We start from the raw sequence: 144,179 nt of genomic DNA, 5'->3' as shown, positions 1-144,179 counted from the left end.
CCTCTACTATTTATGTTAACAAAAGAGGGGAAATTTTATTTCAAAGAAAGAAAAGCTAAACAAAAAAATATAAACAAGTGTGGATGGACAAACCCCCCACTGTGGCTATTTTTGTCGCCAGTTAGAGTCAGCGGATGCCAGAATACTACTGTTTACTAAAACTGGAGAGTACAAAATCTGGTGCATGTCTGCATATAAACCAATCAGCTTCAACATTTTATTGCCAAAGCTTAATTGAACAAGCTGAAGTTAGAAGCTGATTGGCTACCATGCACAGTTGCACCAGTTTCTGAGTGCTCCAGTTTTAGTAAATCTACCCCTGTGAGTACAGCCAAACAGTGACTGAAGCTGATTGGGATAGAAGGTTGTCAGGCTGACCAGGGATACCCATTTTTCAAAATGTGGGTGGTTCATTAGAAAATGCCTGAAATTCAGTCAATGGCCACCTTGACAAGGGTTCTACCTCTTCCCCACTGTATCTAAACCAAAAGAATTGAAAACCATTGCTGGAGTTGTTCTTTGGGTCCATTTTGCACACGGGAGACTCTGCTCCAATCAGCTCACAGATCCCCTTCCATTAGGAACAGAGTGGGATGGATGACACATCCATTTCCACTCGGATTATGCAGAGAGGACAGTCTGCTCTATAGGCAGATGGGTGCAAAACTGGATAATTATTATCCAGTCAACCAAAATGGATGAACATAGTCTTTTTTTTTTTTTTTTTAGCAGACCTGATTGGACCCAGAGGAAGGCGAGTGTAAACAGACACAAGTCCGTTTACTCCCAGTCAACTATAGGGGTGAATTGACCTTCCAATCAGGTACGCCAAAAACACTGGCAGGTGGATCTGAATGGAATGGCTTGAAAGGGGCCTTAATCTTAGTGTTTTTTTCTTTTTTATGATAATAGAAAAAAAAAAAAAGTATCTTCAGGCTAAAATGTGTAATTATCTCCTGTAACAAGAGACATACTATAGCACACTAATGAATGACACTGACAGCAGTAGCAACAGAGTGAATTTCCTTCCTCTAGGAAGACTTATTTAAATACTTAACACTACTTGCAGGTCATTTCGAGTGAATAAGCTTAAGCTTTAAAACCACTTAGCTTGATTAAGTTGGCCAGAAAGATAATTGGGATAATATTTGCAGGAGCAACTTATAATATGTGAACCTTGTAGAATAAAGAATGTGTGTTTGAATTGATATCTAGGCAAGTCATTAGTCTTTAACATGACAACTGAATTACCCTGTGAAGAGAAAGCTATACTTACCTGTTTGGGGAGCCAATTGCTGTGTAGCAATGTTCCTGGCACTAAACCTATTCCACACTTATGGATGTGCAGAATGTGTCCACTGCTGTGGTTTGTCTTATTGACCCCTTCTTCGCTCTTGTGACCAGAGGTAGAGAGGAAGGAAGAAGCAGTGACCAGTGGGGTGACTGTGACATGCTTTTTTGACCAGCAATTGCTCCATCAGACAGGTAAGTATAATGCTCATGTCTTCACCACTCAATTTTGTTATTCAACTCCTCATCACCATCCTGATGTAATATTGGGCCTGCCTTAATTGAGAGTATAACTATTTCATGGTTTTACCTCCTTCCCAACCCAACACAATGGCTGGAGTAGGTTGTACACATTCTATGGCCACAATATTTTAAGAAATCATTTGACAAACTCTCCCTAGCATCTCTAATGGTGGCCATCTTGAGTAAGGGCAGATATTCATGTAGCATTTACTTCCTAGAATCCATCCACCCATGGGTCAGGCATGCTTAACTACAAAAATCCTTCCTCCAAATGCCCATTAAGACTTCTGAGACATATTACATGTTGGCCTAAGCCAAAATAACAGGAGGCAGCCTTCAGAGGTCTCAAAGTGAGGGAAATCCCCCTTTAGACAATAGTCTGCTGAACAAGCATCTGCATTGGAAGGTTTTGGAATGTTTAGTCTTGGTGACAACTAAAGGTCAAAAAAAAAAAAAAAAAAAAAATTAATCCCCACACGCACACATTTAATTAAATTAACCAACCATTAAATTTACCAACACCTATCTAGAGTGAAGGCCTCCCATTTATTTCAAACCAGATAGGCGTTTGTTAAACCTGAATTATATTGTGCAAACACAAGACTGGACTACTCATGCATATGGTTTAGGATATCATTTCATAACTTATTCTGAAGCAACTATGACAAGTCACGTATAGTAAAATAAAATATTTATTTAAAAAGGTAACATTTGTATGTTTAATAAAAAAAGACATTAGGGATAGACTTTGACCACTATGTGGCTCTTCTCCAGCATATATATACTGCTGCACAGCAGCAAATACAGTCATTAGTCCACAAGGTTGCTACACATTCATATATATATACAGGCATCCTGTCACGTCTTCAAGACACACAATGCAACCCCACACTTCAGCAGTCTATGCATGAACAAGAAGTCCTTATGATGCATGGCCCCTATGAGCCACACTTCTCCCCCTCACTTCCTGGGGGTTGGTCTTCTCCAGTAGCACCTCTTCTTTTTTTTGTGGCTGTGAAGGAGCTGGCAGTGATGCGGAATGCTTGATTTCATCAAAGTCTGTGTCCTCTCTCCTTGTGAATGGACTGCACACGGTCTCCACCAATCCAATCACTACGCCAAAAAAGGCCAGCACGCTGCCCAACACATACATTTTCACCATCTTCTTGTTGGGCTTCTGGCTCAGTATCTCTTTGGCAAATGGGATCAACTCATTCATTGTTTCCATGGTGAGAGATTATACAGATTGATCCAATCTCCTACCTGTAGACAGAAAATAAAAGGCAAAGCAACATTAATTTTCAATTTTCCAGCACAGCACTGGTTACATTGAACTAGAATCTACACACAAATGCTACAATGTCTAACAAATGGCCAAAAAAAATAGTAAGCCTTTTCTTAATAATTTTACAAATTTTATACATACTTCAGTTTATTCTATACTGGTAGCTATTTACAGAATACTTTATATACTGTAGATTCACATAAGTCCCTGCCCTCAATGATAGTACAATCTAGAGTCTATTTCACATGCATTTATGCTGTACATAGTTGGACAGGGGCCAATAAAACTACCAGCACATCTTTGGAACGTAGGAGGAAAAACCAGAGCAATCCGGAAAAAACTTGCATGTGCAGGGAAAACATGCAAACTCCATGCAGTATCCTGACTGGAACATGAACAAACTATCCCAGTGCTGCAAGGAAAAAGTACTACCCACTAAGATGGCCTTAATAACCTTCTGGTCTCAGGGAGCCCTTGCCAATAATCACTATATCTACAGCTCATGGTGCCATAATGTGATGAAAGAATGTTCCTTACATTTGTAGCCATTGGGAAGAACCCCCTCCCTCCCCCTTCTCATACAGATAGCTAAAAAGATTAATGGTGTCAGTGGTTACTTATCAAAGATGTAGAAATTGCTCAAGGAATCCCCAGAAACCTCAAGGTGGTTCCACATAACCCTGGTTTAGAAAAGCAGCACTGATGGTGTCCATACACAGAACAATTTTCAATATTGATTTATTACAGGTGCTTATACAGTGCCAGTTTATGAAGCACTTTACTATATTATATATATTTATTAGATTTTACATTCACATCAGTCCCTGCCCATGAGGAGCTTACAATGTGAGGTCCCTAACTCACATTCATCTAAAACACATAATAGGGACAATTTAGACAGGAGCCAATCCAAGTAGCCTACCAGCACATGTTTATGATCATAGTCAGATTTGCCATACAGTAAAATAAAAAATATGTATTTATCAGAAAATCAAAAAAGATGCTCCAAGAACCAGGGCCCTCCTAACTTGTATTGATCTGTATTGTCTCCCTTTATACTGTAAAGCGCTGAGCAAACTGTTATAGCTATATAAATCCTGTATAATAATAACTTATAATTATAATAGCACTTCACAATCCTAATCAATCTACCGTCCTGCAATCAGATTTTCTGTCTAAATCAGAACAATTTTTAATGATTTCGGTTCTGCTCAAAGTCAAGTAATAACACAGCATGGGGTTGATTTACTAAAACTGGAGCAGTCAGAATCTGGACCAGCTCTGTATGATAGCCAATCAGCTTCTAACATCAGTTTGTTCAATTAAGCTTTGACAATAAATCCTGGAAGCTGATTGGTTTCTATGCAGAGCTGCACTGGATTTTGCATTCTACAGTTTTAGTATATATATATATATATATATATATATATATATATATATATATTATACACACATACTATATCTATATATTTTTTTCCAATAACTCATAGCTTCAATTGCATTGTCTGCTCAAAAAAAAAAAAAAAGATAATTGTTCAATCTGATCATTCAGTGTATGGCCACCATTGGACATGGACAGCCAAAATATTTCTATATCATACACCTACAAGTACAGCACAGATCCAATTTATTCTCATCATGTACTAACAAATAATCAAATACTTCATTTAAATTCCTGATTGGACTGGCTGCACACACATCTAATTCATTACTAACGATAGGCAAAGATGGATTATTGGATATGATAGATTTTCTCCAAGAAAATATGAATCATGTAAAAAAAAATAGTAATAAATGAATCATACCTGCTTCTATAGATCGCTTTGCCTGTGACAGTATTTCTTGCGATCACGGATCCTGAAGCTGTAAAGCATCTGCCTGCATGTTGAGTCTCTGAGCCTTTTAACTGTCTGGCCCCGCCCCCGTGGTGTCGGACCCGCCCCCGGAGTGTGGCCATGTGCTGATCACGCAGTCTTGGCGTCTTTGTGCCCCTCCTTGTAGCCAGGTCTACGTGTTGCCCGGACTAGCTGGCTGTGTGCAGGGCTCGTATTCCCACCAGCGTGATCAGTGCATGCACACAGCACTGGCCTATTATCCTGGAATCTGTCAGTGGGGGTAGCTGTGCTCTCCCATTGTAGCCATGCCTTACAGTCTCCTAGGCACGTAGTAAACGTGCAGGATTCTCCTTGTGACCTCAGCTACAGGAAAACCTCAGATGGACAGTGATGTGGTCATGGCTGGGTGACCTGTCCCTCTATTATTAGGTATTGACAATAACACTGGATGGCCAGAGGCAGCATAAAACTGCGTAGCATTTCATCTGATGACAGGAGAAAAATACAATCTGCTTTGGTTGTGTTTTCTGTCATTTGTATTTTTATAATAGTACTACTTCCATTTTATTATTCTAACAAGCATTTATGTTCAGGATTATTAAAATTAAGTCTGGGTTCACACTGATGCGGTGCAGAATTAGCACTGATTTCTGTGAAAATTCCGCACCACATCATAATCGCATCATATGAACCGCTGCGGGTGTGTATATTAACACCCTGAAATCGGTTCGTAAAACGCAGTGCGATCTGCAGAATCGGATTGCATGAGTGTGAATACCCATGCGATCCGATTCTAGTGTGGACAAAAAAAGGGTCCTGCGCTATTTTGGTGCTGATATGGTGCAATCTGAGCCATACAAAGTGTTGCATAGATTTTACATGTGATTTGCACAGGAGTGCGATATGTCATGTGATGCACCACAGAAGTGTGAACCCAGGCTAAAAGTCATTTTTTTTCATAAAACAATTATTATTATACAGGATTTATAAAGCCCCAACAGTTTGCGCAGCTCTTTACAAAATGAAGGTAGACATTACAGTTACAATACAATTTGGTACAAGAGGAAACAGAGGGCCCTGCTCCTTAGAGCTTACACTGTATTATCATTTATATATATTTTCTGTATAAGGGGTCATTCACACAGGCAGTAAAAAAACCCCAGTGCGTTTAGTTTTGTGCACATCAAAACGCAGTACTATAGTAGTCAGTGAGCCCATACACACAACTGTGCCTATCTGTAAAAATGAGCAAGGGAGAATGTCACCAGCACACCGAGGATAACCAATATGGGTCCAAACGTTTTAATGAACGATCGCATAGTTACAGCAAGGCAACATTTCGGAGTCTTGAAGGACCCCTTCATCAGGCATATGACATCCTGCAAGACTCCGAAACGTTGCCTTGCTGTAACTATGTGATTGTTCATTAAAACGTTTGGACCCATATCGGTGATCCTCAGTGTGCTGGTGACATTCCCCTTGCAGATTCTGTTCGGTTCCAGCCGACAGTCGCTGCAAGACCCACTTATACACACACAGCCATATCTGTAAAAATGGGTGCTGCATTTAGCTGCACAGAAAAAAAGAGGACAACTCGATACCCAGGGGCACACATGCAGATTTTATGCATGTCAAGGAATGGAAGATTGTGGGGCACAGAAGGGGTTAACTACAGCTCAACAAAAAGTACAAAAAGAATTCATAAAGGTCCATAAAAAACAAAGAGCACCAGTTGCAGCTGGGCAGCTCTGTGTGTGGAAAATAAGGGAAAGAGGGAAATGGCCACCTTCCTAAGTGCAGATGGAAAAGTAACCTTATTCAACAATGGGGATAAACACTCACATGAAAAGGGGGCACCGCCACTCATTTCTGTCCTGAAGGACCCGTCGATGTACTCTTTGCAGCTGTAGATGGGATGAGTAGAGCCAGGACGCCATGTAGACAGCGCTCCAAGCTGGCCCAGGAGACTTCCGGTTGACTACACAGTGTACTGGATCAATCTACACTTGCAAGGAGTACATCGGCAAGTTCTACAGGACCGGGGTGAGTGATGGTGCCCCCTTTTCTTGTGATGATTGACATTTCCTACTATATCTTCTGCATGTTTAACACCATTGTTGAATTACTTTTAATACTGCACTTCCCCTCTTAGATTTTATGCGAATGCACATAAACATGTACGCGAATAAACGTGCATCCATTCATTTGAATGAAAGAAGCATTGCACATGTTGTGATATGGGGTTGGCTAGCTCAGGTGGTAGATGCATTTTTAGTAAAGTCCATGCCAGTCCGAACTGCGTTTTAGCCCTGGTTCACAAAGAAGCAATTCTTGATGTGTTCTAGAACACATGGAATTGCATGACAAGTGAAAGAACGTTTCTATGGAGGCCATTCACATATATGCAGTGTGAATCCCGTGCAATTTTTAAAAGGGTCCTGTGCGTGTTTAATGTAGTGCTATTTGTAGCTCCTTAGATTTGAATAGAAACTGAATCTGTGGATCTAGGAGATTCCAGTATGACATCACACTGGAGTTGCTCCTGAAATTGCACTGTGAAACGGATTTAACTTGCATCGCATCAGTGTGAACCTAGGCATAAAGGATGGTCAGCCCACTTTTATTTAAAAGTAAAGCAAAGTCTTTACAAGGTTGCCCACGCATGGGGTTCATCTTCACAAAGCAACAACAGGTAACACAGAATGCCAGCTCACCTGGCTAAGCTTCAGTAATTCCCCTGCTATTAGCATTGGTCTATCAGACCATGGGTTCCTTTGGCTCCCTCAGCCTCTTGTCATTGCACATTACTGTACAGGCCCACTCCTGGCCCCAAAACAAGGTCTCCAAGCACCCCAGGTTCTCTAACACTTCTCAGGATCACAGAACTCCCTCCAGCCCCATCTGTGGACTCTCTAGTAACCACAGCTTTCTCAGTCTCTCCAGACCCACGTAGCTGTCCTGACTCTCCCAGTCCTGTGGGCAAGACATCCTCCTAACATAGGGTCTTGTCTTCCGAGAAGTACACCCCCCACCCTCACTTCTGGCTGGAGCACAGCACTATCTTCACACAAAGTCTGTGTCTTTGAATGGCAGCAATTGTTCTAAGCTTATAATGACCCTACACACCTGTGTACTCATACAGGCTGCAGGTGCCCAGTAAAGTCTGGGCACAGGATTGAAGGTTCCTTTCCTCCCAAGACATTTTAGAACCTTCAAACTCCAGGACTACCAAAACTGGAGAAAACTTAGAACACAGTTTTATCCGCTCACAATAAACACTTTGGAGCTTCTCAAACTGAAATGTAGAGAATCCTAATCTCATACCGTGGTAGGACCTCGCACTGTCTCAATGTCCTTTTGCAGTTTCTCTCATGCTTCTTCTGTGTGCAGCACTCTTAAACGGCTGTATGTACAGTTGTAGTTCAGTGTTGGAGAGTCGGGGTGCGGTGCACAAAAATGCATTTATAAACACAGCAACGCACAGTTGTTCATAGTGTTTAAAATCTTTTCTTCATTAACTTCAAAGAGGACTTTCATTCCACCCTTTATAGATGGGTTATCCACAAATATATCCTCACATGCCCAGCGATCCAGCAGTGTTCTGTAGGGATCTGTAGCACTCCAGGTCTTGTACCGCCATCTTGTGTTGTGATGTCATTAGGATGCTGGATGTCTTTTCTGGGTTCTTGCAGGCAGCCCCCCTGACAACGTGCATGCTCCATGGTGCATCATCAGGGTTCTGGCTGAAATAACCAAGAGGAAACAATTGGTCCCTCAGATGACACAATGCATGCACAATAGGGTGATGGAATGCATCAGATGCAGGGGCGGACTGACAGCTCATGGGGCCCCCGGGCAATAGGGGATCATGGGGCCCCTGTGTCCTTGCCCAAACTCAAAAAAGCCTATGAAAAAGGTACCAGGGGCATTTTATGGGGCCCCCTACTGACCCCGGGCCCTCGGGCAGTGCCCGAGTTTCCAAATGGTCAGTTCGCCCCTGATCACATGAGTATCCTAGGAGGCTACATACGTCATTCTGTCCTAGGGAATAGCACAGGAAATGAGGGGATGTGTTCTCTGAAAGCGGTTAAACATAAGTAAATAATTTTAGATTGTAAGAAGAGGGGGAGAGAGGGAAATAATTGAAAGTGTGTGTGTGATCTGCTTTAAATAAAGCTAAAAAAGAAAAAGTAGACACTGCAATGCGCTATATCAATGCATCGCAGTGTATGTCCACAAGACACGCCAGTGCATGTATGCTATGCAGCACAATGCACCCCTGCTGGTGTGAACAGGCCCTATCGGTGGCCACATGTATTCATTTTATCATTCAGTGCAGCTGACCGGATCGAACCAAAGAAAAAGCAGAAACAGAGATCAACAGCTTGATAGCTTCAGAGATCTTGTTCAAATTCCACTCGGCTGTGGTAGAAGATTTGTTCTGGCTCTTGAAGAAATATCTGTATTTGTGCCAAAGAATCAGTTCTAATATGGTTTGATCAAATTATTAGTTTGAATGATTTACATTTATGATCAATGATTTATATTTTAATCAGTATTAAAGCGCAAACAATACTGCATGTGTCGCATTGTTCAATTTTATAAAAATGTTTTTTTAACAATAGCATTTTTATTAAAACTTTTAACATTATAATAAAACAAAAGTACATCTCTGTATACAGCAGCAGAAGAATACGAAAAATGAAAACACGTTACATGGGGAACACATAATCCGTATAAGAACAGTACTCAGCAGTCACTTATACAAATCATAGTCAATGTAAGAAGTGAGCAAAATACCCTAATATAAAAGAAGGGGAAGTAGGAAAAAACGGGGGGGAGGACTGGCGGCCAGCCTTGGGAGGTGGGGTGGGGGGAGTTGGTGAGGACATCTAGAGGGCACAGCAATAATCAGATTAATGACTGGGCCAATCGAAGAGCATGGGAAAAGTATAAACACAAAGGGGTTGATTTACTAAACCTGGACAGTTCAAAATCTGGTGCACCTCTGCATGGTAGCCAATCAGCTTCTAACTTCAACTTGTACAATTAGGCTTTGTCAAGAAAACCTGGAAGCTGATTGGTTTCTAAGCAGAGCTGCACCAGATTTTACACGTTCCAGTATTAGTAAATCAACCCCAAAGAGACAAGTCATACTGTTAGACCTTGGGCATCAATCCATTTGCTCTAAATCTTATCACACTTACGGGGGCAGTTTCTTCTGGCATAAGTTAACTCGTATAGGGGCAAGGACACATTAATGGCAGCCCGTTAGATATTTTACTTGATGATGAGTCATTTGTTTGTGACAACTTGTACCTAGATGGTTCACAATTTGCTACATGTATGGTCACCATAAAGTGAAATCCGATTAGTTTCTATGGATCATTGTACTCCGCACTCTGTACTAGCACTGTCTTTATCAAACACATTCGTAGTGTTTTACGTTTGTGGACAAACATCAGTTTAGGAACTAAATCTATGTTTCATAAACAAAAGATGTTATTACCCTACAAAAAATGCATAACATAGTCAAGCATAGTCATGGAACTCAGTCAATGGCAGAACGTTCAGTACAATAAAAGTGACGTGTTTATCTGTATAATGACTTATGTATAACTGCCCCTTCCAAAAAATGGCTAATTTGAATCTGAACAGGGCATATTTTTCCATGTGTGATACACACTGATCTAGATCTGGCAGAATAATCAGGATTTGATATGTTAGGATTAGAAAGAATATGTGCAGTTCCTGACAGATTGAAAATGTTTTAGTTTACTATTTATGTCGATCTCTCTACCTATACAGTGTACGTTCTAGAAGCTTTGCTAATCCCATGTCTTGTACTACGGTTGCTAACGAGTCTGTGAATTATCTCCATTGCAGAGCTTGTCCTCTGTGTGTATACTTGTTACCTTTGACCTACATAGGATCTGCACTGACAACCACAGGATAGCTAGTCTGTGAAATGAGTCTTGGGGCCCTGGGCCATACGGAAAGAAAGTTAGCAAACTAATATGTTCTGCTTTTTCTTTCTGACTAAAAGCCAATTGATTAAAAATAGAAAACTAAATTCTGACTTTTGAAGTCAGAATTCTGTAATTTAAAATCTAATGTGACCATCTGATTTAAAAAATATAATACTTTATAATCACTTATTTTTTTCAGATTGTTTTAGTAAATTATGTAGTAATGGGTTCTAAAACTAACTTTCGAAACATATATTATTCAACTATAGAAATAAAGTGCATTTTCTTTGTTCTTATTCATTGGTTAATATTTATTTGCAAGTAAGGTTACCCTGCATCAACATAATATAGGCAGCATAGTTGCTGAGTGGTTAGCACTTCTGCCTGGTAACAATAGGGTCATTGGTTCAAATCCCAACCATGGCACTACCTGCGAGTTCCTATTATTATTATACAAGATTTATATAGCGCCAACAGTTTGCTCAGCGCTTTACAATATAACGGGAGACAATACAACAACAATACAGTTCAATACAAGAGGGTTAGGAGGGCCCTGCTCCTTGGAGCTTACAATCTGATGTTGGTGACAGTTCTGTCACTGTGCGGGAGCACAGGGTATACCCAGCTGTCTATAGATGGATCGAAAATCGGCCGGTTCAGCAAGAACCGGCATAATGTCGATTCATCTATTGCTGTTTCTTTTTGAGAGAAGTCAATCTAATAATCGGCTTCTCTCAAATGGGAATGTTGGAAATGTTTCCTTCGTTCAGCACATGCAGTCAATCAGCTGCAGTGCTGATCAGTGTTTTTTGCTCCTTGGAGCTTACAATCTAAGAGATATGTCCTCCCGATGCCACACTCCACAGACATGCTGGTAATTTAACTGGGTCCTGTCTAAGTTGGTCCTAGAATGTGTATGTATGAATGTGATTTAGGGATCTTAGATTGTAAGCGCCTTGAGGCTATGGATTGATGTGAATGTACAATATATATGTAAAGTGCTGCATAAATTGACAATGCTATATAAGTACCTATAATAAATAAATAACAGCAAATCTGATGCTGGCCCACCTGTGGGCTGAACAAAATTAAACTAACAGGTTCCTCCAACCATGTCAAACTGTGCAGCTGGGCAAATCTTTCCTGCCAACTGTTGTATTCTGACAGCTGGCACCAGCAGTTGTCAGAATATCTGATCAGTGGCTGCAAATGATTGGATATAGTCAGTGTTCCACTAACAATTTTAGTACTCAGCTCTTTGGACTAAAGTCAATTGAACAGTCTGAATGGTGCCAACTAGGGCACCCATGGCTCGAATTTTGAAATTGGCAGATTCTGCACAAATTGGCTAAATTTCAAGCCCTGTATCACATGCCTTGATACAAACAGTCAAAATTCCATTGTCATTATTACACATTTCGCCATTGTCCATTGCCCTACAATTTAAAGACAGCAGGAATGTTGGCCATTCCTACTGAATAGGATGAAATGTGAGCTATGGGTGGCCCTGCAAGCACTGCCTGGACTAGATTTAAAAATCAACTGAGCCTAATGGAAAATTATCAGCTGAACAGTTATAGCATTCCATTAAATGAAATCACTGGATTCAAGCAGTCCAAGGTGCCATAACTGCCTCAATACAATAGCTGGCATTGGAGATTGGTCACTCAAAAGGAAGTTCTACAGATTGTAACTTGTAGTGAGCTTTAGACCTATAGTGAATTTCCATACTTTCTTTTTTAGCTATGAATAGGGTAGGAAAGTGTTGAAACCCACCATAGGTCTTGCTGTGTTTGTTCTCGCTTAGGAGATTCACTCTTATATAATAGTGGACACCTATTTAGATGACAGCTGTCCAAGAGTGGTTTTCTCCTTACTTTGAGGAGATTTCCTTTTACTTCCTGTTGCTTCTTCAGCAGGGGCGGACTGACAACTCATGGGTCCCCGGGCAATAGGGGATCATGGGGCCCCTGTGTCCTTGCCCAAACTCAAAACAGCCTATGAAAAAGGTACCAGGGGCATCTCATGGGGCCCCCTACTGACCCCGGGCCCTCGGGCAGTGCCTGAGTTTCCAAATGGTCAGTCCGCCCCTGTTCTTCAGTCGTAACCACTAACACAAATGATCTTTGTGGGGCTGAGGACTGATGTAAGGGGGGTATTTCTACAACTGCCACCAATGCAAAGGATTGCTTCTTCTTCCACTGACCGACTACCATTGTAAGGGGCTACTTCTTTAAAGAGATCATTAGTGTAGGTTATAACTTTTTCTTTCACTGACCACCAATGTAAGGGGGCATTTTATCACTGACCACCAGTGTAGAAAGCAGTCCTCAGTGGAGCAATCAGATGCTTTGAGAGAATCCAATACAAGCATAGAAGGAAGGAGGAGGAATAGTGTCAATAACCAAATAGACCCCTTAAAGGGGAAGGCGCATGTAGGTCATAAATTAAGGTGAGAGCAGTGCTTGAAAGGTGGTGGGAATCACTGAAGATTTTGTCACTTTTTAATTTCGTACAAGTATTGGAATAGTGGTTTGGAGAATTTTCAGTTGGACTGTGGGGATGCCACTGAACACAGAGTATTTCACAAGGAACACTTTATTGTTCGGATGAACTTATATTATGTACATTGATGTGATATGAAATATACAATTTTACATTAGTAGAAGCAATAAAGGAATTGTATACTTGATTAAGCTGTATAATCACAGTAGTGGTGTTAAACTTTTGGATACATATTAGGTACTATAAGATTGAGTTGTATAATATTCACACTAGCAGGAGGTTTGATGTATAATTATGTATTAATGTAGTGCAACACCTCAGGTTAATATTCATTATGTAAGTTGATTTGTGGGATCACATATGGTGCTTTGCAGCAACACTAATATACACACAGCTTAACTTGGTGTTTCCATACAGGTTGCACAGAGAAATTATCGCTTTTAATCCTCGGGCATTGGTTACTCCTAATGACCACTGATGTATAGATGTGTTTAGGAATATGGAGCCAAATGCATCTTTTATATCTGATTGGAGTATAGATTAAAGCCAGTGCCATGTTTGCAAGTCAGCATAATGGTGGTGAAAAAATTTACATAGCTGTTTGTTATTGAACTGGCACTGAGTTGAATGCAGGCGAGACTAAATTTAAAAAAATTTGCCATCACAGAACCAAATATAGTTCAAGTCATTAACAGAAAAATGTGACATTTGCACTACATTGGTCTTTCATTCACACCATGCTGGCTGTCATACAGGATGTAACACTGATGTCTAAACTGATCTACCCAATTGTTGTCATGTGCTTAAGGAAAACATCCCAGATGTTGCAAGTCACACAGCCTACCAAGTACAGTTGCGCACAAAAAAAATCCCTTTTGTAGAAAAAAAGTAACAACATGGTCACTTATGTTGTTACTCATCTGATACCCAAATTTAACAGTTCAGAGTCTCATATCTCAAAAGCAGGCATCATTTGTATCAAAGGCTATATAATAACAAGCAGGCTAAGAGTATTTAAAATTCTCATTATTGTACATTTCCTTATTCCAAATAGAAAAGGCAACTATACTGTCATACTAATTGTGTTGGGTTTGGTGGTGATATTCTTTTTTGTGTTTGTTTCTTTTTTTTCAATGAAACATTAACCTGAGCATCAGTCAGCTCATTTATACAAATTTATATATATATATGTATTTATTTATTACAAGTACTTATATAGCGGCGTCAATTTACGCAGCGCTTTACATATATATTGTACATTCACATCAGTCATATATATATATATATATATATATATATATATATACAGTATATATATGTATGTTTGTGGATAACTGAGACTACTAATGAGATCTGACTACCAGGTAAGATGTGGACCTAGGAATAGATGCCTTTTTCCCACCTAAAGCTCTAAAGGTCTACTAAACCCACAGGCTCCACGACATGACCTAGTAGGGTCCCTTGCACATGGGGACATCCAGTTGAAGTGTGTCACTGGAGGAGTCTTAGTGCACCCAGGAAGGACAAGTGATATGTCCAGTCTTGCTACAGGCAGCCTGTGAAAGGCTATGCTAGGCTGTGGCTGGATGGGGGCCAAACACTGTAAGAGTATTAGGTCCCTGCACCTTAAGGGACAAAGGTTTGTAAGGCAGGATAGGCAGCCCTGTGTGCAAGGGGCCTAAGGTTTCTAGAAACCAAAAAGTTTGTTTTCACCATATTAGTCATAAATCCTGAGCCCCTCACCATGTGTATGTGAGAAGCCTATGTGATGCATTCACAGCTTCCACAATCCTGCCCACCTGTTCTTCACAGTACCTTGGAATTGTGGTGAGGGATGTAGAAAAAAATCTTGTACTGCACATGCTCCTGTGTTCCATGCATTCATCCCTAAACAACATGCACCCTAAAGATGAGTATTACTCAGTACAGTAGTCATCCCCATCCAGCCATAGTCTGTCATAGAATTTGATAGTCTGCAGACAGCGGTTTTGGACACTGCATTTATCCCTCTCATGTACACTAGAATGGTTGGGGCACCCACTGCACCTAGACAGTCAATAGCCTTACTGAGCGGAAATTTTCTCACAGTTCATTCAAACAAAAGTCAATTGGCAGACTGGCTTCTGTTCAGCCACAGCGTCTATACTTGGATGAAATTTGGCCAGTCTTTGCTGAACCAGCCAAATTTCAATCCATGGATGTCCAGTTTAATAGGTAATTCCTTTGTACAAAGCATATATAAAAATCATAATAAAGAAAAAATCCTGGAGTTTGGCTGTGGTAATGGCAAGCTCTCATTTTTTTTTCAGGCTGCGTAACACTAGAAATGAGAGAATGCTTTCTATAGGTTACACCAGTTTGAACTGCGTGAACCTGAAGTACTGAATGCATTTATAAATCAAGAGACTCCCTCCTTGCTGCCTGATTTACAGACTATGGAGCCTTTGTTACTAGTCAACTGAAACAGTTGACTTTTTATTATAACTTTGAAATACACAGCAGTACTCTGTTATACCGAACAAATACCCAACACTTCCTTGCTTCAAGTTTCTGTAAAATGTGGCATTCAAGAAATAAGCTGCGGAAACTCCGGCTACATCCTTATCGCAAATAATCCTCTATAACGAGGTAGAACAAAATCTCCCAGTGAGCAAATTAGGCATGATTGAAGTTTATGAATACTTTACAAAAAAGGTTATCGTTATCTGTCGGGGTCCGGGTCCACTTAATTCCATCTATAATATTGCATCAGCAGCTCCTGTTGCAGATTGCATCAGACAGCACTGAACTTGCTAACCTCGACCTATGGTAATATCAGGAATCCTGCTGCTGCTCCCTCTCTCTCACTGCACATAACCGGCTTTACATTCCATACCGAAGTTAACACACTGTGTGCTAGACTGGGGACATACATCTACGATTAAAATCAATTAACTGTCCTAACCACTTTGGCTCTGTAGCTGTTTTCTACATTCTATACTCCGCATAGCTCCACACTATGCAGTTTTCTGTATGTTATATACTTCACTCTTCTCTATTGTATACATTCTACTATTCTGTACAGTATATTGTATTCTGTGCCACTGCCTGTTGTCTGCCCTTGGACTTACTGTACTGCAGATTACATTCAGTTTATGGACTCCTCTGTGCCAACATGAGCACCATTTTGTCTGTCTTATATTAAAATCATTGCACTGCTTTAATTGCTTCAGCACTATAGCCTTCCTCTACTTACAGGACCATCAGGGTTTTTATTTTAGGATATTTCACCTTTTTATTGTCAAATAACTGTAGTGTTGCATCATTTGTGTGTGTGTTAATGCAGACATCAGAAAGTCATTTCAGTGAGAGTGCTTGACAAGCTTAAAGAATCAGTACCATTTAGGCTGGCCATAGATGGATCCACAATCCTGGTGGATGGAGGAATCCTCCCCACTGTGCTATTGTTTTTCTGACAACTGGGACTCCTCCACTGTCAAAAAACACTGATCAGCACTGCAGCTGATTGACTGCATGTGCTGAACGAAGGAAACATTTCCAACATTCCCATTTGAGAGAAGCCGATTATTAGATTGACTTCTCTCAAAAAGAAACAGCAATAGATGAATCGGCATTATGCCGGTTCTTGCTGAACCGGCTGATTTTTGATCCATCTATAGACAGCTGGGTATACCCTGTGCTCCCGCACAGTGACAGAGCTGTCACCAACATCAGATTGTAAGCTCCAAGGAGCAGAGCCCTCCTAACCCTCCTGTATTGAACTGTATTGTTGCTGTATTGTCTCCCGTTATATTGTAAAGCGCTGAGCAAACTGTAGGCGCTATATAAATCCTGTATAATAATAATAACATCAGTGTTCCTGATCAGCGGGATGGGCTTCCAATCATGTGACCACTGTCAAAGCCATTCACCGCAAACATGTGATTGGGAAGCTTGTAAGCAGGTAGAGGTAAGGTCTACATTGCGACCCATTTAAAAGTGTATCTCCTTTAAATCCTTCCAGGAAGGAAGATGAGTTCACTTTCTTCTTGACAGCATCATTAAAATAGTTAGGGTGGAGCCTAGCTCAGGAAGTGAGTTAACAGCTGGCCAATCGAAGAGAAGCCATGAGAGGGACAGACTTGAACCTATCTTTTCCCTGGAGCAGGCTCACCTGGAGATGGACACAAATGTACACCACCACACTAAAGGAGAACTGCATTATATGACTGGGAGAGATACTAATTGCTTGGAGACTGTATTGGTTGATATTGAGGAAACATATATTGCACTGATGGAACTGTGACTGTTGCAATAAAATTTGCGTTGGGCCAAGGCTCTGGCTGCTTCCTGTGTCAGAGGTGGATTCCTGTAACCTTTCTGCTTTGTGCTGAGAAAGAAATCTGCTGGGCTGAGGTTGGCAGATTATCTCTTAGCAACTCCCACTTGGTGAAGAGAATCCCAGTGTAACCAATGGTAAAGCAAACCTGGACTAGCTAGAGGACAGTGATGGCAAGGAGGCACTATCCTGGAACTACTTCAGGCCTGCAGCATCTGGTATCTACTTCACACACATCTGTGGTGTCAGTGGAGACTAGGAGCATAACAAATGGGCTTGCAGTTTGGCCCCATGTAACGGCACACCATACAGATGGTGGGCAGATGGCTTTGGTTGTCACCTAGTCCATGATTGAACCTGGGAGAGCCCTGTATATCAGGTGGGCCCCCCGTGATGTGAGTTAGTGGGCACCTCTGATACTAGGGGTGCCCCTGCCTGCAAGCTGCCTCTGCCTCTGCCTCCTGGCATCAACACCCACTTTATGTCCGCTGGGAGACAGCGGCTAAGGGATTAATAAATATTGTATATTTATAAAGATTAAAAATGATCCCTGAAATATCATTACATGTTAAAACTCACATGAAATTTCAGTTGGCTTACATTTTCTTTAGCAGACTTTTTTGCTACAGTAAAGCTGGCTATAGATGATTCAGCTTTTCTCGTTCAACTAATGGGTTGAACAAAAAAAAAACTGACCTGATTTCCCCATTCAAGGTGGATGGGGGAATCTTCCCCACTGTGTCATTTTATTCTGACAGTGGGGAGACACTGATCAGCACTGCAGACTATAGCCTGGAGCGATGATCGTGTGGAAATTTTCCAACAGGTTGGGTGAACAGAAGTCAATCAGTGGACTGACTTTTGTTCAGCTATAGTGCCCAAATTCATCTGGTCCCTGCTGAACTGGTCAAATTTCATTCCATGTATGGCCAGCTTAACAGTCATCATGATTTTGGGTATAGAGGTGGTAACACAAGGGCAACCAGTGCTGCTTAGTAGCTAACTCTTTCTACACTTGCTATGTACTTAGGTGGTAAATGTCAGTGCCAAGTGCATAATATCGGCATTTGATTGGAAACTCTATTAAATTATTTGAATCTGCATTGGCTGTAAGGGATAGTGCACATATACTGCATGGTAAGTGAGAGCCACATTTTACACTTTTGCACTAAAAATTTCCATGGCCTGTGTGATCAGGAGTGTAAAATGTGATGGAAATCTCGGTGTATGCGCATTTTCGTATGCGTAGTAGAGAAATAAAAGTCAGATGTTGGATTACAAAGTATAAAACAATCACCCCATAATGTCAACACACGTTGTCCCTGGACATTGCTTGTCACATTGATGACACGTCATACTTGTTAATAGTTCAAAGCAGTAAATGTTTTCAGAATCCTGAAGGAAGGCACTTCAGCCAGACTATAGTTGACAATTAACTTACTGCACTGTTTGTAAACAGTAACAAACTGTGAGTACAGAAGAAACGTGTGAATTGGCATACCTACTATTTGTACGAAAGAAAAATTCCATATGCTCCTAAGCTTATCACATATGCAATGTTCCTATACAATGTCTATTACATCGACCAACTATGAGATGCATGAAACTACCTAATTGAATACAAATTGAATAGATTGCCTAGGCAGGGCCTCATATTGGTTAGCTCGCACAACTATTAGTACCCAATGTGATTTCTAAAGCGCTGCACAGTAACAGGGGTACTTTTCTCTAAGCTCATATTCCAGGATCCTACTAAGGACAGGGGAATGGCCAGAACTCTGAGACCCTGTGAGAGCAGTCTCAGTCCATGGCTACCATTGGCACTTAAATCCCCAAGAGCATAGAGTCACTAGGAATAAATTTAGGGTCTTTACTCACAAGTCCTCAGGACAGCTGCCACCTTCCAGCTTCCTCTGGACATGGTTCAGTGAGGGAAACAATCCTTCTCCAGACCAGACTTGTGGTGAAGTCCTACAGCCAGCTTCTCAGGAGATCTATCCAGGCCCTCAGCCCTGACACCGCTAAGGCCTCCACAACAGCTACACTGTCTGTGGACTGCCTCAAGGCAGCAGCCTCTCAGGCTTTGGAACCCTCCTGGTAGAACATTCTCTCCAGGTCTTCAGACTATTGATCCCCTCTCAAGTCTCCTTCCTCTCCAGGGATTGGCATTAGCATGATAAATATCCAGGCTGGTTATTTGAATCTAAAGAAACAGGCAACCTTAAGGACCGTAGCCACAGTGGTCGGCCAAGCAAACTTAATGCAGCAGATGAAAGACACATCATGCTTACTTCCGTTCAGCACCAGAAGACGTCCAGCAGTGCCATCAGCATAGAACTGGTGGAAACCAGTGGGGTTTCCAAAAGTTAAAAAAAATGTTGCCTTTAGTTATACTTTAGATACAGAGGGTGTAACGGTGTGTGCAGGAAAGGAGTTTGCCATGTATGATGGTATATGCAAGAAAGGAGTGCAAAAAGTATCATAGTATGCGTAGGAAGTGAGTGCAAAGTGTATAACTCTTATGCAGGAATTGAGTGCTGAGGGTTTGACGGAAGGTGGTATTTTCAGGAGAGGAATGAGAAGAGTGTATGATGGCAAGTAGTATGTGCAGAAAAAAAGTATGATGTGTATGACGGTGGGGGGTATGTGCTGGAAAGGACTATGGAGTGCATGATGATATTTGTATGAAAGAAGTGTGTAGGAAAGGAGTGTGGGATGACATGTAGGAAGGTGAGATGATTTGTGTAGGGAAGGAGCGTGGTTTGACATGTGTGGGAAAGGAGTGTAAGATGGTATACAGTATGTATGAAAGGAGTTTGGAGGAGTGTGGAGGGTGTAATGGAGGCCAGTATATGCAGGAGAAGAGTGCAAAGTGTATGATGACAGGTGCCGAAAGAGTGTGGAATTTATGACAGCAAGTGATATGTGCAGGAAGAGAAATGTGGAGCGAAAGATGGTTTGTGCAGGAAATGAGTGCAGATTGTATGACAATGGACATGGGTAGTAGAGGAGTGTGTAACCATGGCCAGTATATGCAGAAGAGCAGAGTGAAGTGTATGATGACAACTAGCATGTGCAGGAGACAGTATGCATGTTTTTATCAGCAGGTAGTATATGCAGGAGAGGAGTGCGGAAATGATGCTTAGTTGGTAGAGCAGTGTTTATCAACCTTTTCCAGTCAAGGAACCCTTTGAAATTATGGATGATCTGAAGTCACCCTATTCTAAAATCTAAAATAATAGTTTTACATATTATGGCAGCATTCACACACATAAGACACCAAACATCAGAGCAAATAGAGAGAGGGGGTCAAATATTGTGTAGGTGCCTGATGTCCTCCTTATCAATCAATGACACCAGCGGTTGTTAGGATGCTGGCCAATGACCATATGGTGCCCAAGGTTGTAATGTTGTAATGAAAACCTATGGCTGTGTGTAACAAAAAAAAGGCTTGATCCACCTGCTGGCTTGTTCATAATTTTTGGTCAATTTGAGGCAATTTTTAGGCACCCCGGTTGAAAAAGGCTGTGATAGAGGAACATGAGTGCAGATGTTATGAAAGCACATGGTGTAAATCCACAGGGTGCTTTCCCATGTCAGTGCAGAGGGGGTGGTAAAAACAGATGGCTGAGCAGCGGTTTTACTCCTTTCCTATACATACCGTTATACACTCTGTACTTAAATGAATGATCCTCACATGATTGTCAATGCTTCTTGCACACACCATGCAGCTGTCAGCTTTGTGAAAATCAATGGCCACCGACGCTGTTAGCAGTAGAATACCTATCTGAGCAGGTACATGTGAATAGAACCTCTGACCCACCCTGCAAGCAGCCAATCTTCCGCTAATTGGCTAGTTTTTATGCATCTATCGCACATAGTATTTCTGTGTCCAGAGGTGGCAGGATACAGACAGGGGCGGACTGACCATTTGGAAACTCGGGCACTGCCCGAGGGCCCGGGGTCAGTAGGGGGCCCCATGAGATGCCCCTGGTACCTTTTTCATAGGCTTTTTTGAGTTTGGGCCCCATGATCCCCTATTGCCCTGGGGCCCCATGAGTTGTCAGTCCGCACCTGGATACAGAGAATATACCTCTTCACCGGACTACATACATCATTGATGTGCCTGTGCACTTTCTGTCAAATGTGATGATTTCTTTTTCTGTATTTAATCGCAATAAAAGAATTACCTGCGTTCAAATATTTAATCAAAATATTCTTTTTAATATTAGTTTTCTGAGGGCACATTCATACCTGTCTGATCAGTTGTGGTATGTTTAGTTGCATAGTGTATAAGTATTTTGTTGCTATATATTGTAGTTTGCAGAAACACGGGTGTGATGTGGAGGTATGCTGGAGTGCCATTCAAAATCCTTAATATCAAAGTACACCATAACATGTAGCGTGCACAAACGGGCCTAGCTGGAACTAGTGTGTTACGACAATGCAATAATGTGAAAGGTCTCCTGACCAGAAATAGTATTATGTACTGAACATTTTTATCGTTGGGAACAGAGCAAATAGACACATTTTTTTTGGAATGAATAAGTTCATAAATAAAACACGTTTCACTCTTACTATTTTATATCATATGACCTTTCACCCACTGCAGTGTTTTAATCTGTGGTTCGTCCTAGTCTGGGTGACCATTGTAACTTCCAGCTCCACATGTTCTACTCGTGAACAAGGGTCAATTTCCTCTGGACTTTGACTACAATATAATACAATAAATACATCTTGCCATTGCATAGGTTGGAAGCAATTCAGTGTCTGAGGTTTATTACTATTGCAATAGTGTGGATTGTAAACCTCATTTCCTTTCTTGAGAGTTATAGTCACACAGATAGAAACCAACATTTTCACAGATAAAGGCTGGTGTACTCATTGACCTGAAGTAGAATAGCTGCTCAAACAGCTATGTATTTTAGCAAACAGCATCAGGTTAGAGAGTTTACTGTAAGTAAGTGATCATTCGGGTAGGTTATTGTAACTTTACTAGCTATGAAGAGGTGAACAAATGCAAAAAATAATTTGACTGCTATAGCCAGCCAGTGTTAGGAAGTAATTTACTCTGACTTTTCTGAGTCTCACCCTCCTGGACCACCGTTTGACCACCATTTGAGGGAAATGTCCTCATAGGATAACTTTAGGCCCCTTTCACACGGGCGGATCGATCAGGTCCACCTGTCAGTTTTTAGGCGTAACGATCAGACCTTCCATTATCCCCTATGGAGCTGCAAATGTGAATGAACTTGTGTCTGTTTACACCGACCTCAATCCAACAGTGTTGCCAATCGTCAGTATTATTACTGGCAGCCAGTAAAAAATTAGCACTTTTCTCCTGCCAGTAAATGTTAGTGACAGGAAAAGATTGGCAGTTAAAAATATGGCTGTGATGCTTGGCTCAGATCTGCACATGTGCAGTTCCGGTCCAAAGCCAGCTGAGACCATCCGAGTGTCTGCTACAGTGTGTTCGTATGGTGCTGGCGGAGGTGGGTTTGGTGGAGGTGGTGCCTGAGCATGTCGAGTGCTGCCATGGTGCAAGGGAGCCAAGCGGAGCAGCCAGAGCCTTGTGGGTGGGTCTGTGGGATGGGAGCAAGGTAAGCCGGGAGTGGGATGGTCAGTGCTGTTTGGACTGGAGTGTACTGAAGGGACCACCTACAGTAGTGTGGAGTCGGTTACTGCGACCACGGGCGGACTGACCATTTGGAAACTCGGGCACTGCCCGAGGGCCCTGGGTCAGTAAGGGCCCCATGAGATGCCCCTGGTACCTTTTTCATAGACTTTTTTGAGTTTGGGCAAGGACACAGGGGCCCCATGATCCCCTATTGCCCGGGGGCCCCATGAGTTGTCAGTCCGCCCCTGACTGCGACTGAGGTGGGGATGTGTCTTGTCAGTGAGGTGTCATCATCATCTGGGCTGCTGTACATTGATGTCACTGTCACTGTGACGGTCAGTTTTAAGTGTGTGTGCCTTCCCATTCTAACTTGTTGCCCTCCTGTCCCTGAGCTACTTACTTACAATATCGAAAATAAAATAAGAAATATGTTTTTTTGCCTTCTACCTTAAATCGCATTGCTAATTGCATATTTCACTCGTTTGTAGACTAAATGCTGAAATTTTCACTTAAAACTGTAATTATTAACTTTTGGAAATGCCAGTAAAAACTTGGCTGTGCCAGTAAAATTTGGGTGTCGTGTTGGTGAATTTCAATCTGGTAGGTTGGCAACACCGCAATCCGATCAGATCTGATCCTATCCGCTAAAAAACAGACAGATGGGGATCCATTCTTCATCTCTCTAGTGGATCTCTAGTGGATTGGATGGCAGTCGCTTGTAAACGGACAGGTTGTCTGTTTACATCCAACCGCCCATAGAAGACAGAGGGCTGTGTCTGTGTCCGCCCTGCAAAAGCAGAGCAGACACAGACCAGCCATCTGCTTGCTCAGCGGACAGATTCTCTATTGAGCAAGCAGACTTGGAATCTGCCCTGTGTGGAAGGGGCCCAAAAAGAACACTGCAACTTGAAAAAAGGTTGCCTGAAAATGCCTGAAAAGCATTGCTGTTGATCATGGATGGTGATTTATTTACTATAGGCCAATAAGCACTTTGCAAGAAGGACACGTACCTGGTCGAGGCTAAGTTGACAAAAGGGCTTCCCTTACACCTCTTGTCTCATTTCCCTTGAAGTTGATGACAAGGTATAATGGCATAGGGTGGCAAGTGTGCCTGAAGAAATTCTGGCCGGGAGACACTTCAGCAAGTGCAGAGCTGAAGTCTGTGCAGCAGGCAAACTGGCAGCTGGAAGATGCAGGTTCTTTGATGTGTGGTCACACAGGCAGGGGTCTGCAACAACCGGGCAGCAGCAATACAGAATCAGGATACAGAGGCAGGGTTAGAGCTGGGTCAAGTTCAGTATCAGGTAGGGTTGCCACCTCATCCCTTTAAAACCAAACACATATTAATTACACAGGTTCTGAGGCTAATTTACTAAATGAGTTTAATTACCACCTTAATTAGCCACATGACCTTGTGTAACTAATATGTGTTCTGTTTTAAAGGGATGAGGTGGCAACCCTATATCAGGTGAGCAGAGAAGGTACCGGAACAGCAGGCTCCCAGGAGACAAGGTCGTTTAAAATCCAGAGTCAGCAATGAAGTATCAGGAGCAAGCAGAGTCAAATGAAGCCAGGTCAGAACAAAGAAGCATGCATGGGATCAGGTCACAGGTAGTAGAAGCTGACGATACAAAAAATGGCCACTGCCCCAATCTATGACTGGCCTTCACAGCAAGGAGCACATTGAAGGGTGACACATGTCAAACAATAAAAGAGAAAAATTCCCAGCTCAACCTATCGACCAGCTTGTGAACAAACCAAATTAACCTGTCTAACAGTATACGTTAAAAACAGTGGTTTAGTTAGCACACATTTGCAAATACTTGCAGAAGCTGCAGAGCCTCTTCATGGCACCCCAATATTCTGCAGGTCATAACTCTGAATTTTGAGAGCCTCCATAATAGAAGCACATGTATAAATGGATATACTGAGGGCAGGTAAGCCTGAGGGACCCCCCCTCCTTATTAAAGTTACAGGGACACCCAGTATTTAGCTCAATGGCAGCTAAGGTGTCTAGTGCACCCCCTCACCAGCGTATTAACAGTACAAAAATGGCCACTGCCCCAATCTATAACTGACCTTCACAGCAAGGAGCACATGGAAGGGTGACGCATGTCAAACAATAAAAGAGAAGAGGAGCTGACGACCACTCAGTGCTCTTTTGAAATCTGGTACAGCTTTAAATAGACCAATAGGCCCCAAAACATCTGGGCTCACTTGCATGCTCATCCACACTAACGTGTTGTTACATAGGCATTTCACATTCTGTGTGCATTGCTAAGTGTGTGCACATACCTCCGTGCAAGCTTGTGTTCACAATTCACCTGACAAAGAGCCTAGAGAATACAGTGAAGTTTCACTTTGCAAAGAATACCCAGTCACGTACAAAAATAAATGAATAAACAGCATTTTTTCCTGAACATGATTGGTTGATGGAATTCAACAGAGCTTCACCTCATTTACTAAGCTCTGGAGAAAAGTCGCTGGCAAAGTGCAACATGCTTTGATAAGTGAAAGGCCTATTTGCTTTAAGTAAATCACCCCTATGAAATCAAGGCTTCTTAGGAAGGTCTCTAGGTTTTGGTTTTCAGTTATCTCAGGTTAATCCAGAATCCAGATATTGCTTCTGTGATACAGCTATTTGAGGCTGATTTACTATGTGAATATTCAATTGACTTATCTAGTCACGTGTAAAGAAAATTTCTGTTTACTTATTTCATCTTCACATGATTGGTCAATTGAAGTGAACATTCACACAATATATTGCATAAAAATTCTCATCTGCTCTAGTAAATCAGCCCAAAGGTGCTTCTTGGTTAGCTAACATTCAATGCAACTTAGCAGTTTTGTTGTCATTTGGTGGATACTTTCAGCAAACGTTAAATGTATAGTGTAGGGATCTGCTGCTCTGTACTGTCTGAATTTGTAAATGCCTGTATATATATTATGAATGCACTTGCTGTCTCTGGGTTGTTGGCTTTGAAACCCTGCAAGGAGGAAGTGGAGAGGAAGAGAGAAAGTCTCAGCCACATGTCCTGTCCATGCTGCTAAACCTCAAGCCAGAACGGACTATTTTGCAAGTATTCATATAATCTAATAGTTTACATGCAGCTGCTGAGTATATATCTAAATTGTTGTGACAGAGTATATCTGCCCTATTATTATTATTATTCCATATGCACAGTACCAGATAGCTAGGTCTGTGCTACTGTATGTGTAGTGGTCACCTTCCAGTATATTGGTGGTTGAACCTGTTTATTGCAATATAGTTTATATGCAACTCCTGTTATTTTAGGTAACTACAACTAGTTTTAGCTTAGGGCACAAAAATCAGCCAGGTTAGGCATCTGGTGGCCATGTCAGGATCATTGGTTAGAGGTCTGGTTGCATGTCAGAATAGAAACAGTTGGACAACAGTTGGAGGATCTCTTTGATACTGCAGATTTTGTCTCCAGGTCTCCAACACAAAGACAAATGCCACATCATCCTCAGGGACCCCTACAAATGGACTTAGGTGCAACATTCATCTGGAGGTATCTATTAATAACTATATACTGTATACCTGGGTATATGTGCACAATTCCACCACGACTCCTATCGGGCCCTTTTGCTGATAATACCGGTTTGTACATTGGATATACTGTATGTACTGTTATTAATATCTTCTTTTATAAAGCTTCAGAAACAATTGAGTACTGACGTGATACTTTTTTTATTTGCACTAACATACAATTTTATAAAGCTTGTAATATTTCTATACTGGTGTATATCTATGTATGTACGGTTAATGCTATATGCCGGTTGCAGTAGTTTTTCTGCTCCCATTTACTTTGTTTAGATTACAGATTAATTTCCCAGGAGGGGAATCCCCCCAATTCACAGAGGTCCTGTCCTATGTGGAAACATTGACAACTTTATTATCACACCAGCTCTTCAACCTAGCAAAGATTTTGGTTCTTGTATTTACCTACAGATTTAGCTCAATATCCTGTTTGGGGGGGGGGGGGGTAATTTATCATACATCTCTCCTCCCCAAAAAAAACCAGGGCTACGGTAGCTTTTACTATGATGCTAGGTATATTGATCATTTGCATGACAAGCAACAATGAAAATTCTGACATTTTGCCAGTGTACATTTTTGCAGTGCATTCTTGCAGGATTTTGAGCACTCAGCTTTACTACAGGGCAGCATTAAGGCTCATTGACTTCACCAGCACATGCAGTCCAAGGTAAGTATTTTGTGTCTTTTTCTTGTAATATTTTGGGGTTTTTTTGGCTTTCAGTTAATTTCTGTTTTGTATTTGGGAGTGTTTGTTGTGTGTGTGTCTTTTCAGTTAGGTGCACTTTGAATTTCTGCTTAGACCTTGGTGGAAGGTGTAGAGAGATAACTTTGCCACACTCTGTCAAACTTTTTAGGACATCCTCTGTTCGAATGTGTAGTTCTTTAGAACAGAACCACGGTATTGACCAGGGTCTTCCAAGAGGCCAAAGTAGGAGCAGTAGATTTCTTTCAGTGTAAAAGGATCACCTTACAGGCGTAAAATAAGAGTATGGTAAGTAGAGTTCAGAATGCTCTGGTAGGGGCCAATCCTTCCACCAAGCCAAGCAGACATACATAAATTCTCAATGGCAGGACTAAGACATCATTTAAACATTTAGCTACCTCTCATCAAAATGTCTGAACTGTAGGGCAGTGCCAGAACACCTGACTAAAGTCAGCAGGGGAGTAGGAACAACACCAGCATTTGAAGAGACCGGGATAGATATTAGCAAGCTTGGAGGGCGTCAAGTATATTCCACGCAGGAATTTGAATTGTATGAGACGATCTCTAGCAGAGACAAGGTATTGGAAGGGAAAATCCCATATGTCCTCCCAAACCTCCCCCTGTAGATCGGGGAAGTCTCCTGTCCTCTTTGTTCTACAGCGGGCCAATGATGGTATCACAGTAAATAGCTCTCTTTATACCATGGACACTGGATTTTTAGGGAATCTTTCTTTAGCAGTGTCACAGATGGCGCTCTACCCTCTCCGCTGGCCCGCATCTGGAATGACCCCCTGCTGTTTCTCGTCCTGCCGCGGCTCTTTGAAGCCCAGCTGCACAGGACGAGAGGCGTGGCTCCTCTCACTTCTGCCACTATCTTATCCCCATCCAGCGAGGCCGGAGGGGACAAGATAGCGAGGTTCATTTCCTGCAGAAATGTTCTGGACCACGGCGTCAGGCTGACGCCGCACAATCCCGGCACGAGGAGTTCCCGTGCTTGCAGATGCCTCTGGACAAAGGCCGCGCTCACGAGAGCGCAACCCGTGTCCAGAGGGGCGTGCCTCATTGCCGAGCAAAGGGGCACGCTGCTCACGGTCCGCCCACCATTGCCAGGATGACCGGGAAGCGTCCTGCATCGGCTTAAAAGACCGATGCCGGGCTCTTCCTGTTCATTCTCTTCTGCTGCCAAGCCACCGAGGGATCCCAGCTGTGGTGGGAACCTCGTGGCTAACTCTGCCTAAGGCCCCACGGATATGGGGGACCCCCGCACGCCAACCCTGCCTGAGACCCCCAAGCTAAAGGGGGAGTCCGCAGCCACCCTGCCTGCAGACCCCAAGGATAGGGGGAGACCGCAGCCACTCAGCCTGAGCCCCCCCAAGCTAAAGGGGGAGACCGCAGCCACCCTGCCTGCAGACCCCAAGGATAGGGGGAGACTGCAGCCACTCAACCTGAGCCCCCCCAAGGATAGGGGGAGACGGCACCCACTCAGCCTAAGACCCCCAAGGATATGGGGAGACCGCAGCCTCCCAGCCTAAGACCCCCAAGGATAGGGGGAGACTGCAGCCACTCAGCCCAAGAACCCAAGGATAGGGGGAGAAAGCCAGCTGCTATGCAAGCCCCAAGCTAAAGGGGAAAACCACACCAGCTGCCCTTTACTTTACAAGCAACAGGGACTCAGGGGAGAAATATTACCATGGACTACGGAATGCATACTCCGGGCTTCAGCAGGTATCTGTGTCATACTATCTTGTTCCCTGAGAGCTCGGGCACCCTGTCGGATCCGTGAGTGTATGCTTTCCCTGTTTTGCTTGAACTGTTTTGGTACTGCCCCTCTACCTCACTGTTGGATTACAAACTGCTGTAGAGACTTTAACTTTGCCCTTTGGGGCTGGACTACAAGTATTTTGGCCCTCTCCTTGCTATTTCCATACTGGGTCCTGTCCCACTCCCTGCAATCCCCCTATTGAGTGACTGTCATTTGTCTCAATAAAGCTTTGTGTGTTTGCCATCCGCCGTGTGTGTTCTGTTCTGCCTACCCTCCGTCACCAGCAGCATTTCATTTGTGGAGAGCGAAGTCTCTACACCAGGGGAACCAAACTGAGCTAGGAAAGTGTGAAGGCATGAAGGGGTTGACAGCCTACCTTCCTGAGTTATGTCCCTTAGGAATTTTATGCCCTTTGTGGCCCACAGAGCCTGATCAGATATGGTGGCAAATTGGGGCAAAGGGAATTCAGCCAGAGAAGAGAAGTCGGAAACACACAGACCCCTTGAGGCTCGATGAGTCATTGAATATGTCCCCATGCCTTAATGGCAGTACATGGTCCCCTGTACTGTGCCAACCCTATTTTAAGATCAAAGGGAGTTTGTGTGCTATGTTGTTCCTATACACACCTTCACTAATGACAGTTATGAATTTCTGGTGTTTCGTTGTTGCAACAAATTCTGATTCTTTTTTCTTCAAACTTTCATATTTGCAGTTAGAAACCTAGGACTTATCTGTATATGGTAAGTGAAAGGTGATCTTTCTGAAATTGAACTATAGTTATGCACTAGGTAAGGTGTAGCTTTTATATCAGGTAAATTCATTAAAGTGTACCTGTTGCCTCCAATATGGTTCATATATCAGACACCTAACAAGTTTATGGTTAGTTAATGTCATTAACAACCCAGGACCCCAAAATTATGGTCACTCTATTATTAAAAAAGTGACCATAGCTGCTATGGTGTCACTGTAGCTGCTGATTCCTGGTCCCCTTGCCTTCCCTATTGCTGTTAGAGACCACCAAATATGTACTGTGGTCAAAATAGAAGTAAGAAGAGTAGGAAGAGAAGATCACAGTGTGATCACTACAGCTCCAGTCACTTTTTTTGCAATAAAGATGTTGAATTTCCAGCCTTGCATTGTAATTTTGAATTATATAGTAAAATAATTTATTATCTTGTTATTTCTTCCTATTTCACATTTTGATAGGAACTGTTTTGGCGGTTATGCCACCTCACTTATCCACTTGATGATACATATAATAAGTGATTACAACCTATTGTCTATACATGAATTTAGCCAATCTTGATGTGGCTATTACCAATAATGTTAATACCAAATGATAACAACTGTGCAAAAAATAAAGATCTAATTTATTTACACAGAAAAGAAGCTGACTACTAATCAGTTATAACAAAAATACAAAGTAGCTGGTATAACTTTAAAAGTAATGCTATTACAATGCAAACACAAAACGTTACCAATACATAGAGACAACTACAGGAAAAAAAGTTACATGAAAGAAACATGAATAATGATGGTACGTTACGCAGAAATCCTGATTACTGGGCTTTAAGAGAGAGAGTGGGGGTCTTGCTTTGGTGTTATATATGCCTAGACTCACCCACCCAGGTAAAGTCACACCCTTCCACATATTTTAACTTCTACACTGGTCAGTTTAGGTCACCAGCTGTTAAAAAAGAATAGAAGTCCCAGCTGCCTTCCTTACCCCTCACCTCAATCGAGTCCTTGGAAGTGGCAACCCCCACATTTATTTGTCACATACCCCTTTTATTACAGCAGTTCTCAAAATGTCTATTTCCTGGAATTTCTTTAGAACTTACAGTAGATACCTATCAAAAGTTCACCATAATGTTCATGAAGGTAAAAATTATTATAGGCCCAAAATAGCCATTAAAGAACTGGGAAGCAAAGAGCAAAAACGTTCTTGGCATTACATGACAAACGTAGAGGTCCTCTGGGGCTTGAAACATTGCACTGATGCTGCTTGTGATCTGACCTCTTCAAGAAACATTTGGACCATTGGTTACAGATTCATATTGTGCTCCTATAGTTCTTATGTTTTCTTATCCAAGGGAACAGTAGAGGGTAAAAATCTGTCAAGAATATATAGGGACTGAGATTAAACAAACAGAAAGTAAAAAGGTTAAATTGAGCTGAGAGTAAATGTGTATAAGTAGTACCACCTAAGATAGTTTTGATGCTATTTTTAATGCCAAAATATATCCATAAGTATCTGTATTGTTTAAGGGTTTAGAATGGGAGCCATTACTTCTCTGTATTTTTTTAATAATTTGTCAATAGCTTTAAAAGGGCCATTTTTGGTGAAAGCAATAATGCCTGTTTAAATGTGGAGGAGACATAGCATGGAATAGTAAAAGTAGTAGGTTTTCCACAAGTCCACATCCTCTCCAGCAATCTAAGGACAAGTTTGTGTAAACTTTCAGAAGTTGGTACGGGGTGAAGAAGCATCTTGACAGTATTTTTGATATAGCTTCTAAAGGGTAGCCCATGCATTTCCCGAGATCCATTTCCCATTGGAGCTTAGGACTGGATTTAGAGAATATTTTTTTTTGTACAGTAGCGAGATCTCCTTTTTCTTTTGGAATGAAGGATGTAAATTGAGACCAAACAGTTGTGCTCCTATTGATAGTGAGGCAGTTCTGAGTTAGGATATAGTGTAAAACTTGTAGTAGTTTATTATGGTCGAGGGAGCTAGAAATTTGTAATAATGCAATGTGTGAGATATGAATGTACTTTTTAGTCAGTGTGATTATATCAACTCCCTTATCACCCCAGGAATGTATTGATAGATTTTGTACAAACAGGCTGGTGGAAAGTGGTGTATTGGATCTTATCCCTAGTGAAGATCATAAAGTCCTCCAGGATAAGATCTGTAAAAGTAAGGGATTTTTACATGTTTGTCTATCTTTGCAGCCTGAGAGATTTAACTGGCCAGATATTGTGTGGCATTCGACGGAGCACCATAGCGTTCCTAGGGAAGCAAGGTGCATTCAGTGAGATAATTGCTCTAGTAACATGGTTCTGTAATCATTTTAGAAATCTGGGTGTTACATCCTTCCTGTACTTCTATGGATGATTTGTATGTATAAGAACATCTAGCTTTTTGTCATTTAATAGTTATTGTCTAAAACAGCCTTTCTCAACCAGGGTGCCCAGGCACTCTGGGGTGCCTTGAGGTTTCTTCAGGGGTGCCTTGGCAAAATGTCTAAAAATTGCCCAAGACTTGTATACAAGCCAGTGGGTGGAACAAGCCTGCCTTTTAGTTACACAAAGCCACAAGTTTTCATTGTGCACCATTACGACCTTCTAGCCACCAGCGTCCTGACAACCAATGGCATCATCAATTGATAAGGAGGATGTCAGTTGCCTGCACGGCATCCTAGTTTGACCCTCCCCTGCCCCTCTGTCAGTGCTGAGGTCACATTAGCTCAGTGATGAAGAAAAACTGATGGAGAAGAGAAACATTGAAATACTAGTCAGTACCAGTGTGCAAAAGTGTATTTGCTTCGGAAGAATAAATCACCTGGGTATCCTACATGTGTGGATGTTATATAAAACTATTATAATATGAGGTCATCACAGAGGACGAGCCAATCTTCACATCTGGAGGAAAAGAATAGTTTTTCACATTTTAGAATGGGGTGCCTCAAGACCGTCCATAATTTTAAAGGGTGCCTTGGGACTGTCCAAAATTTTAAAGTGTGCCTTGACTGAAAAAAGTTTGAGAAACACTGATATAAAAATATTACCTGAGTTAAAATTTTTGCCCATTAGGGAAATAGGTAGTGTTTAAAAATAAGAGTGGGCAGCACAGTGGCTAAATGGTTAGCACATCTCCCTGGCAGTACTAGGGTCGTTGGTTCGAATCCCAGCCACGGCACCACCTGCCTGGAGTTTGCATGTTCTCCCTGTGCCTGCGTGGGTTTCCTCCGGGTACTCCGGTTTCCTCCCACACTCCAAAGACATGCTGGCAGGTTAATTGGATCCTGTCTAAATTGGCCCTAGTATGTGTATGTATGAATGTGAGTTAGGGACCTTAGATTGTACACTCCTTGAGGGTTAGGGACTGATGTGAATGTACAATATATATATATATATATATATATATATATATATATATATATGTAAAGTGTTGCATAAATTGACGGCGCTATATAAGCACCTGAAATAAATACATAAATAAGAGGGAATGTTTGATAGTAACAAAATTTTAAATATGGCTAGTGTGGAGGGATGATTTTTACCAGAAAGCATCCACCTGCAGGTAATAAAATGAACACCATTACACATACCTAATGTGTTTGCTTTATTGTGATATTTGGGAATGGCTGGTTTTGAGTATGGTGGTCTTTAACTGAATCTTGGTACTTAGTAGTACCCTCCATGGAGGCATTAATGGGTCTCAGCTCATTTGCAGGAATATCTGCTGTTTGCATTTTTCTGGGTTGCTTGTGGAGTGAGATCCCATTTATGACAGACTGAGGAATTGTATGAAGACATATCCAATATAGGAGAATATTCCATATGTGGCGTGGAACGATCTGAGGCAGAGGAGCTGGTGAACACAGGTTTACAGTCATCTTTATCTTGTTCACAAGTGTAATAAAAGCGCCACACCCTTAATACTTTAAAGCTGCAATTCCACCTCAAAGAAACCAAATACATTTCTTAGTGCTATAACTTAAATAAAGGAATGCGCTAAAACCACAAACTATTCCTAATTTAGTGTAGAAACATTAGTGCAAAAGATATATATATCTATTCTCAATTAATATCAAAAAATATCAAAATTATGTGCAAAACTATTTTTTAGTGCATAAGTAATTTAAATAATTAAATTTGTGAATATAAAAAAAATGTCCAATTCTGAATTTCTTCAAATGTCCAAACAAATCCTTTTCAAATTCAGGTGCTCTCAAAGAAATTGTGCCAAAATCTACCACCAAAAGTAAAGTTGGGTAACTCACCAGAGCTCCATGCTAATCAATCTCTAGATCAGCAAAAAACGCTTTTTGCTCTGGGAGCAGATGCAATGAATCAACTTCTCAGGTGTGATGATCAATAGCTACACAATCATCCATAAGGTAGGTATCCACCACTCAATATAATGGTTCCAGGAGCATTATATCACTCTCTCTTTTTATATCTCTCCACCGAGGTCATGTTTGGGAATGAAAGAGAAAATCATGGTGCAGACAGTTTTTTTATAAAAGTATCCAACAATTTAATAAAGATTTACACTCACAAAAAGGGTGTCTTCACCGACACCAGTATAACAGCATAAAACAGCAAATGGTATAACAGTCTCCTGTTCCCCTCACACTCACTACAGCGCTCGTGACTCAATTTTCTCCACAAACGTCAGCATCCAGCAAGCCCTACTAGTTTCATCATGAATGACGTCTTCAAGGGGCGGTATCTCTCTGTGGAGAGATATAAAAAGAGAGAGTGATATAATGCTCCTGGAACCAATATATTGAGTGGTGGATACCTACCTTATGGATGATTGTGTAGCTATTGATCATCACACCTGAGAAGTTGATTCATTGCATCTGCTCCCAGAGCAAAAAGCGTTTTTTGCGGCTCTAGAGATTGATCAGCATGGAGCTCTGGTGAGTTACCCAACTTTACTTTTGGTGGTGGATTTTGGCACAATTTCTTTGAGAGCACCTGAATTTGAAAAGGATTTGTTTGGACATTTGAAGAAATTCAGAGATGGACATTTTTTTTATATTCACAAATTTAATTATTTAAATTACTTATGCACTAAAAAATAGTTTTGCACATAATTTTGATATTTTTTGATATTAATTGAGAATAGATATATATATCTTTTGCACTAATGTTTCTACACTAAATTAGGAATAGTTTGTGGTTTTAGCGCATTCCTTTATTTAAGTTATCTTTATCTTGTTGTTCCAAGGTCCCAAAGAAATTGGTGAACTTCTCAGGTTCTTCCTTAGGTACATCTTCCCAATGGCAGTGCCCAGCTTGTAGAAGGATGGCAGTCTGCCTCAACTGTGGCCACAGTAGCCAGCTGGAGCACCCTCTACTAAGTTTAAGTACTGACACACTGACCTTCTGGGCATAACAGACTTTGCCCTATAGACTTCACTTTGTCTTCCTCTAGATGCATGGGTGGGGGCCGGAGACCAGATTATTGTGCAGCTGTATCCCCTCATTACCGGGGTACCAGGACATTGGCTCACTTCTCCCAGGGTTTGACAGTCATCACTGCAACTGTACTCCCTCACTCCATTTATTGCATTACCTAAAGAACACACACAGAGTGTGCATGTAGATAACCTTCTACTGTACTGAAGATGCGTAATATACAACAGTCAAACAGGCCTTGAGTCAAACACAGTTTCACAACAAGTTTCAGGCACATTTGCTGTTGAGAGTCTCTTTGAAGCAAGTAAAGTGCAGTCAGGCCCAGCCAAGGGGATCCCCCTCCATGGGGAACCCAGAATGAAGTATAGTTCTTAGGTGACCATTCTCCTCATTTCTCCCCTTCCCATGACTAGGGCTCTACTCTCTTTTATAGACTTTTTCCAGACTATTTAAGAGATTCTACCAGGAAGTAAGTGAACTCACTCTCCTTGCTGGTAGGATTTAAAAGGGTAACACTCTTAGGTGGGCCACATAGTGGGATTAACCCTAACCTACCTACAAGCTACCTGTCCTTTTTTAACAAAATCTTGCAAAATAACCCTAAAAAGGGTTGAAAAAGAAAAGATTTACTTACTATAGACTTTGTTTGGGTTCATTTGTATGGTCTGGGTTCACAAACTCCATTTGGTGAATGTCCAGTGAATTGAACTTTACTTGGTTCACTCATTCCTATTGAAAAAGTATAACTTTACAATAAAAGCAGCTAGAGGGATAATATGTGGCTTGTGTAAAACTTCTTTTACTACTTGTTAAAAAAATGTAAACATATAAAAATGTCCATAGCATGGGCACAGGTCTTTAACCACTTGCCTACTGAGCACTTGCACCCCTTCCCGCCTAGGTCAATTTACATTTTTTTGGTGGTAGTTAATCACCTCTGGGTTTTTTATTTTTTGCTTAACAAACTGAAAAGTACAAAATTAAAAAAAAAAAAAGTTTTCTTAGTTTTTATTATAAAATGTTGTAAATAACTAAGTTTTCTCCTTCAGCAATGTATGCTGATCAGGCTGCACTGATAGGCAGCACTTATGGGCACTGATGTGTGGCACTGATAGGTGTCACGGATAGGCAGCACTGATAGGCAGCACTGACTGGCACTGATAGGTGGCACTGATTGGCACTGATAGGTGGCAGGGATGGGCACTGATAGGCGGCACTAACTGGCACTGATAGGCACTGATAGGCGGCACGGATGGGCATTGACAGGCATCACTGATGGGCACTTCCACATATGTGGTATTTATGTGCACTGATCAGCAGCAATAATTGGCACTGAAAGGAAGCACTGATGGGGCTGCACTGATAATCAGGGCACTGATGATCAGTGCCCTGATTATCAGTGTAGATGTACCCTCTAGGAATGCCGATTACCGGTTCTCTTCTGCTCACGCACTGTCAGCATGAGGAGAGGACTACCAATAACCGGCATTTCCTGTTTACATGTGATCAGCTGTGATTGGACACAGCTGAGCACATGTTAGAGCCTAGGTCATTGGCTCTTTACCTTGATCGGTGATTTGCTGTGTCCTAGAGACACAGCTCACTACCAATCGGAATGTCAAACACCCCTGGGGGCACGCATGCGCAGCTAGAGTGGGACGTCTAATGATGTCCTCCCAGAGCAAGAGAGCTTCCACTTGTCCATCATTTCCTTATTAGGAGGGCTGGAGGAGGTTAAAATAACTTTTGCCAGGTTTGAGTTCTTATGGGTTATGGCCAGGCAATGTTTTTCTAATGTCTTTTACTTCTGTGCGGCAGGCATATATTTAGGAACTGTGTGAAGCACTAAAGCATCTCAGAAAGGAATCCCAAGACACCTCATTTATATTCTTTATTTTATACCAACCCATTCCGGGCTTCTGTTTCCCCACAATATGAGCATTTATTGTAAATGTCTTTACCTTTCCTAACCTTTGTGTTTTTTAATTGTAGAGGCTTTGATTTTACAATTTTACTTTTATTAGTAATTTACTAATAAACTACACAGAGCAAAATCTAGGATACAAAATTTTTTAATAGACAGGTCTATTAAAATTACCAGCAAAGTGTCAATGTAATGAATTTTCTTTTGTCTCTGCTGATATAGAAAGTTCATTCTAGCATTGTGGGCACCTAAAACAGCATAAAAATAAAAAGATGATTTTGAAAAATGCATATTTATGATGTAACATGACGCATGGTCACATTCCCCAATCCCCAAGCTCCCCACCTTCTAAATGACCCCGCAAATTACCTGAATTACAGAGGGCTTCCTTCTGCTTGAAGTATTCTGTATTCTTTTACAATCAGAAGGTTTTTGCATGGCTTCACCTGCACAGTTGCATCATCCATTCACAGATTCATTTGGGGGGGGGGTAGCTTCTTACAGCTGTAAGGGAGGTATACAGCTTCCGCTATCTGTCAAATAGTACAAGGTGTACAGGGCAATCGTGTCTCAGAACTTAATTTGTTGTCTTGTGTTGGTATGCCTAAAGCCTGATACACACGATGAGAATATTGGATGAAAAATACTGCTTTCAAAGTGATTGTATGATAATCTGATTGTGAGTACACAGCTTTTGTCCGAAATTATTCTAAAGGACGAACACAAACATTTTTTTCGTACGATACCAGATCGTACGATTTTCATTTAATCAGTACAGTATTCTGATAAAAATCAGAAGAGCAAGACCACACATGCTCAGAAACGAAAGAATACATTAAAAATACAACACCTTACATCACTTCCGAAGTTGTATCCTATTGAAGGAGAATTTTCGTAACTTTAGTAACCTCTTCATTTTCGATATGAGAGTAGCATTCAAAAAAATGGATGGTCATTCATCCGATATTCTCATCGCGTGTACCAGGCTTAAGAGCTGGCAGATTGCCACCATGGGCTTTAGCATAAGATCAGAGTTTAATGTGGCGGACAGGAGATTTAAGATTATTGATAACAACCTCTGGAAGGCTGAGGCAATGGTGTCCAGCCAGGTCAAACTACTGGTTCTGGATAACTATTGTCTGAGGCCCCTAGATTGATGAAGTTTTGTCCAGCCCTGATTGTACCTATGTACAGGCAACTTAATATTCTGATTTATATTGTTATCATACACTACTCTTTAAATGACATAATAATATACTTGCTTCTGCTGGTAACTGCTGGTAAAATCCTTGCAAAACTGTATCACCCCCAGGTCTGTTTGTTTTGTGGTTACTCAGGGAAGTGACTTCACTATGAGCTATGTGTAACTGAAGGAGACTTTTTTTCTTTCAGATTTATACCTGCAGACATATGACACACCCTGGGAGGTACAGTAATAAAGACAGTACATGGAGCAGCACAGGAAATCAGACAGTCTAACATGAGCTATTTCATACCTTGAGGGCATCCTATTTATGTCATTAGGGTGCTGGTTTCTTGCGTATAAAACCAACATTAACTATTTGCTTTCTAAAACACCCAGCTTCTGTTTTCAAGAAATCTGAGTCTCTTACCTCCACAAAAATTCACTTCAATGGATTGCATAAAAAATAGTAAATTACAAATTTTAAAACAGAACCACATGCCTTTCATGTAACAGAATGCTTGTTGAATGTTCACTTCCTAAAGTGTATAAACAGCGAAATTAAAAAAATTTGGTTTTGGATAGAAGTGTTATTACTATACTATTATTATTATACATGATTTACCAACAGTTTGTGCAGCGCTTCACAAAATGAAGGGAGACTGTACACTTACAATACAATTCAATACAAGGGAAATCAGATGGTCCTGCTGGTTAGAGTTTACAATCTAAATGTGGAAGGAGTAGAAGCTCTGTCATGTTCTATTGCGTCCATTGGGGTTTTAACCTCCCTGGCGGTATTCCCGAGTGTAGCTTGGGGTAAAGTTTCAGCACCACAAGTGGTAACCCCGAGCTACACTCAGGAATACCATGCAGCGTTGCTCTGGGATCTCTTCTTCACTTACCTTGTCCTGCACTCCCACGATGTCCCCCCTGCAGTGTCCCCGGCAATGTCCTCTGGCCGATGCCGGCATCTGTCTTCTGGGTTCCGTTCCCTGCGACGCCGGGACGTACGGGGGATGGAACGGCAGGAAATTTAAAAATGTGAAAAAGTGACATTCAATAAATACACTAAAATCACATAGTAAAACATTACTGTATCAAAGCATTTCACATACATTTTGTCCCGAGTGATTTGTCCTGTGCCCTGCCTGCATTTTTCTGTTCTTTCTGCCTGGAAACTGAAATGTCCATGACGTCCAAAAAGCGTCCCTTTAGGTCAAAAGCGGTTTTAGACTAGCTAGAGAACAGCGATAGTAAATTAGAACCACTTGCAGAATTGAGTGATAATGATTTGTGGGGAAATTCGTCATCAGACACTGAAAACGATTTTGTGACTTTGCTCAGTGATATGCGAACTTGGCGATCTATTTCAAATTTCAGTGTTTTTGGTTTGATTACATTATTGAATTAAATTTATTATTATTATATTATTATTTTTTATGATTATTTATTAAATCATAATTTATCATTTCGTATTTCAAATTTTATCCTACCCGGGATGTTTACTAGACTCTTGTTCGGACAGATTTCAGTGAGTTATTCCTAAAAATTACAGGCCTACAATAAAAAAAATGCATATTTCCATGCACAAAAATGTACCGCTTTTAGCACAGAAATACTGGCATAATCAGACTGCTAGGGAGGCTACTTATCATGATCATCGTAGCTGGTACAGAAACAGATAGGAAATCTTTGAGTTGTTATAAGAACAGGAGGTGAAGTGAAATCTTCCAAAGGGTAAACCTGTTTTGGTGACAGCTGTCTAGGAGGGGATATCCCCTATGGAGAGATCTTCTCTTACTTTCTGCTGTGTACCTAGAACAGGAGGTGAAAGGAAATCTCAATGAATGGATACAGGCAGTAAAAAAAAAATGAGAAGGGTTTTAACAATTACCTACCTTATCCAAAACAAAAAAAAACATGTTTGCTTTATGTGCACTGTGGATATTGGTTGCAACCTCTCTGTAGTGCCACTTTTTACAACAATGCTAGTTTCATTAGGCAGTTGGACCCTCTGCATTTTTTTTCAGAAAATTGCCTAAATAGGGGATCAGCAAGCCATCCAGGCAGCTGACATTTCCAGAAAGGGATCACTAAGGAGTCAGATATTTTTCTCATCATAGGATTCTTTTAACTATCAGATTTATCACGTAAGTCAATGACAAGACCAAACTAAGCATGCTTGAAATGTAAAGTGTTACTAAACCCACAGCAGTATAATCAATCTGTATATGTTGTAAAGTATGCCTGTTATACTTACTGTGGAACCTAAGGGGTTAATCCTCTGCATTGTGTAAAAAGGATGTTGAATCCTGTCTTCTCTGACCCTTCCCTTCTTTCACTGTCCCAGACTCATCTCCTGATAGAACAGAGCTTTGGGGGCATGCTGCACATGCTCATTTTGGTGTGTATTGCCAGAGAGTTATTTTTTACTTGGGAGAGGGCATGTGATCAGCACAGGGCCAATCAGCACTGTCAAGGCAGAGGATCAGGGGTCCTGCGGTCTGATAGAGAAGTGTCAGGAATGGACTCGCCAATAGTGGTGGGACTCACCTGCCTTGTGGGTTGCAGTACCAGGACTGGCCAGCGGGTGCTCTCAGCAACCAGAGGCTCACTCCTGCAGTCAGCCAAAACACCTGAGGCTGATTGCAGGAGGTGCATATAAGGAATGGCCAGACTTGCAATCAGGGCCTTGGTGTATGTTTCCCAAGAGCCCCTGTACCTGCATCCTGTCTGCTTCCTGTCTTATCCTGCTTGATCCCTGACTCTGATTGAACTCCGCCTGTCCTGACCTCTGCTATTCCTGACCACTCTCCAGTCTGCTCCTTTGGTACCTTGTCTGCCTGATTGTTCCTGACCCGGCCCGTCTGACTACGCTCTGCCTGCTCCTTTGTACCTTGCCTGCCCGTTTGCTACCGACCCGGCCTGCCCGACTACACTTAGTATTGTTCTTTTGTTATCTGTTGGGGGTTTTGGTTTGGTTTGTTTGCACTGTGTTTATGTTTAGTCTTGCACTGCGTTTATGTATTGTTTAGTCTTAAATAAATTATATTGTTTATACTATATCTGAAGCCTGCGTTTCTCTGTGTCAGTCCACACACCTCTGGTCATACCCGGAGCCCTGACAAGAAGAATGAAAACTCCTACAAGCGTTAACCAGTGCTCTGGTGGACACTGATAGGAGTCACAAGACTGCTCTAACTGCTGATGAGAAAAGGAATTTATCAGTTTATATTTACTAAAACAACTGCATTTTCATGTTCTGTGTACTGTGGCTGTAAGGGAATTCTTTGTATGGCAACTGACACATAGAAATGCGCATGTGCACAATATCGCGCATAGAAATGAGCACAGGTGCATTGCTAATAGAAATGAACATAGGCTCGCGCATGCGCGCAAAAATGCGTGCACACGGGAGCACACATGCAGGAGAGTTTCTGATGCCAGATGGAGGCTCTTACTCTCTGTCAGTGCTGACTGGTCTTCAGCTAATTCCATGTGTCCTGCTGTATCCTGTGTGTATCCGTTACCGACCCGGCTTGCCATTGACCTGCTCTTGAATTCTGTTTATGCTTCTGCTCATCGGTTTCTGATCGTGGCTTCCGCCTGACCTTGTCCCTGTCTGATGTTCCAGTACCTCATCATCTGCTTGTTGCTGACCCTGGCTATTACTCTGACTACTCTTCCGGATCCAGTTTGGCTCTACAGTGCTGCCTCACGCTTATCAGAAGTTCCGGCAAGCCATGTACCCAGATCTTGCAGTTCCAGTGGAGTGCCTCCTTAACCTCAGCTGGCCGTTCCAGTATCTTCTCTGTTCCTGACTGGATGCCCTACTTGATTCACCGAGACTACACCACCAACCGCACGTTCTACAAGCATTACCCACAGGCATTCGTGTTTCTCCTGTCCCTCGGCACCATCTGTTCCACCTTCAATGGGGCCTGGGTTTTAAATAAAAGAGAGGCTGATCTCGTCATTTCAGATGTCTATCAGGTACGTGACAGTGGGAGACCAGATATAGTGAATGCAGGGTCCTGGGTTTAGTTACTTTGGTAACCTGGATAAATAGAGATGATAAATCTCTTAAAAGGGGACATAGATAGCAAAAAATAATTGACAGAGGTTCTAACACCTCACCAATGTGTTTGGCTTTCTATACACCTTTAATACGTAAAAAGCACAGTACCATCCTTGCTATTTCTAGCATGGTCTTACCCTCCTAGTTGAATGAGTACTTTTTGCTTACAACATATTGTTATTCTCAAACTTGGAAAATGGAAACATTAGTCAAAAAACCTGTTATCTTAAAGCAGATCTTCACCCTCCATGACATCCTGCCTCTCATCCACCCCTTCTCCCCTCTGCTGTACAAATTGAGCATTGTTTTTTTCCCCTTTATTGATATATTTTTTTAAAGAAAACTCTGGCCTATACCCCCCCCGCACACAGGTCATTTGCCTAGTTGAATGACGTACACTTTGCTCTGCCTCCTGGGATATGTACCTTAAATATCCTAGGAGGCATAGTCCTTCATTGGGAAGGAAGGACGGGCAGGGCCAGGTGGTGCATCATTAGGAAGCCCATGGCTTAACCCAGAAGAGCCAGCAGCTTGCCAATGACATTACAGAAGAAGATAGTTTAGCAAGACCAAGGGAGAAGGGGGGAGGGCAGAAAAGAAGCGGATCTCAGCAGGGCAACACTGGATCCACTGGTTGGGAGAGTACCTTAAATGTACAAGACCTGCAACCAGGTAAGTAGAGGAGTTCGAAAAAAAAAGGCATGGGGGGGGAGCATTAAGATCCCCTTTGAAATAATGACTTTGGACTCAGTAATAAAATGAATCCTGAAATCTATGGGAGTCAGAAGCCTATGGAAATGTGTTTTTGCACATTTGCCTTTCCTATTCTTCTATATTCTAGTAAAATAATAGCTGGAATGTTATGGGTGAAAAATGCTACTCCAAGTTTTGCTTTCTTATGTTAATCTGTTAAAGTGTTTTCAATGGACTTTATAATAAAATGTTTGCCCACTGTGAGGCTCATGTGCAAATAGTGGGGCTCAGAATGTTAATTAGTGTTGCCCAGATCTGTGTTTTTAAAAACATTAACCTGTTGGCGCTGACCATACACAAATATGCAGCTTCTCCGTGGCTGGGCCCTGACGCCCAAAAAATATTTACCCCCCCCCCACAAAACACACGTGTCGAGAGCGCTCGCCCTGCACGCTCCTGGCACATTTGCCGACACCTTGCGCAAAGGTCCCGATTGTTACTTTCAGACCTTCCAGATCATGTGACCACTGTGACAGCCAATCACGGAGGTAAACCCCGCCTCTCATCCCAACATCACAAACCCCTTAAAAGGCCAGGAGACCAAGGGGTTAAAACTACATTTCTTTGCATTTGTATACACATGGGACTTTTTGCTTTTGTTTATCCTAGTACCTGCAGGGCCTTTTTGTCTTTGTCAACCAAAATCAGGCTTCAGCAATGTTGTAAATGGAAACGCTAAGCTGCCTTTTTATATGCACACATGATTTCATGTACTTATATAAATCAATAAAATGAAAGCATCATAGTTTATAATATTTTATCGCACTCCCAAAGTTGGAAAACTTACAGGCACTGTTTTTGTGATTTACTATGCAAGCATCAATCACAAAAGCAAAATGGTTGTTCAAGGGAAGTTGCAATTTGCAAAAGAAATTGTCCCAGAGCTTAGTGAATGTGATGAAGTTTTACTTTGCAAAGAATATCCATCACAAGTAAGGAAATGTAAAAAAACAACATTTTTGCTTGCACATGATTGGATGGTGGAAGTCAAGAGAGCACCGCCTCATTCATTAAGCTCTGATGCAAATTATCTTGCAAAGTTAACAGGCTATTAACCTTTAGTAAACCAACCAATGTGACATGAAATACCAGCTTTTTTCTATCCTTACGAACCAGACAATCAGGTTGTGAATGCGAATCTAAACTTGCCAGCCCAGTAAGGTTTTGATTTTCCCTGGCACAGTTTTCGATAGTTGAAATTAGAGGGAAGCTTTACCTTTACTTTTACATTAAAAAAGAAAAAAAACCAGACTACTTTACTATTTAGAAAGAATTACCTCTGGTCTCTCTAACGCCACCGCATAAGCCAGGGCCAATGCTTACCCAGATTCACCCCTTTTCTGCCCTGGGTTTGTGTCTACAACCACCCTGCATGGAACATTCTGATCAGCATGTCATTGGGCTGCCCAGTGCACCAAAACACACCAAAAAAAGGTGTATGTACTATTTTTTTTTAGAATGCAGTGCACCATAATGCACGGTAAGCTTTTGTTGTGGTGCATTGCAATACACATCCATTGTCAAGGTGTGTTGGGATGTCATTAAGAATAAATAGCACTGCAGCATCCATGCATGCAACAGGCATGTCTTTGCACTTCTTTTTAATACATTTGTTAGCGCACACATTCTTGCAACACAAGTGTGAACGCAGCGTAAATCATCATCATAACACAGCAAAAAGAAGCTACTATCTATTGACTCAACCAAGAAAAAAGACTTACAATTAATGGTCACAAAATGCAATTCTAGGCTCAGGTTTTCCCCTCCATCCCCGTCCCCACATCTTGGCACACCCCATGCACTTGATACTTGGCTTTAGGTTGGGAATAGAGCCATTCGACGCACAGGAAATGGGTTGCATTACTTTGTGCCCAAATTCACCCTGTGCAGGTGAGTCTGTGGGCAACAGTGCCCAATTCTTGGAAACGTAATTCAATATATAGTGTATAACAAACAAAAAGAAATATCAAAGTCTACCAAAAGTGTGCAAAATCTTAATGCCCCAGTTATGCACCAGCCACTAAGTAATTATAATGCTGCTTTCCAAATCCTTAGACCCCAAAACTTAAGAGGTCTAAATCAGCATTTAAAAGATGATAGATCCCTCGTGAATGGATGAATGGCTCCAGCTCTCTTTCTCTCACACCTCAGCAAGCCTAAAGCCTCACTCTCTCATGAATGGCGTGCCCCAAAAGTGGTCACTGGATCGCTTCTCATATACCGGTCTCAGCAGCAAAAACATGTACAAGTAAAGAGCATAGAAATCCCATACCATTTAGAAACATTTATTAATAAACCAAGTGGGTATTCACAAAACAGATCATGTGACAAGCATATCACACAGCACCAGCTCTCCAGGAGGGCATGATGATGTTACCGCTAAACTCTGCCCTACGCACGTTTCGTCCGACGGGACATCTTCCAAGGGGCAATGGAGTACTCTTACACTCCAGTGTGGGACGATGAAAGGAATAATTGTGTCACCTGTTCCCTGAACTATTTTTCAGCATTTATCAGATAAATAAAGTTAAATTAATAAAAACGGCTTCTTATTGATTGCTATAGGTTTCTGCACTTCATTTACAGAAGGTTGTAAATCTCCATATCCATTGGCTAATTAATCTATAGCTGCAACATTAGTGGTCTTTCATAAACTTACACCTTTTCTACTGAAAGTTAAAACAAAAGTTAAGGAATCCTAGCCAGAGCTGAAAATTCACACTAGGTTCCTAACTTCATAGTACTGTAGAATTTATAGATGTTAAAGCAATGCTTCAAACATGCCCGCCCTCCTCCCAGAAGTTATGGCTAACTCCTAAGTGTTACAGTTTTGTTCAAACCTGTGGAGGCTCATAACAATTAACTGTCACGGTGCCAGAAAGGCTGGCAGTCTCATCTTTGGCAGGCTGAGATATAATAGCTTGATATTGTTCTGTGCATAGAACTTTACCTGTGCAGCTGGCGTGCTGTGTCTAAGGTATGGTATGTGATGAGTAACCATGTTTGGGTGTGTATGTCTGATGAGGATACTGACACACTCCCTTATCACATACACTGCGGAGACTTGTAGGTGTACCAGGCTTTAAAAAGGCAGCTCAAGAAGGCGAGTTCTATCGGAGATTTGGGGTGGAGGAGGAAACAACTTCACAGAACTGGATATCAAGAAAGTGAAAGTCAAGGTGAGTCTCACTACAATGCTGAAATCTATGCATAGTTCTCCTGTACATTCCATTGACCTAAGGCTGAATTTCATATAGAGGGAGAGATCTTCCACTGAAAGTATATAGGGATATTTTTCCATTGAAAAAAAATAATCTGTATAGTTTTCTTCTTGAAAATGTAGCAAGTACTAATGAAATGCAACCAGTAAATAGCTAAAGAGATGAATTTTGTGTGTTAGTGAAAAGCTAGCTAGTAATAGTGCTAATACAAAATATAAAAGCATCTAATTTCATTAAACAATATTTCTACGGCAAAGTTATTACACCAAAATAATAGTCCCATTGGTCTTATCTGCAACCAAAAGTTTATGTTTATTGGTTTATTAACAAGAAAGTGCAAAGTGCAATAACCTGAAGCAGATTTGACTTATTTTAGAGTAGCCAGTAGATTGATATCACATTACACTTTGCTTTATTGCAGCATTTCTCAATGTTTTCTACACAGAGGAACCCTTGAAATAAATTTCCAGTCTCAGGGGACCCCTGCTAAAAATGACTATATCTACAACTCATGATGCATTAGTGTGATGGCCAGTGGGAAGAATGCTGCTTAAATTTCTGGTCATTGGGAAGAATTACTCCCATATAGCTAGCTAAAAAGATCAATGATGTTAGTGGGAACTTTTTGGAGAGGCAGAAATTGCTCATTGCTCAAGGAACCCCTGGTAACTTCTGGAGGAACCCTAGGGTTCCATGGAACCCTGGTTGAGAAACCCTGCTTTATTCAATAACACTATACTTATGCTTGTTTATTTATACTTTGGTAATGTGTTTGGTGAAAAATGATAAGATGTTGGTTGTCTATATATCCCAGTATTGTGCAAATAATTTCTTCAACGCATTAATAGAAACTCTAATTTTATTTATGAATGAAAAGGCTATGTTTTTGTGGCAACTTATTGTTATGCAAAAGCTTTTTACAATGTATATAGTGAGGGACAGCATTACCTCTGACATGCTCATCTAAATCAAAAACATTACCTTATTGCCACAAACTATTTTCGCTGTACTAGCAGCATAGATAACTGTGAATTGTCCATTTCCTAAATTGGTTTTAGCTAAGCAGGGCAGAAATATTTTTAGTTGTCATGACCATCAACTCTTAAAAGTAGCTGACATGTCAAGGTGTATTGCCATGGCAATATTTTTAAGCTAACTCCATGAAAAATGTAAAATGTAAAAGTTCAATTCCAAGTTTTGGATAGTTTATGATAGAGCTAGAACCTGTATTAAATTTATGTTGCTGCCTGTGGCCCCTAAGCCTATAGTTATTGATTTTTGTTTTGTATAAAAAAGGCTTCAGTTCTAGCAGTTGCTGTCAAAAACAATGTATATGTTTTCATTTTTACAGAATTAGCTGTTATGTAACTAATGTATGATTACATGATTTTAAAAGAGTTACACTGCATGTATTAGATATACACAATATTTTTTTTTGTAAATAACTAGGTTTATATTACAGGCTTAGGGTTGATTTGGCATATACAAGATACTTTGATGCAATTATGAAATTAACCACTTGCCCTCCTGAGGATTTACCCCCCTTCCTGACCAGGCCATTTTTAGTGTTAAGGCGCTGCGTTACTGTAACTGATGATTGCGCTGTCATGCAACGCTGCACCCAAATGAAATTTGTGTCCTTTTTTCCCACAAATTGAGCTTTCTTTCGGTGGTATTTGATCGCTTGTGTGTTTTTTATTTTTTGCGCTATCAAAAAAAAGACTGATAATTTTCAGAAAATAACAATATTTTTTACTTTTTGTTATTAAACATGTCCAGTAAAAAAATTTAAAAAATCAAATTTTGTCATAAATTTAGGCCAAAATGTATTCTGCTACATGTATTTGCTAAAAAAAATCCCAATACGTGTAAATTATTTGGTTTATGTGAAAGTTATACAGTTTACAAATGGCAGTAAAGATACTGGAATTTTTGTTTTTTTTCACTAGTAATGGCGTCGATCAGCGACTTATAGTGGGACTGCGGTGGGCATTCTGACACTGGGGGTAACTGACTTGGTGTCACTGACATGCCCATGTTTGAGGTTTTTTTTAATTCTGAGATAATTTCAAGCAGAAAATGTTACACTTATCTGAAGGTCACCTTTAAAGTCTAATTGAGTATTTATGTTTAATAGTAGGATGCAGTCAGGCTGGTTCAAAAAAGCAATTTTTTTTTTATTTGGTCATGTGTTAGTGTCTTGGCCCTATATCAAACTGCTTTGTGCTGACAACATCTGGACCACTCTCCCATAAAGAGGATAGATTTCTACTTATCAAGTTGTCTGATACTGATTTACAGCTATTGGGCACCAATCAGCAATGCTCACACTCCCTGAGCAGCGCCAATAATTAGAGCACTGTGCATTTTGGTGGAAGTTGGACCGTTGGAGATCCAGACTATGGTGGATGATCGCAATGGTATGGGTCTCCAGTGTGTTGCCAGCACAGGGAGGTATGATATAGGGCCAAAGCTCCTACACAAAGAAAGACTTTTTTTTTTTTCAATGCATGCAACCTAATCTTAGTAATAAATAAGGGTTTGGTTGGACTTTGTCATTAAAAAAAAATACATTTCCTGATAAATGTTTGCATATAGAACGATAAAATCAGACCATGCTCTGAAATCAAATGCTTTGAGTTCAGTCACATTTAAATATTTTATTTACAGGTGTGCAGCACTAAAGAACAAAGGATGTGGCTGTGTATTGTACTTTTTGGTAAGCTTTGCTTTGTTTTTTATCCCTTCAGGGTGGATTATTTTGTACTAATAATGTTCATTGTGAGTGTTTCATTCAGTGCTCTACTAAATGTTAGGTTAGGTAATGTTTGTTGTGAAAGACTTCACAGATTTCTTTACAATGAGTAGAATAAAAAAAATGTGCTGCCTGGCACGCTAGGTACCAGTATATGGGTTGCTGTCTTCATTGCAAGAGATTACAAACAATCAGTCTCCGGCTATACTGATTTCAGCCTGCATGCTTTTCAGAATTAGGCTGGTTAGTTGTGAGGAATAGACCACAGAAGTGTACTTCATTTAAAAAATGTCCATGGTGATGGTGGGCACAAGGTGTATAGGAGGAAGAGGCATGTGGTGATAGTGGGGGCTATTCTGCAGCTTACCTGTCCTGGTGAGACCAGGTATGTTGCTGTAATTTTCCTTGGTGACCCCTTTACCTGTTTACCACAAGGCAAGTGTTAAAAAAGGCAAACAGTAATTAAAAAGTGAATGTCTTTAAAATAAAACAAACTCCCACTTGTTCACAGCTTTATTCTTTCTTTTTTAACTAAAAGACACAAATTCTGATGCCTAGTGCACTTTTTCTATCCTATACCAGGTTCTCCTTTTAAATATTACTTTCATCCATTGTGGAGGGTGGTGGCTACAACATCTACCTCCAGAGTTAGGTACTTGTTTAACCAAAATGTTTCTTTTTAGGTTGGGCTAGAGTCCTGAAGGGTTTAAACCCCTGTTAGTTTATAGTTTGCTCTTTGTATCCCTTTGGGGTTATTTCCCTTCACTTTCTGTTCCAGAGACACAACAGAAAGTATGAGGAAATCTCTACAAAGTGAGTGAATTTACCTCTTAGATGCTTTTCACCAGAAAAAGTGTCCCCATCAGAAGAATTTCTCTCTATTCCCATTCTAGTGTCAACTTTGGATCTTCCTTCACTTTCAGGAGAGAGGTTTACTTGGAAAAACAGAGAGGTTGATGTGACAGGGGGTCTATCCAAAACAACAGAAAAAAGTTTTTTTGATATAGATACGCTTTAGAGTTTTGCATTTTGGATGTTGTAGAGCAGGGGTCTCCAAACTTTCCAAATGAAGGGTCAGTTTACTAACCTCTAGGCTTTGGGGGGGGGGGCAGACTGTGGCCAGTGAGAGTAGGAAATACCCCAGACTCAGTGGGAGTAAAGAATGCCTTGGGCTTGGTGGTAGGTGGGAGTAAAACAAATACACAACTCCTGTCATCAGTAAGAGGAGGGATAGTGCCCTATCATTGGTATTAATGGGAGGAATAGTGCCTGATTTTTTGTGTCAGTGGAAGAGTGGAAGGAATGGTCCCTCATCATTGGTGTCAGTGGGAGGAATAATGGCCCATCATTGATGTCAATGGGAGAAACTATGACTCACTTTTGGCCTCAGTGGAAGGAATGGTGCCTCATCGTTGGTGTCAATGGGAGGAATACTGCCTCATATCAGGGTGAGGAATAGTCCCCCAAAGGGTGAATAAAGGCAAACAAAGGGTACCATTCCGCCCACGGGCCATAGTTTGGAGACCACTGGTGTAGAGATTGGTTTTTACTACTATCTGTGTCTGTACAGGGAAAAAAATCTCTCTTTTTCTTCAGAGTTTGCCACCAGAACAGTTATAGAAGGAAAATTCTTCTAACTAGGACACTTTTTCTGGTGGCAACTTTAAAGGGATTCCCTCTCACTTACAGAACAGGAACCCAAAGGAAATCTGCCAAATGGTTAAAACAGCTGACAGGCATTCTAACCATTTCCCACTCTACCTACAATAAAATAAATAACGTTTTGATTTTAGATACACTTTAACTAGTCTTTTAAAGATTAACTATGACACTAGAGTATTAAATTCTTGTGCTTCATTGCCCATATTCTGAGCAATATGTTCATTGATTCATAAGAAAAATTGTACAAGGCTTTGTACAATGTTTCTTGTGATACGATAAATGTGACAGTTAATCAAAGTGTGGAAAATGGAGAATGAGAATAACCCAGAATATCACCCATCAGTTCCACACTGAATCTCTTTGATATATAAAGATGTCAGTTTGTACTGATGGAGTTTTGTATGACTACCATGACCCATGGTGGGAATACTTAAGATGCCTTGGATTCAATTTTAAAATTGTGGATTTTTATCGTAAATAAGAGACAACTAATGGAGTATTCTTTATTTTTTTCTTTATCTGTTCCCTATTGAAACTTACAGTGAGGAACAGAAGTATTTGAACACCCTTTTGCAAGTTCTCCCACTTAGAAATCATGGAGGGGTCTGAAATTCACATTGTAGGTGCATTCCCACTCTGAGAGACAGAATTAAAAAAAAAAAAAAAGGAAATCACATTGTATGATTTTTAAAGAATTTATTTGTCTTGCACTGCTGAACATAAGTATTTGAACACATGAGAAAATCAGTGTTAATATTTGGTACAGAAGCCCTTGTTTGCAATTACAGAGGTCAAACATTTCCTGTAGTTCTTGACCAGGTTTGCACACACTGCAACAGGGATTTTGGCCCACTCCTCCACACAGATCTCCTCTAGATCTGTCAGGTTTTGGGGCTGTCGCTGAGCAACATGGAGTTTCAGCTCCCTCCAAAGATGTTCTATTGGATTTAGGTCTGGAGATTGGCTAGGCCACTCCAGAACCTTGATATGCTTCTTACGGAGCCACTCCTTGGTTATCCCGGCTGTGTGCTTCGGGTCGTTGTCATGTTGGAAGACCCAGCTATGACCCATCTTCAATTCTCTGACTGAGGGAAGGAGGTTGTTGCTCAAAATCTCACAATAAATGGCCCCATTAATCCTCTCCTTAATACAGTGCAGTCTTCCTGTCCCCTTCGCAGAAAATCACCCCCAAAGCATGATGTTACCACCTCCATGCTTCACAGTAGGGATGGTGTTCTTGGGATGCAACTCATCCTTCTTTTTCCTCTAAACACGAGTGAAGTTTAGACCAAAAAGTTCTACTTTGGTCTCATCTGACCACACTTTCTCCCATGCCTCCTTTGGATCATCCAGATGGTCATTGGCAAACTTCAGATGGGCCTGGACATGTGATGACTTGAGCAGGGTAACCTTCCGTGCAATGCATGATTTGAAACCATGACGGTGTAGTGTTCTACCGACAGTGACCTTTGAAACTGTGGTCCCAGCTCTCTTCATGTCATTGACCAGCTCCTCCCTTGTAGTTCTGGGCTGATTCCTCACCTTTCTTATCATCAGTGATACCCCATGAGGTGAGATCTTGCATGGAGCCCCAGTCCGAGGGAGATTGACAGTCGTCTTTAGCCTCTTCCATTTTCTAACAATTGCTCCAACAGTTGATCTATTTTCACCAAGCTGCTTGGAAATTGCCCCATAGCCCTTTCCAGCCTTGTGGAGGTCCACAATTTTGTCTCTAGTGTCTTTTGACAGCTATTTGGTCTTGCCCATGGTAGTAGTTGGCGTCTGACTGACTGTGGGGTGGACAGGTGTCTTTAAAGAGCTCAGACAGGTGCTACTAAGTTAGGTTAATGAGTGGAGCAGAGGTGGACTTTTTAAAGGCACAGTAACAGGTCTTTGAGAGACAGAATTCTTATTGTTTGTTAGGTGTTCAAATACTTATGTTCAGCAGTGGAAGACAAATAAATTCTTTAAAAATCATTTCCTGAATTTTTTTTTTAATTCTGTATCTCAGAGTGGGAATGCACCTACAATGTGAATTACAGACCCCTCCATGATTTCTAAGTGGGAGAACTTGCAAAATCGCAGGGTGTTCAAATACTTCTGTTCCTCACTGTATGTCTATCTCTAAACGTTTAGTTATATTTTTAAAGCAGCACAAGGAATTGTCCTTTGAGCTGGTGGCTGCTCTCTTAGTTGAAACCTCCTCTTGTTCCCCCCATAGCCCTGCAGTGATAATCTTCCAGTGCTGCAGAAGATAGTATGGGTCACGGAATCTATCATAGGCACTTGGAAAGAGTGTCAACTGTGCCCACTTTTTCCACCCTCCTCTTGCATTCTTACAGCAATAAAAAGTGTTCTTTGAATACAGGATGAGCAGATGAATGAAAAGTCCACCTCCCCCATAAACTGAGCACTTTTCATTGCTGGAAGCTATAGTGATACTTCTATGAATGCAAAAGAATGAGGAAAAGGTGGGCATAGTCAGTAGTCTTGATGAGTGGCTATGACCCTATTCACATTTGAGAGTGGGGCCAATTGCTATTAGCTGTGGGAGACCTAGCAAGTTTCTCTGCGTTTAACTGCACAGACCGCATGCATCCAAGGCTGATCATCTGGAGGTAATCACTGCATGAACAATTACACGCAATCAGCTGTGAATAGCTGCAGAATTGTCAGCCTCCCACTGCTGTCAAAGCGACTTTCTGTCTGCAGCTAATAACAGGGAATCCTTATTGGGTCTCCTTCAGCTATACTCAAACTACCCCATGAACAAGGGCCTATGACAGGTCCGGCAAATCATAATAACCCCTACTGAACCAGAAGATTACCATTATGGGGTGTGTTTGGGGGGGGGGGGGGATACAGAGGATAGACGATTTTAAGTAAGACAGTAGCCACCAGAACAAGGGACGCGTCTTTAAATTTTATTTCAAAAGTTATTGGAACTATAGAATCAGAGTAGAACTTTGGGAGATTGCCCAGGTCTAGTTTCCATACTCCTATTAATTAACTCATTCATTCATAACATTTTGTACAAGTCAATACATGTGAAACAGAGTGAATGTCACTATGTTATTAGACACCTAAAGTATGTGTTTGTTTTGCTTTACAATCTCTAAAATTTGGTCATGTAGTCGGTATTGAAAAATGATGCAGCTTTTGAAGAAAGTGGCAGTTCCTATTTTTCAATTCTGTAAATGATATCTCAGTGTAATGTTTGTATCATATTCCCTTTTTGTAAAAAAGCATTGTTTTACTTTCCATAGGTTTTCTATTCCTTGCAAATGCTCAGCAAGATTGTGCTCGTGAAGCATGCTACCCTGCAGTGGGAGACCTATTGATTGGAAGAACCAATCTCTTAAGAGCTTCCTCAACATGTGGAATGGAGAGGCCTGAAAGTTACTGTACGCCCTTCGGAGAGGTATTTCCAGTGCAAACAACATCATGTCTTTATGTTAGAAGATTTTAAACTCTCATCAGCCCCTGCTTCTGTATTGATAGCTAGAGTTTTGTAGCAGAAAAGTCTAGAAAATGAAAATATGCTTTGATTGACAGGTTTCCTAATTGTTTTTATTTTATATAGTAAATTTGTCTGTTAGATCTGGTAAAATTGCATGCAGGAAAATGTTTTCAAGAAGTAAAGAAGGCTTATGGCAAAACATACTTTCTAAAAGGTTACGTCTGTGTATGTAATTTCTCTTTATATCCATAGTTTAAATTGCCCATAATTCTGATAGGTGTAATTTAAGGTTGGCAGGGTAGGTTTTTTACCATTGCGGTAAATCCATTCAGCACCAGGTCTATATGATTCCTTCTTTAGTTAGAAGTACGTGGCCCATGATGACACCTTTCGACAGTTAGGTCTGCGCTCCTTTGACCTGTTTTCAGCCGACAGCAGGCTAAATCATCACAGAGCCAGTCCAGGCTCTGACAAGATCCTGACCATATAGATCCACGCAGACGCCTGGACCAGCAGCTGGCCTAGTCTCTCAGCAAGCCACTGAGAACTTGAGCCAGCTGCTCCCATCCCCGCCCCAGCCTAGTGCTCCAGTGAGCACTAGAGTGGATAGAGCAGGGAGCCAGTGACTGACAAACACCACGCTCTGCTCATAGAGGAGAGGAGAACTGAGCAATCAGCAGTGTTTGATTGCTGTGTTCTTCCTGCAGAGCTGGCAGGGCACAGATGCATCCAGCTAGGTGAGTATAATGTTTTTTTTCTAAAGCCCATACTTCTCTTTTAATACGATCAAATTGCAGAAGCCATATTGAAAAAGCAAAGTCAATAACAAATACTACAGATTTTTAAGGGCCCAAAGTAACAGAGACAGACATCTGTCTGTGAAGGAATCCAATGGCAGTAACACCTAACAGGAGTTTTAATCCTTCATCACGCTATCAAAAACTAAAAAGGTTGTCTATAAATACACTTTAAGTTTTCATGGCTCCCTACGTTGTGCCCCTCATTGTGAGGTAACATTTATAAAGCTGTAAAAGAAAGTAAGAATCACATATATGGACATGTCCTCCAAATACTTTGCTAAACATTGCCAGGTCCCCTCATAGATTTTTTTGATAGCTGCCCACTGTTGGAAGCTACTGCAGATGCTGTGAGTTGTTGTATCTCAAATACTAAAAACATTGGCTTAAACAGGTATTCAGAGCAAAAGGTATTACTGGTCTGTCCTCTGCTCCTGAGGCCTGTAACACAAGATTAGTTAAAGTGGTTGTAAAGGCTCAAGGTTTTTTACCTTCATGCATTCTATGCATAAATTTAAAAAACCTTCTGTGTGCAGCAGTGCACCTAACCCCCTCAATACTTACCTGAGCCTTATCACGATCCAGCGATGTTCACAACAGCCTCAGCTGTCCTGGATCTCTGCCCCCTGGTTGAGACAGCTTGTGGGAGCCATTTGCTCCTGCTGCTGTCAACTACAGCCAGTCAGACAATGAGAAGAGAGGGGGCAGGGCCAAGCCGTGGCTCCGTGTGTGAATGGACACATGGAGTATCGGGTGCCTCCATACGAGCTGCTTGCTGTGGGGGCACCTGACAGAAGCGAGGGGCCAGGAGAGCCTGTGGGGGACCCAAGAAGAAGAGGATCCAGGCTGCTCTGTACAAAACCACTGCACACAGAAGGTAAGTATAGCAGGTTGTTATTTTCCAAATAAACCCCAGAACCTTTAGAATCGCTTTAATGTATAGACTGCAGTCGGAGTTAGGCTGTTTGGTTCCAGTGTTCCTATTTGTTTTTCTACATATAGGCATTGTGGTGTGGAGCTATGTGCAAGGAGCAGTGCGCTGGGTGACTATTTCCCATTCCAGAATAGTGGGAATGGCTCAATGTTGGCTTCTGGTATGAACCAGAATTGAGTAGGTCACATAACTTCGAGAGTGTTGAATAAAATCTGGTGCTCTCAGTGGTGGACAGTTTATAATTTAAATTTAGTCAGTTATAGAGGGCCACAGAGGTGATATATCATGGCAAGGTTTAGTATTTAGGCAATGAAGGGGTATTACATGGAATGTAAAAAACTTGCAATGGCAAGAAATAATTTTTTGTTTGATAACAACTATAATGGTAGTTAATTTTACTGCTGGCCTGACCAATCTCTAATTGGCTAAGTGTGAGGAAGAGAATATATGTGTATATGTATGCATTAGCAAATCATTCATACTATTATAATTTTTTAGATTGTTCAAATATTGTTGAGTTTATTTTTTATGTGTTTTATTTTCTGAGGATTTTTAAGGATTACTTTGTTTTCTGCATGGAGAGTTCACATTTAATTATGATGTATTCCATACCAATGCGCCCATAATGGCAGTAGTTTGGTTTATACAAATTATTCACTCTAGACATCCTGCTGCCAGTCCCTGATGATGACCAAATTGGCCAAAATGAGTTGGTAGGAGTGAGCAGCAGTGGTGTCAGACACAATTCGCTCTATGTCTTGTACTGAGGAAAAGGGACGTTTTTTTTTAAGATTCTCTTTAATGTTTTAAACTTTGACTAAAGTTTAATCATCTGAGCAATTTCATTATCTGCATCTTTAGACAGTGACAGATCATCCATCTGTCACAATCCAATAAATGGCCTTGTTAAATGGTTTCTACTATAGTTTGTATGATCTTGCATTGTACACAAAGTTCTATGGGTCAGCGTCTGGAAAATGATAAAGACAGTAATGTTAAAGTATACAATCATAATTGCACGCTTATAATAGCTGTTTTATAATGTATAACATTTCAAAGAGAAGAATCCAACAATTTAAAAGCAACTTTGTTTTTAAAAGTGGTACTAAATTCTGTGCTTTTATTTAAAAGGTGTTCTATGATCTCAGCACACACTTTCATTTTTTAACACCAGCATTGCAATAGAAATTCATACAATAGTTATATTTGACAATCCAGTATAAGCTTACTTCAAAAATCTCCTTTCATGTAGTGAGTTCTGTCTGTCTGCTGTCCATCACTATCCGCAACTTCCTGGATTCCCAGCATGCTGGATGCTTTTTGTGTGTGTCTATGAAGGCATACAGCACTACCAGGAGTGCACACACCTGGGTGTCTCATTAGCAGATGGTTAACAGGCAAGGAAATAAAAATGGCTGCAGGAGAATAAAAAAGGAATTTTTAATAAAGAATATTAATCATATGATGTAAGTGACAAATAAATATCTTTGAAATATCACTTTAAAACTAGCCTAAAGGATTCATTGCCAATACAGTATTTCCATTCTAATACTTTTCATAAAGAATATTAGATTAAATGCAACATTTCCACAATTAAAATGCAACATTTTACCAAGCAGGTTAGTGTCAGTGCTGGTTACGGCAGCAAGCAGTGTGATGCACATTTCAGAGTTTTGCACTGCTTGTTTTTTTTTTTTTTTTTTTTTCATTGATGTGTCTCATATACACTTAATTTATGACAGCACTGCAGCAATGATGTGTTGTGCTGTTGTGCGGTTACGTGTGGTGTCATCCAGTACATCACATCTATGTGCTGTAGCAGTGGCCTGCATTTCATTTATCCAGTGCAGAAAAACATACTGTAGGTCATCGGACATACAGTGAATGAGCCTAAGGGCTAGTTTAAAGGATTAATTGTCAATATGATCTTTATTTTCAGTTACTCTTCATAAAGAATAGAAGATTTCCAAGAGGGGATTCTAATATTTTAGAAGTAACTTTTCTTTAAGGGTAACCTAAAGGATTTATCGTCAATACATTTTTTCCTTTCTGTTAGTTTTTATAAAGAAAATGCCTTTGCCCAGGACATTGATACGTTGTAACCTCTCATTAATCCATGACTGTTTGGCAAATGAAAATGCCTGTCTTTAGTTTTTGAAATCTAGTTATTGCCAGCAGGTCCATTTGACCTGCTGGCAATAACTAGATTTCAAAAACTGAAGACAGGCATTTTCATTTGACAAACAGTCATGGCATGACCAGTTGAAAGTTATGTAAGTGTATGAAAAGTCACTTATAAATGATAAGTGACTTTTCATACACTTACATAACTTTCAACTGGTAAAGTTTTAATACTGGATGTGGGACTAGGGCATTGGTTTTGAGCCTTTCTAACAAATACAAATGAGGAGTTAACAATAGAAGTAGCTCAGAGGGCACTGCCCCTTGCACAGAGTTACAAGGGAGGAAGTGCAGACTAGTTTTGTAAAATATGTCTGGTCTTTCTAACCCTTGGATTTGAAATGAGCAATTACGTTTCCCTTAGGCCTTGTATTTAGTTGGCAGCTGAATTTTCAAATCTGTCTGAAAGTATGTTGCCACTGAACTGTCTATACAGTGCAATGTATAGACAGTTTGCCTACCAACATGTCTTTGGCGTGTGGGAGGAAACCCATGCAAGAGAACATGAAAATTCTATGCAGGTAGTGTCGTGGTTGGGATTTGAACTGATGAATTTAGCACTACAAGGCTGAAGTTTTAACCAGTAAGCCACCATGCTGCCCTGGTCATGGACCCAGGTTGCCATTTTTCCCAAGATAATTACTTGACAATCAAAATAAAAGGAAAAATAATGTAGCAAATAACTAACCATATTAACACGTTATATCTCCACAACAAGAGGAAGTGGCTGTGTCTAACAATATCCCACAATTCTCCCCAAGTTTCACTTAGTGTAGCTGATAGTTATGTTGGCATATGGCTGGCATTCCCCAACTTCTAGTGTTACTTATGCATGTAGGCCCCAGGTGTGGCATGGTCCATCACTTTTTGTGCTAGTGTTTCTGTGGCATCTAGACGTTTTTGCTTTTGTAATCGTCTATCATATAAGATTAGGGCCCACATTCACCATGATTTGTGTTCATCCTTACATGGAGTGTTTTTTCTTCAAATCAGCCATGAGAACCATAATAGTGCATTGTGAGCCATTGCTGAGGACAGCAAGGTTAGACGGCGCAGCAGCAAGCATCAATATGTACAAATTATTATTACTATACAGGATTTATATAGCGCCAACAGTTTGCTCAGCGCTTTACAATATAACGGGAGACAATACAGCAACGATACAGTTCAATACAAGAGGGATAGGAGGGCCCTGCTCCTTGGAGCTTACAATCTAGGAGATTGTGATAACTCTTAATGCCTTCTGTTCACTTCTGGACATTTTTGGTTAAATTCATCAAGAATGATCAAAAACATAACTTTTAATTATGTAGCCTTTCATGGTTCCACATATGTAAGCAAATTAATAATATTTGTATACAAAGAGGAGCAATATTATTTTCGCCACATTTCTCAAATAATTATATAATCCATTACCTTTTCCACCAACATTGCATGTTTTGCAATTAAATTTACAGATTCACAGTCAGGGTGATCAGTGAGTTGTAGCAATGCAATTTACCTACCAGTGTGATATCAAGATAACTAATGACACTTAACTTGTCATATGTGGGAGTGGTTGGATCAAACCAGTATTAAAGTTCAGTACAAAAGAGTAATAATTTAAAGGGAATTAATCATCTCTGCCATATTGCTTTTACTAAAGAGAATAATGAAGAGAATGGGCACCTTAAGTCCATTCATCTGACTGGCCTATATATAGTTTTGGCACAGCCCTTGTATCTAAAAGCAATTATGCAAGAGTATAGCTGACCATGCATGGTTTGAAGTTTGGCGGATCCCTGCTGAATTAGCCAAAATTCAAGCTGTAGGTGGGCCTATCAGCACCAATTTGCTTGACAAACTTAAATCTGAAAGTGGAAGGAGTGGGGCAGGTATAGACTGTTGCAAGTGTGCAGCTGTCTGAATGCTTAAGTGCGCAGGGGAAATTCCTTCATCCACACTGTTTTACATGGTGGGGCCAATTAAGTGATATCTCTAGTTGAGGCCACTGGACTGAATGAGAATCATAAAGCAGTGTTTGGATAGCTTTAGAATAGGCAAGAATTTACTGGTCCTGTACAGACTAGGGGAATAAATTAATACTCATTCCCTATCAAAGGTGCATAGAAAATAAATGCTGCCTATAAATAAGAGTTTATTATTATAAACGTACAGCTGTAGACTAATAAACAAAAACTTCAATGTAAAGTTTCTTACATTTAAAGTTTCTTACATTTTTAAATAAATATCACCTCGTCTGCTTTACAGCTTTGTATATTCCTTTGGTTTTGTATGCTTTTCTTGAAACCAAGGTTAAGGCTCTGAGCACTCTTCTATCCATTGACTCAGTAAGATTGATGCATGTTATTGGGAGACCTCCATAACATTACCATCTGAAATGCATCCTATCCTAGCTTGACAACATCAGTTGTTCCAAGACTCTTAGGGGTTTATTTACTAAAGCTGGAGAGTGCAAAATCAGGCTCACGTCTGCATAGAAACCAATCAGCTTCCAGGTTTCATTGCCAAAACGTAATTGACCAAGCTGAGGTTAGAAGCTGATTGGTTTCTATTCAGACGTGAGCCTGAGCCTAATTTTGCTTCTCCAGCTTTAGTAAATAAACACCTATAAGTTTTTTTACATAAAATATAATAAAGGATGCCCATATCTAGAGATAATTTTCCAGAAATGTGGACTTGCTTCATTTGAAACCCTATTGGCTGCTTTGAACACCTGCCCTGGTTTAGACTCTGATTTCCAAAAACTGATGCAATGAAAACTGTGTTATTGCAACTATATTTAACACTCTAAGAAACTCGGAAGGTTCTATTTATTTGTTCTGTTGACTTATTTAAAAAAAGAATAGATGAAGCTTTAGGTAACCCGTCATGCTGTTTTTGTCCTTTAATTATTGTTATTTTTAATTTCTTACTTGTCTATAAATGGTAATTAAGCTCATGACTTGTAGATACTTGACTGTGCATGTGCTGTTACGTTTTGTAATAGACACAGAGGTCAAAGCTTGCCACACACTCCACGTCTTCTTTGTGTACTGTCTGGATTCTGTGCCAGAATCAATGAGATCTAAATGTGTTATTTTGCAAGTTTCAGTAAACCTAGCATATGCCACAATTCCACTTTTAAATACATCTTTTCTACTGGAAGAGCAACATATTTATTTCTGTATAAACGTGCACTTACTGTTTACTTATCACAATTGGGGACTTACCTCTATTGCCATTGAGGCCATAGGTATATCCCTGGCGTTGATGACTTCATTTATAAGTGCAGAGCCTAAGGGGGTTTACAGTGTCAGCTGCTTTGCAACCAATCTGTACAATCCCATACTTATAGAGTCAGCTCTTTCACTGGAGCATACCCAGATAAATTGGTTCTACATAATAAATCTTTTATAGGTTCCATGTTCCCTTGTAATGAAATGCATATATGTGCATTAGGAAAATGGTTGAAGATCAGAATTGAAAAGATTGCAGCATTTATAACACATTTTATACCTATTAATACATCTCTATGTTTAACGTTCCATAATAAATCTTTTTCCATCACAATTATTTAATTTTGGATGCCACTCTCAATATAACAGTCCCTCTTATAAGGCAAACACATACATGTAAAAGATCAGTAACATCTGTGTTCTAAGTCTCCTCCTCGTGAGAATCTCCAGTTAAAGTTTACACATGCTTGTGGCCTAAGGGATAGGTTTGAAATACCTGTTAGTATTTGCTAATCCTGGCCTATAAATGCTTAACCCTATGTTGCTGTTTTTATATAATTTATATTGACAACATTTACCATCTGGAAACATGTAGCAAAATAGTATTGTTTGTTAAATTTCAAAGTCTTTTAGTAGTTTGTATTTCAATTCTTCTTGCATTGGCTTGTATGAAAACAGCATTTAAAAATGACCGGTCCTAAATTCCCAGAATTCACAGATGCAATTTACCTAAAAATAGAGTCACTGCATTAAAACATGGATTGAATAGGTGATTATGTTGCATTTGGATACAGTAGGATGAAGCTTAATGTCATACATTTTGGCATACTAATGCCTTTTTTGGTATCACTGAAAAAAAAAACTTTAAAAAAATACTACCCTACTGAACCTAGGGCAATTGTAGGGGTTTATGTGCTAGTAAATGTAAAATAAATTTGAAATTTTGTAATGGTTTCCAGAGCTCCTGCATAAATACACTCCCCTGATCTCCTTCTGATTTGGTAGGACAAGAATTGCTACACTAGTAAAATTGTGTACTCCATTCTCTCTCTCTGCAGCTGGAGAATTATATTATTCCAGATATTTTTTAGAAAGGGCAAAAAGGTAATAATTTGCATAAAGCATACAGCCACATATTCCATTAGCCTAGGGAGTTGGGCAACATTAAATGGGTTTTCACAAACATATCTGTATTTTATTTATCAAATATCTCTTGCATGAACATTTTCAGGTTCCATTGTTGCCCTATAGAGGGTCTCTTCATATTTTATTTAAATAAAATTCCAAGCAAACAGCTAATTGCACAGTTCAATACAAATTCCATATATCTTTACTGGTCTGCCTATCAAAGCATTTGTAATGTCTTCCAACTGAAGTGTGCTTATCTGCTACAAAGATTTCTCTGCTACTTACTGCTTTGGCATTATTGCTTAAGGGCCATGTCATACTACAAAATTTGAAAATAATAATTTGTAGCAGCTACAAATCTCTGTGCTTATTATCTCTGGCACTTAGCTACAGATTTACAGCTGTAGCTGGCTATAATACCTATCTATGCAGCTACAAATCGCTAGTGGGCTATGATGATCAGCAGCTGCATTGGATAACATAGCTACTGAAGCTAGCCATTCTTCCACTAGATCCAGGCACTGCAAAGAGTCAATCACTCAGCCACTAAGCTGAAAATCACTTAGGTCCCATTCACACTTTGCGTTTCCTGAATGTGGGACAAAATACAAAGGAAACATGCGTTTGCAGCACGTTTTTTAAACACACTTTCTGTGACATTATTTGTTATTGGTACCCAAATGCGTCTAACATACATTGGTTTTGTCGAGGGGGAAAAAACATGTGACAGTCCACACCCGAAAAGGTGCAGGAGCTTCTTTGGTATGTTTGTCACACATAGGGCCTTATGTGCGAGGCTTGGAAAAAAAAAAACGGGAACGAAGTGTGAAGTGTGAATGCGGCCTTAGACTTTCAGCAAAGCAGATCTTTTATTGCCTGCAATTATTTTTGTTCTAGTCACATAAATACTAAGTTGAGCTTCTGCAAATCATTGTTCCAAAATGTCAGTGTGAAATAATGCTTTCTGGCCAAATCGAGCGGAGATGATGACGATCACTCATTGTCCAGTGAGCAGTCAGAAGACAGAGAAGTGATATTAGAAGCTGCATTGCTGAGCCAGTGAATAAATGGGTCACCTGCTGGCTTTAAATTGTGGCAGATGTGTGCAAGTGAGAATTACAAATTTCTTACAGCCTGTAAAATAGCAAACACATATGTATTTCAAATAGTCCTACTCTAAAACAAGCCTTCTCTGTCAGTACAAAGCATGAAAACAAATCCTAAAAAAAGATAAGGTGATGTTATCTTTGTATTAAAGTGGTTCTATAGTCTGAATGTCTTCTACCTTCAATCTATACATGAAGGTAAAAAGACCTTTGTGTGCAGATCCCCCCTCAGCCCCCCTAAAACTTACCTGAGCCTCATCTCAATCCAGCGATGTAGATTGCGATGGGCTCTCTAGGTTCTCTCCCTCTTCATTGGCAGAGCCATTGGTTCCTGCCGCTTCCAATCACAGCCAGGAGGAGGGAGTGGGGGGCGGGCCGAGTTGCACTCTGTGTGTCTTGTAGACACACAGAGGCGGCTTTGGAGCAAGCACACATGAATGAAACCAGGGGGAGGAGCCAGGAGAACCAGCGGGGGACCCGAGAAGAGGAGGATCGAGGTTGCCCTGTGCAAAACCATTGCACAGAGCAGGTAAGTATGTTATTTTTTTTTATATGAACCTTTAGTATCACTTTAAATTTGTGATCATTTTTGCTTATCTGTAACTCCTCTAATAAAGGTGACTTGGTAGGTAGAACATTGTAACATTTTTAAAAAAGATTTCCAGGTAAGGCTATATTGTACATAATTACAATGATCCAGCTTGGACCAATCTAAATATACATATACTGTACCATACCTAGTATATGATGCTCCTGGAAGCTGGAAATCACTGAAGTAGACACTGATGCTTCAGTGATTACCACTTGCTTCTGGGTCCCATGCTAAGTGGCCAGTCTGATGCATTGCAAAGATTGAAAAGCAATCTCTGAGTCGATGGGGTGAAGAGCATGACATCACTTCCCTGTGTCTCCACTTTGTCCAAGCAGTGGACACTTTTCATTCATTAAGAAAATGCAAAGCATTTTCTGAATGGCACTTGTGTCAAGCGGCCAAACTCCTGTGTTCGGAAAGCAGGAGTGCAGCCCCTCGGTGTGGGACCCAGAAGCAAAAGGAGATCACCAAAGTTATGGTGTCTGATTCATAAATTTTCAGTTTCCAAACGCATGGGCCAGATATGGTATATACATAGTTATATTGGTCCAAGCTGGACCATTGTAACTATGCATAACATAGCCATGCCTGGAATTATTCTTTAACTGCTTGAGGACCACCCCATACAAATATATTGCGGCAGTTTGGCCACTCTGCACCAGATCATGTACATTTCTGGGTAGGGGGCGCTTCTGTCATTTGGTACAGCACAAGTCAATTAGCAGGTCCCAGCCAATGATTTATGGCCAGAACCTGCTGATTGGCTTAGTGAATAACAGTACATAGCCCTATGTTTACTAACAACACAGGGCTCTGTACACTTCTTAGTAAAAGCAACACACATTAAACACATCACACATTGTTAGGCACACAGTTGACCCTTCCCATCCAGTGTTATTAGTACACTGACGATATATAGTATTAGTACTGATCACTGTATAAGTGTCACTGGTGATGTCAGTGTCAGTCAGTTCCCACCCAGTGTCAGTTAGTGTCAAATTGCCTTCAGCACTATCACAGTCACATTCTAAGTTGCTGATCAAGGCCATTACTGGTAAAAAAAAAATTCTATTATATATACCATCGTTTGTAGATGCTATATCTTTCACACAAACCAATCAATGTATACTTTTTGGGAATTTCTTTTTACCAAAGACATTGAGCAGAATACATTTTAGCCTTAATTTATGAAGTCATGATTTTTTTTGTTTTGGATGTGTTTTAGAGCAGAAAGTGAAAATATAGTTAAAAAAAAAGAATTTGGTCTTTTTTTTGTTTATATGATAAAAAACCTAGCGGTGGTCAAATCAAAAGAAAGCTCTATTTGTGTGAAAAAGATTATATAAATTCTATTTGGGTACAGTGTTGCATGATTGCGCAATTTGCAGTAAAGTAGTGCAGTGCTGAATAGCAAAAAAATGCTCTGGACATAAAGGGGGTAATACCTTAAGTGGCTATAGAGTTTGTATTTTTTTTTTTACTAGGAACTCCTTAATGATATTGATTCTGCCAATTTGGCATGTAAACTTCATATGCCCCCTGTTCAAAATAAGAAAACCAACGTTAACACAAACTTGATTGAAGAACGACTTAATCTTAACTATGAATATTTTAAATAAGGCATTCCATAGAGGTGGTGCACAATTTAACCCCTTTGCACCAACTGCCTCCCAGCTTTTAGAAGTCGTAAGGTGAGCATTCAGGTCATGTGACCACTGTGATTGGCTGTCACAGTGGTCACGTGGTTGAAAACCTCCCAATCGCAAGTATGCTTGACTTTACTGATCCCCGCCAGCTACAGTGCTCGGAGAGCGCAGGGAGCGTGCTCTCAGCATGGCAATTTGTTTAAACAGGGCCGCATAAGCCACTGTGCATTAAGGCCCACCCGCCGAGCTGCCGCATGTATGCGTATGACCGGCGTGAAGAGGTTAAAAACAAAATTGTTTTGACAGAATATGCTATAAAAAAGAGATTTTGAGAGAGTCCAGCTTGCAATAATTAGGTAAAATGGAAAGGTTGCCAATCCACTTGTTCAAACGTACCTCTAAACCCTAATGTTTTAGAGTGCATTTGTTGATATATTCTAAGAGCTTGAATGAAGAGCCAAGTGAAAAGAGGATGTGTCCTTATCGGTAACACTTAAGGAAAAAACTATTTAATTTCCTGCCACCTTGAAGAGTCAGGTTTGACTTGGCCTTTGGACAGGACTCCAGGTTGGCTACAACCCCTTAAATAAAGGTGACTGTGGAATATTCTCGAACAGAGACATATTGCCAAAATGCCAAAGCACAATTTGAGAACTACAAGGGTAAGCCAAGTCTTTATGACATTCTATTTATAAACTATCTTTCAGCAGTTTTAAAGTTAGTAACAATACTATGAAATATGCTTACTCAGTTGCATGGTTAATATGTGTTGATATAAATATCTTGAAAGATAATATTTCAATAGATCTGAAGCGTGGGAATTCTTGGAACTGTTTGGCACCAGTCCCAAGTTTTTAAAATAGCATAGAGCATGGTCAATTTATAGGTCACCTCTGATTGATTTTATATTGATGTAGGTCATTATTGTGCTTTGATAAGAAGTCATAGCAGATGTTTTCAGAACACTTTACTAGCATATTGACAGTTAAGTATATTTGGTTTGACAGAAAGATGGCAGATGGGAAGATATGCTGTGCCCAGTATGGAGAAAATGTGCTAATCTCACCATGTTATTATTGCACAACCTCAGTCTGCAGCTTTATGTAACTTCAGCTTCTGGTTGATTGTACGTGCTTAGACTCTCGGCTTCAGAGAGTGTGCAGATGCCGGACAGACACAGCTGATTCAGTATTTATAGGTTGACGTGGTCGTAATATACCAATAAACCAATATGCATCCAATTCAAAAGTATTTATAAAATTTAATTTATTGTTTAATAGTAGCTTATTTTTCATGCTAATTTAAAGGAAGACTATAATGTACAGTCAGTATTTATTTTAAAGAGGACTTGAACTGTGGAAGTTTTGTCCAAATAAGGTATACAGCCTGTGGGCTCCCTGATTTTTTTTCCTGATTACTGACTTTGCTACTGCTTTGTTTTGCACTGTCTATGTGGAAGTGGACATCTTGGATGGGGAAGGTCACTGCTTCCTCATGTCAGTACTGTACCCTAATGATTGGTGTTCTGGTTGGGGGATATTCAAGAATAGTGGATACATATTCAAGACCAGCAGGAGAGGTGCAGAAAGCAAAATTTTGGAGAACTGAAACAGAGCCAATGAGATCCTTGCCCTACAGGTCCTTTGGAACAGTTTTCACCTCAGTGGGCAGCACAGTAGTGACCTCGCCGAATCATCCTCCAAAACTAGTGAGACTAGCAGTCAACAGTACATTTCCTTGGATGATCTCTAACTAGAATTATACAGCTATGAGATTTTAAATCAAACCCCAGTCACGAAAAAAAAACCCTTGCAGAGGGATCCACACTGGAAGAGTTAAATGTTCAAAAAGGCTATGGGTACATGAGTATGGTGTGATACTTACCTTATTCCTTGCTCCAGGTCCAGACCTTGGCATTGCATCTGCTATGTTGCTGGTGAGCAATCTGGGTCAGAACTGTGTCACAGAGCTAAGGGAAGTACTCCAAAACTCCCCTGTAGCTCTTTGCTTCAGGCCTGATAGGCAGCAGATGGACGGAAATAGAAAGCAGCAGCTGTATAATTCACATAATCAATCGGAAATTATTTAATTTATTATTTAATAGCGACTGCATATAATCTATTTTAAATATGTTTAGCAAAGCTTTAATAAATGCAATTTCAGCTAAATGGAAATTATTACTGTATAGTTGTTTAAAGAGCTTATTTAACACATAATAATAGAGAAAAACTGAAGCTGTCTGTGGGGTCTTGCTGATGTGCCCGATCAACCAAATCTATTATTGCACAAGTAGGTTGCCTGGGTTTCCCTCCCGCAATACATTATATAACAAGCATATTTTTGTTTAGTTTGAATACTTGCATTAATATTAATATATTTTGATGTATTTTGGTGGGAGTATGATGTCATTTGATGACAGAGAATGGGGTGTCACAATTTTCTCATGTTCTGATTTTTGGTTAGCGTATTTATATTCTGTCATGCCACTGATGCACTTTCATCACATGCCTGACGAAGGGGTCATTTGAAGATCCATGGTGTGCTGGCATATATGTAATTGGGCCCATGGGAGTGACATGACATATTGAAGAAAAAAATGAAGGGGTACTACACCACCACCAGGGACACTGCCAGGGATGTTTCTTTGACCTTTCCTCAAAACAGAACAAATAATAACCATAAGGTAGAGATGATAATCAATTAGGACATTGAGGACATGGTGCATGGTCTGCCGGTTTGCTTACAGGATCTTGCAAAGATCAACTCCTAATAAATATATTTAATAGATCAATGCAAAGACATGTAAAGCCAATGTTCATGATGATGTACAGTAGCCAATTTCATCTTACTAAACAAATTATGAATTCTAAAAATTGTTTTTGCAATGAAGATGATGAAAATAATTATAATAAACAGTATTAGGCATGAATTCCAGCTAGTATCTGTTGTGGTACTACAAACCCTGTGTTCCTGCCCAAACCTGTTTTAAAGGAAATAGTTAAAAGATTTTCAGAGACTAATTGACCATAATGGAAAAAAATATATGAAATTAAGATCCTATCCCTTTTTTGCTGTACCTTTTCATGTCACATTTTTTCAGGATTTCAGAATATATTTCCTATGACTCATGTGTTCCCATCTGTAAGTTACAAAACATGCTGGCTCTAGCTCTGCTGTAGATTTGTACCAGAGTCTGAGGACATTTCAGAGTCTGAGGACATTTCAGCGCAAAAGACGTATTTTGAAACTAATCCACCCTAAAACAAAACAATCCTTATATTCAGACAGTTTAAAATATCTTTTTTTTTTAAAGTAAACAAATGGTGGCTATTTTATAAATTCTATTTTGTGTATGTGCTTTATCAGTAAAAGCTAACTTCCTTTATCTACTGCATTTTCCACCCAGACGTCTGTAATACTAATAATATTACATATTTCAAAAGCTTGCATTATAGGTGGATGTCTTAGAAAAAATGTTGTGCTCAAAGATGCAATAAAATCCTTTTGGCCAATAATAGCCAATAGCTTATGTAGAAATAAGCTTTGGAAAGGCAGCAAGGACAATAAATAAAGAAACACAAAGTGGTCCTCTTGGATGCGACTGGTAAACTCTACCACTGGAAGCCCCGGGATGTACTGAATCATCCATTAGCAGAAATTCTATGCTCTGCTGAACATCTCTGTCCATGTGAATAGTGAGAAGGCAACCATTATGGTTGGTTTTCTAATGTCCACAGTCAACTACTCCCCCAGACTATTTCTGGAGTGACTATCATATATTTGTGTAATTTAAAAGGGTATGCCTTTTAATAATTGGTTGAATTCTTCCCACTGAAAAAAAATGTTATATTATTTTTTTAAGGGAAAAACGTATAAATGTTTAATATGACTACAAAATTGGCCTTTGGTGATAGATCAAAAGTTAGAATTAAAACATATATTTTGCAGTTATTGAGATTTTCCAAATATCTTGCTTTCAAAACAAAACAAAAACTAATATCCAATAGCAGATAGACTATAGTGGTATTCATTCTAAGTCCATCCCACTCTCAATCAGTTTAAGCTGAAACTAAAATCCTGCATTTACTAGAGGTGGTGATAAATGAAGTAATAAAATAAAGGTGGGGCAATCACCCTTTAGGTAATGACCTCTTGTAAACTTAATCTACCTGTTTAGAGATAGGATTGAAATCTTTACTGTGACTTTCTTTAGTGTTGGATTGTTGGCTTTGGTGTTGAACTGCATCATCTGTTTCATCATAATTGACTCTGTTGATGGTAAGTGAAGTTTTGGCAATGAGGATTTTTTCATTAACGTAAGATAATTTAGGTAACTTGTAGCATACTTATAAGAAATATTTTGATGCAAGATCACCATAAATTGCACATGTTTAGTTTGCACTTTTGTTCATGTTAATTTTTTTAAATTAAAGAATTAACAATTGATCTAAATAACAATAAGACTATGAAACTTATGTTGTTAAACCTGAAGACTTATAAAATCTTAACATGCTCAAGATTGATCAAATTTGTCTAAAACACCAATAGTTTTTTTGACAATACTTGCTTAGTCCCCTGCCCTCTTATCACCTATGCTTAAAATTATCTTCAAAAATATTTATTTTAATACAAGTGGATCAAAGAGGAAATATTGTTTGTTTTTTAATTTGCATAATTTTCAAGATGTAATGGGCAACACTTTCACCATTTTCTAGCTTTTAATTAATAACTGGGTATCACTGAACACATACTTCAGTATATGCTGTTAAGTCAGATTGATTAACCTGTAACTTAAAATTGTCAGAGCAATTCAATATATAGAATCCATTTGTTACTTAGTACACTAAGGGATTAATTTACTAAAACTGGAGAGTGCAAAATCTGGCGCAGCTCTGCATAGAAACCAATCAGCTTCCAGTTTTTTTTTCTTTGTCAAAGCTTAAGTTAAACAAGCTGAAGTTAAAAGCTGATTGGCTATCAGCTGCACCAGATTTAGCACTCTCCAGTTTTAGTAAATCAATCCCTAATTTGTGATACCCAGTGCCACTGTGAGCTGATCCTTCTACAGACATCCTATAGAAGTCAGACAACTGTCCAGTACTGACAGTTATAAATATGATCATACTGTGGTAGAAGCACTTCCATAATACTTATTAACATGATTTTGCGCATTTACAGAGAGAAATTCCCTTCTTAAAGTTGTGAAGTCCCAATTTTAAAATTTACCTTTACCTCTTGCTCTGGAGACAACTGTAATTTTTTTTGATTTTGCATAACTTTGTGTCTTACCAACAATAGTCACCAGCGAAGCTGAATCTCTCCAGCAAAGGAGGACTGCAAAAAAAATTGACTGGAAAAAAAAGTTTGGCTATACATACATTTTAAATGTACTATATTAGACAGAGACAGAGATGAATTGCATGACACAATATTAATCTTTAGATACTTATACATAAAATAAGAATCACTAAAAGTTATAAAAAAAGACTTACCTGCAAACATTTGTTAAAAATTGGGAGATTTTCTAACTACCTAATGATATTTATTTCCCAAAATGTTAACTTTTATGTATCAAAAACTTGTCATATGACTATGAATAAATATAAATATTCCAACCTACACAATAAAAATGCTATTTGATAGAAGTATGCTGAGTTAATACGTTGATGTGGTTGGTAAGCCACAGACTGAATATAAATGATGTGAGTCTTATAAAATTGCAGGTATGTGAAGACTTATATCTAACATTTTAGGAACGGATATGTCTTTAGATTCCTTGGATGAAGTCTCTGTAAACAAGGAAATATATCAATTAAGTAAAATAAACTCACAAAATCAAAGAAACTAGCAAAAGATATACAGCATAACATTAGGGAAAGTCTTATGGTACTTCATAAATTATTGTTTCATTATTGTTGTGGAAGTAACCAAAAAGGTAAAAAAAAGATACTGAGCATTTGTTATGCATGGTTTAGTTAAGAGTTACAGAACAGTATATTTTGATATCTTTTTCCTACAGTTCTTATCTCTACTGATTTCACATGTTCTATTTACCTATTAGAATTTCCACATAGGTTATCTGTCTATAGTCTGGAGTTTGTTGTCCTCATTTGAAATTTGTGTAGACCTGGTATGCTGCCGGCTAGTGTATTCTGCATTTGTACTAAAGTAGGGTGGCAGTGACAATAAATGAAGCAAAGTGACCATGGGATCGACTGTGGTGCAAACTGAGCAGAAATGAATGGGTGTTCACATCGAACACCCAATCTTGTGATGAAGATGCTATATTTTTAATTTGCCGTTTGTATTTTTGGTATCTGGAAGGGAAAACAGGTTTGATTTTTCTCAATACAAATTGTAGAAAATAAGGTCCAAGTTTACTTACCTTTACCTGACTTTTCATCACTTAATCTAACTATACACTTTAGTAAGTCAGATTTTCAGTTTGAAATATATGTTTCTTGGGTAAAACACTATACAACATAAAAAAAAGTTCCAAAACTGTGAAGTTGAGGCGTACTATAAAGCTCAATGGCTTATGACTGCATGCATCTGTAAACGTAATATCATAAATTAGCTCTTTGATACTGGTACTGTATTGTTATAGTTAGAAATAGAAACTTTTGTGACATTGATGCTTAGATATCCAGGCCAAATTATCAGTGTGAGTATTAACTTGACAATAGTTCTATTGCTAATTTAATACCTAAATAATTTTTATACAGTATATTTTTTTAAAGGACGTATTGTTCTTATAAAGGATTTTTAGAGCACCAACATGAATTAAAAGGGGATTTTTTAAAATTCCCTTTTTATACTCATTCTTACTCTTTGCTTGTTTCATCCTCTCATCTTTCTCTTTTTTCTTAATTTCTTATTATATGATTTTCTTCTTCCATGTCTTTGTGTGCTTCTTTTTTCCTTTTTGTTCTGTTACATGACCAGCTCACAGTCTTCATCAACATCCTTTACATACACCTGTATTGCTTCTATTTATGGCCAATGATGCTCATATAAACCCATGCTTGGCTCTGTTTTCCCCACCTCTATAACCAAGCCCCAGTGGGCAAAGCGAAACATCTCAAGGGGCGTGGCTGGAGCAGCGCTGGCAGAGGCCACATTCATTATATAGTAATGCACTGGGTTGGTGAGCGTTGCTTTTTCTTCTCTTTGATAATGCTCCAACATGCATATGTTCACTGTCAAAACTGACATAGTGATTACATGACTGGGAAACATACTGATTGGTCATCATGGGGACTTGAGCTGTCAGTGATAGCTGGAATTGAGAACAATCAACTGCATTAAGTGTCATATCAAGTCGGGAATGTTTTTAAACATACATATCTCCAGCATGGGGCATCATGTATGGGTGGGCGGGATGGGGTTCAAGCAGAACTGTAGCATGGTCAAGGAAAGCCAGGTCTTGCCATAATGTGCAACTATGCACAGCATAGTTGCACGTTATGGCAGATTTACATCTAGATTTGCTCTTCACCAGTGCTGAGAGGTCCAGGATCCATTTCCTACTGCTACCATTGGAGACTTCTTCCATGTCCTGAATGTTACCTCCTAGCTATTGGGTGGCCACTGATGACTTCTGCACAAAAGTGCTGGAATTACATTGTATTGGCATCTGGCTCTATTTTCATCAGATGTCAAGATTGAGGTGGGGTATGTTCTGTGCATGTGCCAAAGGCAGTATATGCAAGAAAAAAATGCTAGGGAAAAGGGGAAATCATTTTGTTGGAAAAGAGGCATGCACAGTCTTTTCTACCAAAAAGCTCTACCACACAGTATTTTTTTTTTTTATTTAAATTTGTTTGCCTTATGTACTTTGATTGTATGTGAGGAAAGCTAAAAATTCCTGGCAATAAATATATCAACAGAGAGTTTTTTTGGACAAACTTGAGAGTAATACATTTTAATTATTGCTCAAATATTAGCTGATAGAAATTGCAAATCCTTCCTGTTTTTTTTTTTTTTTCTAACATAGTACAATTTGTTAGGAAGTGGCAAATCTGCTTAACACTGGGATAAAGGTTATATTTTTATGGACGTTTGTACAATGTGTGACTGGTTTACTATATTGGCACTTATGGGAAACAAGACATAGTATGCAGCAGACTGAGGTCATTTTGCTGGGCCACTGACATACTTGTTTCCTTGTGATGAGGTTTTTGTAAATGAGACAGAGGACTGGAATGTTGGCTTGGAATTTTCACCATTCATATTAATTTGTCCACTAGGCCGTCAGGTCTGAAACACATTTTTTGAGTCCACAACATTTTCTAGATGTTGTTGTGCAAATGAACATTAAAAGAGAAGTGCAGGATTTAAAAAGAAAAACAAAACAAAGAATCATACTCACCTATGTGGCTGCAGCATCGATCTGATGCTGCAGCTGTCCCCTGATGGCTCTATGACCGAAGACTGAGCGATCATATGGCCGCTGATCGTTTACTTCATGGTCTTCAATGAGCAGTAAGTGATGACTGTCAGTTTTAGCACATTCTTCTGCTGAACAGCAGCATTGTGTAAATCAATGTGCTACAAAGATATGTGTAAATATATGTGCCAAAACCAAAATATGTGCCACCAAAGCGCTCTATCTCAAATCTTTGCAAGACCCCTGCAGATGGCCTCTTGACACCGCAGGCACAGTGTTTGTATAAAACCATACCTCTAAACCTCTCTTCCTATTTATCACAGCGCTCCTTCAGTGTTACCTATAACGCTGCCACCTCCCCCTCACTCCCCCTCTCTGTTGGAGTCCCTCAAGGTTCCATCCTCGGGCCCCTTCTCTTCTCCATCTACGCCTCCTCCCTTGGCCAACTGATACACTCCCACGGCTTCAACTACCACCTCTATGCTGATGACACACAAATCTATCTCTCTACCACTCGCCTCACCCCTTCAGTCTCCGCCCGAATCACTAGCCTACTGAACGACATATCAGATTGGATGTCACTCCACTTCCTCAAATTAAACCTGCCCAAAACCGAGCTCCTAGGTTTCCCCCCAGCCCATGCCCCCCCGACTTCTCCATCACGACCAACAACGCCTCCATCAGTCCCACCCCGCAAGCCAGAGTACTAGGTGTCATTCTATACTCCAATCTGTCCTTCCAGGCCCAGGTCCAATCGCTGACAAATTCATGTAGACTCCACCTCCGCAACGTCTCCAAAATACGTCCGTTCCTGACCCCAGAAACTACTAAGCAACTCATCCACTCCCTTATCATATCACAACTTGACTACTGTAACTCCCTCCTCACCGGCTTACCTCATCACAGGCTATCCCCTCTTCAGTCTATCCTGAATTCATGCGGCCAGACTCATACACCATACTAACCGCTCCATATCCGCCACCCCCCTCTGCCAATCTCTCCACTAACTTCCGATTGCCCAACGCATAAAATTAAAATTACTAACATTGACGTACAAAGCTGTTCATAACACTGCCCCAAACTACATCACCGACCTGATATCCATTTACCACCCAAAACGTACTCTCCGCACCTCACAAGACCTCCTACTCTCTAGTTCCCTGGTCTCCTCCTCCCATGCCTGACTTCCCCAGGGCTTCCACCATCCTCTGGAACTCACTACACCAATCCATCAGACTGTCACCTACTCTCCTCACCTTTAGGCGCACCCTGAAAACCCATCTCTTCAGGGAAGCCTACCCCGCTCCTCCACTCTTCCTACCACTCCATCCCCCACAGCTATTTCCTCCTGTACCACTATCCCCTCCCTTCTAGATTGTAAGCTCCAAGGACAAGGGCCCTCGAACCCCTCGTGTATTGTACTGTATTGTTACTGTACTGTCTCGTGTACTGTCTCCCATTATAATGTACAGTGCTGAGCAAACTGTTGGCACTATATAAATACTGTATAATAATAATAATAAACCTTCTGCCATGAGAAAGCAGGACACCTTTTAGCAAAAACTATGTGGGCAAAGGACACCCACCTGCCATGTCCCCAGTACACCCAGTTAAGCAGAATCTGAAGAATTATTATGCAAAAAAAAAATTGGTTTGACACATAATAGCTTTTTCTATGCTACTTTTCCATTTTGAAATTAATAATTTGGATTGATTGGATGAAAGGTTAACACCCCGGTCACATTAAAGCCAATTTTGAAATTCTGCAACTTACAGTGAAGTCGCACGATTTCAAAGTCTGGTGACTTGCCAATTTGAGGTGCGATTTGCAAGACATCTGACTCAGATGTCTATGCAAATCACACCAAACGTAGTGCATGCACTGCTTTAGAAAGATTTAATCGCACTGATAGCAGACAATAGGGCGTGACTTGGCATAGAATTTGCAAGTCGCATGGCATGCAAATCTCATGCCAAGTCGCACCCGATGTGACTGGGGTGTTAGTGTAAAATAACACTTTTGGTAGATAATACATTTTTTATAAGAGGTCTATACATCAGACCAAAAAAGAGGAACGTGAGCAGGAAAGAAGGACTGAGGGATCTAGTTCCAAAACAGGTCACTTAGGAGCTAGATTAAAACTGTCAGAAATTATTTGATAAATGAGAGGCAGCTTGGCTTGCACTAATTATTGCCCTTATTCAGTCAGTATGCTGCAGGCTTGATAAATCTTTCTTGATGTATCTCTGATTAAGGCCTGATTTAATTTAACGGCAGAGGCTGGCAGAAGGAACACAAGTTATTTTTATTAAAAACCTTACGTACACATGTACAAGCATGTAAACGTGCGTGGTGTATATTTCTAGCTGCCATTGTTGCAATTTATGCATATACGCTCATATATACTTGTTTATACATGCATATGAGTGTAGATTATTGCACTCAAATGTAACATTTTCTATTTTCTACAGTTCTGATTTCACTGCTGTATTGTGATCTTTACTCATGTGTGTGCATCTTCCCATAGACAACAGTGCATCTGTGTTCAGATATGTAAAAATAAAAAGTTACACATCCAAAAACACAGCGTTTTTTATTTTTTCTTGCCCCTGTGCAAGAGGCCTTACAATTTTCACATTTATATGTATCCTTATTTATGAAAAAACTTGGTACAATGTACTGTATTTCATCAGTCATATGAAAATTAGGTAGTACAGCAAAACAAGCGTGACCATAAAAAAAAAGTTATTTCACTGGTCTTTAAATAGGTTCCTTTGTGTTAGATGAAACTACAGAATTATTGTACTGTTATAAGCAGCTGTGTCTGTGGGAATTCTTAGCACACTGCTCAAAGAGGAACACAGACAAGCCTGAGCCTTATACAGGCTGACTTTTTACCCACTAACCTTTCACCTACTTCATGCAGCAGTCAGACAAAAGCCACTACAAAGGTTTACTTGTGGGTCTTGATAAATTTCCCTTCATTACCCTAGATAACTTTCACCCTGTTACCGTAGGAATCTATTAACAGACACAATTCCCGAAAACCTAAATTCAATCCATGTACATAAGTCATTTCTTCTTTTAGGCAACAATGGCAAAAATATTAGTACTTAGAAAAATGATTTTCTTTTGTAATAAATATACTTAGCTACTGTATTTTTATATATATATATATATATATATATATATATAATATCTAAGAACTAGTCCTGGACAGCTCAGTAGATTGTTTTAAAAAAGAGCTGGATGCATTCTTAAATGCACAAAATATTACTGGATACTAGCTGGATAACATACGATTACTAGTGCAGCACTATTTTAAATATAAATCCTAACAAACCGAATACAATACCAAAACATAAAATATATAAAATCAATTAAAAAAATGCCCAAAAGTGTATACTCTCAAAAGGCCAGGTATGCGGTGCAGTCCGTTTGCATAAAACAGTGCAAATCAAACAGTGCAGTGCCACATAGGGCCATCCAAACAAGCAAAGGTGTTAACAATTGCACTTCTTCCCAATCTCTTCATGTGTAAAAACAAACACCCAGGAAAGTGCCTCCTGATGCCACCTAGCACCACTCAAGCTGTTCACCTTGAAAATAAATCCCTTAAATTATAGGAGATCAATTTGCCGTTTATTAACATATAAATGGAATCCATTTACCACCAGGCTCAAATGGAATAGAGCTCAGCAGATAAACACCAAATTTTAGGTAAGGTAATATTATTCAAGAAAAGGAACAAAAAACACAAAATAGTGCTCACTGCTATTTATTAAAATTGCTATAGCGCAAGGTTTAACACCATACAATCAAACTGCAGGCTCGTAAATGTAACAGGTTATCTAGGCAACAAGGAATCAGCAATATACTCAGCTGCATGATGTATTCCAAAGATCAGGCTCCTTTGCTAAGAAATCATTAGTGGTTCGAGCTGGTCAGCACCAGGGGTGGACTGACCATTTGGAAACTCTGGCGCTGCCCGAGGGCCCAGGGTCAGTAGGGGCCCCATGAGATGCCCCTGGTACCTTTTTCATAGGCTTTTTTGAGTTTGGGCAAGGACACAGGGGCCCCATAATACCCTATTGCCCGGGGGCCCCATGAGTTGTCAGTCTGCTCCTGGTCAGCACGATGACATCATTGGACTCCACCTTTACGCATTACGTCCCCACAGGACTATTTCAGTCCCCTGGAGATGTAAGGCTCATCAATTACATCACCTCCTGGATTTCAGGATGCTATCTGTTGTTGAAGGGGGGAAAGATCACTTTCACCAGCTGCATCAAGGCTCTCACTTACATATTGCTGATGGCGCTGTGTGACCATATCTCTGCTCCAAAGAAGTGAAAAAAAAGGTGTGATTTATTGCAAACAGTATACAGAATGTTTATCTGCAGTGGGGTGGCAGGGCTTTACAGTTTGTTAAGTTGTGCCTTTACATCTACTTTAATGTAGTTTTATGCCACATATGGCTTAGAGCTTTGTGATTTTTATGATTTCCAGAAAACTATTTTGTGTATAAATTAAGCACTATAATTATGTGTTATAATAAAATGTTAAACTGTACTGATATACATTGTACATTAGGAATTGCAGTACTGCCATGCTTGAGTCTCCAGTGCTCAGTTTACATTCTATCACTGTATCTCTTCCAGGCCCAGCTAAAGTGTTGTCGCTGTGATTCACGAGACCCTTTTTCAGACATCAGTCACCGGATTATTAATGTAGTGTCACCCATTGGTTATCTTCGTTGGTGGCAATCAGAAAATGGTATGATCTCATTCAAACATGTTGGGAATATTTAAAGTGTCCTTGTTATAGGGTTTCATTCCCTTCAGTTTCCAAACAAGGCTTGCTTTATAGAGAAATGCCAGTATATAAATACCAAGACACCAATTCACAAACAGATAATATTTTCTTGCAGCATTTACATCAATGTCCAAAAAAACACCATATGTGGGGGGTGTACAGCTTATGGCAGTGTGGGGTGGTACAAATAGACAGTTGAGTTATGTTTTTACCCCCCCCCCCCCAAGTTGAAAAGACAGCTGGATGGGTGTATACACATGCTATGGCCACAATGGTTTGCAGCACAGCAAAATTTATCTGGCCAGTACCACAGCATAACAGGACATATTCAAGTGAATGGGGCTGTGCCACAAACCAAATGGCCAGGCCTGCAGTTGTGGATTGGTACTGTGTTCTCATTCAAAAAACATGTTTGTTTCCACTGGCATCAAGGAGGCAGCAGTCTACTGAACGCCTGCATCACTCTTTCAAAAGAAACCCACAGCAGATTGATCCACCTCAGTTTGTTCTACAAAGAGCAACACAGTTGTAAGGCAGGCCATACATTATGCAGTCAGTGTTGAATGGGGAATATCTCCCCCAGTGCTATTGTGTTCTTCCAGAGGGGTATGTGGTGAGCCTTCCCCACTGGCAGAATACGATGATCACTGCCGGCAGCTATAGCTGCCAGCAGTGATCGGGAAAAAAAAAACACAGACAGGATGGTTGTGCCGAAGTCAATAGATAGATTGACTTCAGTACAACCAGCCTTCTCTTAGATGATCTATGGTCCGCTTAAGAGAGGCCTAAGGATGCTTTACAATAAGGAATGGAAGAATGGAAAGGGGAAAACAGACTTACCTGAAGCCTGCATCTTTTACAGATCAAGCCAGCAATAGGTCCCATGAGTCTGTCTTCACAGGCCCTCTTTAAAATTAACTCAAAAACTGAACTCTAAAAATGAATCCCCCAAACTTACTCAATAACACCCAAACCTTAAACATGACACTTAAAGAGACAATGTCATTTTGGCTTAATTGGCCAAAGTGTCAGGGTTTGTGTAAAGGGGAACCCACCCCTCTAATACTCACCTTGCCTGCTGCCTCAGCCGGCTGGCAAAATTACCCAGTACTTCCCAGGAAAGGGAATCATGTGACCTCATCGCATTTGACAGTACTTGGGTCTAACCAATTGCCTGGCCTGGGCACATGACAAAGGGAGTGATGTCACCTCTTAGTATCTGACGCTAGCCAAAACTGGGTATCAAAATACCAAATTGCTGGCTGTGACAAAGAAAGGAGTTGCGGGGGAGCACTGGCTGCACAGACACTGTCACCTTGCCCTGAATGTTTAATTTATCTTTTATGGTATCTGCAGGCACTAAAAGTTGCCACACCTGCACAAGATCTCAAAGTTCTGCTGTCTTAGTGTCAAAAACTACTGATGCAACCTTAATAGTTCACCTATATAGTATCAGATAGTTTTTTTTTATTATATAAATAAAAAACAGCATTAGGGAGTACTGCTTACATATCATTTATTGGCTTTATTAAGTGCAAACAAACCTAATCTATTATAAATGAAAATTGGTGAGGTGAAGCCAAATCTGTCACCCAGTTGATATGTGCAAAAAACTGAACATATATTGTAAATCTTTGTAAATTATACAACTGCAGTTAAAGTTTCCTGCAATTGATTATATTTCCTACTCCAATTAATGAAAAACGTACATTTTTTTAAAAAAAAAGCCAGTTATTACTCAATTTATATATTTTAGTAAGGTACGAAGATGTTTTTTTTTACTCAATAACACCCAAACCTTAAACATAACACGTAAAGAGACAATGTCATTTTGGCTTAATTGGCCAAAGTGTCAGGGTTTGTGTAAAGGGGAACCCACCCCTCTAATACTCACCTTGCCTGCTGCCTCAGTCAGCTGGCAAAATTACCCAGTACTTCCCAGGAAAGGGAATCATGTGACCTCATCCCATTTGACAGTACTTGAGTCTAACCAATTGCTAAGCCTGGGCGCATGACAAAGGGAGTGATGTCACCTCTTAGTATCTGACGCTAGCCAAAACTGGGTATCAAAATACCAAATTGCTGGCTGTGACAAAGAAAGGAGTTGCGGGGGAGCACTGGCAAAGTCAGTATCAGTGGGAAAAGGCTGCACAGACACTGTCACCTTGCCCTGAATGTTTAATTTATCTTTTATGGGATCTTCAGGCACTAAATGTTGTCATACCTGCACAAGAACTCAAAGTTCTGCTGTCTTAGTGTCAAAAACTACTGATGCAACCTTAATAGTTCACCTATATAGTATCATCAAAATATAGTATATATTTTTCATTATATAAATAAAAAACAGCATTAGGGAGTACTGCTTACATATCAATTATTGGCTTTATTAAGTGTAAACAAGCCTAATCTATTATAAATGAAAATTGGTGAGTTGAAGCCAAATCTGTCACCCAGTTGATATGTGCAAAAAACTGAACAGATATTGTAAATATTTGTAAATTATACAACTGCAGTTAAAGTTTCCTGCAACTGATTATATTTCCTATTCCAATTAATGAAAAACGTACATTTTCCAAAAAAAAAGCCAGTTATTACTTAAGTTATATAATTTAGTAAGGTACGAAGATGGTTTTTTTTTTGTTTTTTAATCAAGCAAATAATTGTATTTGTGATTCTCTGCACAGGTCTTGATTTCGTCTCCCTGCAATTTGATGCAGGCAGCAAATTTCAGCTCAGTGATGTCACTCTTGATTTCAGGGTAAGTGTTATGCAATTAGTACACAGTCACCATGGAAAACTGTAATCACACACAGGAATGGGCTTGTATTATCTCATTAATTGCTGCTTCAGCCTCAAATTTTGTGTATTTTACATCAAACTGCTTTGTTTAAGACAAAATTGCAAAAAGGAGCAGCAATGTAGTTAATGAGATTATCTACCAAAAAGTGGCCAAGTGTATCATACAAGGTTGTTATACTGTAAGTATACAGACTTTACTATTAAATCTTACTTCATTTTAAACTAAACACTTTAAAATAAACAGTCGAGTATTGGAATTACAAGATTTGCCATTCTCCGAGTGATCCTAAATCACTATGTACCTACTGACTTATAATGAATTTTCATATACTCACTACTCATGGCCCAGCCCTTGTCACATGAGTGTTGTTGCATGCCCCTTCCATACCCGGAAGTACTGTGTATATTCTTCTTCTATCAGTACCATGAGGAGTGGCGGGGAAAGCAAATTAAAGGTACGTTTTTGTTGCTGGAGATGGAGTTGAAACCAAACAATTTGCTTTGCTTTGGATGGACAAATCCCAGATTTTCATTAAATGCCATTCAGCTGTCTAAACAGGCGTACTCCACATTGCGTTTTGTTACTGTATAACAATTGTGCAATGAACTATTATTTCAGAAACATGGCTAACTAATTGACATTTGCACAGTTTCAGTTAAAAATTGTCCTTAGGATCAATGCACTTATGCAGCTGTCACAGCCAAAGCCATGGTGGCAGTCTGGGGCCCAGAGAGGTTATATATGGGCGAAGGGGTCAACATGAATTTATAGGTTATACTTCTTACCTGTCATTCGCAGCTTAATACAAAAGCTTCCCTACTATTCTTCTGGCCTACAGGCCTCTGGTTCTCCACATGATTTGTAATGTTTTGTAAAGGCCATAAGACTCCTGAGGGTGTCAACAGAAAAGCTAATGAACTTCTTTGCACTGCTTTGAATGGCAGGTGAGATGTATAATGAATACATGTGTCTATAGCCTGGACAGCCTTTCTCACAAAGCTGTTTTTTCTAACTCTCATTCATAGGAAAGTCTCTATTGCTCTCTATTTTTAAGGACATTCTCTTTCATTGGATGCTTTCACATGGCATTTTCTCTAAAAGGGCATTTCACACAAGGCAGCCTGTTTCATGGGTAGCTTTTAAGCTGGCTCAAAATTTAAGATGGATCAAAATTTGGCCAGATCAGCAGGTACCGGATGAATTCTGATCCATCTATTACAGGTCTTGATCGACTGATCAACTTCTCATAAATAGGTTAGCTGGAAAAGTTTAATCCAATAGGCTGAAGCACTGATCAGTGTATTCTGACAGTGGAGGAGTCCAGCTTACTACTCCTCTGTCAGAATACAGTGACACAGCAGGGACGATTCCCCCGTCCACCTTGAATGTATGAGTGTTGGAATTGTTCAGTTTTACAGCCTGCTGACAAAGAAAAAAAAACTGATGTGTTGCCAGTTTTAGAAGACAATCTTTCTCTCAGTTCACTATCACAGTGCAAGTTCACATGGCATTATGACAGGGCACCCTCTTTTGAGGGCACTCTCTCTCATAAAACACTTTTCCTCAAAAAAAATATTAACAGGGCAATCTGTCTCACAGGACATTCTTCCAAGTGGCATTAAAACAGGGCACTCTCTCCCACAATACACTCTTTCACATGACAGTAGCCTCCCTGGCGGTATTGCCGAGTGTAGCTCAGGGTAAAGTTTCAGTACCACAAGCGGTAACCCCGAGCTACACTTGGGCTTACAATGCAGCGCTGCACCGCGATCCCTCGGTCACTTATCTTGTCCTTCACTCCCGCGATGTCCCTCCTGAAGTGTCCCCGGCAATGTAATCCAGCAGATTCCGACATCTGTCATCTGGGTTCCGTCCTCTGCGAGTGTCGGGACGTACGGGGGACGGAACGGCGGGAAATTTGAAAATGACAAAAAGTGACATTCACAAAAATCACTAAAATCACATAGTATAACATTACTGTATCAAACCATTTCACATACATTTTGGCCCTAGTGCTTTGTCCTGTGCCCTGCCTGCATTTTGACTGTTCTTTCTGCCTGGAAACTTAGAAAAGTGCATGGCGTCCAAAAAGCGTCCCTTTAGGTCAAAAGTGGTTTTAGACCAGCTAGAGAACAGCGATAGTAAATTAGAACTACTTGCAGAATTGAGTGATAATGATTCGTGGGGAAATTCGTCATCAGACACTGAAAACGATTTTGCGACTTTGCTCAGTGATGTGCGAACTTGGCGCTATATTTCAAATTTCAGTGTTTTTGGTTTGATTATATTATTGAATTAAATTTACTATTATTATATTATTATTTTTTATGATTATTTATTAAATTATAATTTATGATTTCGTGTTTCAAGTTTTATCCTCCCCGGGATGTTTACTAGACTCTTGTTTGGACAGATTTCAGTGAGTTATTCCTAAGAATTACAGGCCTATAATATAAAATGCCAAATTTCCATGCAAAATAATGGTACCGCTTTCAGCACCAAAAATCTGAAATAATCATACTGCTAGGGAGGTTAAAACAGGGCATTCTGTCTCACAGAACACTCTTCCACATGACAATATAACAGGGAGCTCTTTCTAATAGAATACTCTTTCACAGGACACTTTTCACATGGCCCTATCACAGGGCACTCTCTCACACAGGACCAGGGGCGGACTGACCATTTGGAAACTCGGGCACTGCCCGAGGTCCCGGGGTCAGTAGGGGGCCCCATGAGATTCCCCTGGTACCTTTTTCATAAGCTTTTTTGAGTTTGGGCAAGGACACAGAGGCCCCATGATCGACTATTGCCCGGGGGCCCCATGAGTTGTCAGTCCGCCCATGCACAGGACATTTTCACATGACATAATACCAGGACTCTCTTTTATACAGGACACTCTTCCACGTGGCATTATAAAAGGGCACTTTTTCATAGAAGACACTCTTTCACATGGCAATATCAAAGGGCACTCTCACTCACAAATCATTTTTACACAAGTCATTTTATCAGGGCAACATGTCTTACAGTACACTCTTCCAAATGGCATTATTACAGGGCAGTCTCTCCCACAATACATTCTTTCACATGGCCTTATAACAGGGCACTCTCTCACATAGGACACCCTTCCTCATGGCATTATAACAGGGAGCTCTCTCTCATCGGACACTCTTCCACATGGCATTATAACAGGGAGCTCTCTCTCATAGGACACTCTTCCACATGGCATTATAACAGGGAGCTCTCTCTCATAGGACACTCTTCCACATGGCATTATAACAGGGAGCTCTCTCTCATAGGACACTCTTCCACATGGCATTATAACAAGACACGCTCACTGGACACTCTTTCACATGGCATTATAACAGGGAGCTCTCTCTCATAGGACACTCTTCCACATGGCATTATAACAGGGAGCTCTCTCTCATAGGACACTCTTCCACATGACATTATAACAGGGAGCTCTCTCTCATAGGACACTCTTTCACAAAGCACTTTTTCACAGGACATTATAACAGGGCACTCTCTCTCACAGAACATTTTTACATAGCATAATACCAGGACACTCTTTCTTACAGGACACTCTTTCACATGGCCCTATCACAGGGCACTCTCTCCCACAGGACATTTTCACATGGAAAAATACCAGGAGAATTCTTACAGGAGACTCTTCCACATAGCAATATCAAAGGGTACTCTCTCTCACAAAACATTTTTCCACAACTCATTTTATCAGTGCAATCTGTCTCACAGGACACGCTTCCAAATGGCATTATAACAAGGCACTCTCTCCCACAATACAGTCTTTCACATAGCAATATAACAGGGCACTCTCTCTCACAGGACTCTCTTCCACATGGCAATATCAAAGGGTACTCTCACTCTCACAAAACACTTTTCCACATGGCATTATAACATGGCACTCTGTCTCACAGAACATGCTTACACATGGCATTATAAAGTGAGGGCTCTCTTATAGGACACTCTTTCACATGGAATTGTAACAGGGCACTCTCACTGGACATGCATTCACATGTTATTATAACAGGTCACTCTCTCTCACAGGGCAATCTTTCACACGACACTATCACAGGACACATTATCTCACAGAATACTCTCTCACATGTAACTGTTTTGGGGCACACTTTCTTTTAACAGCACTGTCACAGGGCAGTCAATCTCATAGGACAGACCAACAAGTTGGCACTATTATAGGTCATATAATATTACTTATGTTATACATAGAAGCAGAGATATGTGATGTATTTTCACTTCCTGCTTGGATTACCTTTGTTAACATGTCCTCCTTTTTTTAACTGTCATTTTACAGAGCCCCCGACCAGCTGGCATGTTAATAGAGAGATCTTCAGACTTTGGCAGAACATGGCATGTGTATCAGTATTTTGCTTATGATTGTGCAACTGCTTTTCCGCACATTAAACGGGGTCGTCCCCAACACCTAGAGGATGTGCATTGCCAGGAGCTGTATGGTAACCCAACGCAAGGAGGCAAGGTAAGACACAACTGTAAATATGAAAATGAACGGATGTGTTAAACATATTCATGTCAGAAATTCTATGCTGTATCATCATAAGGAAAGAAATGACAGATAGAAAAGATGATAATTACATAAGCCCTTATTTTAAGCCAGTCTATGCAAAATAACAATGGCTTGGACAACCAGGAGGTAGATGCTTGTGTAATAACATATATACAGTACAATATATATATATATATATATATATATATATATATATGTATATATATATATATACATACACACTATATTGCCAAAAGTATTGGGACACCCTTCCAAGTCATTGGATTCAGGTGTGAAATCAAGCACCTAGGCATGCACAGTGCTTCTACATTTGTAAAAGAATAGGTCAATCTCAGAAGCTCATTGAATTCAAGCGTGGTACTGTGATAGGTTGCCACCTGTACAATAAGTCCATCTCTGAAATGTCCTTGCTACTAAATATTCCACGGCCAACTGTTAGTGGTATTATAACAAAGTGAAAGCAACTGAGAACAACAGCAACTCAGCCACAAAGTGGTAGGCCACTTAAAATGACAGAGCGGGGTCAGCGCATGCTGAACCGCACAGTTCGCAGAAGTCACTGTCAGCGGAGTCAATAGCTAAAGACTTTCAAATGTGGCCTTCAGATTAGCACAACAACAGTGCATAAAGAGCTTCATGGAATGGTTTCCATGGCTGAGCAGCTGCATCCAAGCCTTACATCACCAAGTGCAATGCAAAGCATCGGATGCAGTGGTGTAAAGCACACTGCCACTTGTGGAGACGTGTTATCTGGAGTGATGAATCATGCTTCTCTGTCTGGCAATCCGATGGACATGTCTGGGTTTAGCAGTTGCCAGGAGAACGGTACTTGCCTGACTGCATTGTGCCAAGTGTAAAGTTTGGTGGAGGGGGGATTATGGTGTGGGGTTGTTTTTCAGGGGTTGGGCTTGTCCCCTTAGTTCCAGCGAAGAGAGCTCTTAAGGAGTCAGCATACCCAGACATTTTAGACAATTTCATGCTCCTAACTTTGTGGGAAAACATTGGGGATGGCCCCTTCCTTTTCCAACATGACTGAGCACCAGTGCACAAAGCAAGGTCCATAAAGACACGGATGAGCGAGTTTGGTGTGGAGGAACTTGACTGGCCTGCACAGAGTCCTGATCTCAACCCGATAGCACACCTTTGGGATGAATTACAGCGGAGACTGCGAGCCAGGCCTTCTCATCCAACATCAGTGCCTGACTTCACAAATGTGCTTCTGGAAGAGTGGTAAAACATTCTCATAGACACACTCCTAAACCTTGTGGAAAGTAGGGATGTCCTTGATGTTCGAGTCGAACATAAGTTCAACTCGAATATTGGGTGTTCTGTGAACACACAAATGGTTAGAGCGTTCGGCGGGCTGTTCGCCTGCCGCACCCCACAATGCACTGCACTCTGACAGTGCATTGTGATTGACCAAAGCAATGCACCTGACCTCAGGTCAGGTGCAATGCTTTGGCCAATCACAGCACAATTGGGCAGAGCTAGTGGTGAAGTCACATGTCAAATGTCTCGAAGTCAAATGTCGAGTAGCGAGTGCTCGGCAAGTGTGGACGGGTCTGCGGGCATTATTTTTTTTTAATTTTAGCATTGTTGTGAAAATGCTGGATGCCATGATTGATGATGGATTACAACAATGGAACCATTTTATGGCTACCATGTACCACCTACTCATTCACATAGGTGGGCCCTAAGGGGCTTCTAGGCTCTAAAGGGGGCTTCCAGATTCTGATAAGTCACCCCCTGCAGACCCCCACAACTACAACCAAGGGTTGGGGGAAAGAGGTCCTTGTCCCCATCAACATGGAGACAAGATGCTTTGCCCCAAAGCACCCCCCATGTTGAGGTCATGTGGCCTGGTAAGGATCGGGGGGGGGACTCGCTTGTGGCTCAGATCAAGGCCTGTGCTTACATCAAGGGTCTGGTAGGAATTTAGGGGGGGGGGCTCACGCTTTTTTTTACCCATTTTTTTGGGTAGGGTTTCCCTTAAAAGTCCTACCAGGCCTAAAGGGCCTGGTATAGCTTTTAGGGGGAACCCCATGCACTTTAAAAAAAATCATTTTTCACTGTGGGATCCCTCCTAACCTTCCTATCAGACCTAAAGGGTCTGGTGTGAATTAAGGGGGGGACCCCATGTTGTTTTTTTTGTCAGTCCAGCTGCAGCAGTTTCTAAACATTTTACAGATGTGCAACTTTGCGGGTAGTTTAAGGGGACCCCCCTAGGCATGATCTTTAAAATATTTTTTTTTCTTTACTTTAACCCATTGATGCCATACCATTTGAAAGCACATATGTGCTGATAGCGCGCTCCCTGCAAGCTCCGAGCACGTATGTCAGTGTCTCACGGAAAGGTCCCGATCTCCCCTTGCAATTGGAAAATTTTCCAATCATGTGACCACTGTGACAGCAAATCACAACGGTCACATGACCCTAAAACCCCGCTCCGCCTCCCGGCATCTGAAACCCCTTAAAGGGCCGGGAGGCACGGGCGTGAAGAGGTTAAGCAATGAAAAATGACTACCCCTTTAAAAACGGTACTTTTGGAAATATTTTTTCACTGATTCATGTCCCTCAGGGCAGTACCTTTTTGAATTTACAAGTTTCTAGTCCTATAGACTTGCATTGGGGGAACAATTCACTAAAGGTTATTGCATGTGTTATGTTGGTCATGTGACCACATATCGCATGCGATATTAAAAATGTCAGTTCACTATTGCAGTGTGCAATATTTACTGAAAATAGCAAAAACTCTCAGTAAATACCTCATACAAAAACCTTCAAGTCAATTCACTAAACAAAATAAATAATTAAATGCATGCAGTAATTAAGCAGTGGTCCAGGCATGCAGTATGTACTGGTAACTGTCAGTAACTCTCATGGGTTGTTAAGGAGTGAGTGACAGCCGAGTCCTTAACAACCTATGAGTCATCAGCTGTCAGCTGAATTTAAACAAAGAGAATTGCAGGCAATTAAAAATTTAACAATAAAACAGAGTGTGATCCCCCCCCCATCCATACCAAGATCTTCAGGTCTGGTATGGATTTTGAAGTTTAAAAAAAAAATGGCGTTGGGTCTCTCCCAAAATCCATACCAGACCCTTTTCCGAGCATGCAGCCTGGCAGGTCAGGAAAGGGGAGGAATGAGCGAGTGCCCCCCGCCCCTGAACCATACTAGGCCACATACCCTCAACATGCTTTGGGGAAGGGGGGGGGGCAGGTGGGGTTTATTTGCAGCAAATGTTGTCTTTGAGGTTTAACATAGATTCTGTATGTCAGTTGTTGCCAGTACTAATATACATAAAAGGGTTAATAATTTAGGATTTGATTGAAATGAATGTTACTGGATACTGTATAAACTGCCCATGCAACCATCTGTGAGGGTAACAGAAGAGGTAGCTTTACAACTAGTCACATCTAGGATATTTACTAAAACTGGAGTGTGCAAAATCTAGTGCATCGGGATGTACAGTCAAGCAGATACTGATAGGAAGCTCCACAGCACCGTGGTTGTTCATTGAAAACTACAATCCCACAGCCGCTAAGGCTGTCGGGACTTGCAGTTCATTCATTCGCGGAAGTGCACTGTTTTCAAACTTGACAGATAGTACGGGGAAACTTCTCCCTATACTATCTGCTAGGGGGGGGGGGGGGTGAGTTGGTGGCGGGCGTGGCTGCAGCTATGGGAACATGTTACGTGTTCCATGCTAAAAATGAGTTCCAAAGGTGAACTTATCCTTTAAAGCATGATCCTATTTGATGCCATGGCTCCTACCATTTCATTTGGCATCATTTACTAACCATGCTTTTAGATTCACATAGCTCCCTTGGCAGCTAAATGACAGCTAAAAATATGGGCCTGCTCCTGGGAGACCATGGCAATTCTTCTTACTGTGCAAACTTAACAATATTTTTTTGTATCTGTTGCCTAATAGTTGAGTTTGTTCATCCAGATATGTCTTTGTTTTACCTACAAACTAAATATGAACAACTACTTGAACACATTTTTGTAAGGTCTCACTGTAGTGCTTTCTCCCACAGCAGAAAAACTCGGGAACAACTAGTGATATTTAACTTATTTTGTTAATTTTGTTAATTTTTTTGTGATGAACTTCTAAATGTACCCAATCTATCTCAAAATTTCACATAATCTAATCCATCCACCTAATCTGATATAGTGATAATTAAATAATGAATCACCCAAACAATATATAATCAGAAATATTCAACCAATGAAAAATGAAAAAAATGAAAAACCTGAAAAAATATATTCAACCAATGAAAATAAAATAAAATAACATAAAATAAATAAATGTCCAAGTCCCCAAAAAAAGTTCTTTTATGTGTTCCGTGAAGCAAAACGATCCTAAGACTCCTTGATATCCTCAAAGAAAAAGAAAAAAATCATAGTGTAATACCCTAATATAAGTAAAAAACACTTCACTCTGTGCCAACTCAAATCACATCAAAAAAAGTGAAAAATCAATAAAGTAAAAATAAACGTGAGAAATCGTGATCACTCCAATCACAAGTGAAAGGTGATACTAGATACCAGTACCCTTATTACTCCAGCCAAAAATTGATGCTAAATACCATTACCCTCTTAGAATATATTCAGGCATATATTGTAACACAGGAAAGGTATTTCTCCATCTTCCTTATCTCGGGGTGTTCCTCATATAGATAAAGAAAGGCTCTTTCAGGCAGATTCCATAAAAAGATACAAATTTTAATCCACACTTACATGTAAAAAAACGATATCCAGCTCTCAGTACTGAACATTGCAATCTCAGGTTGAAAACCAATAGTTTCCAACCGACAAAATGGCCGCGGCGACACTTCCGGTTAGCGTGCGTGCGTAATGACGTCACTCCCCTAACGCGTTTCGTCACTTCCGGACTTCATCTGAAGGGATACAGACGTCTCATTGGTCTCTCCTTATATTCCACTGTCTTTCAATGGGATGAGGCCGGATCCGCCATATTGGATGAGGGAAACAACGGAAACCACCCCATATAGCCTACTGCGGACCCACAATACCCGGAAATATCGCTAACAACTGTAAACTAGTGTCACCTACGATCAGACTAACTACTTAAAACCTATCTAAACATAGAATCAATAGGTAATCTACTTGCATGTAGATAGTCTATATTAAGTACCTCTAAAACACATAAGCCTTCAATACACCAAATAAAATACAGCAAATAACTTGATATAAAATTATATATATCTCTTATTCTTTTATATATTTATGATAAATTTACAATATAGTATATAACCACACTAAGTATCACAATATTAGGCCTAATGCTCCCTCTAGTGGTCATACCTTATTAATACTACTAATCCTATAAACTGATTTAAAACCCCAAAAAAAAATCGATATATTAATTAGTTATCAATATCTTAACGATAAATGTCCCTATTGTTATAGTCACCGCTCTACTTATTAGGATGGAATATATAATCCATATAATTTAAAATAGAATAAAATATAATATATATTAGAACTACAATATGTAGATATATATATATGCACACATACATCTACCAATAAACTACTGTGAATTTCAAATGCAATATTTTAAAATAATTTTAAAATAGTTCTAAAAAATTACCAACAATTAATTTAATTCATGCTCCATATTTTATCTATCTGAAATAAAACAATTCAAGTCTAGCTCTATATTCAGTCCCTTTGGTTTCAATGTGTTCATCCTAAAAATCCAAAAAGTCTCATTTTGTGACAATTTCTTGACTCTATTACCCCCTCTCCAATGTCCTTCCACAGTATCTATTCCACAAAATTTTAACTGACTGGGGTCCGAATTGTGGAATTCCTTAAAATGTTTAGAGACACTGTGATCCTTCTTCCCTTTTATTATATTTCTAACATGCTCTTCAAGCCTTTTACGTAAATTCCTTTTAGTTCTCCCTATATACTGGAATTGACAGGAACATTCCAGCATATATGTAACATATCTAGTATCACACGTAATAAATTGTTTGATAGGAAATTCTTCACCTGTAGAGCAAGATATGAAAGACGGAATCTTCCTATTCTTATTTTTAGTAATTTTGCACATTCTGCATTTTCTGCACGGATAAAATCCTTTTAAATTAAACATTTTATCCATTTTCTTTGGTGGGGATATTATTCCTTTCACCAGGGTACTCCTAAGGTTGTTTGTTTTTCTATAAATAAAACTCGGTTTTTTTGGTAAAACTGGGCCTAACACATAATCCTTCTGTAGTATTGGCCAATGTTTAATTAGAACCTTTTCAATTTCTTTAAATTGGCAGTTAAAACGGGAGTAAAACGCATATTCCCTTTTAATATTATTCTCCTCTTTTATTTTTAGTTTTTCTTTAATTTTCCCATCACCTAAATAATTTTGACTAATTTTAAATCGCACAATCTCTAATTTGTCTGGGTCATAGCCCTTAGAAACAAACCTCTCTTTAATAACATTAGATTGTGCTATATAGTCCTCCAATCTAGAACAATTCCTCATAATCCTAGTAAACTGTCCTTTCGGTATGCCTTGTATCCATTGCGGGTGATGACAACTGGTCACAGGAATGTACCCATTCCTATCTGTGTCTTTAAAATAAGTTTTAAAACATAATTTGTTATTACATTTAAATATAGTGAGATCTAAAAAATTGGCCGATTCATTACTTATATTATATGTAAATTCCAACTCATAATTATTGGTCCCAATAAACCTCAAAAACTTTAATAAATTCTTCTCTGTACCCTCCCAAATTACCAAAATATCGTCAATATATCTCTTCCATACTCTTAGCCCCTCCCAACTTTTACCATAAATTTCTTTCTCTTCCCATTTTGCTAAGAAAATATTCGCCAAGCTCGGAGCGAATTTGGCGCCCATAGCTACACCCTTCCTTTGCTCATAGTAATCACCATTATACCAAAAATAGTTCTTTCTCATTGTAAATTCTAATAATTGGATAATAAATTTTCTCTGTTTAAGGTGCAAGTCAGTATAATTTAACAAAGCCCATTTAATAGCTTCTACTCCATCTCTATGTTTAATGTTAGTATAAAGGGAGTTTACATCTATGGTAACTAAATAGATTTCTTGAGTACTCTCCATTCCTTCTAATAGACTAATAACATCTTGACTATCTTTAATATATGATTGCATTTTTTTAACCACTGGTTGCAAATAAAAATCTATGTATTCTCCCACCCTTGAATGTATTGAATCGATCCCATTAATAATGGGTCTGCCTGGAGGTTTACTTAGACTTTTATGAATTTTTGGCAATATATACATGTATGGAATCTTACATGATAAAGGAACCAAATATAGAGCCTCTTTTTCATTAATAATTCTATCTTCTTCCGCCTTTTTAACTAATTTATGGAGCTGTTTTTTATATAAAATAGTTGGATTTTTTAAAATTTTTTCATATGTTTCACTATCACTTAAAATACGATCCATTTCTTTTTCATATTCCACCCTATCCATTACTACCACCCCTCCACCCTTATCTGCCGGTCTGATAATAATATTTTTCTTTTTCTTAAGAGCATTTAATCCCTGGTGAATAGATTGATAATATTGCCAAAAATTCATAAAAGTCTAAGTAAACCTCCAGGCAGACCTGGAGGTTTATTCTATTTTAAATTATATGGATTATATATTCCATCCTAATAAGTAGAGCGGTGACTATAACAATAGGGACATTTATCGTTAAGATATTGATAACTAATTAATATATCGATTTTTTTTTTGGGTTTTAAATCAGTTTATAGGATTAGTAGTATTAATAAGGTATGACCACTAGAGGGAGCATTAGGCCTAATATTGTGATACTTAGTGTGGTTATATACTATATTGTAAATTTATCATAAATATATAAAAGAATAAGAGATATATATAATTTTATATCAAGTTATTTGCTGTATTTTATTTGGTGTATTGAAGGCTTATGTGTTTTAGAGGTACTTAATATAGACTATCTACATGCAAGTAGATTACCTATTGATTCTATGTTTAGATAGGTTTTAAGTAGTTAGTCTGATCGTAGGTGACACTAGTTTACAGTTGTTAGCGATATTTCCGGGTATTGTGGGTCCGCAGTAGGCTATATGGGGTGGTTTCCGTTGTTTCCCTCATCCAATATGGCGGATCCGGCCTCATCCCATTGAAAGACAGTGGAATATAAGGAGAGACCAATGAGACGTCTGTATCCCTTCAGATGAAGTCCGGAAGTGACGAAACGCGTTAGGGAGTGACGTCATTACGCACGCACGCTAACCGGAAGTGTCGCCGCGGCCATTTTGTCGGTTGGAAACTATTGGTTTTCAACCTGAGATTGCAATGTTCAGTACTGAGAGCTGGATATCGTTTTTTTACATGTAAGTGTGGATTAAAATTTGTATCTTTTTATGGAATCTGCCTGAAAGAGCCTTTCTTTATCTATATGAGGAACACCCCGAGATAAGGAAGATGGAGAAATACCTTACCTGTGTTACAATATATGCCTGAATATATTCTAAGAGGGTAATGGTATTTAGCATCAATTTTTGGCTGGAGTAATAAGGGTACTGGTATCTAGTATCACCTTTCACTTGTGATTGGAGTGATCACGATTTCTCACGTTTATTTTTACTTTATTGATTTTTCACTTTTTTTGATGTGATTTGAGTTGGCACAGAGTGAAGTGTTTTTTACTTATATTAGGGTATTACACTATGATTTTTTTCTTTTTCTTTGAGGATATCAAGGAGTCTTAGGATCGTTTTGCTTCACGGAACACATAAAAGAACTTTTTTTGGGGACTTGGACATTTATTTATTTTATGTTATTTTATTTTATTTTCATTGGTTGAATATATTTTTTCATGTTTTTCATTTTTTTCATTTTTCATTGGTTGAATATTTCTGATTATATATTGTTTGGGTGATTCATTATTTAATTATCACTATATCAGATTAGGTGGATGGATTAGATTATGTGAAATTTTGAGATAGATTGGGTACATTTAGAAGTTCATCACAAAAAAATTAACAAAATTGATTATTCACTTCCTAGGGAGGAAGTAGTGTTTTTGTGTGGTTATTTAGGAGCTTTTTAATTAACTTATTTTGTTGCTTGTCCTTTTTTTTGCTGTAATACATGTTTAATATGTTCTTTTATTTTCTATTTTAGATAAGTTTTAGCCCAATGGCAATGGTTTTCACACTTCCTGTATCTAAAAGTCAGCAAATTCACAGTAAGAACCTTTTCATATCTTGCTGAATTTTTTTGTTTCATTTGTAAAATGCAAACAAACTAGTAGACCCCAATTTGTGAAGATCAAGCCTCAATTAAGACCTGTAATTACTTTCAAAATTATTAATATATTTCGACAGACTTAATGAACAAGCAATCTAACAGTCGGAGTATTTGCTTTCGTAAAATGTTCCAAAGTGGCCAGATTAGCATAATGTGATATTAGGCAACTGTTAATGCTTTGACCAGTTATAGCTTGGTACAAGATCTGTTTTCCGGTTATCTTTGGTAATGTGCTTTGCAAGTTTCACTAAGTTTGACACACCTTTCTAGAAGAAATGTGGAGAAAACCTTTCATATCTAAAGACTTTAAAGTGGCCAATTTGAAAAGTTCTGGGAAGTAGAGGTCCCTTCACAACCTAGAAGGCTCAATTGATCTGAGGCCAAACAGTAAGGGCTCATCCCTTGCTAGCTCCCAGATCTCATTATTGGTCAACAAATGTTATGGAAAGTTTCAGTGACCTATTATGAGGCCCAGGATGGAGAAGGGAGTTGAAAATCCCCAACTTTTGCATTTTTTGTTGCATGTTCAAAATATCTAGAATGTTAATCTTCTATTTTCCTGCGATTAAGTTCTCAAATTTCCACATCTGCACAACAGCAATTACAGGTTTCAAGTTCCTCTTTGCTAGATTCTTCCTTTATTTTATATAATAGATCATTATAAATAAAGAGTAGAGGCACCACTTTTAGAGGAGGACCTCTAGGTGGGAACAGTACAGTGCTGGCTCCTCAAGAGATGAAAGCAAAGAATAGAAGACTCACCATTTCAGATTCTACTTACAAATGAATTGTCAGCTTTACACTTACTGGCCCTTTACATGCTCTTAAATGTTTCAGTTGTAGATAAATGTATTCCTGTAATGAAACATAATTCAGTAACATCTCCACTCAAAGTGCACTAACTAACTCATCTAATCAGAATTCATCTTTCACTGATCATATTTCAGTAAACTGCAGTGTAATTGGTTGCTATGACTTACTGTACTTCATTTGCTCTATGCACTGCTTTGGTGACTTAGGCCAAATATATGCACTTTTTTGCATGTATAGTTGTACAGTATGATAGGTATAAAAATAAACAAAATATGACTGTAGAGAAATATCTCATGGCTTCTCTTTTCAGAGCTTGGAGAGTTCACCAACCTGAGGATTAATTTCACTCAGTTGACACGCCTGCCACCCCAAAGATATCGTGATCCCAGTGCGTTCTATGCAGTAGATGAGATGCATGTCCGTGGCAGCTGCTTCTGTTATGGCCATGGAGACAGATGTGTACCTGGTGCTCTGCCAGAGAGAGACCCATTTGGCGATACTCAGGTACCTTTTTCAGAACAAGATAACTTTACCAGAATTGTAAAAAAAACTGAAATTGAGACAACAGTATTGAAGTATGTTGCATTATATAATGCTCATAATTGTGGAATAAAACAAATGACAAAAAATAGCTTGGTTTTTGGGGTCAACTGGACTCATTTGTAATAGTTCCTTTCAAATATGAAAGCACTGAGTTTATATTGGGATTTACAGTGATACATTGATATTCACGGCAGAGGTCAGGTTTGACTAATTTGGTGCAATCACACTTCATTCATGTTTGTGTTTCTATAGACTAGAGTGCTGTATTAGAAGGACTATTGTGCAATCCTGAAACACTGCCAGAATTTAATGACAATTTGGATTGTTTGGTCTGTGTTTCCCTTTTTATGGCATGTTTTTGTTGGCTTCCTATCGATTCTACAGTGTCGTACATGAAGGTAAAGTGTAGCAGCTAATAGCTCTTGAACTGGATTCACCCTTGAACATAATCTTTTTGCGCATGTTTATGCACATTTATGTGCATTTTGTAACAGCATTTGAGCTTCAGGCATATTTGTATTAGCCTATAGAAAACAGCATCATCTTTTACATCACTTGTTGCTGTGCAGACATATCAGTTTACAAACATGCAACAAAATGGGAGTATTGCACATTTTTGCGCACACCAATGCAATTATATGGGACTAAAAATGCCCCAAAATGCACTACTCTGCATGAATTGAGAGACAAAAGTAGTTCCAAAATGTTCTGAGCTTCAAGCATTTGGCTTCAGGCTTTTTGGAGTGGAGATGTGAACCACCACCATAGAGATGCAGTGATCTTTTTCTCTTTAAACATTTTGGAGCTTGGAGCTACAAAATATTCAGGTGAGAATAGTGCCTTGCTGTTCCCTGCAAAAGTGACAGCTGCATGGAAATTGAGCAAACGAAGACTACTAATTCCTTAAATGGGACTTTTTAGGCATTTATATCACAGCATTGTAAGAAGAAATTCGTTAGTCATTTTATTCAAGTACAAAATCTGAATTAAAAACATCCATATGGCTTACAATACAGTATGTCACTAAGAGAGTAATAAAAGGTTATCATAAATAGCAGCATACAAATGATTTGTCTCCATTTACCCAACACATTTCAGGGAAATGCAGCTCTTTCCTCAGGGGTATCAAGGATTTCACATCTCTATAAATAAATTAAATAAACATTATACAAAATACATTTTAAAAAATATAGTCATGTTGATATAATGATCCATGTGTGCACTGAATACTTAGAAAATGACAGGAACTGACATAGAAATGAAGCCTTAGACATATAAAACAAATGCCAATGTCACCACCCAGCCCAGATGAACACGGGAAATGTGGATAGCCAAGACTACCAGGCATAAAAGAGAGGAGGCCCTTGAAGACCACTGTGGCCAAGGATGTCAGTCCTACAGACAAATATAAAGAATTTTATAGTTTGGTATTCATATTCAGTTACATTATCCCAAAATTAAACATGTATATAAACATGTGGGGAATGCTCATGGCAACCAGCAAAACAAAGGATCCTAACCATAATATGTCAATTCTCTGGAACATGTTCATAGGGCTTTTAAAAAGTCATAAAATTCCAAAACCGCGAAATTTCAGTGCCTAATGAATAGATAAATAAATACATGAAGATCACAGGTAGAAGGACCCAAATATTACACCTGGCAAGTGTGTAATATCTGGATCCCAGCAGTCCTTATGGGCCTCCTCCCCTTTATACCTGGTAGTCTTGGCTATCCATGTTTCCTATGTTTATCTGGGCGGTGACATACTAGAGCCAATTTACTTACCAGTATGTCTTTGAAGTGTAGGAGGAAACAGGAGTACCTGCAGTAAACCTACATAGGCACATGCAAACTCTAGGCAGGTGGTGCTGTGGTTGGGATTTGAGCCAACAACCCTAGTACTGCCAGGTGGAAGTGCTAACTTTTTAACCACTGTGCTGCCCCGTTTGTTTTTATATGTCTACGGCTTCACTTCTATGTCAATTGCTGTCAATTTTTAATTAATTCAATGAAAACATGGATCAATATATATCAACATGACTGTATTTTTTTATTTTATTTTGTATAATGTGTATTTATTTATATTTTAGAGATGTGAAATCCTTCATACTTTGAAAGAGCTGCATATCTCTGAATTTTTTCGGGTGAATGGAGACACATCATTTATATGACAATATTTATGACAGCTTTTTTGTTCTCTTTTTGTGACATACTGTATTGTAATGGATCTTTTTAATTCAGATTTTGTAATTGAATAAAATGACCAACCAATTTCTTCTTACAATGTTGTGATACGAATGTATAAAAAGTCCCATGTGGGATTATTAGTATATTTTTGCTCATAGAATAGGGATGTGGCATTAATTGTAGTGTACCCAAGACAGTTCATGCTGCATGGAAGATGAGGCATCAAACTGGAAAGAGTAATGCATGGGAAAAGCAATGGAAGAAATTACATGCTATGAAAATGGAGCTCAAAAGGTCTTTGCCATAGATATTGACAAATATGACCATTCATCTTTTTTGCTTGACTAAAACAAGCCAATTTACGGAGGAAATATATAGAAGCTATCTTCTCAAGTTTTTGAACAGGAAAAAGGAAATCAATACCCAATGTTATTTTTTTGCATGTGGGCATTAATAACTATACCATTATTTATTGCCGTCAATGACAACATTATAGAGTTTAACACATATTTGTGAAATAAATGACCTATTAGGCATGTTATTGCTATGATTCTGTATTTATATTCTGTATTTGGGCTTCAAACTACTTGCCAACGATTATATGTTTTGCTTTAGGTACATGATACATGTATGTGCCAACACAACACTGCTGGAACAAACTGTGAACGTTGTGCTGACCTCTACAATGACCTGCCTTGGAGGCCAGCTGATGAAAACAGCCCCAATGTGTGCAAGCGTAAGTGTTATGAACAGCTCTTCAGAACTCACTACTCAAACCATACACTATGACAATCTACTCTTTAGAATTCTTCACAAATTTGCAATAAGAATTTTGTTTCTGGGAAGTTTGTTTTAGTCACCATTTAAGCATTAATGTTAATTGTATAATAACTGCACTGTCTGTTTTGAAAAACAAATCTAAAAAGGTTAGACCCTCGGCACGTTTTTACTGCTGTCTATGTTGCTATTGGGGAGATTCATCCCTTTTTGTCCTGCTAACAATTCTCACCAAGAAAAATAGAGAATGGAAATTGGAAATTGTTTTTGTTGTTTTTAAGAACAAATCTTCTATTAGGGATACTTGTTCTTGGACAACTCTCTAAGGGTTTGTTTACATCTGTGTTGGTCTCTGAAGAGTGATACATGGTGGATACTGCCATCTTCTAAATCCCTGAATGGGGTTTTTGAATGGGAATACCACACTGCAACCATTCGCTTGAATGGCTTGTATTTGGGGGCAGTATAGCTAGTGATATGCATCATAGAGGAAAATGTTTTCTGCTACTTATTCGAAGCAATAAGTAGCCCTGCATTGGACATGAGGACACTGAGGGACATGTAGTAGGAAAGTAGAGTAGATTCCCAGCTGCCAGGGGAATGGAGAATCAGGCAATTAAAACTTGTTTTAACCTGGCCATAATTATACAATTTTCTTGTTCAATTTTCTTCAGATTTACCCTCAACAACACTACACTACAGTGCAAGGGCCTGCCTGGTAGCATACAAACTGAAAGTGTTTTGGCTTGATAAGTTTTGGTAATTACAAAGGTAATTGTACAGGAGAATTGTATAATTTATGGCCAGCCTTAGGGTACCCTAGATATAAATGAGCATTTAAAATGGTTCTAAAGGTGGAAGGGTTTTACCTTAATGCATAGAATGCATTGAGGTAAAAAAACCTTCTGTATGCAGCTCCCCCCTACCCCCAATAAATACCTGAGGCTGATCTTGATTCAGCAATGTGCACGAGAACAATAGCTCTCTTGGCTCTCTCTCCTCATTGGACAGAGAGGCAGCCATTGGCTCCTGCTGCTGTCAACCACAGCAAGTGAGGAGAGAGCGGGGTGGGGACGAGCCACGGAGCTGGATCCGGAGGTAGCATGAGCAACTTCCCCCATAGCAAGAGGTTTAAGTTTAAAAAGTTTTCTCTGCCACAGTCTGAAACCTTACATGGTAATGCCTCTATTAGCTATTATAATTTGGGGTCTTTAAAATGCTTATAACAAAAGATCTTTATATTTTATACAAATGTTCTGATATCTTTAAATGAAATTGAAATACTAATAAGAAACGTCTTAGATTCCAGCTAAACTATTCTTTTCATCATATGGTTAGGACTAAATGTATCATGCTTATTGACAGGCAAAATATAGGAACTCTTTTAAACGAACATAAGCCACACACTTAAAAAGGAGCCTGGTAGAAGGTATTCTCTAATCAACTATGCAAAGTCTTTGCAGATTATCTGATTTACTATAGATTGTAGTCTGTAATGACACTTTGGTAGTTTAAAATGGGGAAGGAGTGAAAGAATTAGAACCAATGCTTTGTTGCCATCTTCTGGTAACTTTTATGAACTGTAGTGTGCTGGAATGGCGCTCTTTATTTGGAATTATGGAGGTAGTTCTATAGTCGTCTTTTGCTGGCTTTTGAGATTTTGTGGTTTCACTGATTTATTGTCATTGTCTCTTTCATAGAGTGTATTGTCTATTTCATACATTGTATTCACTAAATAGGGTATAAACACCATTTGATTTTCAATAGGTAGCTAGTAGATTTACAGACATGTTATTGGGTATATTTTATGCCACATAAACTGTTCCATTTTTTAATGGGTTAGTCCAAACCCAAACAATATTTTAGTTTTTGATAGATATTGGAAAGCAGACATAAGCTACCTTCTTACGTTATATCTATTGGACTTGGTGGATCTGGATCTTGGAGAATCTGACACTTGAATTTTGTGGCCTGTTCACTGGTATCAGTCATTACAAAGGTTCTGCACAATCCCACAAATGTGGAATGCAGCAAAAGCAATGGGAATACAAAAAATGCAGAAACAGCTGAAAACCTTGGCGGAGAGGTCTTATCAGACCACAGTGTCACATTGTCAAATCTGAGTACTTTAGCCTTTTCATAAAATTAAAGAAGAGATTGCTGTTGTACTACTATGGTTTATGCATTATCAATCAATGTTTTATTCTTCCCAGAGTGCAACTGTAACAATCATGCTGACAAATGCCACTTTGACCCTGAAGTATATGAAGCTAGTGGCAGAGTGAGTGGGGGTGTATGTGATGATTGCGCTGACGGCACCAGAGGCACAAATTGTGAGCGTTGCAAACCTGATTACTACAGGAATCCCAATCGAGACATCAGCCACCGAGATGCCTGTGTTTGTAAGTAACATTCGTTGTAGGGATATTTACAACTATTATTAAAAGCATATTGCCCATCTTTTTGAGATGGGAAAGAGAGACACAATAATGTAGCACAAAGTATGTAGGCAAAGGCCGCACTCCTACCATGCTTCCAATTATGTGGACCATGGAGAATTATTACATTAAAATGACTGGACTTTACCACTATTTTTCCTTGATACCAGCTTTTCATATTGACAAATGCAAGAATTTAGGGGATAGGTAAAACATTTATTGGAATATAATGACTTTGATAAATAGTGCATTTTATGAGTTCTTCTTATGAGTTCTACACAACAGCCCAAAAAAGAGGGACAACTAAGGAGGGAAGAGGGGCAGAGTGTCAGTTGGGAGCTATGTAATCATAAATAAAACAAATAAAAGCAAGAATATTGCATGTTGAATTTAGTAAGGTATTTTCTCCACCTTGTGTGAAAATGACAATGAATCTAATTATTGTGGGGAAAGCCTAAATTTGATTATGACTTGAACCTGACAAAGGTTATTTGTTTCAGTCAATAGAAAATGCAGAGCAAGAACTAATAGCATACACACTTTGCATAAACATGTTTTATCAGTGGCTCATTTAGCTTTGACCACAAAGATTCCAAGTTGTTCCAAACCAACGTTTACCAATATGAACTTATTTTCATAAAAAGTGTCAAAAACTCCCACCCCTTTCTACTACCTAATTGTTCCTATTTACCAAGGAGACCACCAAAACCCTGGCCAGTAGGAAGGCCTGGGTGGTGGGAAGGCAGAAGGTTACATGGAAACTGTAAAGGCCGTGGTTGCAATTTTTTGGGGATTTTAGATTACTGGAACATTCAGCCTACTATCCACAACAGCACTTGCTTGCACATAAGGGACAGCTAACGTGTCAAAAATCAAAAAGCAACAACCAATGCCATTATAACAGCAGCAGTACAGGCCTTGAATGTAGTATCAGAATCACAAGAAAATAATAACTAATTCTGAGTGATCAAAGCAATAATCCAACATATAATCTATAGGCATATACAGTACACAAATACGAGAGAAATCTCTGATATGAAGTGTTTCACATGAATGCTTATCCTAAAATCAAGAATAATGTTTAGTATCTGAAACTTTTTGATGTAGAGTAACCGAAGACTCTGGTCTGACACCTTTAAACAAACTGTTAGATTTTTTAATGATTGATGATAAAATCTAAAAATAAAATTATATACTTGTACAATAAAATGAATCAACTACTTACTGTATGTAGCAACACTTATCTCAATAGAAGGTGATCTTCTAATGTCATTCTCATTTCAACTACCACCCCTGTTATTTCTCTCCAAAAAGATTCAGGTCTTAGGTTATGGCACCAACACATTTTACCTGCATTGAACTAACATCGAAGTATACACTCCACTAAAAACAGTGATATTGAAAGGGAATATGAATATTTCAGGAGGACAAGTGAGTGAATGTTAATCTTTGTTTCAGCTTGTGACTGTGATCCAGAGGGTAGCCTTGATGGTGGCAGCTGTGATCAAACAAATGGAAGATGTCTTTGTAAAGAAAATGTTGGAGGAGAACGTTGTGACCAGTGCAAGCCAGGGTTCTATCTTCTGAGTGGTTCCAATCCACTGGGATGCACAAGTAAGTGACAAACATATCACCAATCACAGAATAATCCTGTTATTGCATTATTGTTTATTTTATTGTTAGTTTTATTATAACTACTAGGAAATCCTATTGACTTCTTTGCCTGTTGCAGAAAATAGCTATTTTAGATCATACAAAGTTCTTCATCTATGTGCTTCTTATTTCCAATCTCTGAAGGAAGAAACGTGATTGCTGCCTAGAAAAATGTAATTTGCCTCACTTCATTCTCCAGTATTGCACTGGAGGAATACGAGTGTTATGTATCAATAGACATAGATTGTTGTTTATATTTTGTGATATGGGGTTATTAAGCTCAGTGTGATAGATGTATTTGAAGTAAATCCAAACTGTACTTAAAAGCTTTCTGGACCACTTTTATTAGACAAAACCAAGAGAAAATTGGTTGCAGCACTTTGCTGCTGGTGCAGCAAGAGTAAGTGTGGAGAGTGCATGGTCTGGGAGACCAAAGAGCGTATTTTTGTTACTGTCTTTGCTGTGTGAAGCTGAAACCCCTGTGTGGTCTCCAAGGCCCTCTCTTGGTCTCCCACACCCACGTAGCTGTCTCAACTTTCCCAGTCCAGTGGCAAGGAATCCTATCAACACTGGGTGTACCCACAGATCTCCTGACAGGGCTCTGTCTCCGAAATGGGAGCCCTGAGCTATGATCATGTTTGGCTTATAACGACCTTGCACACCTGTACCCACACAACCTGGAGGCCTCCAGCAAAACACAGGATTGAAGGCTCTGTCCCTTCCAAGACACTTTGGAACCTCTAAAACTTAAGGTCCCGAACTGGGATTACAAAACTTGGAGAAAGCTGAACAAACAGTTTCTCTGCTCATAACAAATACTCTGGAGCTTCTAAAATGGTATCTTTTTGAACCCTGTGTCATTTAAATAAATTCTATTTCATATATAATGTATTTTTGTTGTCTGAAACTGTAAACTGTCTTGATACAAACACCAGAAAAAGTATTAGTATCCCATGATGACATGTCACAAACCCATGAGAGACATACCACTGGATGAAAATGCGCTTTTTAGATAAAGTGTGTATATTCCTGATCAGGGGCGGACTGACAACTCATGGGGCCCCTGGGCAATAGGGGATCATGGGGCCCCTGTGTCCTTGCCCAAACTCAAAAAAGCCTATGAAAAGGGTACCAAGGGCATCTCATGGGGGCCCCTACTGACCCCAGGCCCTTGGGCAGTGCCCGAGTTTCCAAATGGTCAGTTCTCCCCTGTTCCTGTTTGTAATACAGAGAGATAGTACAGAGATCTGCAGCACCAGCTGCTGTGAGACCCTTCTCATGAGTCATGGCCCAGTGTAATTTTGCTGTTTTGTATGCCCAGTGTTTACCAAATTGTTCCACAGTCCAATGTGAACAGAGGTTGCTCTTGCATTATACAGTGCACAACTGTATCTGTCAATATGTGAGCCAAATTGAGACACATTGAGAATTCCCTTTCAAAACAGCCATATCTTTACAGATGTTAAATTCGGTGTAAGAAATCTCCTGCTTCCTGGTTAGAACATTTTACAGCTCACTAAGTGTACACCACCAGAGGGCAACAACAATCTACAAAAGCATGCAAATCATTTATTGTGTAAAATGCTGCGAGTTTGGAATTAAAGGATTAAAGTTTAAATTTGGAAGGTTTATAAAAAAGAGGTATGTGTATAGGGTTAGTTAGTTTTGTAAAACTATTATTTTAGATTTTTCTCCTTCTTAATTCATATATAATTGCAACTACAAGGGGAATAGTGAAAACATTTTTGTATAGTTGTGTATTTTAAAGCATTACCTTGTTGTTTGCTCAATTATATGTTTAATCCATGTATAATTATATATCTTGGAGGTACATATTTTCATTTTTTATAAATTCATTTTTTAAAATAAATTTAGCCATATTTAATTAAATAACAGAAAGCATCATCTGTCTCTCAATGTGAATAGTAAATACAGTAGTTCCAGGGATCTTAGTAACCATTTATGAACTAAATTATATAGAGAGGTACCTATGAAGCTAAGAAAAGTCCCATGCGCATAGTAAAAAAATATTTCCTATGAAAAATATGGACAGCACAATGGCTTTGTGGTTAGCACTTGTACATTGCAGCACTGGGGTCGTTAGCTCCAATATCAACCAGTACGCTGTCTGCATGAAGTTTGCATGTTCTCCATGTGCTTCTATAGGTTTTCTTCGGGTACTCCGATTTTCTCCCACATTCCAAAGTCATGCTGGTAGGTTATTTGGGTTCTGACTAAATTTACTCTAGTATGTGTGTGCCTGTATGTATTTATGTGAGATGGGAACCCAAGAATGTAAGATTCTTGATGACAGGGAAAGATGTGAATCTACAGCATGTACAGCATTGCGTAAACTGATGGTGATATATAAATACCTGTAAAAAATAAATTTAAAAAATTTGACAAAGTAACAAAGTTGGTATTTTTGATGGTAGCCATTACAGCAGAATTCCTTTATCCCTTTTGAGGTCTTACAATGTGTACAAACATGGGCAAATTCCAACTTCCCTTCATTCGCTGTAAGAGATCTGCCATGGTAATGCAAGTTTTCGGAGCTCCTTGTCAGAGCAATTCCATTTTCAGATTCTTGCAAGGTTTGGCAAAAATAGGCACAGCCTTGCCTAAAGGGTTTGGGAGGTCTGCACATGAGGCATAAATATAATGCAGTTGTTTAATGTTAAGAGATTTGATTTTTTTTTTCAGAGTGTGAATGTGATCCTCAGGGGATAGAGAAAGACCAGCCTTGTGACAGTGAAACAGGACAGTGTCGTTGTCTTCCAAACATTACAGGCCAATGGTGTGATCAGTGCGCCACCCAACATTGGAATCTTGCTAGTGGAAGGGGCTGTCAACTGTGCGATTGTCATCCCAGGAACTCATACAGTCTTCAGTGTAATCAGGTACAGGGTGTGTTCAGAATATGTCAGATTTCCATACTGCTAGCAGCTATAATAAAATGATCTTTCTCTATAGTAGAAAAATGTCAATAATCAATATATGAAATTAAGATTTTTGATTTAGCCACCTGCCCTCCTGAGGATTTACCCCCCTTCATGAGCAGGCCATTTTTTGCATTACGGCGCTGCATTATTTTAACTGACAATTGTGCGGTCATGCAACGCTACACCCAAATGAAATTTACTTCTTTTTTCCCCCACAAATTGAGCTTTCTTTTAGTGGTATTTGATTGCCTGTGCAGTTTTTATTTTTTGTTCAATAAGCAAAAAAGGACCAACAATTTTGAGAAAAAAAAACATTTTGGATTTTTTGCTATTAAACATGCCAGTAAAAAAATGTAAAAAATCTAATTTCATCATGGGGCATGCAGCAATGGGGCAGCACAGTGGCTAAATGGTTAGCACTTCCGCCTGGCAGCACTAGGGTCGTTGGATCGAATCCCAGCCACAGCACCACCTACCTGGAGTTTGCATGTTCTCCCTGTGCCTGTGTGGGTTTCCTCCCACACTCCAAAGACATGCTGGTAGGTGAATTGGCTCCTGTCTAAATTGGCCCTAGTATGTATGAATGTAAGTTAGGGACCTTAGATTGTACACCCCTTGAGGGTTAGGGACTGATGTGAATGTATAATATATATATGTAAAGCGCTGCGTAAATTGACAGCACTATATAAGTACCTGAAATAAATAAATAAAAATCATAAATTTAGGCCAAAATGTATTTTGCAACATGTCTTTGCTGAAAAAAAAATCCTAATACGTGTAAATTAATTTGTTTACGTGAAAGTTATAGCGTTTACAAATGCAGTATAGATAATAGGATTTTTTTTTCTACTAGTAATGGCGACTTGTAGCGGGAATTCTGACACTGGGGGGGGAACTAACTTGGTGTCACTGACACCCCAGTGACACCAATACAGTGATCAGTGCTAAAAAAAAGCACTGACACTGTACTAATGGCACTGGGCAGGGGGGTAATGTGAGGCGCCATTAAAGGGTTAACTGTGTGCTAGGGGGGTGTTCTTCACTGTAAGCACACTAATCGGGATGGCTGTACTGTGCACAGTCATCCCGAGCAATGTGCTCGAGCTGACAGTGAGAAAGATTGTTTGTAAACAAAACAATCTTCCTCCCCGTCGGAGATGCTCGGTAATCACCGGGCGCCTGCGGGTAATTCCCAGCCAGGACCTGGTGATTAACATCCGTGGCTGCGAATAGCGGGGCAGGTCGGGAGCGTGCACGGGTCTCGTGTGCCCCTACACGGAAATGCAAAATCACACATATATATATATATATGTGATTCTGCGCACAAGTGCCGCCCTGTAGCAGTATACCTGCTATAGGGTGGTCCTTAAGCGTAGCATCAATTTATGTCTTGCAAAGTTTAATCTAAAGTCTTAGATTTTTAGTCGTTGATAACTTTTTTATATTGTTAGAATATAATATATTATTTTACTCTTTTTAGGTAACTGGCCAGTGTCTTTGTAGAGAAGGCTTTGGTGGTCAGCGCTGTACTGAGTGTCCAGTTAGGATGTATGGAATCTTGCAGACTGGATGTCAAGGTTTGTATAATATGCGTGTGTGCTACACCAAATCAAGCATATTTGATATCATTGCAAGAAACAAATGTTGACATTTCGAATATATAAGCCTCAGGCAGCTGTGCTGATTACATGTATATCCAGGACAACCACTACTGGAACATTATTTTAAGAAACTGTTTACAGACTAAAGCAAGTAAACAGCTTGGATATTTTTTAAATCAGCACAGTAAGTACAGCTGTTGCTTCAAGGCGATTGCATAACATATCCTTCCTCACTGTGAGCACTCAAGGGGTCCAGGAAGCCTGGATGTGCTAAAATACACTAACTTCTTAGTTTCATTGGGTATTCCTAACATTTATAGGTAAAGTTGATCCAGGGAATATCCGATTGCCTCTCGGGGGATCAGGAAGGAATTTGTTTCCCTGCAGGAACAAATTGGATCGTGCTTTGCTGAGTTTTTTTTGCCTTCCTCTGGATCAACTGTGGGTATAGGATTATAACTGTTTTTTTCTGTGGTTGAACTGGATGGACTTTTGTCTTTTTTCAGCCAGGCTAACTATGTAACTATGCAACTATGTAATTCCTTTAATTTGCAGGGGTTTCCTCTCACTTCCTGTTTTAGCTCTGGAAGAGGAAGTAAAGGTAGATCTCCCCTATGGGACACAGATGGCAAAAAAAACTTGACAGAGGTTTTATTCCTCCCTTGCTCTATCCAAAACAAAAACATTTTTTGCCTATAGATCTACTTTAACCCCCTTGCACAGTTGCCTTAATGGCAGTCACAGTGGTCACATGATGGAAAAGCTCACAATCTCAAGTATGCATTGAGAGCTTTCTGGTGCCTGCTGGTTACTGTGCTGGGTACAGCAATGTGTTTACATAGGGACGCATATATGCGGCCACTTGCCATTAAAGCCCACCCGCCGAGAGGCAATATGCATACTGCTGACAGGAACTGGTTAAGTACATAAGGTGCATGAGTACAACACAGACCAGTCTACAGGCTGGCTGTGGACATCAACTGAAGTTCTGACCTCAGACAATGATCCAACATCTAAATGACACCTCTCCATGCAGACATGACAGACATGCAACATGCAATTTTTATTTTAGGGAAGTAAATGCTTATTAGCTGCAATATTCAAGATTAGTTGATGCAAATAAAGTGCATCACCAGGGAGAAAATTGCAAAAGAAATATAATTTAAACAAAAAAAAAATGTTTAGGCAGCACTGCTTCCAAACTTTGTACCAACATATGACATTTTGGTTCCCAAAGCTCCATCCAGTCAAAGCATGTTTAACTCTCCTAAGTTTTTTTAGGACCTCCAGGAGGTTTATGGCATAATTTACTAGTATGTACCACATATTAGCACATTATGGCAGACACACCAGCAGGGGGGACTGACAACTCATGGGGCCCCCGGGCAATAGGGGATCATGGGGCTCCTGTGTCCTTGCCCAAACTCAAAAAAGCCTATGAAAAAGGTACCAGGGGCATATCATGGGGCCCCCTACTGACCCCGGGCCCTCGGGAAGTGCCCGAGTTTCCAAATGGTCAGTCCACCCCTGCACACCAGTCAGCCCTACAGCGCTGCACTGTCACCCCTCCAGCAGGTCTTGGTCCCTTTCATCTCCATCTGGTCTTCCTTCCAGGTTTGCGCTCTCTGGATGCTTGAATGGCTGGGCCGCGATGATGTCACTCCCGCACATGTGCTGGGGAGTTGCTTCACCACAGCACACAACAGGTTCCATAAACGTGGTTTGAGCTGCGCATGCACTATTTAGAGTACATTACCACTGCCAGGCCAGGAGAGGCATTAATGAAAGAAGAGACCACTAGGGTGTCTTCTGTTATAAAAAAAAACCCTGCCTGTCAAGAGTTTTTTTTACTATGAGAGTTTAATACCGCTTTAAATATTCAGAAGCCATTATACTAGTTACTACTTTTTGCTGACTGCCATTTTTTCAGATACATACTGTATAAAGCAGTTGCTTTGGTTTTTGTAGTAGGAGATCAAGGATGGATTTGTTTATTTGAAAATGTTGCTGTGGTAATTCATTTTACAAATATGTTAAAATGAAATAACAGTTATATCTTCCTTTCATGTAGCATGCAATTGTGACTTCCAAGGAACCATTGATGTTGGTTGTGATAAAACAACTGGAAAATGCTTGTGTCGTCAAGGCATTATCGGAGTACGATGTGACTCTTGCCAGAGAGGATATTCTAATACATACCCAGACTGCAGACCATGCCATGCCTGTTTCCAGTTTTATGACAGTGAGTTTAGAACTCTTGGCACTCAAATGCAAGCTCTACGAAACACAAGTGCATTAGAAGGGGGGCAATCCACTGTAGACTTTGGACCTCGGCTGGCCATGTGCAGAGATGAACTTCAGCGTGTTCAGAGGCTGTCAAGTGGGCCAGGTGTCTCAGATAATGAGCTTTTACAGATGGAGAACCAACTGGTAAAAATGAGGTAAGACAGAAGTGGGTCCTCCACATCTTGTATTGACAAAGTATCTAGCAGTGACTATGCTTACCTTTAGAAATGAATTAACGAATTTGTAGAATCTGAACGTAAAGTACACCAGATTTCTTTTTTTCAAGTTGTGCAATGTTCCTGGTTGGTAGAATTTCACACCAACAAAAATAATCAGCTACTAAATCTCATGATAAAAAAACACTAGTATATAAGAACTCAATACAGAGTATTTTTTCTCTCCTGATCTTCCACGTCCCCCCAAAAAAATTGGGCTATAGAATCAGTAAATCTTCAGAAATTTTTGTATACTGTACATACAATCTTTGTTTTACAAATAAATATTCTGTATTCTGTAGGGTTCCTAGAGCAATATTGGTTATGTAAGAAGCCATCTGACTTTATCTGACTACAAATATTTAAACATTTTTTTCAGTAACAGCCATAACATGCTAAAGAAAAAATATACAGAAATATAAAAATCCCTTTAACTTTAATTTCTTCAGTTATGTTATTTATTACACATTCCTTTCTGTTACATTATTTATTACGTGTCCCTTTCTGTTACATAACAATCATTGAGCATCTTACACAGTGTTTACTCAAAGCAAACTTATTACTGAAAATGTAAAAATCTTCCAGCTATGCAACCCTTCATAAGAAATGTCAGCAGTGTACTCCTTTTGTGCTTTGTGTGAAATGCCACAGTACTAGCTCTGATTTATGTACATTGTTGGTAAATGCCCTAAACACATACTGGGAGTTACTTGTGTTTATTTATATCTCGATGTCTTTTTCATACAAACATTAGCAAAGGAGATAATAGAAGAAACCACTGAACTGGAATTAGCAGTTATTTCATTAAGACAAAACCATTAATCTTGCCCCAGAGCAATGCAGTACAAAACAGGAGCAGTTAGCAGTTAGTCTTACAGTGGAAGATTTACAAAATTGCAGCTTGATCTATATATCCTTTACTCTGCTGCTTGAGAATAGTACTACACCTATATAAAACATGCCCCTAACTACTTCAGATTGAATATATTGTATAACTTTCTTAAATCTGTGCGTGGTCTTGGTATGTGGTCTTATTGCAGCTGTCTTACCATGTTTGCTGGCACAGGGGTCACACATATACACATACAAATTATAACTTGCTTGATACCTCTTCTGGTGTGTGACAAATGTTTTTAAAGCCCAGATGAAGCCTCATTATCTATTTATGTAATGCAGTCAGGCTATATACTGTACACAGTAAGTCCCCGTTCACATCGGCATATTTTATGTGTAGGTTTTTTTTTTTTAATTTCCTTTTTCAAGGGCAGACCAGAAAAAGGATTACAAAAATGTGTCATAATGGTATAAAGTCATAGCTGAAAGTCAAAAATAGACAGCATCATAACCAATGTAAAATGTCTCATTGCATACATTTGTTCATCCAGAGTAAGGCCTCTTTCACACAGGCGGTTGTTCTGCCGCTTATAAATGCATATTTTTTTATTTTGAAATTCCAACACTCCTGACACAGAGATCACTTGTGTTTGTTCATTGCATTTATCTGCGATTACGTGCATTTGCATGTGTTTGCATGCGGCTGCGTTTAGCTGTGGTAGTAAATTCTTGCCTTGTCTATAGTAACTGTTTACTTATTTTTTCTTTGTATTGCGATTACCTGTGTTTATGTACAGATAGCTGCGGTACATCGCTCCTGGACGCTGTCAACTTTATTTTTCCTAAATGCATAAAACCATATGTTACGTAAACGTTGCTAAACCCAGTGTGTGAACGGAGCCATAGGGATGCATTGTCTGCATTTAGCTGCAGTAAATACATTCCTCAAAAGCTGAAATCTAACCGCTCCTGTGAAAGGGGCCTTAAGCTCTGTATTTTTCCTTAAATACAGTATCAACCTCTATAAAGCTCCAAACACACGATGAGAATATCGGAGGAATTATCTTCTGTTTGTCTTTGCATGCTAGTCTCATATTGATAATGAAGAGGTTACTAAAGCTATAAAAATTCTTGTAGGACAGAATAAAAATTTGGAAGTGATGTTATGCATTGTAATGTATTTGTATTGTATTTTTTCGGCTGAAAACTGTCCTGATTAAACAAAAATTATACGATCTAGTATCACACAAGAAACATTTTTGTACTTGTCCCTTTGAATAATTTCACATGAAAGCTGTGTACTAACAAGCAGATTATCGTACAATCACTTTGAACACAGTATGTTTTCTATGATTTTCTGATCGTGTGTACTAGGCTTGAGTTAAACAGTGGTAAGTAGGCAGATTCCAGAGTATTGGGAAGAATATAATGATTCTATTCTGATATAGAAGCATCATAGCCTTGGGTGTTCCAATATATAAACCTGAATGAAGTGTGGGTCTTGAATGGGACCCTGGAACATTTGGGGGATAATGTCCCAATCCAGATGATATCTAATGAAGAGAGACAAAAGGAAAGCGCCAGAAGAGAAAAGAGGGAGATAAAAAAAAGAAGGGGGGGGGGAGCAGGTGGAAAAGAGATGGATTGAGGGGCTTGGAAGGATGGTGGGTCTGTCACAGACTTGACATGAAAGCTCGATATTCAAGAGTATAAGTAAAGTTAATTCAATAGAACTAAGTTTTATGAAAAGTTTTTATGAAAAGATTCTTCCAGCAGCATGCTGTCAGTGCTGAAAGGGATTCCATTTTCACCATCTTCACCCGGTCTTCCTTCCGGGTGAAGCGGGATCCAGCCATTTGAAGAGCCGAGCCGTGATGACGTCACTCCCACACATGCACATGGGAATCACGGCCGCAGCATAGCTCCCTCAATGGATGGCACGCTGTCCATTGAGGGCACAATAGCCATGCGCTGTGACGTCACTGACTTCTATGCATGTAACTATCTCCTAAACGGTGCACATTTAGAAGATATTTACTATACCTACTGGTAAGCCTTATTATAGACTTACCTGTAGGTACAAGATAAAAATGCAGAGTTTACTACCGCTTTAAAGCTTTATGCCAGGGTTTGTGTGGTTGTTTTTGGTGCAAGTGAACTATTTCTTTCAGAAAATTCCTTCAAGATTTCTTTCTTTCAAGAAATGCAGTCACTCTGAGCGCAGTATAAGCTACAGCTATAGCTACATGCTATATACTTCCCATCCTGTTCCAGGAACTGCTCAGCTATTTACAGAAAGCCTCATATATTTATGAAAGAATACAAGGCTTCCTCTGATTGAGTGAGGTGGAGAGTTGGACAGATGATATCATGAATGACATCTCAATCAGAGGTCAATCAGAGAAAGCCTTGTATTTATTGATAAAATACAAAGCTTCCTGTGAACGACTGAGCAGCACTCAGCCTGATTTGCTTTTATTTAGAGTATAGAGCGGGAAGTCCCCATACTGTGACTGGAATAGGGGGCTCTATACTGTATGTAGCTGTTCCACATACAGATTATACAATGCTGACAGAGTCCACATATTTTAGTAACACAAAACCTGAAGTTGGGATTTAATACCTTTGCCAATAACTGATTTTTAATGAATGCTATATATGTTTATTGGCTATCATGGTTGTACTTATGAATTGGCAGGGTGCTCTTCCTACATAGAACCAAAACACCTTCTTTTTTTGTTTTACAGAGGAGATGTGAGACAGCTAAATCCTGATCTGCCACCTTTGGATGATTCTGAGTCTCTTCCAAGTGACTTGAACTCCTTGGAGGTCCACTATAACAACATTAATACGCTTTACCAGAGGAAAATGACCCAGCAAGGAAATGTCATTGCACAAAATGCTTCAGGTACATTGATGTCATTAGTCTTAGTAGTTAAAGCTATTGCTTTGTATGAATGGGTAAGTCCACCCAAAATGTCTAGCCTACATTTTGCATATACATGCATCCTATCGGGTTGAATCAATCAGATCTCATTATTTTAATCTCTGAGGGGTATAGGAAACTTTCAGGTAGTTTGAATTTCCAACATCTATCAAAAACTGAAATATAATTTCTAGGTGGACTGACCCTTGAAATAAAGGAACAGTTATACTGCATATTATAACAAAGAAACATATGCTTTCTTCATAGGTTTATTTACCATTGTGAGTTCTGCATACCAGTCATCACAGGAGTCTGCAAAAACTGTGGCAGCAGCCATGGCAACTGTCTCCCAATCACGGGAAAGTAGAAAAGGGTTGAATGGGCTTGAAGGGAAGATCCAAGAGGGACTGGAGGACTTGAAGACGCTGAGAGATGAACTGTCTTACCCAGATCTTACACCAACTATTAACAGGGTAACTTTAAAAATAATTGTGTTATCTAAAGTATACATCAACCAAGGGAAGGGAAGGTATTTGTAGTCCATTTTCATTTTTGAACATTTTGAAAATGCTGTCCACATGTACATAGATAATTAGAAACATAGAACATCAAGGTTTTAATATGCTAAGACACACTGAAATGACAGTTTATATAAAAAGACTTTAGAACCTCTGGTTTCATGGGCTTGCCTTGTTCTAAAATTTTCCCTGACCTCGATTACCTGCTTACCTTTCATCCGGTGCAGGTTCCATATGGGTTCTATATGCTGTTTTCTTCATCTTCTCTTCTGCCTGTTTGCCAAGGCACGGTGTAAGTTAGCAGAGGCACTGACCGGCTGCCTCTGCCTTTTAGGTCCACTTTAAATTGATCTTTCATGTGTATATCCAAAAACATAAATTCTTTGACACATCCTAGAAATGTGTGTAGCACTACCCCCTTAGGGGTTGCTGTTGATTTGGGTCCCCCTATAGTCCTGCACAGCAAGTCATTCAGCATTTTCCACACAAGCTTGCATTCAGAATCTGAAACCAGTCCTTGAACTTTGGTTTTGTTATTTACTGAGGGGATTAGAACTTGGATCGGGTAAGGGGTGTATAGGATGCCCAAGGGAACCAATAACTGAGGACAAACTTCCTAAAAATATTCAAAAACCCTCTTATGTTACATAGTCTCTGTGGGAGTGCTAGCGAGTATCTCCTAGTTGTACCACCCCAGACCCTTGATGAACTCCTTTTTACCCAGCAATCTGGAGACTTTTCCTGAGCAAGGGATCTGGCTCATGTCCCTTTAAATGGGGTGGACAGTCACTAGCATGGGGCTAATCTGGTTTCCCACCAGACTGCTCCTTCTCCTATCTGCCCATGGGGTGCAGGTGTACTCACTCAGATCCTCTGCTGTACTGCTTGCAGTTTAGCTGCTGCAACCAGACTTATCAGACTGCTCCTTCCCTGCCATATAGGTGGTCCTCTCTCGGGGGCCAGTGAGTCCAGAGTTGTCCACCTTTTAAAATTCAGGCTTGCAGGCAGGCCCCATCCCACTAGGTCTCCTTGCAGCCTTCCTCCTCCAGCTGCACATCTTCTTACTCCTTCTTCCACCCAAATCCTCCACACACCTCACTCCTGTCAGTGAGCAGGCTCCTACACTTCCCAGCCCCTTGCCAAGCCTTCTTTTGGGAATTGGCTGAGGTCCCTCAAGAGTGCAGCCAGCCACTCCTGCACCCACTGCCTTCAAGGCCCTCCTCCAAAAGCCTTAGAGGGAAATTCCAGAGGGGCTGGCCTGCAGAGTCTCTCCGTCTTAACCATTAGTGTCTAGCTCCCACTAGTTGAACTGGGAGGGTGCTACATGTGTAACATTCCAGTGATTTGTTTCCTACCCTTGATAGAGAGTTATGAGATTATATGAATTCTTTTATATGTTATACTCTAATAATTTTAGACTTATATGCAGGTCTAGAGTTGTAGAGACCACTTGGGCCATAGCCTAGGGAAGAGATTAGTCAAATTCTTTTTTTTATTATTTTATTCTTTTATGCAAGCCTACAGAAGAAAAAAAAATAACAGTTTACTGTACATTCCATGTTTATACGTATATTCATATTGTATATCATTGTAATTAGTAAGATGGATGATCTTAGAGGGCAACATGATAAAGTGGTCTAAGACACTGCTTGTATATGATTTATAATGAAAGGCCAATACAAAAATGCAGCCGTTGAATCTCATTGCAGTGATTTCATTTGTTGTAGGTCTGCGAGGGTATAAGAACAGACTCCTGCACCCCAGAAAACTGCCCTGGAAACATATGTAGAAGAAATAATGTTACCTTGTGTAAGGTGGGAACTCTTTGCAGAGGGGCATTCCCTTTATCCATGAACGCACTACGGAGCTCAGAGAAAACTTCCAAGGATCTATTGAACCTCAGCAACCAACTGATGAAGAATGCCCAGATGGTATATAAACACCACAATGAAAAAAAACAAACACCAAACAAAAAAAAAACTAACATTTTAAAATAGAGCGCTTTAAAGTGTATGTCCAGCCCAAGATTTGGGTTATAATAGAGAAGGATTAAAACCCTGTCTGTTTTTATCTGGCTATATAGGCCACCTTTATACTGGATTACAAATTTAACAGTTGTTTAAATGTTTCCCTACTCTACTAATAAGGCATATATATATTTCTGCTGTGATGCTGTTGGTGATTTCCCCTCATTTCCTGTCTGGTGAAACTGTCACCATGACAAAAAGTGAGGGAAAATCTCTTTGTCACAGAGCCTCCAACCATAACTATTCTGGTAATAACTGTATCATACTTGAAAATCGAAAACAAAAACAAAAACTAAAAAAAAAATGCTTTGGCTGGACATTTTAAGCAGCTTTTAAAGCATTCCAGTTTGATTTGCATCAACCTGTAGAAAGCAAGTATCATAAACATATACTGTATAAATAATATGTAATATTTTATGCTTATCTGATGCATAAAACCATTTGCTGAAATTAAGCAAATCATTTGTAAATCCAGCAACACAAATGTATAATGATTTGTTGGAACCTTTATAAAATGCCTCCTAATGTTGACTTCATCAGAACCTATAAATTATTACTTATATCCAAACCATATAAAGCAGGAATTTTATTTATTACTGGTACTTATATAGCACAGTCAATTGATACAGTGCTTTACATATATATATATATATATATATATATATATATATAATCACATCAGTCCCTAATCCTCAAGGAGTGTACAATTTAAGGTCCCTTACCAACATTCATACATACACATACTAGGGCCAATTTAGACAGGAGACAATTAACCTACCAGCATGTCTTTGGAGTTTGGGAGGAAACCCACGCAGGCACAAGGAGAACATGCATACTCCAGGCAGGTGGTACCATGGGTGAGATTCAAACTGACGATCCTAGTACTGCAAGGCAGAAGTGCTAACCATTTAGCCACTGTGCTTCCTTAAAGTTCTTAGATTGATGATTAGAGGTTGGAAAAATTATTTCCTGCTGTCACAGATGGGATGAAGACAACACTTTAGATAACAATCATAATTCCAATTCAATATAACAACTTTTATATGATGCCTGCAAATTATAGTGCATTTTACAAATTTGCAGCCAGATAAATCTGTTAGGTGTTATTTGTCTGTGCAACATTAGATCCACCCAATCCAGCATAATCCAACTCATTTGTGGCAAAAAGTTTTACCTCTCTCTTAATTATGTTATTTAGAAGGCAAATTTACCTGTCCCAATTACATATATTAAAGGCAGTTATTAAAATTGCACTTAAGGAGAATTGCTTCTCAAGGAGAAAGTAACTTTTCTTTATCTACATGTTTTTAGATAACGGAGGCAGAAAAAACAGCCAACCAGATTAAAGACAATGCACAGCATCTGATAAACCAAGTTACTCAGACTAGGAAAGATATGGAACAACGCATTGGAATCACCAAGCAGTTCATACAGCAAATCCGAGATTTTCTGACAGGTAAGAGTGAACAAGGACACTAATTTTTAATACTTGGCTGCTATAGTACACTATTGAGGGTTTCCTAAAGAAATTGAAAAATTGTAGCTGTAATATTACCCTACCACCCCCTACCCCCATATCCCCCATTCCCTTCTTTTGCTTTTCAAAGTGAGCTTCTCTGCTACTTCTAGGACTACCATAGCACTTAGACCCAATTGGCTAACTCTGGCACAATGTAGACTAATATAGTTAATAAAGTTAAAAAAAACATGTCAATGAAGGTCAACTTTTCAAACCTTGCTCCAAAGGAAAGCAAAACAAAATCCAAAGTCATAGACTAAGACTGAACAGATGTCCTGCAATGTACTAGATTTAAGTTGTGCAGACTTTAGTGTCTATTTCATACACGTGAGCCACTTTTTGGTGCTACCTGTGCAGACTGTTTAATCAGACTACACGTCTGAGCAACAAGCCAAGCTGCTGACTTCTTAAAATGTCAGCTTATTATATTAATAACAGAGAAGTCTTTGAAGGATTACCTTGCTCAGTCATAGGCAGTAGCTGGTTTAACTCAATAGTATTTGCATTAAACTGTGAATAGGTAATGAGTGAAAATAATATAAGCAACATTCAGAGCCATAACTATGTCTGATGGGACACCAAGGCAAAAATATTAGGGGACCCTGTGTTGGTCATTTTTATCTTTCCAGCAATACTAAGGGTTTGCATAGCCTTGTATAGAGGTACAAAACTTTATATACATTCATTTCATGCACAGGAAGCCCAGAGCTGTCTGGCTATGTGACTTATGCAGGAAGCAATGCCAAATAATTGTAGGTGTCAATGGCAGTTCACAAACTTGATAAATTTGTCAAATTCTTTTGTTACCTGCATAATTCACTATGTAGCCAAACAGTTCTCACCCCCCACCCTTTGTGCTTATGATCAGATACAGCTATTATTACACTTAACATTCCTTCTTGTGAGTATTGAGTCAGTTATATAGTGAATACTTGATTTTATTAAATAACGATGGTTTACACTAATGAATGAATAAATAATGCAAAAATGTATATTCGTGTTATTTCAGAACTTCATTGTAAAATTATAATAAACAGCATTAACTGTTTCCAACAAAAGCCCTGGATCAAGTTAACTGTTGACTTGCAGGACACCATAGTGTCAAATCTTATGTTATAAGTGGGACGCAATTCAAAACATATTTTTATGGCTTGTGAGGGAAGGGGGTTGGAGGGGATAGATTTTCAGGTCCATATCAATTGCTAGTAAAGGGGACAAAAGTATAAAAATTTTGGGGCTAATTTACTAAAAGTGCAACATCTGGTGCAGCTCTACATAGAAATCAATCAGATTCCAGGTTTTTTTGCCAAAGCTTAATTGACCAAGCTGACAGTAGAAGCTGATTGGCTACTATGTACAGCTGCACCAGAATTTGCACTCTCCAGTTTTAGTAAATCAACCACTTTGTGTATAACAACAATATAGAAAACTCTATTTACCTTGTTAATTTTTACAAAATATAAGCACAGAAAGAGCTTGCTAAAAACTATTACATCATGGAGGTCTCTTATTTGCTGCCAAATAAGAAAAATGCCTTTTTTCAAGCTTATATTTTTGGAGCAGTTTGCAGGGGGGTTATTTGTGTGTGGCCTTTCCTTTTTAAAGTGAATACAGTTTTTTTTATACTGTTGTGATACAGACACATGTTATGTCCCCTATGCTATTTCCACTGAAAGCATGATGTACAACAATTGAAATAATTTTGTTGTTCTTAACATCATGCATCATTTGGGCACAAATCTTACGCTCCAATTCACAGGTTTCTATTGTTACATGAGTAATCAGTGCTCTATACAACTAAGTGATGAGTCATTTAACAGATTACATATTTTCAATCAGTGCTTGAAATGAAGTCTACATCCTTGTAAATACAGCAGCATGATTTTTTTTAACCTGCTGTTTAGTTTGTACAAAGGAATTTTCTTTTTTATTCACTTACGCTGATCAGTTATTTAAAAACCTCTGAATTGAACCTACTGCTTCCAGGTACATGTGACTGCAGACAATATGACAGGGAGATCAGAGATGTGCAAGGTATTACTGTCAGATCATAACAGTTTCAGACAGGATTTAAATACTGTGTGAATGCCAGCTTTTTGAGTACATGGTGATCCCATAGGATGATGGTGTGAAGGTGAAGCATGAAGTATAAAGATTTAAAGAATAGGGTTGTAATAGATTCTCATTTTACATTGTCTTGTATTTTTTGACACTCAAAGATCATCAATCTTTTATTTCAACCTAAATAAATTCCAGTCAAGGGCACCAAACCAGGTTTATTGTTCCATTAGGAGTATAGACATTATCAGTGTAACAACAGAAAAGCACCAGTAACAAGCATTTACAGAACTAAGTGGTCCAGTGTAAACCAAACTATTGTGTGCTACTCAATGGTTAATAAATACTGAATGACTTTACAGTAGTATACAGTGAGAAAACTGGCCATGTTGTATTTGTTTAGCATTGTAAAAAACCAGCTCTCAGCTTTTTTTAAGGAGCTGAACCTTGCTCTAAATTAAGTTCCAAAATTAGAGGCAAATTCCATTCAGAAGCTGAGCATTACCGTGGGGGACATGGAGTACCAATGCAAAAAAAAAAAGTACTGCAAAAGAGAGAGAAGGTATTGTTATGCATCTCCAAGGGCAACATTGAACATATAGAACTCCTTTAAAGTGATTGTAAAGTCTAATCTTTAATTTTTAAAATAACAAACATATTATACTAACCTACTCACAGAGCACACTCAATCCTCCTCTTCTGGGGTCTCCTGCCAGCAGTTCTAAGTGTGCCACCATAGGAAGCTGCTTCCTATTGTGGTACACCTATCGTCTCAATCGTGAGCTGCGCTCCCTGCATCCATAGACACAGATAACATAACTCAGTCTCCCACCTGCTCCCTTGTCACATGATTTGACTGACAGTAGCAGAAGCCAATGGCTTCCACTGCCTCAGCAAAGCCTATGCAAAAGCAGGGAAGGAAGCTACAGATGGGCACAGCGCTGCATCAAGTGAGGAATTGAGTGAGGAGGTAAGTATAAGGATAAGTGTAAGGGGGTTGAGGGGATGATACACGTACTGGAACATTTTCTACCTTAATGCAGGTAAAACATTATGGTAAACCTTTAGAACCACTTTAAACAACATGCTTGAGACATGCACTAATGCTCTACATGGTGTGACTTAACAGTGTGGTTTTCACAGACATTCTCAGTGTATACTGACAATACATATACAGCTATGGAATTTATTTTTTCTTTTGTTAACTTGGCTGACATACAGCAGGAGCATGTCAATCTGGCTCATTTATGCTTTATGCAAAAACTGCCGTGCCCCTGACCAATTTCTATCAAGCTCTAATTAGGAATTAAGAGATTACAGATGATACAGCAGTGTAAAATTGGCTAGCATCAGAACATTTTAAATACCAAGACTAGGCCCATGACATATAACAGCAGCAGAAGAGTTTTAATCAGGGATAATAGACCTAACCTGTGTATGCCTAACTTTTATTTTAACTTTGTGGGTATAATGAGGTGGTTTGGGTGCACACTGTTCTTGCACTTAAGTTTTATTTTCCTTTCAAATGATGCAGTGGCATGCTGCTAAAAAAATCAGCTTAAAGGACAGATGGAAAGTGAATGCTCTGCTTTAAGCACCCCAACCTAAATAAAACCCCTATCAGCATAAAATGAAAACTAATATATCCCCAAAATAAATTACAATTTCAAAATACCACCCCCTGAAACAAAAGCCCATTTTGTATTGATGCCTTGCATTCAATGAGAGACAAAAAAGTTCCAGTAATAAGAACACAAAGACAGCAAAAAGGTTGATTGCCCAAAGAACTAGCAATCAGAATACAGTTTCCTAAATTACCATAATCTCTCCCTATGCTTTTCCCATAACAGTTTCCAATGCACTGACATTATGACTGCTTTGTATCCTGCCTTTTATAGTGAGGGGACTGGCTTATTCAAAAGCCCCCTTATAATCTCTCCTGGCCATAGTTTAAAGGTCATGCAGAGCATTATGGCAAAAAAAAATCTCAGGTGAATCTGCACAAAAATTCAGAATGCATTGTGAACCCACACAATTTGTCTCATCACTACTGGTAAATGTGACATTGTAGCTCGGTCAGAAAATGTAGTAGTATCATACAGGGGCAGACTGACCATTTGGAAACTCGGGCACTGCCCGAGGGCCCGGGGTCAGTAGGGGGCCCCATGAGATGCCCCTGGTACCTTTTTCATAGACTTTTTCATAGACCCATGAGATGTCAGTCCGCCCCTGGTATCATATCAGAGTTACTGGGTCAGACCCCACTCCTCTAATTACAGCAAGCAAGATACAGCATATTTATTGTTATAGTGTTGTTCTTGAAAATCTCCTTTAATACCTTTAAAATAAATACAGTAAATTCCCCACAGTTATAACCTTTTTTACTACTTGTTCCACCCTACTAGATTGTAAGCTGTTATGAGCAGGGCCTCTTAACCGTCTTGTAATATACTGTATTGTAACTGTACTGTCTCCCTTTAGATTGTAAAGCGCTGAGCAAACTGTTGGCACTATATAAATCCTGTATAATAATATTAACTTACTTTATTTATTTTTTTCTCCCAGAACCCTCAACAGATCCAGCCACTATTCAAGAAGTTAGTGAATATATTTTGTCCCTCAAACTTCCTGTTGATGCATTATCTCTTCAAAGAAAAATGAATGATATCCGCAGCATAGCAGAGAAGTTGCCTAATGTGGAATTAGTGTTGTCACAGACAAAGGAAGATATAGCCAGAGCAAAGAAACTACAAACAGATGCTGAGGATGCCAGGTTTGTAAACTGTTTTATAAGGAGATAAACAGGTTATATCACGAAAAAGCCACACATGCACACAGTTAACATTTTAAAGAAAGGTTAAGCTATCAATTGTATACATGATATTAGAATTTATTATTTTTATCACACACATTGTATATTTTGTATGCATTCATTTTGTAAAATAACAGTTGATAATGATTACTTTATTGCCACAATGGAGGGTTACCTGTTGGATCACACTAGAACAATATGACAGCTGCATGATGCCTAGATGCATGCGTAATTATGGGATGCTAACCCCATTCATTTAGCCAACAATTGAAAAGGGAGAGTCTCCCATATTGTTGCTATAAGGAGGAGTAGAACTCAAAATTAAGACCCTTCTTTCTGACAGGGAGGTGGATATATGGCAATTAACTGGGCACATAATACCAACAGGGAGGGCATTGTCAACAATGGTAACAAATCTAATACAAATATAACCATGTTTAAATGCTTCCCCGCTACTCTATAGACAATATACTGCTACAGGGCGGCAGGGCTTGCCCAAATCACGTATATATATGTGAATCGCATTTCTGGGTAGGGGGCGCACGAACACCGCCCTACCCGCGCCGACATTGGCGACTACAGATGTTGATCGCCGGGTCCCGACACCCGGGCGATTGACGAAAAACAGTGACAGGGGAGAGACCTGTGTGTAAACAACACAGTTCTCTCTCCTGCCAGCAATAACATGCTGTTGTGTATTTCTCTGCACAGCAGCATGTTTCCCAAGTAAAACACACACAGCACATAATATAAAACATCACACAGTTAACCCTTTGATCGCCCCAGATGTTAACTGCTTCCTGCCTAGTGTCATTAGTACAGTGTCAGTGCTTTTTATTAGCACTGATCACTGTATTAGTGTCATTAGGATGGCAGTGGCAGTTAGTTCCCACCCAGTGTCAGAATGCCCACCGCAGTCCCACTAAGCTGCTAATTGCTACCGTTACTAGTATAAAAAAATAAATAAAAATTGCAGTATAGACACTATAACTTTCAGGTAAACCAATAATTTACATGCATTGGGATGTTTTATAGCAAAGACATGTAGCAAAATACATTTTGGCCTAAATTTATGACAAAATTAGATTTTTTACATTTTTTTACTGGATATGATTTATAGCACAAGGTGAAAAATATTGTTTTCTTTTTCGAAATTGTGGTCTTTTTTTTGTTTATAGCGCAAAAAATCAAAAATGCACAGGTGATCAAATACCACTGAAAGAAAGCTCTATTTGTGGGAAAAAAAGAACATACATTTGTTATGTACAGCATTGCATGACCATGCAATTATCAGTTAAAGTAACGCAGTGCCATATTGCAAAATGGCCTGGTCACTAAGGGGGGTAAATCCTCTGGAAGTGGTTAATTCAAGCAGTGAGAGTATCTATAATAACTACTTGGGCCCATAATTTGGCACATTAAGTCTCCTACTCATCAGCAAGGATCATGCATAGTATTAACCTCTTTTCACCTATGGGGTTTATTAGTGCCCTACCCTGTTTAGAAAAAAACAGTGCAGTTAATATAATTACATTTTTTTTTACACTAGTAACAATAAGGTAGCACCAACATTTCTTTAACCCCCTCTAGCTATCTATCTATATTCTCCAGCTCTACAATGATTTACCTAGCACTGACAGCTCTATAAATTCTCCCGCCCCAACAAAGGGTTAGTTCATTGCTATACCCCAGTTAGCACCTTGGCCAAAAGGAATAAAGACCCTAGCATTTTTTTTTTTTTATGTATTATATGTAATGCTTTTCTTTGCTTACACCTGCAGTAGAGAGCATTGATGAATGGATTGTTGGGGATCTTAGTACAAAGGGAAAGTTTCAGGACCCATTTAATCATTCTGTCAGCAATTTACAAGACAACTGTTATATGTCAGTGTTATCAGATGTTGTCTGTACTCATAATACAAGCAGAAAACACTGCAGTGCTGAAAAATGACAAAACCTTAAAATAACCGTAAATTATGAAGATGAATTAAATAAATCATTATCCGTGATATAAATATATTCAATATATGTGAATGAAGCGCTATGCACGGCGCAATAAAAAGGAAATAAGTGTGACTATAAAAGTCTTATAACAAGGAGTGTTCATAGGATGGTGAAAGCGTGACACAATTGGGTCTGTGTACAGTGTTGAAAACGGGTCCTGTTGTGCAGGTGGTATCAAAATACTTCAGGTGATGTCCCATGTGGTTCTATCCATGCGGGAAGTTAATAAAAATGCACACTCACCAGATGTGCATAATCAAAGCGCAGTTTGTTGAACGGTGTACTTCAATCGGGAATCAGCAGGAAGCCCCCTTTAAACAGACTAGACAGCGTGAGAAAGGATCCCTCCTTTGAGCATGAGACTCTTCTGCAACTGCAGATTTTCTATGGTCAATGTGAGCACATTACCAAAGGGTAGCTTGCCTCATTTCCCCTGGTGTTCGGCGGTTGGTGGGTCTAGTTATAATTCGTGCTGAGCTGCCTTGACTGGTCCCGTACAATGCTGCAGTGGGTCAGTGTTGGAGCGTTCTCCTTCCACCTGGAGCCTGAACCCAGAGGACCAGCCAAGGCAGCTCAGCCCCAATTCTAACTATACCCACCGACCGTCAGACACCATGGGAAATTAGACAAGCTCACATTGACCCCAGCGGATTTGCAGTTGCAGAGGAGTCTCATGCCCAGAGGAGGGATCCTTTTCCACACTGTCTGGTCTGTTTAAAGGGGGTTTCCTGCTGATTCTGATCCTGTTGAAGTACACTGTTCAACAAACTGTGCTTTGATTATGCGCATCTGGTGAGTGCGCATTTTTATTAACCTCCCACACGGATAGAACCATACGGGACATCACCGGAAGTATTTTGATACCACCTGCACAACAGGACCCGTTTTCAGCACTGTATGTGGACCCAATTGTGTCATGCTTTCACCATCCTGTGAACACTCCTTGTTATAAGACTTTTATAGTCACACCTATTTCCTTTTTACTGCGCCATCCATAGCGCTTCATTGAATATATTTATATCACAGATAATTATTTATTTAAATCGTCTTTATAATTTATAGTTATTCTAAGGTTTTGTCATTTTTCAGCACTGCACTGTTTTCTGCTTGTATTATGTGTAAGGTTTAGGGTTCCTTTTAGTGCATTCACAGCTGATTTTCATCTGATCCTAGAGCACTTGCTGTCTGTTTGTTTTTCATTTTGTCTGTATTCATGTTTGTCTGTGCCCATTTGTGACATGAGATCTCAGGTATAATTTAATTTTTTCATTCTTCCCAGTAGTACCCTCACTAGCATTACCAGTACCACTGGTAGGCTCTGAGAGATCATGTACCAAATCCCATGCTACAAACCTCAATGAAATATCTTCTGGTCTCTTTCCAAAACCGCATAGAGGATGAACAGAAAAAGAGAGTATTCTCAAAATATATCCTGATCAAAATACCTCATGTAGCTGTTCCCTTCCTTTGTCTTTGTAGGCATTTCTCAGCAGCATAAGCTGCACGGGCATTATGTCCACCTATTAATATGGTTTTCTTAACCGTTTTTCTTATTGTTAATGGCATTTACTAAATATATATTTTCTAAAGATATTTTATTAGCAAATATGTGTAACTGTTAAAGTTATAAAGAAGACATTATATTTTCACCTATGGGTAGTTAGAAAAGGCTTTTACATTCATTTACTCCAGGGTGGCATTCAAGTACTAATGATAGAGTTAGTCTAGAATTTATGTCATTATTGCCATGACAACTGTTATTTTTTCCCTGTAAAATAATGCTTCAAACAGACTTTTTATTGATTTACCTCCACAGTGTATATGGCATTCTGTGGGTGGCACACTAACTCAAATATGAATACTTAATATTGAGAATTATGTATACATGATTATGTTTTTTGCAAGCTATTTTAGTTTGCCATTCTTCATATGTCATACTGGATTTAATAAACATGCTATAAAAGGCATGCCTTGTGAATTAATGCTAATTTCTAAATAACAGCTTCTGTTTCATTATTGTCATTTAGGAACAAAGCAAAGGCAGTTGAAGACAATGTGGATGGTGTGATAGATAATATCAGAGTAGCAAAGAAAGCCCTCCAGGAAGCTGAAGATAAAATACGTGGATCCAGCTCATCTTTGCAGCAGATACAGGATCGTGTGCTAGAGGTGAGATACGCCACATAAAAATGTATTTGATCTGCATAGTGGTACTGCTATATTTCGTATCAGTCAATGATGTTCATGTATTCATTGCCACCTAAAGGGCTAGCCTGGAACCCTAAAGTAGCAATGGCAAACACAGTGAGAGGCCCTGTGGCCCTGTCAATGTGAGAATAAAGTAGAATGTGACACAGGATTTGCATTAGGGGCAATGCAAAGTTCCAGACTATTGCTTCTGAGTGGAGAAAACTGTGTTTTTGGCTTTCCCAGATTGGGGTCTAGAGCTTGAAGGTTACAATGTGTATTGGGAGAGACGGAACCTTCAATCCTGTGCCTGCAACCTGTCCAAGTACACAGGTCTTCAGGGTTGTTATATACTGGGAGATAGGAGGTCTCACCCAGGGGTCTGTGGTGCCCCAGCCAGGAAACAGAAGGTCTCGTTCCAGGAGTAAGGTTGACTCTTATCAGGGTGTCAGGAGAGCCCCAATCCATAGGCCAGGAGTTGGTCCTGCAGCAGGGTGCTACAACCAAAGACAAGGGAGCCAGGTGGAATGCTCATATTGATGTGGAAGAACCCCTGAATGGGCAACCGATGTGTATGCGAATTTTCCGTTTATTGAATAAAACTGGGCTGCCATGCCCTTTAAGAACTCATTGGAACAGCACCTACCACAAGCCCAGCCCTGAACTCACTAGCTGCTTATATTGTGAATTAATTTATCTTGAATTTATCTTAAAAGATGCTCAAGGATCACAACAAAGACTCTGAAATCTGGTTTCATTCACTCGGTTTCTGACAGTTTGCAAGCACTTCCTATGCATTTTTGTCAGAAGGTTGGAAGGTTGCAAAGTATCTGTCCATAGCAAATAGCTGAGGTTTTTGTTCCACTGTTGCAAATGTTGAAAGGTAATACACCATAGTGCATAAAGATACCAAATAATAGGACAAAAACCTCATGGCAAAGGTTCTGAATAAAACAGATTAAACCTACTATATACTACGTTTTGTGGAATAGCGGTTTCTTACTCATCAGAATAATAATTACACATGAATTATAAAATATTTTAAAACATTCTCTCACTTAGGCTCCATTCACACTTGGGAATTTCAAATCATGGGCGGAATCGCCGCAATTCTGCCTGCTATTTGAAAACGATCATTTCAATGGCACCTGAAAATGCAGGGCATTTTTGCCATGATCGCGGCGTGGTTTTTCGTGCAAGAAACTAGGCGTGATTGGGCAAACAAAATCGCATGACACCCAAAAATGGGACCTCTTTTGGGTGTTGTGCGCCCCGCGGTTTTGTTTGCTTGATCATGGCATGTTTGTCACATGGAAAACTGTGCCACGATTGCCGCAAAAACTCACCACATTTTCAGATGCCATTGAAATGAATGGCACCTGAACATGCGAATACATGTTTTCACATTTTCACTGCGAGTTTTCAAATCGTGGGCAGAATTGTGGTGATTCTGCCTGTGATTTGAAACACAAACATGTGAATGGAGCCTTATTCTATAAGACAGTGTCAAGAACAATGAAATGTACAAAGATGTTTACCCAATAGCAAGCTGCAGTATATAATTTCAGTGCTCTGTAGTCAGACCACTGTAATCAGGCTTTGGTTTGTTACTACAGGTTACACAACTTAGGCACATGGCTCTGTGTTTTACTATATAAAATGATTTTGTCTTTACAGGAATCATTAACTATATTAACTATGAGTTTAAAAAGATATTTTCTAAATTGTAATATTGTATCACAATGTACTGAGGGAAGTAACCAAAATGGTTTATCTGCACAGATTGGACAAGTTCTGGACCCTATAAAGAAAGGGATGAATGAAATGCATGATCAGCTACAAGGCTTTGGACAGCAAACAGAGAACCTGCGTGACAGAACTGCAGAAAATCTACAACAGGCAGGTCAGGCCAACCGCGCAGCAGAAGGAGCTCACAAAAAGGCTCTGGATGCACAACAGGTACTGGTTTAATTTCTTTAAAAATTGTAAAAGGAACAACACTATGTATACACCACCACAAGTTAAATATAAATGAACGTTATCCTTTAACAACAGTCCCACTTGTGTTGACAAGGCCATTTGTAGAGGCACATGTGACAATGCGGGAGCACAGTTGTCACTACATAAAAGAAAGTGCCTGAACAAGAATCTTCATGTTAGGATTGCTAGGTATTCTTATAGTGAAGGCTGCAGATTTATAAAGGCTGGAAAATTTTTTTTAAAATGAATTAACTTGTTAAACCCTATATGAGATATTAGTGATACATTAATAAACATGCACATGTTTAAAAATAAATATGCAGTAAAAGGAAAGTCTGTGTGGTATACAAAGGGGGAGAATTTACTAAAACCGATGCACTCAGAATCTGGTACAGCTGTGCATGGTAGCCAATCAGCTTCTAACTTCAGCTTGTTCAATTAAGCTTTGGCAATAAAACTGTGAAATTGATTGGTTTCTATGCTGCACTAGATTTTGCACCATCCAGTTTTAATAAATAACCCCATTGTGTCTTTTTTTTCTTTGTGTTTGCAAGCATTATCTAACACACCAGGCTATTGGGCACATTACCTGTTCACCTTACAAAAAATAAATAGTTAGTGAGGAAATAAAATTAGTAAACTGTGCCCAAAAAATGCAGGGAGAGGTCAAAGGAGTAGTCACAAGTATTGCACGTGGTCTCTGTGCAGCTGATCTTCCCAATTACTGACTTACCACATTCTGTACTGTGTTTCTGTGTGGAAGATGCCATCTTAGTAGAGGCACATGGCTTTGTTTCCTCATATTGGAGTCTTCAGCAAGCAGAACAGTGATCAGCACAATAGTGACATTACCAAATCTCACTCCTAATTTCTTGAGACTAGCATCCAGAGGCAGCAACACCTTAGCTCTCACACTGCAGATATATAGCTATGGGGGTGTATGCACAGGAGGACCTAGGGGACCTACTTAAAGGAATGACTGAATAGAATGCCCATAAACTTTAAGAGGGTAGTGGAATGTCCATAGACAATAATGGAACAGAAGGGAATGCCCATAGACAATAATGGAGTCAGAACCATTAGACATCCTTGTGTTAAAGTATATGGGCATTCCATTCTGTAATTCCTTTTAGTATGCCTTGCGCCTAGGCACCCTCACATACTATTTTCTTTGTTTATCTTATGAGGTCAGGACTAAAAAAGAGCATTCTAAAAATCTGCTGATATTCACAAGCATCCAAAACTTTGGAATCCGTTTAATCAACAGTAATTCAATTTTGGCCTTTTATCAATATCAGGAAAATCATGAATATATTTGTCATTCAGGGTCTAGATGCTGTGATAGAAAAATATACCCTGGTGAAGAGTCGCTTAGGGCAAGCAACTAACATTGGAGCTAATGGACAGCTGGTCACAAAGATCAAGAAGGATGCAGATGATCTTTTCAAAGAATCACAGAAAACAATGAGAAGGATGAAAGGTAAGACTAATGTAATTGTATCAGTATCTGCTGACCTACTATTAATTATGAATTGCAAGAAATTGTGTTATTATTTGTAATAGAGCACATTGCAATGTTTGTTAAATTTTGGTCAATCATTTACAACCATCACACCTTTAGCAGTGCTCAAGTATCACCTGCACTGTTAACACCTGCCTGTGTTGAACCAACTGGCAAGCATTGCTACAACCCTGCATTAGTTGTTATAGCCCTCATACCACTCTTTTCACAAAATCTTGCTACCTCTACTGTGTTCCTTGTATGCTTTCTTATCACTTTCATCCCAAGATGGCCAACAGTGACCTCCAGAAAAACAAGTGAAGATATTTTACAAAATGATGCCTGGAGTATATATAGGGGAGACACATCAAAGGGATATTTTTAAAACTGTAAATGTGAGATTTACCCAGACTTCAAAAGTGGTAAATCAATCACAGTATAATAAAACGTATCTGCTGGGAATGTTTAGTAAATGTCACATTCACAGCTTTATAATCTGCCCCTAGACCACTTATGATAATTTTCACTTGTCTATTACAGACTTGAAGTTTTGTGAAAGCACATCCACCACTCCAAACCATGCATTTTAATACATGACCTGTTGAAATAAAATATGGCACTGTTCAGTTTAAACAACCCACAAATGTTTTTAAAGGAAATAGTTTTGATAAAAACACAATAAAATTATTACTGGTGCAAACCAATACAGCAAAATCCTACTAGATGTACTACTAGGAAAACTAATAAATATATTGCTATAAAAAGACTACAAAGAGCAAACAAATAATACATATATATAGTAAATGTTATCATGTGCACAAGGTAAGAGACTTTTACTAAATACCATTACTATTTCATCTAAATAATCTTATACAAAATGATTCACCTAGTTTTTATGTACTTTGTATAAAATAATAACCTTTGCATTATCTTATACATTTTAGTTAAATCTTTCTCCAATTTAGAGGCCCCTTGTTTTAGTATATACAGGATGTGGCAGGTCCTAGTTAAGGAGACATCAAGGAATCAAGGGTCCGAATAGAACCCCAATGTCACCCCATGAGCTTTTTTCTTATTGCTTGAATCCCAGAGCTGTACTGCTTAGGACGTATTATTTCTGGGCTCACTCAAGGCTGCAAGGAGACAGGTGAACTTGAGTAATGATCACCAATTTCCCCATTCACCATCCTATGTTCTAGAGTCTTTGATGAAGACTAGGAACATGAGAGCATGTTGCTTAATGCTGGTGGTATAACTGGGTGATCTTGTTTTAATCCTTTGACTGCGCTGAAGTATTGCAAACATCAGTGGCTACCATAAAGAAGTCATGGCACATGTCTTTGGAAGTCAAATGGTTAGTATTACTGCTCGTACATGTCCTATGCTCTGTGGGACACAGAGGTATGGTGTAAACAGTAGCAAAATGGTTAACTTAATAACATAAATACAAGTTTATGAGAACCCACATAATATGAAAGCAACAACTTGAATGGGCATGACGTTTTCTGTTTTTATAGTCAGCATTCAGCTTCCCACACGTCTTTTATAAGAATCTGAGAGACTTAGCAATATGTTCCTTCCAGGATAGTCATAGGCATCTGCTGTTCATTCTGAATCTGCCCTGTCTGATGCAGAAGCTATGGATTTTGTTATCCATCTACACCCTAGTAAACACACCATCACAGATTAAGAGATGACACATAACTAGACAGCTTGCGAACATAACATTTAAAGCAGAGCAGCCAAGTATGTTGTCATTAAAAAAGCAACCAAAAGAATGTTTTCAATGAAGTCAGAACATTCCTTATGAGAGAAGAGAAGGATATAGTTTTCATAAAAACCTAATTGCTAGTCAAGGGCACTCTTTGAAGCTGGACATACATGGATTGAAGTTCAGCAGGAGCCAGACGAATTTTGATCCATGTATGGGCAGGCTGGTTGTACACATGTCAATCTATCAATCGGCTTGTGTACAATCTGCCTGTCTGCATTTTCCCAAATGATCAGTGCAACTTCAGCAGAACCAGGGGCGAACTGACCATTTGGAAACTCGGGCACTGTCCGAGGGCCCGGGGTCAGTATGGGGCCCCATGAGATGCTCCTGGTACCTTTTTCATAGGCTTTTTTGAGTTTGGGTAAAGACACAGGGGCCCCATGATCCCCTATTGCCCGGGGGCCCCATGAGTTGTCAGTCTGCCCCTGAGCAGAACACAACAGAATAACGGGAGTAATTCAACCATCTACCTCAAATATATGGATGTAGGAATTGGATATTTTTTTTTCCTTCATCCCCTTGGTCAATGTATGGGCTTCCTAACATATATCTGTTTCCAAGAGCTAACATCATCATCCTCTTGTAGAACAGAAGGATATACAAAAGATTCCCCTCTGACTCTGCTTTTGCTGGTGTACATTATCATATGAACCCCTATATAACCCCCCCCTCTAAAACCAACAATTTATTATGATAAATTCATCTAAAAATCATTTACATACAGCAATCTACACAATCTATACAAAATATTTACACAAAATTGAATACACTAACATTATTCAAATGTTTGCCATATCAAGTAGAATTTTCTGGTTGAAAATTAGCCCACCTGCTTCATCCTAAGTACTTCCTTTTGCTATTATATGTTTTAAGTTACCTCAACAGGAAAATGTCTATGGGAAGTTATGTGGTCAATACCTGTGCCCAAGTTTTAGGGATTCCCAAATGTTCTGAGCATAAAATGAAGCAGGCACCTGAACATCTTTCAATTTTGTACATGGAGCCACCTAAACTAATGCAAACCATCAGGATAACTGGGGTTGGGGTTTAAATGATTTACACCTATTGTACCTTAGCTATTGTGGGAGGAACATATACAATTAACAGAGAAAGCACATAGCTACTCTTGACCCCAGGAACTGATTGTTGTAAATTATAATTGTTAAGCAGAATGGAAAGGAGACAGGTTGCTCCAAAGTGTTTCTGTATTACTGTATAACTGTTTCTGCTCTTGCCTGTGCACCCTAACCATGACCATCAGTGCCACTAGTCCCACACAAGTGCCGCACTTCCCAAACTATTGTGCACAATATACATAATTTGCTAATCTGTAATACACACTCGTGTGGAGCCTGGCTTGGATTCTCATTTATTTCAATAGGAGTTTAGAAATTCCAAATTTCAGAGGGTTGGGAATGTTAGGAACTGATTGAACTTTTCAGATGTTTTCTTTTCTAGCGGTATATTACCAACCGTTATACCATCTTATTGATTTTTTTCTTGACTTCTTATTGTTACCCTTTTCTTAGTGCTTAGTAATTTGAATAGTAATGTAGAATGCACTATACCAGGGGTGTCAAAGTCAATTTCATTGTGGGCCACATCAGCATTATGGTTGCCCTCAAGGGGCAAGGTTGTATCTGCAAGACTATTATTATTACTAGTTTGCAACACTTGCTTTCAGCTAGCATAGAACTGTATTCTTCTCATAATAATTAGAAGTAGAGCACCCTACTCCCCATTACATCAGATGTCAAGAGCCCCCTTATCATTCAAAGTCAAGCGCCCCCCACTCTCCCTGCTGCAGCTCTAGTAGAGGTTCGAGGGCCACCTGAAATGGCCTAGAGGACCAGATTTGGCCCACGCGCCTTGTGTTTGACACATGTGCACTATACTGTTAAAATAAATCATATTACATGCAGGTACAGAACTTAAATATCTTGCCTGCTTCAAATGAAATGTAATTGCCAAGATAAAGATTTTTTAGATGTATGTTATTTCTCCTAGAGTATGTATGTATGATTTCCCAGCCTACTCACATGTAACCCTTGTATATACATCCTATATATGTTACTGCTGGCTGTTTATGACATTGACATTGATTTCCTTTCTTTTTAACATTTTGAATAATGTATTTTTACTCTGAATTAGTAAGATTACATGCTAATAAATGATAAAATTATAGATGGTAAACAATGAAAAACTATGTTACACTTTTAGCCATCTTTCACTAGACAAGATCCTAGATTCCCTGTGTTCTAGCCTCTAATCATATCCTTTGCTTTTCCTGTTTCTAAGGCTATGTGTATTTTTTCTTTCAGAAATTGAAAGTGAATTTCTTAAGGACCAACAATATGTGATACAGAAATCCTCAGAGCTTAATGACCTGGAAGATGAGATCAGGAAGATTCGAGATGAAATCAGTAATAGAGCTGTCTTCTATTCAACCTGTAGGGATTAAAAAGAACATTGTAAATTTCAATTCTGCTGTCCTTTTCATAGAAGACATATATAAACTTGTAGTAGCAAAATACTGTCCAAAAAAATGATGATGAGCAGATCCAATATGACAAATGCCCTTTTTGCTATACTTGATACATCAGACAGTAACTAACCAACTCGGCATTAACTTTATTGTTAGAATGCCATTCCCCCATTGATACTGGACTTAATGCTTGTTTTTTGTTCTATGGGATAATACAAAACAGAATATTACTCGCCTTAATACCTGGTCACCTGTTCTTCTTCAATGCATCAATGTCATGACTACTAATTCCCTGGAGCCACTCTTCTAATAAGTAAATTAAACAATAAGTAAGACAATGCCTGAAATTAAATTTTCTGTAAGAGCTTTGGTCAACTGTATTGTATTTTTTGAATGTATATAAACTGATGTTTTATAGCATTTTTTATTATTTGTATAAAATCTTTGTTTTACAAAAAATATTTTCCTTCTTATCTATTGAGGGACACAGGAATTCTTAGATTGTACGGATATACTTTCACCTACAAGAGAGATTGGCACTGACCCAATTTTTGGCTAGTGTCCTCAGGAGAGCAGATGTTTTTTTCAGCTCTGCTATCCTCTGTTTTGAAAATTTTTTACTATCAATACCTACTTTTAGATTGATGTTGGATATGTTTAATCCTGGAAGTGCCTCCAGTTAGCCAATTAGCCAATGAGCACTGGCAGATTAATGCCAGATATGTTGAGTTCTTGAAATCTCCCTAATCAGCCACAGACTGCAGGTTTCACAATGTACACTTGTGTTCTCTGTTTAGTTATCTAAAGCTACTGGTAGATTCAGGCTGGATATGTAAATCCTGTACAGCTTTGAGATAAGCAAAGCCATTCAGATTCCCAGTTCATTATCTATACTGTCTTTTCTGCAACAGTTCTACGGTCATCTGACCAGTATTTCTCAGGTTTCCTTATGGGGCTGTCAATCCAGAGCTGAGACAATTTTCCTTGCCAGCCTGTCCCTGTCTCTGCAACTCACTGTTGTAAGTAACTAGCAGGTTTATACTCAGTTGAGGTTGACTCTTTCTTTAGTTCTCAGGTTATGTGTGTAGCGTTTGATACATAAACACGTATAGCTGTCCATTTTGTGAGAGGTAAAATCCTCCTTTTATTTCTGAACATGCTTGTACTTTATGTACAAGTTGGCAACATGGGGTAACCCTTCTCTATATTACTACTCAAGGCTATACAAGGGAACTGTTTCAGTTTTTTTTTTCCTGAGTCCTTCTCTTTAGGTGCAATTCGGAAGTTGGAAGAGGGAAGGGAAGGGGGGTCTGTAGATGCATGGCAGTGTGCAGGAATGCGCCCAAGCTCTATATTTGTTTTCTTTGTAAGAAAGTTTAAGCCCTCCTCTGTGATAACATTGCATCTCTCTCACATCTTCCTCCCACCCCCTCTAACTAATTGATTTAAATAAGAAAAAGAGATAAACGTCCTTTTTTACTCACCTTAAGCCTCAGTCATGTGACAATACTGACCCGAGTCTATTGTTTACTTCTTGGATTCATGCTTCCTTGGGTGTAAGTCCCCCACATCTACCATAGGCAGCTCCAAGACACTTGGTAAGGGGTCTTAGGTAATTATATCTAGCTTCACTAGGTAAGGAAAGCACAAACACTATCAGTATGGGTTATAGATGGGTGAAAGGGAGGGAATAGGGTCATATTTGGCCCAGAATTTGGCTTTAGATTGCATCCGGAGAATGTCTGGGATGAACAGTTGTAAGCAGTACATTTGTTTTCCACTTGATGTATTTTAATGTGTACACACACTTTTCAGTGTTGAATTAAGTAGGCAGTGTGTGGAAGCTACCAGGATCCCTAATTTGTGTGACCATATGATACCTTTTCTACAAATGCTCATGCTCTATGCAAAAGGAGGCTGAGCATGGCATGGGCAGATGGTATTCTATGCTGATGCAGACTGAATAACAGATCACCATTGTACAGTATTGTGCTCTTTGCTAATACAGACTAAGATCCAGATCATGGTCATGTCTTTTATAACGCAGGCTGTGTAACAGACCACTGTCAGATTGTGCAGTTTAGTTTTAAAGTCTCTTCTAGTTACTTTACAACTGTTTAGATTCTTGTTTGAAGCTCCACCTACTCTGACCCAGATGTTAACAGAGGTATACTGCACCATTCCAAATGAACAGTGGATTCCCTTTCAGTGTTTCTCTTTGTCCACTTTCTAATTTTAGTGGGCATGGTATTGTCTAGAGCCCTGTTACAAGTTACCGCATTGTCTTTTGCATTGCAGTACATCTGGGCAGTTGGAGGATATGTATGGGTCTTAATTCCTAGCCTGTTTTGTTTGGCCACCAAGCAGATCATTCTGCACTGCAAGTACACTACAGTACTTAGTCCCATTTAGCTCTTGTGTGAAAGGAGCTCCTTTTGGTCTGGTTCATTTGTCTACTGGGAACTACCTCTGACCCATGGGCCACTACATACAGTTGCAAGAAAAAGTATGTGAACCCCTTGGGATTACGTGGAGTTTTGCATGAATTGGGCATAAAATGTGCTCTGAACATCATCTAAGTCACAACAATAGAAGAACACAGTCTGCTGAACATAATACTACACAAACATTAGATGTTGCCATGGTTTACTTGCACATAACATGTAAACATTCACAGTGCAGGGAGGAAAAAGTATGTGAACCTTTGGACTTAATAACTGGTTGACCCTCCTTTGTCAGCAATAACCTCAACCAAACGTTTCTTGTAGTTGCAGATCAGACCTGCACAACGATCTGGAGTAATTTTGGACCACTCCTCTTCACAAAACTGTTTCAGTGTAGCAATATTTTTGGGATGTCTGGTGTGAATCGCTCTCTTAAGGTCATGCCACAGCATTTCAATCAGGTTGAGATCAGGACTCTGACTGGGCCACTCCAGAAGGCGTAATCTGTGCTGTTGCAGCCATTGTTTTGTTGAAGTACTTGTATGCTTTGGGTCATTGTCCTGTTGCATCACCCATCCTCTGCGGAGCTTCAGTTGGCGGACAGATGGTCGTACGTTTTCCTGCAAAATGTCTTGATAAACTCTGGAATTCATTTTCCCATCAATGACAACAATCCGTCCAGGCCCTGAGGCAGCAAAGCAGCCCCAAACCATGATCCTCCCTCCGCCATGTTTTACAGTGGGGATGAGGTTTTGATGTTGGTGTGCTGTGCCTTTTTTTCTCCACACATAGTGTTGTGTGTTCTTCCCAAACAACTTAATCTTGGTTTCATCTGTCCACAGTATATTTTGCCAGTAGTGCTTTGGAACATCCAGGTGCTCTTTTGCAAACTTCAAACGTGCTGCAATATTCTTTTTGGACAGCAATGGCTTCCTTCGTGGTGTCCTCCCATGTACTCCATTCTTGTTTAATGTTTTCCTTATTGTAGATGTGTCAACAAAAATGTTAGCATGTGCCAGAGATTTCTGTAGGTCTTTAGCTGACACTCTGGGATTCTTCTTTACCTCATGCAGCATTCTGCGCTGTGCTCTTGCAGTCATTTTTACAGGACAACCACGCCTAGGGAGAGTAGCAACAGTGCTAAACTTTCTCCATTTGTAGACAGTCTGTCTTACCATGGACACATGAACATCAAGGCTTTTGGAGATACTTTTGTAACCCTTTCCAGCTTCATGCAAGTCAACAATTCTTGATCGTATGTCTTCTGAGAGCTCTTTTCTGCAAGGCATGGTTCACATCAGACAGTGCTTCTTGAAACCAGTAAACCCAAAACAGGTGTGTGTTTTTTAAGGGCAGGACAGCTGTCAGCAACACATTCAATATCATCACACTGATTGGAGTCAAGGTGGGCTCACTCCTGGCTCCAATTAGCTCTGGGAGAAGTCATTAAGCTAGGGCCTCACATACTTTTTCCTCCCTGCACTGTGAATGTTTACATGTTATGTGCAATTAAACCATGGCAACATCTAATGTTTGTGTAGTATTATGTTCAGCAGACTGTGTTCTTCTATTGTTGTGACTTAGATGACGTTCAGAGCACATTTTATGCTCAATTCATGCAAAACTCAACGTAATCCCAAGGGGTTCACATACTTTTTCTTGCAACTGTACATAGTGTGGCTAAAAAGAGACAAAAGTCCATCCAATTCAACCATTAAAAAAAAAAAGTTATAAATCTACACCCACAGCTGATCCAGAGGAAGGCAAAAAAACCCAGCAAAGCATGATCCAATTTGCTCCTGCAGGGGGACAAATCGGCAATCGGATACTCCCTGGATCAACTTTACCTATAAATGTTAGTATACAGTTATATTCCATGTATCCAAGAAAAGATCCAGGCATTTTTTAAAGCAATCCACTGAGCTGGCCAGAACCAACTCTTGAGAGAGTCTATTCCACATTTTCACAGCTCTTACTGTGAAGAAACCTTTCCGTGTTTGGAGATTAAATTTATTTTCTTCCAGACGTAAAGAGTGCCCACTTGTCCTCTGTGATAACCTCAGGGTGAATAACTTTACACCGAGTTCACTATATGAACCACTGATGTATTTATACATGTTAATCATATCCCCCCTTAATCTCCTCTTCTCAAGAGAGAATAAATTCAGTTCCTCTAATCTTTCCTCATAGCTGAGCTCCTCCATGCCTATTATCAGTTTGGTTGCCCTTCTCTGTACTTTCTCCAGTTCCCCAATGTTCTTTTTGTGAATTGGTGCCCAAAATTGAACTGCATATTCCAGATGAGGTATTACTAATGATATGTACAGGGGTAAAATGATATCTCTCTCTCTGGAGTTTATACCTCTTTTAATAGAGGATTTTGCGTGCTTTAGAAACCACAGCTTGGCATTGCATGCCATTATTAACCTTGTGATCTACCAGAACTCCCAGATCCTTCTCCACCATTGATTCCCCCAGTTGTAGTCCCCCTAGTATGTAGCATGCATATTCTTAGCCCCCAAGTTCATAACATTACATTTATCAACATTAAACCTCATTTGCCACATAATTGCCCATTTAAACAGTGCATTGAGGTCAGCTTGTAAGTTGGAGACATCCTGTAAGGCCGTTATTCCACTGCACAGCTTGGTGTCATCTGCAAATACTGAAATCGTATTTTTCCCATACCCTATATTGTTTATAAATATATTAAAAAGGGGCCCAACACTGAACCTTGGGGTACACCACTGACAACCCTAGACCATTCAGAGTGTGAATCATTAACGACTACTCTCTGAATACAATCTTTTAGCCAGTTTTCTATCCATTTACATATGGATTTTTCCAAGCCTGTAGACTTTTCCTTACACATCAGCCATGTATGGGGAACTGTGTCAAACTGTTTTAAAAAATCCAAGTATACCACGTCCACTGCCACCCCTCTGTCCAAGATTTTGCTCACCTCCTCATAAAAAGAAATCAGATTTGTTTGACAACTTCTGTCTTTCATGAATCTATGCTGTCTGTTGCTTAAAAGAACTCATCTATGTGGTCTTTTAATAAACTCTCCAGTATCTTCCCAACTATAGAAGTTAAACTAAAAGGTATATAATGACTTTTATAAATATTGGCACCACATTGGCCTAATGCCAATCCAGTGGTACTATGCCAGTCTTTAAAGAATCACTAAAAATTAGAAACAATGGCTTTGAAATTACAGAGCTCAATTCTTTAAGGACCCATGGGTGTATGCCATCCAGTCCAGGTGCTTTATTCACCTTTATTCTGGCTAAATGTTTTTGGATCATATCAATTGTGAGCCAATGTGGATCATCTGGAGCTGTGTCAATACCATGCCCATTATGGACAAGAGCTCCCCAGTGCTCCTTTGTATACACAGGACTGAAGAAGGTATTTGATAAATTTGCCTTCTTTTTGTCCCCAGTCACCCACTCTAGATTTATTTTGTAAAGGGCCTGCATGCTCGGACCAAACCTTTTTACTATTAATATATTTGAAGAATTTTTTGGGGTTGGTTCTGCTATCTTTTGCAATCTGTCGTTCATTTTTGCGGCCTTTATTTCCTTTTCGCATATTCTGTTATATTCTTTGTAATGTTTAAACGATGATAGCGTTCATTCATTTTTATTAGCTCTTTTTTTATTATTTATAGCTCTTTTAACTTTGGCCATAAGCCACATAGGTTTGATTTTTAGCCTTTTAAACTTGTAGTCCATGTGAATATATATATATTTTGCAGTGTGTTCACATACAGTCTTTTTGAAGAACTCCCATTTCTCTGTTGTGTTCACTGTCACCTATATTCCCCTTCCTCAGCCAAATCCAACTTAAACATGTTGCTTTGATCTAGGGTCTCCCTGCAGATTCGTTATTAGACGTGGACTGTATGCCTTCACTGAAGAAAGCATCTTTCAGACTGACTGTAGCTATTATGACCAAAACGAGTAGTTAAGTTTATCTTCATCATGGTGGTCAGCTTTACCCTTTAAATTAGTGGCATTGATGGCTCCTGCTTGTGATTGTACCTTGTTGAGTCATGAGGTACACTTGGAAAAATGGCTGTAATTTTATTTCTAGCTGTACCTCTGTCCTGCATGGTTTTTGAGGAACAGCATCTTCAAGGTCGCTATTGTTTGCAAGAGCACCCATCTTCTTTTGCAGAAGAAGCCAAAAGAATAGACTTTTAAGTTTTCCTCCTCTCTCCCACTGTTGAGAAATGTTCCATGGTTCCCGCTCTATCTGCCTCTCATTGTTTGCCAGTTCAAGTATTTGTTGGCATGCATGTGTTCTCCCACTTTCCAGAGATGAGATATTTAAAGAATTTGCATCCATCTCCAATGCTTGGTTGCAGAAGGTGGTACTCAGGGATACAAACTGAAGTTTTTGCTCTCTTCCCCTTCCTTAGTTTACCACCTATCTACTTCCTGTGTCACCCCACAGATTAGCAGATCTAGCCCTCTTGGGTCTTCTTGATCATGGTGCTACTGCCCTGCTTCCTGTGGCAGAACAATTTCAGAGATTCAATTCCAACCTGTTCACCCTTTACCAGAGAGACTTTCTTACTTCTGTACACATCAAGAATGCATACCTGCATGTCCTCATCTTTTCAGCATATCTGTGCTTCTTGTGTTTTACTATGATGCCCCTTCACTACCAGTTCATGGCCCTGCTTTCAGCCTCTTGTTTGAATCTCAAGCATTCCTCAAATATTAACCATAAAACTAGCCCTGCTGCACTCTTGAGACATCCCTATTGTGTCATGCTTAGATGACCTCCTGTTTAGGGAACTATTGGCACAGGCTCTGTTAAGCAACGTGGCTTTGACTGCCCAGAAGTTGTAGCAGTTTGTGTTAATCCTGAGCCTTCAGAAATTAGTGCTGGAACCAACTGATCAATTAGAGTATATATAGCTAGGCATGGACATGGCTCAGGCAGGAGAGTTTCTTCCACAGGAGAAATTAATAGACTTTTCATTATCAGATTCAAGTTTTCTATTCTAAGAGTCACCCAACTCTCATTTTTTATTTAAGAGTCCTGGGCCTGATAGCAACCTGCTTTGAGTCCCAGTTTCACACCAGATATCTCATGTTTTCTCATCTAGTCAAACATGACCCCAGAAAGAATGATTTATTTGATGCTAAGGACCAGGTAATCTCTGGCCTGATGGTTCAGGAAGCTGGCTCTGAAATCAGGGAATTCCTTCATTTTTACATTATAGAAGATCCTCAAAATAGATGTTAGCCTGGGAGGAGTTCTAGGCATACTGCCGATGAAGGGAACTTGGTTGTCAGTGGGATCTTCTATCCTGATTGCCATCCTGGAAGTTCAGGTGATTTGATTGTCTTTGCTGCACTAGACCATCCTGCTGGAAGATCATCCAATCCAGATTCAGTTAAACAACTCCATGGTGGTGGCATCTATCAACTTACCATGGCAAGACAGGCAGTTTAGAATATGTCCTGGGCAGAGCTTCAAATTTTTGCTTTTTCCACCCAGTTGAAAACAAATGTCAGGAAGACTTCCTCACCTAGCTTGGACCTTATGGAGTGGTGTTCCAGGACCTGTGTCACAGATGTTCAACAACAGTTTCCAGGTTCAACAACATATTGGACAGGTATGTCTCCAGGTATCCTCTAGTGGAAGCAGTGGATGCTCTGATGCGGGAACCGTACACCTATATCCCTTCCTCCTGTGAAACTTCTTTCTTATCTATTTCACAGAATCAAGGAGGAAAACATTATGCTGATTCTCATTGCTCCAGACTGGTCAGGCAGATGTGATATGCTGACCAGGTAGGACTTCTTGCAGGTGTTTGGTGGACTTTGTCAGATAGTTAAAATCTTGAGTCCCAAGGACCAGTTTGCCATCT

General features: G+C 39.6%; 2 protein-coding genes and 1 long non-coding RNA gene across 4 annotated transcripts; 1 reads left to right on the top strand and 2 right to left on the bottom strand.

The window, feature by feature from the left end:
- Positions 1-2,455: 2,455 nt before the first annotated feature.
- On the bottom strand, positions 2,456-2,761 carry G0S2 (G0/G1 switch 2). The gene has a single exon (XM_089668363.1). It carries the CDS (start codon positions 2,759-2,761, stop codon positions 2,456-2,458), a length of 306 nt encoding a protein of 101 aa, XP_089524489.1.
- Positions 2,762-46,112: 43,351 nt separating this feature from the next.
- LAMB3 (laminin subunit beta 3) lies at positions 46,113-136,265 on the top strand. The gene is made up of 23 exons (XM_089668344.1): positions 46,113-46,365; positions 49,078-49,126; positions 54,091-54,245; positions 78,938-79,052; positions 81,776-81,849; positions 86,219-86,401; positions 95,637-95,700; positions 96,886-97,083; positions 99,928-100,044; positions 102,299-102,487; positions 103,982-104,137; positions 106,880-107,076; positions 108,599-108,695; positions 110,791-111,160; positions 114,802-114,962; positions 115,248-115,453; positions 117,226-117,429; positions 118,837-118,981; positions 123,668-123,875; positions 127,946-128,087; positions 129,888-130,064; positions 131,412-131,565; positions 135,682-136,265. The coding sequence occupies exons 2-23, from the start codon at positions 49,102-49,104 to the stop codon at positions 135,819-135,821; spliced, it is 3,477 nt and encodes a 1,158-aa protein (XP_089524470.1). The 5' UTR covers positions 46,113-46,365; positions 49,078-49,101; the 3' UTR covers positions 135,822-136,265.
- LOC149470013 (uncharacterized) lies at positions 56,801-72,843 on the bottom strand. Of its 2 annotated transcripts, none has more exons than XR_016311460.1 (3): positions 72,715-72,843; positions 57,245-57,430; positions 56,801-56,985 (listed from the first exon to the last, which is right to left on the bottom strand). It is a non-coding gene; the product is annotated as an uncharacterized LOC149470013 (long non-coding RNA). The 2 variants fall into 2 exon arrangements; XR_016311461.1 differs by lacking the exon at positions 72,715-72,843 and adding an exon at positions 71,507-71,669.
- Positions 136,266-144,179: the final 7,914 nt, after the last annotated feature.

This window comes from Staurois parvus, unplaced genomic scaffold (assembly GCF_062004578.1).
Source record: "Staurois parvus isolate SC_StPar_1 unplaced genomic scaffold, SC_StPar_1.0 ptg000056l, whole genome shotgun sequence".
In the NCBI taxonomy this organism is placed as follows: domain Eukaryota; kingdom Metazoa; phylum Chordata; class Amphibia; order Anura; family Ranidae; genus Staurois; species Staurois parvus.
Note: the sequence above shows the minus strand (reverse complement) of the source record. Positions and strands in the feature narration are given on the sequence as shown.

Coding starts and splice junctions, on each gene's coding strand:
- G0S2 (XM_089668363.1), bottom strand. CDS start 2,761: ATGGAAACAATGAATGAGTTGATCCCATTTGCCAAAGAGATACTGAGC.
- LAMB3 (XM_089668344.1), top strand. CDS start 49,102: ATGTGGCTGTGTATTGTACTTTTTG. Junction 115,454..117,225: donor TTACACCAACTATTAACAGG/GTAACTTTAAAA, acceptor CATTTGTTGTAG/GTCTGCGAGGGTATAAGAAC. Junction 130,065..131,411: donor AGGCTCTGGATGCACAACAG/GTACTGGTTTAA, acceptor TTTGTCATTCAG/GGTCTAGATGCTGTGATAGA.